Source organism: Argentina anserina, chromosome 5, assembly GCF_933775445.1.
Source record: "Argentina anserina chromosome 5, drPotAnse1.1, whole genome shotgun sequence".
In the NCBI taxonomy this organism is placed as follows: Eukaryota; Viridiplantae; Streptophyta; class Magnoliopsida; order Rosales; family Rosaceae; genus Argentina; species Argentina anserina.
Genome location: NC_065876.1, coordinates 2,334,539 through 2,435,955, shown reverse-complemented (window position 1 = coordinate 2,435,955; position 101,417 = coordinate 2,334,539). Strand labels below are relative to the sequence as shown.

The window sequence follows — 101,417 nt, the reverse complement described above, 5'->3', positions numbered from 1 at the left end:
AATCAGATCACTTACAAATCGCTAGATAATATATCTGAAAACAAAAATTTGAGAGTTTGATTTCGTAATGTCATCCATATCGCTTGTCATATAAGGAAATTAATAACTAATATAGACACCCACATTTGAGTGAAGACAACGACAAAACAAAACTGCATAAAATACTCAAATTGATAACAGCTTTGAGCATATAAGATAACAAACTCATCCGATCATAAACTACTAATATGTCAAATTAAAAAATTTATTTTGACCTCTACTTATTATCTTTATATTATATTAACAATTTATTCAACTTCAAATCTTAAACGTAAATGTGAAACGTTGATAATGAGTTTATTCTTATCTCCGGTTGCCAAAAAATACAGTTTCATCTCATTTTCATCCGTGACAAACGGACATAACAGAGGGCAAAAGAAAACTATTATCACTCGGGATTGCCGAATAAAGATAAAAACAAAATAAAAATGGGGATTGCCGAGAATTGTTTTTTATTTTATAAATGTTGTGAATAATTGAGGTTCCGTGAAGCACAGTGCCTCACCTCCTAGATGAATAATCATAAAAAAGGTCACCCCCTTCCGTTCCATCGCAATAACACCGTTAAACCCGCCGCAACGCCGTTAAGAAACGGCGGGGTATCACCTTAACGGAAAACAACCCAAGCAAATTAGAGAAAGCGATCAAATGCAAACTGTATAAAACTTCTCCAGCCAAAGCATTCTCACACTCTTTCACAAAACACACAAACTCAGAACAACACGCGAGAGAGAGAGAGAGAGAGGTCAGCCTCCGACCTTCATCTCCAAATCCGTCGCCGATTATCAACCGGCGAATTTGGAGAACTGCGGGATTTGAGCTCAGACTTGAAGTGAATTGCTCATAATTCGGATTCAGGTCTGTTTTTTTTTTTGGGGTCTTTCTTTTAATCAGTTGCTTTGGTTAATTTCGATGATGCTGGAACCTTTACTATTACTTCGGGTCGGAGGCGGATCCGTACCGGGCCAAATAGTTGGTTCGTTTGAGACATGCGGGATGTTGATTCTGATGAGAACACTGGAATCGTTTTAGCGCAGTAAATTAAGCTCCAATAGATTATTTAACTTATTAGTTTTGAATAAAATTTGATTCTTATCGAAATATATTCGACTCAATTTTTTAACCTGCAGTAAATTCTTGTTGATTGGGTTTCAATTCAACAGTAGACTGTCCAAGAGTTTTGATAACTGAAATTACGGGCGGTGAAATATGTTCAGGCAAAGTAACGAGTCTTTGATCGGAGCTGCTGGCTGAGGAAAGGTTTGGATTCCGACGACGGTGAATGTGCATCCGATCAGGCACTGAAGATTTTCCAGAGGTTAGACACGGATCTGTGAACAATTGAGTCGCGGGGAATTCTATCAACTTCAATAATCGGATAATTCTCTGAATATTGAGCTTGATTTTCAGCAACAGAATTGTGTCCGTACAAATCATGGAGCTGCCTCAGCCCCGTCCGTTCGGAGGCGGAGGTATTCATTTTTTTTTTTTGGTTTTTGAAATTAAAATTTTTAATTTGTTTTTATGATGGTTATTAATTTCGGAAGCGGAAATTAAGACGTGGTTTTATTTCTTAACGTGATTTCAAAGTGATTTGTACAGGAACAAAACCAACGCATGATTTTCTCTCATTGTATAGCACCAGTGATTCCACTGCCCAACAAGATCCAAGGCCACCTTCTCAAGGTATTCCTTTCCCTCTTGCGTCCTTATACTTCATCGTTCATCCTATTATCAATATGTTTTTCTTTTTAATTGCTCGAGAATTTATCACGCCGTTGAGTTTGGTACTCTTTGGTATAGTGACATAATCATAAGGAAAATATGAGCTCATATGTTGTGTGTAATCCGGATTGTCACCGAACCTATAAGTATGGGCGTTTGAGATTTTGATTGATTGAAAATAAGAAAGAAATTAAACTAAGCAACATAGGGGGGATGCTGAGGATTATGCATGCACGTGACACGAATTTAATGATGGATATGGGCCACGGAAAACTGTGGGCCAGGCCCATGAATAGGCTTTGCTAAAAAGGAAGGGGCTAGCATATTATGGGGGATTGGTGGGACCCGGGAGTGAAGGAGAGAGGTTTAGGACTTTAGGCATGAGTTGACGCTTTCCCCGTGGTATTCACATCAAGCGTGGGGGCTGTGAAGTGATGGCTTGATCATGTGTGTTAATGTAGGATGTGGTTCTTTGTCATATTATTATTTATTTATTTATTTATTCTGTTCTTGTTGTAAATCTTGGATCTGAAAACATTTGGTTAAAAAAAAAACAGATAGTGGTGACTCCCATGCATGTTTTACCAATTACCACTCTTGGTCCAGCTTCACTTGTATTACTGATCTCTTCATCACCTTGATTAAATTTTATAACTGATCTCTTATATTCTTGTGATCGAATTCCCTATACTATTATGTGTTGAGGGAATTAATCCCGGAGCCTAGGTTAGTTCAGTGGAAGCTGGTCAAGCAGTTGTAGAAATGAAAAGTTTGCTGATGTAAAACTATGCACTGTATCTCGATTTGCAATGTTTATATTTGATCCGGGGCTACATCTGATGAATAGGGTTTTCTTTGTGTGATCATCAGGAGGTTACCTTGAAACTCATGACTTCCTACAACCGCTTGAACGAATGGGAAAGACCTGTGCCAAAGAAGAAACCTCGGTTGAGATCATATCACCAAGTAGAAGCAGTGTTGAAAAGCCCACATGGGTGGCGCAACGGCCGACTTCTGTTGAGCACGTTCTTCCTGGTGGGATTGGGACTTACAGTATAAGCCACATTTCGTATTTTAATCAAAGGGTTCCAAAACCAGAGGAAAACGTATTCCCGGTTGCTCCTCAAGCAAGTAGTACTCATGAAAGGAATGATGAAAACTCAAACTGCAGTTCTTATGCTGGAAGTGGTTTCACTCTGTGGGACGAATCTGCAGCAAAGAAGGGAAAGACAGGGAAGGAGAATGTGGCAGAAAGACCAGGTTTACGAGGTAAATTTGCATATATGCATGTTCGATATATATGCTGAACTTTCAGTTTGATTTTTGTTTTTGTTTTTTGTTCTTGCTTGGCCAGTTGGCCATCGAACATAAAGGATTCACATATTAATAATATATACATAGTGGAGAATATATGTTTTCATTTTGTTGGCATGGCTATGCAGATGTATGACATACCTACTTAAATAGTCAGATTGTGAGTAGAAGTAGGATTATCGTATTCCTATAAAGGCAATATTTAACTATAACCTATCAATTGTACGCAAAAAACATAAAACTCATCGATTCTACTGGCAATTTGACAGAGCAATGGACATCGTCAGAGAGGCCATCACAGTCATCTTCGACTAATAACCGTAACTGCTTCAGCTCTCAGTGAGTTCTCTCTATATTTCAAACACTACTACTACTCCTTGTTTGTGAAATGTCTACATGAATAATTTTGATGAAAAATCTGTATATGATAAAGGCTTTGGAATTTCAAACAGGTCATCTGGGCAGAAGAACCTGAGCTTCATGGAGATGATGAAGTCTGCCGCCAAGGGTTGCACCCCGGAAGACGAACTTGATGATGAGGAAGAGTTTTCTCTGAAAAAGGAGATGTCCACTACTACAACCACAGCCACTACCCCCTATAACGGTATATCTCATTCTTAGCACCAGGATTCAATACGAACAAATAACTTTTAGCATTTTTATGGTCATAGAGCTTAGATACTGAATGACACTATCAAGAGGCTCATGCTGGCATAATGTTGCATATCTGCTTTTCCTCTAACGTACTTAACTTTCTTCTTGGGCCACGTCCAACTTTCGTTTCAATTTTTGATAAAAGCTAATTGGTATACCTTTACAGGAGAGCTAAGCGTTAAAGTTGATGTTAAGAGCTCTGATCAGAAAGCGAACACTCCACGGTCCAAACATTCTGCCACTGAACAACGAAGGAGGAGTAAAATAAATGACAGGCAAGAAGTCTTCCTTCACAATTAGATTTGATAAATCAGAAATAAAATGTTTTATTCACCATAACATAACTTATTCATCCTTTTGAGAGAATTATATGCACTGAACCCTGATAAATGCCTTTGAGAAGTTTCATGCTTCTCTAAGCTTATATGGCCCGTTGACATATTTTTGCCTCTGTATTACTCTCACTTCTTTGAAATACTTCTTGGATTTTTCTGGCGTCTAATAGATCGGCCCTCAAAATAAATGTTGCAGGTTCCAAATGTTGAGAGAGATCATTCCTCATAGTGATCAAAAGAGAGACAAGGCATCATTTTTATTAGAGGTATATGCATGTCTCAAATCTGTCCTTCAGCTTACGTTACAAGTTGAATAATTTGGTTTTAATTTTCTCTTATTCCTTCTCAGGTTATCGAATACATTCAGTATCTACAGGAAAAAGTAACCAAGTATGAGGTTCCATACCAAGGATGGAACCAAGATCCAGCAAAATTGATGCCTTGGGTAAATTACGTTTACTTCTCTTTAGAAATTATGTTTTTGTATTGTGGAAGCATTGTCTCTCATGGGACGTTAAACTTGTAGCTAAACATGGATTGGTTGACAATTGTAGCATGATATCGAACAGGGAAACAATCACAAGCTTGGGGAAAGTTACTGTGATCAATCTCGAGGTGTGAATGGTGGATCTGCTCCTGCATTAGTGTTTGCTGCTGCAAAATTTGAGGAGAAAAGTACTTCGGTGTCTCCTACTATTCCTGGAAGTGCTCAGAACCCAGTAGAGTCTGATACAAGTACTGAAACTACATTCAGAGCCAAGGATCACCATGGCGGAATAACAAACAAGGCAATTCCCTATCCTCTATCAATGCAGTCGAACTTCATGACACCCGTCAGGAGTGGTACTGCAGCACCTCCATTTCCACCCAGATTGCCATCTGATGCAGAGACCGCATCATCTCATCCTCGCTCCATGTTTTTTCCAAAATCATGTACTGCTGATGCTGGTGGAATTAGTGATAAGCTAAAAGAACATGAACTTACAATTGAAGGCGGAAGAATTAACATCTCGAGTGTGTACTCTCAAGGGTTAGTTTCCCTTTGGTCTAACTTGCATTTTCAATTCATCAATCATAACATTTTCTTTGGACTACTTATAGCTGCGTGATCTGACCCAGCAGATTTTGCTGCGATTGCACTCACGAGAAAAGTTGTCAATATGTTGTGTAGTTCTTAGTTGATAACTTGCAGAAATTTGAGGGCAAAAATTTTGGAAATGCATGTTGGTTGATGAGTGAAAAACATAAATGGATATTGGTGTTGTCACTGTTGTGCAGGTTATTAAATACTCTTACACAAGCACTGCAGGACTCTGGTGTGGATTTGTCACAGGCAAGCATCTCTGTGCAAATCGAGCTTGGGAAGCAATCATGTAGTAGAACGGCTGTACCGAAATCCATTGTCAAGGTATTGCATTCATGCATCCGTGCTATGTCATGTCATTCATTAGTAATTTTGTTCTTTTTTCATTTCCAGATAGCACAAACTCTCCTAAATTGTGTCACTCTGCTGTAGGAAAATGAGATTCTTTCCATGACTCCAACAAACAAGCACTCTAGAACTTCAGTCGGTGAAAACTCAGAACAAGTCCAAAAGAAGCTCAGGACAGGCAGAAACTAATATAACAAGTCTAAAATTATATTTACTGTTATTATTACCATTATTTATTTATAATTTTACACGATTAATTCATTTTTTGGGAGATCCCTTCTATTCGAGTAAAGGGGTGTTTACTCAAGTCATCTGCTGGTCTATAACCTACCCAGTAGAGACTGAGATTGATTGTAAATGTAGAGTCCTACTCTTACAGTTAGAATTCGTTGGGATCCATATATAGATTTCCCAACATAAGATCATTCTGTTGTTGTGCTATTTGTAATCATCGTTATTGAGAAGCTGCCTTTTCTGTTCAAGGCTTCCTTGGTGCAAATTTCTTGCGCTTGTATGATTCTTATCGATAATAATGTTTCACGAGTTTTTCATAATGTTTAAATTTCTTTGGATTCTATGAACATACTTCCCTTTTCCATAATAAACTAAAGCACATAAAATTTTGAGCTCATGATATATAGACTTCTTTAAACTCATGGCGCAAGCATCTTGGTTTTTAAAACAAAAGTTCGAAGGAGCATACTAGTAACAGAAGAAAACTACTGGAATGCTTGAAAGTTCAATCTCTTGATTAAAACAGACTCAATCGAGACCGATTGCATACTTTTCAGCTTAATTTTGTATTGTATATGATTATTACTTGAGATTTGTTTTAATCCCAACTTGCTAACCAAGTTCAACATTAATTATCTCGTTGGATCAGGTGCTGCTACAGATTAAGAAATTGGATCCGGTGGAATGAGATCATCTTCATCTACCTCAATATATGAGGACTTTCTTCTCTCACAGTTCAATTACCCGAGAGCTTCGAAACCTTAAAACCAATAGAAATATTCAATTTGCTCATCAGTTTATGTATCACCATCAGGAAATTATTTTATTATTGACTTGAGGTTCAAGCAACAGGTTGCTGGGTTCCTTTGTTTATGTCATCAACAGCGTTCGTGGCCAATAGGATCGGAAAGCTGCATTAGTTTACAATTCTGTCAATTCCAAAGACTATTCAGGAGCGCTTCATTCAGTGTGGAATGTGGTTTCCTTGGATCATCCAAATATTGGAAGCCACAAACAATGTTGGGTTTTATGTAGGCATCTCCATTATCAATTTCATATACATTATCTGATGCGAGACAAAATAATAGTGTTAAAAACTGGGAAAACGAATTAACTTTTGTGCTTAACAAGGCATAATTGTGAGTTTGATAGGGGACCAAAACGGTGTGATGGGCAAAAGGGTTTTAGGTAAGAAATGTACAACTTAACCAGTATATTTTTTACACTAACCAACTGTGATAAAACCTGGAAATGATAATTTCAATCATAGAAAATGGATACAGTTTCTTTCATTATCAGTACCACAACTCACGAGTTTCTGGTTCCTATATATAGAGGAGCACCAGATACCCATGTCTCTTCATCACATGCTTTGCCCTCTATAGTTTATAACTTTATATTTGTGTATATCAGAATAAGACCCAAACTGAAGAAAAAATATATACTTAGCCCAGTTGCCTAGAAATGAATGCAACCAACTAAGATGGAATCCATTCAATCCAGGACCACATGCAAATTATTTGAAGCTCTTCCCATTCCAGCGGTATCGACCAAATCTTTCTATTATCTTTTGGTCTCTAACCAAATCTTATATGAAACCCCTCAATAATTTTCTCTATCCAACAAAGGCATGACAAAAATCTAATCCAATTTTGTCCAAGATAAAACAAAGTGGTTACAAACATAGAAGTCGGTCACACAGAAACAAGCAGATCCTTAATCATCATATTCGTAAAAAAAAAAACCACCTTAATCATCATGATTGATAACAAACAATTGAGGGTTGACATGATGATAACAAACAATTGAGGGTTGACTGGGTTTGTTTTACTAGACTTGTCATTGTCATATGATAAAAACTCAAAAGTATAACAATTGCCCAAAATCAAATAAAAACACCAAATTTTGAAGTGAATCAACCACTATAGGACATAAATTTCTGGAGTAAATTGTAAAATACATTACCATCTCTATCAGTCATCCTCTGTGCAAACAGGAAATCTGAAGGGATGTAGAAGTATATATGCTAGGGAATCACAATATCATAGGTCTAGGATCTACCTTAGGCAAAGAGTACAAAAAAATTAAGGAATTTGGAGTTGACCTTTCGATATTTTGCAGAGTTCCCAAGTAAACCAAACCTAATTGCGTTCCTCCACAGATGCAATGCCAATGCAGTTGCAGTTCAACTTTCTCTCACCCTGAATGGCAGGGTAGCTTGGCTTCTATACATGATGATTTGGATGAATTATTTTGGCTTATCTTAAAAAGTTTAAAAATAAAAAAAATGTCCTCCAGCTGAGATACCATAAGATCCTCGGTAGGGCTTGGCTTATGTCAAATTTAAAAACCCCACAATTATCTTTGGGCCCTTCATCTTCATATCAAAATCCTTCATTATCACTATACCTCCCCTCTCCATAGAGAAGTTTCTTAGGAGATCTGTGGAAAAGTAGCCAACACCTGCAGAACATTTCATGAACTCCACAATCTTCTAACCAATATGTATAATCATGTACTACTCAATCGCCCATCTGATAATTGCTCATCATCTGACAATTGCAAACACTCTTCTGGGTTGGCATAGAAATAATCCTCCTCTTTAGGTCGGTCTTGTATCATCAACCTTTTAGTTGGGTTACCCATGCGTTGTGCATGAGCTTCCTTCACTGCAGATGAGAATTCATCCCAATTCAATTCTCCACTATTATACCGGTCTATCAAATCAACAAGGAGCCTCCTGTCCAGCAGAATTGTTTTCTTGAACCCGAGAAATCTGAAGGAACATCAAAACCCAATAACCCTTTAATGTCAATTTTCACCATGAATAAGACACGAGGGATATGCACTTAGCAGTAAACTGAGAAACATATCATGAACCATATCCTATAGTAGACAATATTATGAATGTCTTAAAAATCAACAGCCCCAAGCCAAATGAAAATGCGAACACTATTAACACAAACTACCTGCGATGGCCTTCAACAACTTTAGCCATGTTTCCGTCATACGTGGGAACAAAGATATCACTCTCCAATGAGACAAGATAATCCAATGCTGCCATTTGGGAGGAGTGGTTTTGAAAGAACCTGAGGTCTGACGGTTCTAACAGTGTCTCCTTTCTGACCTGTTTAAAAAAATTAACAGTCACCATGAGAATAAACAGAGAACACAAAATTAACTATATACTGCATAGAGAAGGTGATTTCAGCTTTCATCTACTTACCAATTTCGGAAAAGCCTTGGCAAGACTTGCCATTCTCCTCTCAGCACCGTAGATTTCACCAGCAGCAATATAGATCTGGATGTTGGGATCAATTTCAAGTGCACTCAGTGTGAGAGCAGTTTCTTCTGGTGTCAAAGGACACAAACCATCTTTCCTTTTCAGGTCAGAGTTTATTATCTTCTCTTTCCACCAGGGATATGCATATCTGCAAGAAAATGAAACCATAAGGTGGATGGAAATTAAGTTTTAAATGCATTGTACATGCATAGACTATCAAGAAAGTATCTGCTACCTCATCCTTGTCAACTCTTCTACCTCGTCCGCGTTGCAACCTTGGGTGCAACCAGAAAATGCCAACATGTCCATTTCATATCTAAGATGAAGAACCAGGAAAGGACCATTTGCCCTTAAAAGGTTTATGACCCTTCTACCCAACTCCTCTATTTGAGAAGTAAATCTCAGAGCACTAAAATTTACTCGGCACCGAAGTTTCTGAATCTCCAAGGGTTGTCCGTTGTTGGCAAGTCTAGCATCAGTTCTATTTAAATGTACAATTTTGTATTTTTGTATCAGAGGAAGAATCTGTGTGAAACATAAGAGCACACAATTACTTTGGGAGAAGAAGTTTCACAAACACATTAACAAAACTGAGCTTTATGAATGTTTAAGAATTGCAAGATAGACCTTCTTGCCGAGCCACATAGAGTGAGCAAAAAGAATGAAAAGAACTAACCTGATTACGATAATAAGACATGTCAGACCAACTAACTGGTGGCATGGTATATACCATTCCTAGTTCCACTCTTCTCTTAACCCTGGGAGGCAACTCTTTCAAAATCCGAACCTCATCTCTCAGGGATGTGATGAAGTGATCAACATCAAATATGTCTTGAAACTCACTGCCATTACCAAGCAATTGACTGGTAAGTACTACAAACTAGTCTCAACAGTACTTGCAAGAAGGAATGTTAATTCAATCAAATAAACACACCTAGGATCGGCCCAAAAGGACGTTTTATCAAGCTCGGGAACTACAAGCGTGACATTCAAATATCTCGCAATAGCAACCATGTCGCATATCTGCACACACCACCACCAACATCAAATATAAGAAACCGATAACCAGCAGCAAGAAACAGAGCTGTCAAGTAGCTTGCAAAATTGAACTCTTGATATTATGCAGAGCTAAAAACATTGCGAAGAACAACAAACTCACCGCAGCCCTCATCTGATTAAGTCCCCCATTACACGAAACCATCAGGTAGCCATTGTTTTTGTACACCCCTAATGCCACAGCACAGAAAATTCACATTCAACAATGAGGGAATCGTCGAAAAATGAGATGATAAAGCTAATTAATTTCATGAATTTAACATCTTTACAACTTAAACTACTAGCACAACTCCACTCATTCAATCAAAAACTCACATTTAATTAAAAAAAATTAATCCCAAGAAAAAAAAAGACTCACTCTTGGGGGGAAGAACTCTGGCCGGAACGTTAGACATGCGTTCCTGCAAGACCGAGGAAGCCACAGCACTCTCCTGAGAGAAGCAAGACGGCCATCCCTTCAAAACCCTAGGCCCCCACATATCCCCTAACGCCGTCAATTGCACAATACACGTCCACAGCAACACCGACGTCGTCGCTCTTATCATCCACAGCTTCATCCTCGACCTCGAAGACGACGTCGTTTGCAGCAGCGGGTTCTTCAGCTTCTCTCCTCCTCCTCCTCCACCCAGCACCCTTATCCCCATCACTCCTCTTCTCTCCTTCTCCACCTTGCACATCTACCTCTCTCTCTCTCTCTCTCTCTCTCTCTAAAACGCTGCGTTTTGCGATCAATGCCGGATCCAGAAGATCGCCTCTTTCCTTTTTCAGCCAACCAACCTATATTTAGAAAGATCCGAAACCTGTAACCGTTACTACTTTCACCACATTCCACCTCCAAATAGCTGGCCGAAAACTACCGGACTCCAGAATCTCCGATCTCCGGTGACGACGCTGTACCTCAAACCGTAATGCCGCCCAGATCCAGCCGAATTCTCCGGCGACGCGCTTCGCCGGAGCTACTTCCCGGCCGGCGATTATGAAAAGCGAGAGGTGGAGGTTGTTGAAGAAGGAGAGAGCGGTGGTGGTGTCACGGTTGTGAAGATAGTGAAGAAGAGAGAGAGAGAGAGAGAGAGAAAGGCAAAGAAGGCGTGGTGAGGCGTGGGTGACGTGCACCGACGGGAGGTTAGTGTGGGCTGAGAGAGAGAGGCTCGCTTTTGGGCCTTTAATTACTGTAAGCCCTTTCTCCAATAAATGACCGCCAGCTATTTCATCACCGCCGGCCCCACCAGAATTATGTCTCCCCCACACGTCTTGGACCTACGCCGACATTATCTCGCGAGATATTGGGTGGGAGATCTTTCATTAGTATCACTATGTTTAATCGCTAACTTTGTTGAGATTACGGCGTGCGTAACGGTGTTGCCGTTAATGCCCGCAAAGCAGAACCGTCCTGAGCGTCGGTTACCAGGACGGCGTCGTTTTGGGAGATCCTGCGGTGGTACTATCTCGGATACGTGTCATGATCAGGATGCTGAACAAGGGGAGGAGGTGGGGTCGTGCCTGGTGTTTAGAGTATAATCAAGCTACAGTTGGGGGATGTGGACGTTGCACGCGCCTGTCGCGGTCTCGGCGACTATTGTAGTGATAATTTCTTACAAGGTTTTAGTATAAAACGTCTATAATGTCGATGAGGAATGTGACAATATGATATGAAATTGGATAATTCTTTAGGAATGATTTTTGGTAGTTGAATGCTTGAACATTATATGGTAAAATATTCATGCTTGTTTTCATCAAGTTTTCCACATTGGTGCAATGTTTGGTGGATGAGCTAGCTATTGATCCACTAGAGTTCGTATGTTTTGGAATTTCTTTAACGAAATGTTTAAAAAAATTAAAGATATACCCAATATTGGAGTCACTCTTTTAAATCAAACCCACGCTCAAATATTTTTTCAATCTAAACTCAAATTATTTTTCTACAACCCTATTTTGCCCTTTTGATCATTTTAGTTTCCTTAATCGTAGCATCTATTTATTGCACATGTTTAATTTAATCATATCATTTATTTTTCACTATTTTAAATTGATGATTTCAATTTTTTTTGGGAAAAAATATTCTTTATATAGCTCATATGAGAGTTTCAAAATACAAACACTATTCTAGCTTTTATACATCGTACGAGAGAACACAAAAGTTGTTGTGTATTTGTATCATTCGTCATTTTTTTCAATCTTTTGAATATATCAATAATGTACGTATGTTATCTATTATATATATATATATATATATTTTCTCAAATCTTTTCTTTTCGTATTATTATACCATAAATATTGTTCGTGTGGTAAATCTTTTGTTATAGGTTTCAACCTTCATATTTGTTCACTCTATGTTATTACCTAATAGATAGAAACATGCATATTAATATTAATATTCAACATATCGAATAAATCTTTAAAATTAGAGAATCTCTAACAAACAGGTTGATGTAAAAATTACCTAATAGATAGATACATGCATATTAGTATAAATTTCAAATTCAACCTACGAAAGAGATCTTTGGAATGATAAAATACCTAACAAACAGATTGATGTAAAAATTCCTATAAGAGATGTTAGCTTTAAAGATAAATACCTAATTTTTAGGTTGTAATTAAAAATAAAAACCTACTAAATATGAATTAAAAAAACTTATCTCTACCTCAAACTAAAGTTGTAAATAAATAGTTGAACTGAACTGAATTACCTATGAAATTATAAATTTTAAATTATTCAACAAAAAGAAAGAAAAAGTTCAAATCACCATAAAGTGATTTCGATTTTGAATTTATTTAAATTTAAAAACTTATGAATTATAGATATGTCAAAAAGGAAATGCTTCATTATTTCTAAATTTGTGATGAATAATAGAAAATCTATAATTAATGTAGTTAATGAGAGCACAATTTATTGATTGACTAATCACTCATTTTTATCGGATTTTAATAGTGGTATTTTGTAATTTAGATTTAAACGAATGGTTATAATTCAGTGTATAATGAAGAAAAAAAATATGTGAGCTTCTTTTAAAAGAGCTTCTAAAAATTGGGTATACATTAAAATACCCCTAAAAAAATATTGGAGAGAAACACCAGCTAACATGGTTTGATATAGTTCACATTATTCATGTTCTAGTGAATATCGAAATGAGAAACTTATTCTGATGTTTAGATGATTGTTGGATCTCTCATTTTGTCAATTCTCGTCTACAATGCAAACTAGGGAATCACAATGCCAAAATACCATTTATTTGCAACGAGGTTTAATGTTTTCATCCTGATTGGGATGATATGAAACCCTAAATTAATTCATTCACTTTTGCAATTTTCCATAAATAACCAATCCTATAAATTTGACCTAACGCGAAAGTTACCATTGTCAATTATGCACCCAAAAATAGGGATGCTAAGCACCGAAATATACGTAGTAGTGGGTGCCTTGGTAGCTAGGGATAGTGGTGCCTAAATTCCATCGTCTATGACAAATATATGTTTAGAAGGCTACATCATACAGCTATTGTCTATTAGATGATGAATAACACGCGGCTATATTTATGTGAAAGGTTGATATCCTCGAATGCTCCATTATGAGTGAATAAGAGGCTGCAAATGTGTAGTTGACTCGTACGTGGTTTTAGCTAACAAAATATATATAGCGCACGTATTCATACTCCAACTGGATTATAATTTGTGCTGGCCACCCCTCAAGCATCATGCATGCTTCCATGCCTATATTATAATCAAGACAAATTACATATGAAATCCACAAGTGAATTGAATCCCCCAAATATGATTTGTTATTTACAGATACTTAATGTATTTACAGATACTAATGTGCAATAAAAAAGAAAAAAGAGTTCAAGTTTCACTGACACTATGAATTGGTGGGATAGGAAAAATATCGTCGCGCTCCTCCTAGTCTCTTATTTAGCTTAAATCAAATCAGATACCACTTTGACGGCTTCTTTCATTCCTTCAGGTCATACTATAGAAGTATACTGATGATAAGGTCATGCGGACCATTAGATAAATGGGAGATGTCGATTTCCAGATGTGAAAAGAGTTCTCTTATCAATCATGTCATTAAGAGTTCAAGACGACTCTCTTTAATTTGTTAATCTGTCGAGCACAAGTGGAATTCTCCAATATAAGTACATATTATTTTCAACAATTTCTTTAGGATATTTGTGTTTTGCCGAAACTCGACTACAGTATAGAAAGCTACATGCATATTTGTTTTTCCTACCGACCAATATGAGATTAGGACATCATGTTTATTAAATGGCCAAAAACACTTCTACATGAACAAAGTGCAAGAAACATGTATATGTAAAAATAATGATTTTGAACTTTAGGTCAACCGATTGTATATAACCGTTTGAAATTTAATTAATTAGTCTCTTTAAGAAGTCACTTATAAAATTGACGGTATGCATTCAAATAGTCACTTCATACCAGACACATAACTCACTATCTGTGACCTTTACCATCTTAATCAAACAGCATATCCTTTCTTCTTCAACTATGGTCAATTTTTGAATCAGCTAGGGTTAGGAATCTACATTTCATATTCTAAATATGCCAATTAATTTCTGAATTGTGGTATGACAGTGACGAGTCGAACCAAGATTTACTTCAAAGGAGCCACCTAGTGAAACCAAAATCAAATAACGAAGAGGACAATACTGCATCCCCACATCAAATTTCGAACCAAGATCGAATAAGAACAGGGGACCTTGAATTATTGGACTGAATAATTGTACTCTTAGTGAACCACCCATAACCTATCTTAGGTGGCAGCTGACATGGCATGTCCACATCACCATAATATGATTTTTGACTCTTTTATATTTCTGTTTTAATTTTTTTTCTTAATTAAAAGATTGTTTAAACCCTATATTCATGATCTAGTGATACGTATTCAAAACATGTATATATTTGACTCATGAGAGTATCATCACCCTATTCCCAAATAAATGACAGATTAAGATGGAATCTCATCATCCATATACAGAAGGAATTGCCGAATTGTTGTGGTAAATTAATATAATAACATGTGATTGATCTGAACAGTAATAATTTCAGTTCTAGATCTTGTCTAACTACCTCACAATAATCGATGAGATCTAATCAGATTGAAAAATGCAGAAGAAAGGTCTTCTTGAATATACTGGTATATAACCAACACAGGGTCTTAGACCCCAACCCTATCAATCTCTCTCTTATTTAAGTTATTTTAGGGCTGAAATAGAGTATTGCAACTGATAAGTATTATAATACCAGATTAAAAGAAAACTTGGGATTCTTAAGCATCATGACGTGCATCGTCCCCCATTTATCTTCCTAATTCATACAATTAATAGAGAAAAACCACTGCTGCGTTGTAAATTGATGAGAGAAGTTTGGAGATGGTGAATATAATAGAAGATCAGAAAGACAAAAAAAATTGATGTATAAATCGTGTATCAATTTAGAAATATAAAGGACATGGCTTAAAAGATATATCAAGAAAGTAAAAACATAATAAAATGTTGAAATTAAGGAATTTTAAAACAAAAATCATGTTATAGTGACGTTGATATGTCAAGTTAACTGTCACCTGAAGTGAGTTATGAGTGGTTCACTAAATGATGGGAAAGTGCATTACTCTCATAATCAATATGCATAGTTTTTAGTTGGGGATTTTTAATTGACGAGTAGTAGAGGTAATGCCAAATTAGGATCGGAAGTCGATCACCTCCATCATCAACTAAATTAATCTCGATGCATTTTAAACCCATAAATTGATGTCAAACTGAGTCACTTCATATAAAGAGAGAATGAAGCAAAGCCTAACTAGATTACCTCAATTGCAGGAAAGATAAAGCTGAATATACTCTACTTGGGTTTTGCCAGAAGGGCTATCTCTAAATCAGTCGACCTTTGCTAATTACCGGAGATAATTAAGCATGGTGCAGCCTAGCTAGTTATATATGGGTTTCTCTTTACTTTTCGAAGCTGTATTAATGGAGGCTGTCAGTCAATATAGACTGATCCGAAAATCTGACTCAAATCCAATATAGCATCTATGGGTACATAAGAAATGTCTTTATGTTAATACAATGGCTAGCTTTTGGTTAATTAGCTGCGAGTTACTTAATTGTTGAGTAGCTCTTAGGGTGAATAAGTGGGTGAGGTACAGTTTTCATGTCACGCTTGGAAAGAACTAGTCATGCGTATGGACCTAGTAGGCAGTTAAGCCTCTTATTCATCTACAGTAGGCTCGGACGTTTAACCGATTATTACAATGTCCGACCACCCTGCTCAAGTGTATTCTCAACGAGATATGCTGCTACTCGATGATGATCGTCAAATTGTACTACACCAAAGGGTTTACAACATGTGTTTGATTGCACGGCCGGTTTGAATGACCAAATACGTGATCTAACTAGTGGGGATCGAATCCTAATATATTATTCACTGTGGATCTCAACGTTCTAGTTTGTTCTGAATTATTATTGTCCTTTGCTTTCTCTGACATGACATACTGTATTATTATCTAATTTATGAACCAGCATGCTTAGAAGCTTCACTTGTCTTCCACGACTCGACGCTATATATGAAGTTATGAACACAAAGTTCGATGTATGTAAGGGAGTCTATTCAGCGCACCGTTAGAGTACTACCACCATCAGCACGTGCTCACGTGCACCGTTAGATCAAAACGGAGGTTAGCTGATATGTGGTAATTAAGAGCGACAGTGCGACGGCGGCGTCATTTCTGCAACTCCGATAAGGTAAGAAAGAACGCCTCCGCAAGGCCGGTGCCAGAGCCAACACCTTCGAGCAACACGGCCACGGCTGCGACGATGGAGCAAATTATAAATCTGGTATTCATGTTGCCGACCGTGAGGAACATGACGGAAGAGTCGATCTAAGGGATTTGAAAAAATTTATCTCCTTTTGGTTGGGTATCCATGTCTACGGAGGATTACCCAGAAACAAACCTAGTTGACCAGTGACCACAAACTACTCACGTTCATCTTCAAGCTCTCTCCCTCTATAATCAACTTTTTCACGTACTACGAACGCAGTAAACATAGTCCAAGACCAAGGAAGACCATCAATGAGCCATCTTGCCTTGGTTTCGATCATACTCTAGCAGAGTAGCAGGGTAGGCATATTGAATCACGAGGAATCCAATACACTTTCTAGCCTTGGGACTAAAGTTGAAAATGAACCAAATAGCATCAGAACAGTGGCTCTTCGGGAGCCTGATGACAATCCAATTGTGAACTGGATATAAATAAGCCAGTGCTGCCTTAGTTTTTAAAATTTTGTTCCCTTCCCTCCTCCGACGAATGAACATGCACCTCGAACTGATCGAAGAAAACTTTACGACGCCGACACTGTCTCAAGGCGGAGATATGGTTGGGCAACCACATAAGCTCGCGGGTCGAGAAAGCAATACACTTCGACACCGTTAATGGAGAGTAAAAACTTAGGGACGTTTTGATTATAAAACTAATGGATCCCACAAAATAGAGGGCTCAGATTGTTTCTGACTATTAAAATATTCGCCGGTGTGGAAGGTTCGTGGTGCATACAATCTGTTTCCTGTATGTAAACCTATTTTTACCGGCTGATATATACGTACGTACTCTTTAATCTCATAATTGTTGTTAGCCTCATATTCAGGGGAGCTTATTCCGTGCTCCACCGGAGCATGGACACCATCGCAAAGTGTATTGTCTACTTGACATGTGGCGTCTATGTTTAACATTAAATAAATGCGTTATTTTCTTTTCCATTCTTACCCTCTTGGCCTTTTCCATCTCTCCTCTTATTTTAAGTAATTAAACTCAAATGAAAGTCTATCGAGAAAATTTCAAGAGGTCATAGGTTCCAAACATGATCTGGAATGCTGAGGCTTGGAACTAAAAATTCCAAAGACATTGAAGGTTCATTCTGGAGGCCAAATCCCTAAGTTTACTAAATCAAAACATGTTTGTGGCATATGCAAAAAGTGGAATCAGCCTGAAAGTGGAACCTAAGTTCGGTGATGGTTGCGGGGTATGGGTTCATGCAGAACCCCGATGACCCATTTACATTTTGTCACAAGGCATGACCTTTAAAATGCAATCATATTGATGTAGTTATGCACTATCTATATCGAAAACCTAGGCTAAAAAAGAAGTTTGCACAAACCGAAAAAAAAGGTTTGAAATCATATGAATTTTTTGACCTTACCTTCAACCCTTTTCATTTGCCGGAAAATTGAAATTTGGTGGGGCATTGATTTAACACAGCGTTGTTTCAATCATCATCAATGGAAGACATAAAAGGAGATCGCATGGTAAAAGGGGAAAATTAAATGAATGATTTAAGTGTTCTTTTATTTAATAGTTCATAAAACAAAGTGGAAAACCACGTGTCATGTGTACAAAGGTCGGTGTCCAAATACCTAAAAAACTGAAGGTGCATTCAATCCGTTCCCCATATTCAGTGGTTGATTGCTCTTTGTCATCTGGTAGCAAAAGCACATCAAGAACAATTGAAATGTAAACATCGAATCCAATCTGTCCCATTTTTTTTCATATGTGTGATAGCGCGAAGAGAAAGCCCTACTAGACTGATCAAGGCTAAGGGCGTCAAGTTTCTCGACCCTCTGCTAATTAAAGGTCCGTATCTCCATGCGAAGAGTATCGAAAACATGGTACTGGAATGGACTACGGTAATTGATAGTACTATCTCAATTGTTGTTATACACGATAGTACATTACATAACTTTCCAAAATGACTAGCGACCAAACAGAAATGTTCAATTTCAACAGAAGTAACGTCATAGGTAAATTTACTTCCAACTTCACTTGGGGTGATAGTAAAGACATAAACCAAAGCATTCTAACTAGATCGGCAACCTGAAACTAACACGAGGGAGGAAAAAATGGCCCAACACAAACACACGACGTGTGTTTGTGAATTGTTGTCAGATCCAACAACCCTTCAACAAGTCGGAAAGAAATATCTATCTTACAAATAACTGAGACATTCAGCGAATCTCGGGTCATAAGGATCTAGTCCCCTCGGAAACAAATTGAATTAATTGGTAAGCAAGCACCTGTAAAGCTATCTCCCAATTAAGTTCCAAAGAACCTTCCCAGGAAATGTAACTTGTATATTCGAAGATAACTGGAAAATTAGGTGCTGTCGACTACAATCACGCACTACAGTTGCTAATCTGCGTTTTGTTTAACAAGGTTCTTAGAAAAAGGATCGGATATAGCAATATTAACAAACATGTGTCATCGAGTTACCTTGCAAAGGAAAACTAGCTCTATTAAATGTCGGCAGCATTCAGTTCTAACCAGAGAACGCATGTCTTCCTACTTTCTGATTGAATATTTACACCAGATCGTAATATATACACAAACTGAATAAGGAAAAAGGAAAAAACATTGGGGGGGGGGGGGGTACGTATGATGACCTTTATTCCATTTTCTTGAATATATAGGCCTAAAAATCCAGCTAGTAACACCTGCTGTTGAATCAAGTCCGCTGTTGGATCAAGCTGACAACAGATTTTGAAAGAGCCCTCCATTTCTCTACAATTTGTCAATCTCTTCATCCTGTAATTTCAGAAAGTTTGAAAGATGTGGCATTAAAACTGAATGAAAGATAGATGTAAAGATCCAAACAATAACTATGAATTGCCATATCAGGGTGGTGAAGAATGTATTCGAACACCTATGATTGCCGTACAGATATATGCATGGCAACCTTAACCGTTCTCTTGCATAATATCAGGATGCATCCTGTATGTCTTATTTCAAAAACTTAATGAGATAGCTAGAACGTCAGTTTGTACAAGTAACCTCTGTTACTTTTGCTGAAAGTGGAAAAAAAATCTCATTTAGCAGTATCTTAAGAACCAGAAAGATAACTTTTATCCAAATAATGGGGAGCTGACTTAAGTAACTACATGACATCAGAGGCACAATGTACAGTTATTGGAAAATTCAAATACAACGCTAAATTAGCAATTAATTGGCACTGATCATTTACGAACAAATCCAAAAAGAAGGGAAATGGGAGCTTACCAATCCGTCCACTAATTTATATAAATGATCATCAAAGTTCCCATCACCATTATCTGATAGACACCAGATAGAATATGAGTCATGAGTGCGTATAAGGTTCAGAGACATTAAATAAATACCAAACCAAAGTCACGCAAAACCATATTGCAGATGCAGTAGTACATAGGCATAGGGATCAATTACAAGTACACTGCAAATTAAGCTAGTTGCTTTGGTCATAGAACTTGAGCGAATGACCACAAATGGTAATAAATAAAGGGGAAAATGATATAAGTTACCTGAATCATTATCACTATCTCCTAGAAGAAATGCATCCAACTCTTGCTCTGTAGTTGCTGAGGTTGATGTTTTAGAGTGATGTTTTTCTTCCTGATCCTCTGCTTTAGAAGTTATTTCAACTTTAGTAGGTTCCTTTACACTGTCATCTGAAAACTGTTCGGTTGACATTAGCTTAACATTGTCCAGGTACCGCTTCTCATAGCTACAAAGGAAGCATAAGATAGGTCAGTTTATCACTTCTCTGAAATCAATAGAGAACAAAAACCTAAGAAGCGCAGTAGTGCAACTGTTACAGACGGAAATGCAATGAATACAAGGTTTTACGCCAAGACAAGGTTACTCACGGTGCCACATGATTGTTAACTAGTATGAAATATATCCTCCAAAATTTCCTTTCTGTCATAATGCGCGGACACAATTCATACCTTAATTTTGAAATTTCCTGCAAAGAGAGGATTCATTAAAAGACAATGAAGTGAATTAATTGCATACATACATCACCTGGTTTGATATCGTTGCATCCAATTCTTAAACCCTTTCTTTGTTTTTAGTCCCTTCGAAGTTTCGATCACTGTGATTCTTTGTAACAAAAATGAAGCTACCTTGACAGTCGAAAGAACAAGACTGGCATGCTTTGTTTGCCACTCCGTAAGATCCTGCCTAACATTCGTGACTGTTGGAACCTCAGAGAATTTTGTATCATCTACACAATGAGAAACACAATCCGCATCTTTGAGTACAAGTATCAGCACATGAAAGACCACAAGGAACGGGCTTTGGATATTCCAAAGCAATTTGAAAGCAATACACATATAGTTTTCTTTTCGCAAATCATCACAATCATTTTCACCTTTTAAACATGAAGAGTAAGCCACAAGCAAAGTGTAAGCTATCACCACAAAGATGAACTTAATCTACCACTTTATTACTCCTAATTCGACAGTGAAAAATAACAAAGTAAAACTTCAGCAAATTCGAACAGTTCAACGCGAACAGTAACAAACAATTCTGCAAACTTAAGCAACACAGAAATCAAAAATTCCTTCGCTCCTATTCTTAATGAAGCAGAGTAAATTTACCTGGAATTGGAAAATCTTTGAAGGTGACCGGAGTGATTCCGTTAGCGAAGTCTCTCAACTCCTCGGTGATCCCAAACGCTTCCAGATCCTTCTCTTCTTCTTGTTGACTCTCCGCCGCAGGTGGTTGCGCTAGCGACGGAGCAAAGGCGTCGGCGGCCAATTGCTTGATGTGATCGGCTCGCTTGGAGGCCTCGGCGGCGATGTCGGAGAGTCTCCACGCGCCGCCGAATGAGAGATCATGCGACCGCTTCGCGGCCTCCTCGGCGACGCCTCGGGCTTTGTTCCACAAGTCCATCGGCGCTCACGGCTGACCAAAAGCTTTCCAGCAACTCCGACTACGCAATTTGATACCAACTGTTTTTCCGTTATGATCTAGTGCTTCGACCTTAGAGATACTATTATGAGTCTTCCATTGGGGAGTTGACAATTTGTCACAACGTGGTGAGCTCACACGTGTCGTCGTGAATTTCAGAGGGAAAATGGAATCCATTCCCAGCTAGGAAATATATGATCCAAAAGACTGAAAGAGACACATCTTTTCCGGCAATCCGGCGGCTTCGTGATCCATTTGCATCTTATTTTCAGTCAGAACCTTCACGTAATCTGTGGATTTAACTGATACATGTTAATGAGTTGGTTGTGCACGGCTGCTTAGAGAAATAGTTAGATTCCTCTATCAGAAGAACGTTGATCGATTGCTCAAGAAATTAGAAGAATTTTGGAAATTTCGTCATACAAAGTGGTGGAGATACCATTATTGTTTGTTGCTTATACTGGGGTACGTGTAGTTAATACAGTATATGAGACGCAGAAGGTAGTTTATAGGAACTTAGAGTACGTGTAGTTATTGGCATGATCATGGCATCATTGAGATAGTTACGTCATCAAGTAATTAGGGAGAAACAATACAATAGGGCGATGTGATAAACATGAATATTATCATAATATGTACTTATGTATAAGTCCATGCCAACTCCAACTTATTTCTAACTCAGATTGTAGCCTTAGAGAGCATTAACTCCGTCTGTAAAATGAAGTTATCTCGCCTAGATCGAACTAGGACTTCTTTTAGTGATCCTCGAAATCACTAATCGATACTCAAGCACAAAGTATGCTTAAACAACAATCACCGATTGTATGGAATGCTAAGCACTGATATTTTGCAGAAATGCTACTTTAGCTTCGCTGGTATGAGAACGTTTGTTCTTGAGAGGCTTAGTTGATAAGATTGCATATATGGATCAAGCTTCCATGGGAAGGTTCGGTTGAATTGGAGAAGCAATGTCACCATCCACCAACACCTCGAACACATTATTGTTGAAGACACCCAAGTAGATTTCGAGTCCCTCAGATTCCCAAACACTCGGTTCCTGACTTCTTGTAGCACCTCATCAACAAGAAATGAGTGTAGATCTGTATGATGCTGATGCGTGCACTCACTTTGGAATAATTCTCTCTTTGGGCTGGGGTTTTATTCACGAACCCATGTCATTTCCTCTTAGCATCATTTCCATTTGGTACATGTTTTCACATTCCCCTTCCCGGTTGAGATAGGACTTTCCAAACATGTTTTTTTTTAATGAAAATAAAATGCATTAAACAGTGGTGCCTCTAGGACACCCTGTGTTTACAACATCAAATAAGAGGGCTCTTGAAACCTCTTTCCAAACATGTTATTCACTAATCGGTGTCATTTCCTCGAAGCTTTAATCACCGACAAAGCGTCCCTAATACAAAAACAGTTGAGCGCACCATTGACAAAGGGTTCCAGAATTAGAGGTGTATTTGCGGCCTTTTGGGCCTTGTACAATCTGAGCAATATGCCAATATGCAAACAAAATTTGCTATGACAGCGAAAAAAATAAAAAATGACGGTCTGCGATTCAAACTCACAGCAAACAAAAAGAGTTGTGCCATGCATCTAATCTAGCGAATATAACAAAGAAGAAGAAGAAGAAAGAATGCTACAAGTCTACATAACTACATTCAGTACATTGCCCAGTTTGAGTAAGTAATGGATCATGGATGTCCATACTCTTGGGAAATTGGGATGATACAATTTCCTAAAAAGGAAAAACAGGAAGAAGGAAGCGTGCTGCACCTGAAGGGTTACAAAATTAAATCGAGAGGGGTTTTATGGGGTTTAAAGGGTTTGGGATAATGGGCTGCTCCCCATCACCACATGATGGGTTTTCGAGAGAGATCAGAAAATGAGTCCTTATGTCCCCATCCCAACCGATTGGGCCGAAGAGCCCAAGGCGCCATTGACATTATTGATAGTGACGACGAATAGAGTACAATTGAGATTAATAGAAGTGATGCATCATATTATATAATCTGAAATATTATTAGGGTTTTTACTCTTAAGAAACACAAATGTCATATAGTGATACATTATTACGCATGTACCGTCTGATCCAACTGATTGATGTACGGTGGCCGGTGCATTATTCGTTCACATATATATGATAATCTTTCTCCCCACCCATATCTTATACAATTTTAGAGATTGTGATAGGTGCACAGCAATTTGATAGGACCCCATTTTTTAACCTAATATGCATCTATTCCCAAAGAGGGGTGATTTCCACTTATATATATGTAGGCACAGATAGCTTCCTCCCCTCAAGAGATGTGGACAACTTCACAACTACCAGAAGACCTAATTCTAATTTAGTAGGGACACCACCGTCCCATGTGCATGTGAAGCTGTTTCCATCATCATATATGTTCACTCTGGCTCTGAAGCAAGTTTTTAGCAATCAAAATCAATCCCATTGTTTTCACTCGATGATTCTCAGTCCCTTGTTCATTTCAATTCCATTATTGGAGTTCTAGTGTGGAGTGGTACAAGTACTATAGCAAAACAACAAAAACGTTACTCTCTATTGTTTTGTACCTACTAGCTTAACCAGAAGTCTTTTAGCTAGCTAGAGATATTTCCTATTTTGCTTTTATACGGTGCACAACGTAGATAGTTCATGTAAATATGTGTGTGTATCATTTGGTTCATTCATTTTTCCTTTCATTTGTAATCCTCGCAAAGCACCACTTGATGATTTGACGTCTTTTTGTCACTCCCATTGTCGGAACACCCCGGCTTTACAAATGAGTTTCGAATGATGATGATATTTAATAAAAAATCTGATTTTCAGATATATATATATATATATGAGATTGAAAGTACAGTTGATTCAATAAATTATACTGTTAACCATTGAAATTGCATACAGGATGACAAAGTATTAAATATGTAAAATATACTGTATGTAGAACTATCGATCTCTATGTGATCACTACCGGTAGTGGAGATGTGACATTGGAGCTCAGAAGTCGGGGCACATTGTCGATTTTGTGTTCTATTTATCAACTACAATTATTGCATAGAGAGAAATCTTGTTAATGATCGTTCGTGGTATGACGTATGTATTGAGAATGGAGGTGTAGAACACTGCAAGTACGTCAATGGAGGACGAATTGTTTGGTGGAATGAGTGTGACTGTGTTGGGGCTCCACCGCCTTGAATGGTGGTGGTTATGGCATCCGATAACAGTCGATGGCGGTTGATCTGCAGTTCGATCTTCGATCTGCTCCGGACACCACACACACACACACACACACACACACGCACATATATATATATATTGGATCTGATCAGTGAATAGTATTAACATGCATGGGGTCATAAGGAATGAACATTGTAGTCCTAAACTCATAATAGCATCACACACCATATATAATTGTGGGTCACTACGCATGCATCCATCGATCATCTATGGACTATAGGTACGTGTATATTTATATATTTAAGTGACTGATCAAATAATTGGGTAAATTGTATGTATGTGAACTAATTGGCTCACCCTCCTAGCTATAGATATAGACTATGAGATTTATATAAGAAAATAACTCTCTTCATTGACTCTCTCAGCTTGCTTGTTTGAAGTTTGAACTTTGAACTAATCTATATATCCCCTCAAGTCTTAGACGTATTTATATGTTGATATGTCTACACTTCTATAAGCCTCTGGTTTAGTATTATTTTTTATTTGAAACCAAGTCCAAGGTCGAATATCAGGTCGGGTATCTGAATAGTATTGAAATGAACTGCTTCGGTCTATATCCATGTATGTAATGCGAAATGACCAAATTCATGGCACTTGAAGCTATGAAATATCGATGAGAAGATTATATTCGTTTTCACTTCTTGAATCTTGGTTCTTGATTTCAAAGTCAAGTGGATTTTTCAAGTATAAACTAAATAAAGTGAATAATTTGATACGTGATTGGAGATTATTAGATTAATCAACGCTGCATGCAAATTATGTAAAACATGAGTCTACACGTACAGTCGCTCATATACCATCAGACAACTTCACGTCAGCTGCATCATACAAGATTGTCACCAATTATATCCCGCTACGTGGCGCGCTATTCTCCACTCACCCCTCACCCGTCAAAAATGGGGTGGTCGACATCTAGACAACCTAATTTGGAGGACGATACTACCCCTGTGCCCCTACCCCTCTTTCGTCCACGTGTCTTCCACCACCGGCTCGGTCCCATCCATTTCTCGTTCTTTGCACGCATTCTCTTCCCGCTTTCAAGACGCGGCAAATTATGCGCTAAGGGTAATTTTGTCTTTCCAGAGCCTGAACGCCTGTCAGTGTCGTACTGTCATTTCTATCTGATGTGGGGGTGAAATTCGTAATTCGAAAATTCAAAAATAAGAAAATTGGAGGATATTTGTCGGTCGTTAACGTTTACAACTTCTTTCATTTCCTTCTTCTCCAGAAAATTTTCCACCCTTCTCTCTCTTACTCACTCGCACCACTCAAAACAACTGTCTGGGAGATAAGAAGGAGATGAGAATTCAGTCTCCGCAAATGTGAGATTGGTTTACAGGAAAAGATCGTATATTCAAAAACAGAGTTGTTGGTAAATCGGATTTCTTTACTTGAAATGCAAGATATTCAGTCGATCGGAGGGCGGTTCTTTGGCGGCGCCGGAGGCGGAGACAGGAGGCTACGACCACACCACAACCACCAAGCCTTGAAGTGCCCTAGATGCGACTCGATCAATACAAAGTTCTGCTACTACAACAATTACAACCTCTCTCAGCCGCGCCACTTCTGCAAGAGCTGCCGCCGTTACTGGACCAAAGGTGGCGTCCTCCGCAACGTCCCGGTCGGTGGAGGTTGCCGCAAAACCAAGCGGTCCAAGTCCAAGTCATCTTCTTCGTCGCCGGCCTCACCGCTGCAGCCGAACCGTGAGCGAAAAGCCAGCTCTAATTCTAGCAGCGAGAGCTCAAGCCTTACAAACACGGCCACCGCAACGGCAACGGAGGCTGTCTCGGCGCTGTCTTCCACGTCTTCGGCTTCTAATCTTCCCGACAATCATCATCATCTGGACTCCAAATTATTTGCCTCCCAAAGCGGCGGAGGGAACGTGAACTTCCTGGCAGCAACAACCATGCTCGAACAGCCCGCCACGGAGATTGGAATGTTCTCGGATATCGGAACCTTCACGAGCTTGATCACGGCCTCGAACGACGTGCCGTTCGGTTTCACCAACATTAACGATATCTCCGTCTCGCCGTTCAGGCTGAACCAGCCGGCGGCACAAGGTGGTCATCAACAACAACAGCAGGTTGAGCAAAGCCAGTGGGAGCACCAGCAACACAATTACCACAACAGCCAGGAAATGAAGATGCAAGAGATCACCGGAGGAATGCTGGATCAGACGGCTCAGGTGGATATATCGGTGTTCCAAACAAAAACCAACGGCGGAGGAGGGCTTGGGGCGCTGGATTGGCAGCCGGCCGGTGATCAAGGTTTGTTTGATCTCCCCAACACAGTTGATCAAGCATACTGGAGTCAGGGTCAATGGAACGATCAAGACCCTCCCAGTCTCTACATCCCCTAAAAAAAATCTCACTTTTAACACAATCTCTAAAAACATTCTCAAATTTAGTTTAACAAAAATTTGAGAAGAGAAAGTTTCATATAATTTTTAAATCTTGAATATGACTTGCTTGTGTATGTAAATTTCTCATATATTTATAATGTTTTTCTTGGTTTCTTGAGGGCTTAAATCGGAAGGTGTTTCGGGGGCTTTGGTTCTTGCCTCTTGAGTGTCATGTACAACCAAATCTTGTGTTAGCTTTTGTTTTCTGGTTTGATCTGCCTCTAATGTATCTGGATTTTTGATTAATTCAAATATATAAATAGAGTGCTTCACTGTTGTGCTTATGAAATGTGGTGGTTGTTATTAAGTCGGCTAATCTAGTGAGGTCTACCGACTAATTAAGTAATTAGTGCCTTTTGAGCATGCACTACGGCAACGTCATCTTGTTTGCAACGGGAGATATATTTCCGAGGGGAGATTTTAATTGTACGGTCGTCGGAGAGGCGAGCCGTGGATTGGTGTACACGTGGCGGGAGATGATAGGGAGTTTGCGGGACACGTGGGAAAGGATGATGGGCCTGGGCCGGTGGGGGTGGGGGGAGGTCGGTTTGTCGTGGGGTGAGTCCTACTCAGTCGTCACTGTGACAAGTGGGAGTACTACTGCTTATAGAGGCTGGTGGGGCCCGGTGTTCTAGGGTGAGAGTAGTAGATGGAACAAACGAACATGTGTACGTTGGTGGTGGCAATTGTCTAAATAGCGATTATCAGCATCGTATTGGTTTTGTAAAATAAGGATGTAACGGAAATATATTGAGATATATCAAATTTATCGTTTTTGCTAATTTTTAATTAAATTTAATATATTTATAAACATATATATCAAAATATATCAAATAAACTTGAGAAATTAAAACTTTTAGAATTAAATGTACTAAATAAACTTCATACAAAAATTATTTGATTGTTTTGACAATTAAAATACATATATAATATTAATTAATAAAAATAGAGTTGATCATTCATTATAATCTCTCTCATTATCGAATGCTATCAACGAAATTTTCAATTTTTTTTATTTTTTATTTCAAAATGACGTGGTTTTTAAAATAAAAATAAAAATACTGATATATCGGGTCAAACCGAGTTTGACCTGATATATCGTCATTTGACTTGATTTTTCGGGTTGACCAATATAATATACCGACAAGCAACTTACCCTATCGTTTTCTTAATATCGGAGATATTTAGAATATTAGGTGATGGTGGTGGTGATGGTGACATGGAAGTTAGGGTGGGTTGGGACCCACTGTGAAGGGTGAAGGGGGTTAGTTGAGATGTGGGGACTCGGAGAGTGGAGGAGCTTCAACTCCTTCAAGAAGTGGGTATCTGACTCGACATAGATATTCTTCACTCCCATGACTCACGTAGTTGTTCGACTGTAAATAGCACTCAATCTCGACACTCAAGTCGGAACCCTAGTTTTCCATCGGAGCTTCATAGTTACTTATCGGTGACTTATATATGACCTCTCATAGTTAACAATGAGTTATGAAATGTATTCCATTCTAGCTGCTATTCATATATACAACTAACAACGTACATGCCATTAATCGGAAACTTGTCCTCGAGAAACTCAGTATATATACATCTTTTTTTTAAGTGTGTTTGCTACGAGCTAGTTGTTGAATTCTCGATCAACTTGTTGAACTCTTGAGTAGTTCTTAGTGTATAAGCTTCATACTTTCATATCCTTCATGAGGTAAATGTGTAAACTAATGTGACATAAATTATGTGAGTTCTATAAAGATGTGTAAGAAGATATCATACAAATAATATTGCATGAATTCTTACATACTACTTGAGTTCTTATCGATCATATATATAGGACTAAAATAGGTGTGAAAATGAAGAAAACCATATGTGAGATCAATGGGAAAACAATAGACAAGGTGCCATCATTAGTCATCTACCCCCACGTTCAAGAAAATCTTTACTTAATGTATTAATAATGGAAGTCCATCGTGAATACCCTAAATGCTGAAAATTTTATACACTTGTAAAGCTGATATTCCTAACGAAACTTTAAAATTGTGCTTTATTATACAAAACTTTGAGTACATGTACAATCTTTTTAGATAATTTTTCAATATAGAAAATAATTACTAATTTTTATTTGACGGTTTTTTAATGAACATTTGAGGGCAATTGCACTAGTCCTTACATAAAAAAACAATTACTAATTTGTGATTTTAATTAAATTATCGAAATATAAGATTGAATAAACATGCATTAGCATATCGTTTTGGTTTATCAAGTTGTATTCGCAACATGTGATAATGTAGTAGCAATATAGTTTCAATGCGTAAGCCTGACGTAGTATTTGTTTAGTGTAACCAGTAATGAGTATGTTCTTTGCATGAAAGGACCAAACGGAGCGGGCCTATTTGATTTGTTTGATAACTATAAGAAACAATCTACTAAAGGTATGACATAATCAAAAACTTTTGTAATGAATGATAACCTATGTATCTATACTATTACAACTAAAATAGGTTTTGTCAATCAAAACGTAGGTAAAAATACGTATTCATCTTTTTATCAATTCATCATATGTCAATACGAAATTCTATTTAATAATTAAAGAATAGAAATGTAAATAACAAAATTAAAACATAAAAGAAAATATAAAAAATATCTTATTATGTAGGTAACTTCCAAGTTCTAGACCACTACATAACATGTGAGACATTATTCACACTCATCGGGTATGTTGATAGACGGTAGTTAATTAATCGAATGAGATCTTAGAATATATTGAAGGTGGATTGGCAAAACATATCAGTAATTGAGAAACATCATGTTTTTTGGGAGAAAGGAAACTGAAAAGTGAATTGTTGGAAACACATGAAACTGACATGATTTGAGATTTTGATATTGACGAAACTGTTAAACAACGACAAGCGTGGCTCATGGACCAACTGTATCGATATTGTCCCAACTTAGCCACCTCACAGGTGTTGGGTTTTAATCACAAAATGCCTTGGTACAATTGGGTATTATCCACCCACTTATAAGCTTTATTTTCTTTATCACTTCTTAAATATAGGATTTCTCATTTCCAACACGCCCCCTCACGTGCAACCTAATTTTTAGGTCTGCACGTGACAGATTAACATCCCACGACACTTAGTGACCATCTAATCGGAAACTCTCCGATGGTATGATAACGACACCCAACTCGGGCCCACAACAGATTGGAGGCGCGACTGGAGAGGGACCCGCTCTGATACCATGTTAAACAGCGACAAGCGTGGCCCATTGACCAACTATACCGATATTGTCCCAACTTAACCACCTCACAGGTGTTGGGTTTTAATCACAAAAGGCCTCGGTACAATTGGGTATTATCCACCCACTTATAAGTTTTATTTTCTTTGTCACTTTTCAGATGTGAGATCTCTCATCTCCAACAGAAACTCATGAAAGTGAAGCTAAAATTATGAAATAGCTATATAAATATATACATATTAACGCCAGCCAGCTAGTTAGCTTTACACACAATAACTTCCATAGGAAAATCCTTGAAGCAGTTCATGTTTTTGATGTTCATCTTCAAACTTGGTTTTGGATAATATCCGACTGTGTGGACAGCCTACGGTCTCAGTCATAGAATCAATCACAATCTTGGCAATGGTGACCCATCAATTGGTGTTGCTTCTGTTTCTTCTCAATAGATGATCAAACATTCAAATATCTGGGCTTTATAAGTTCTTGATATGAATCAAATGTTTTGAATGAAATATGTATATTAGAGAAAAACAAAAGTATATCAGAGAATAGAGACGACGTTTATTTTATTATGGTGTTCGGGTTAGGCATCAATTTCTTTGTTTTTGTTTTTGTTTGCCAAGAACACTAGAACTTGGAAGAAATATGTATATACTTGATCAGCAGCTTTCCACATAGATGAGAATATGAAAGACATTGCTTGCTAGGTAGGCATGTGCAAACAGCAAATAAAATTGGTCCAAAGCCACCACAATTAGTTAGGGGAGATGAGGATGTGACCCATAGAAGAAGCTTCATTGCCTAATTAAGAATGTCATTAAGGCCTCAATTGAGTTCTTAATAGGTTATGGACCATGGTGGACTGGCATGGATTGTGACTACTGCATTCTAAGATTCAATCTCACAGTTGGGCAAATGGGGTTGTTTGTGGGACTTTGTTTTTTGTTCTGTGATGTATCATTATCACTATTATCTTCTTCATCATTATTATCATGAAGAAGAGGACTTTCACAGTTGGTATTCTGGTGCACCATTTATACTTGTTTGCCAAATTATAGGCAATTCCAGTTTGGACCAAACATTTGGCAATGGAGCTTGCTGAGTCTGTTTAAGAGTACTGATGGGTACAATCATATATAGCTTGATGGCAAAGAAATGGAAATTCAATGGTATGGAAAAGGACCAAGGATTAAAAACTGATAATTAGGTAAAAGTTTCAATATCATCACCTGAGGATTATATATATATATATATATATATATATAAGTCAGGCAAGGTAGGCAATAGGATCCCAAATACATTGTTCTCAAGTCTCAGTAGGAAATAAATCCCACTGATTCAATTGCCTACTGTACAAAGAATCACTTTCTTCCACACAATCTCCTCTAATACTTCATTTTCAAGTAGGTTACTTGCCCATTTATTATCGAAAGCCTACAAGTCACCCTCTAAAAATTTGTTCCATCATATGATTTCTCTTTCTGCAAAAGCATGTCTTAAATTCCGTTTACATTCTGCGGTACTCCCTATGTTCTCCTTCAACAGAACATAGAAGATTATCTTACTGTGTTAGCTCCCAAATAGTTGCATGATCCTTTGTTTGGAAAATCTTAAGGTTTTGATCCAGATAATAAAAAGAGTAAGATAAAATATCATCTTCATTTTTGAGTACTGCAGCTTTTGCAATTGCACGAAGTAGATGGACTAAATTTGTTACTGTTATGATGCTGTTGTTTAGTGATTATAATTAATAAATTAAAATCTGTAAGGCATGTCATAAAGCATTTAAACTAAAGACAAATTAGAAAAGGAATGATTATAATGAAAGATCCAAACTATGATCGAGCAATCAAGGATATACAACAAGACACCTATAAGTTTTGTACGAGCATTCAGAAGCTACAACACAGATATCGCATCCCCCAACGCCGCTGCCTCCGTAATTGTGTCGGATCAGCTTCAACCATTCTCACTGGACTGCCAATCCATTCTGTGGATAACCTGTTCAAATGAAAAGAGCTTTTAACTATCAATCACCAATTCACCATTACCAACAACTGAGAAAATAACCATAATACCTTGTAGGAAGGACAAGCAATACTTACTTAGGAAAAGTAAAAGACCTAGAGCTAGTTGTACTTCTGTTTGATCCGAAAGAGATGCTACCAAAACTTAATAAGGCTCCTGAGTATCTTGCTAAAGGCCCTGAAACTGAAGAACAGGATTCTCCACGGAGATGCTGTTGTGACTGACTTGATTCTGTTACACTATTTGACATCTCATCTTCGGATGAATCCTGAGGATGACACTCTAAACGCCATACCTCCCTCCTTGCATTCTCGCAGCGATGCTGTTGTGATTGACTACATCCTGTTATGCTAACTGACATCCAATCATTGGATGAATCACTTTGTGGAACTTCCTCCTTTCTTCTTGCATTCTTGCCCTCATGTTGTGATTTGTTTGATCCTGCTAGGCTACCAGACATCCCGTCTTTGCATGCATTTCGAGACTGAAACTCTACACTTAACGGAAATAGTTCCCCCCTTCTTGCATTCTCCAAGGCAGTTTCGAGAGCGGCTTTGCTTCGCCTATTGTCATCAGTTGAGGAGAATATCACTGAATCTGACCAGATGGCCCTAGTTGGAACCTGAAAAAAAATGAGGACAAATTTAACAGACTACCAAATGAGTTATACAAGTATGCATTCATCTTCTGATTTGTTATCTCCAATGTAAATGTGACTGAATTTATATATGCACATGAAATCGAGCATAGACTGCCAGGAGTTACAAAAACCAATAGAACAGAAAGATACGTAACATCATAGATTCATAGTTATCTGAAAAAAAAAAGGAGCCAAGGGGATAATGATAATCTCCTGTTTCTTCAAGGAAATGTATTGCGCTGGAAGTATAAAAAAATTCACATCAGCAAGGAGTCTTTTAAGCTAATTTTCTAAGCACCAAGGTGAAACAAACAGCATTTTAACATCTCCGATCCGTTCTAAAGATTACCACGTAAGTAGATCCCAAAGAAGTACATACCTTCAATGTATAAAAGCATAATCTGAGGAAAGCATTAGAGTCTACCTGTCTAATTTGAACCGGTGTTTCAGATATGGTCTTTTCGGTTGAAAGATCACTTACAGTACAATCTTTTTCCCCAAAGTGCTCTCCATCTTCAATTGTTAAGTTCCCCAGATGCTCTACATCCTCCTCCCACGCTTGCACGGGTATATGTTTCGATACAGTTGAGTTTGATGATTCTGATGAGTCCTCAGATTCGACAGTTGATTCGCTGCTGCTTTCGGCATCAGAGCTCACCATGCAAGAGACAAATTTAAGATCCAAATCACAGTTCTCTTCCAAACATTTATTCTGCGATGACACTGATCCATCGTCGATGCAGATGTCCTTAACAAACTCGTAACCACTATCTTGAAGGAAAACAACCAACTCTGGTAAGTCATAGTCCATAGCAGCCTTCCATTGCTCATCTGCATCTGGACTTTTGACCACCTCGGGATCTGTAGTATCAGGGTTGGCAATGAATACGTTGTTGTCTTTCAAATTGGCATTCTTTTCTACGTTCAGTCCTTTTATAGACTCTTCTGAGGTTTTGAATTTGAAAGACTTGTAAACAGGCTTGAACACCAAAGTGGGATCACCATCCATGGATTCCCTACTTCACAAGTAATCAACCCGAAGAAAAAATAAAAACTTGTGTATCTACACATTGAGAAATGATTTAACATAGGATAATCTGTACTTCACAAGATGATGAATTGATCCATTGTTATACACCTACACCACAAAATGAAACACTAATGAAGATAAAAAGAACTGTAAATGAAGAGCATAATCCTCACCAGATTCCAGAGGTATCATAATCTTCCACAACCATCATTTGGGATTGTTCTTTTTGAATCTCAGATTGTGTTCTACCTTTTGTTATCCAATGTTTCCTTCTCTTTGTTCTTTTTAAATTTGCAAAATCATTGCACCCTTTGAATGTTTTTATTGAAGTTAGATCCTTTAATTCAGGCTATCTAGCCATGAAATCAAATACCACCATTACTTCTCTATCCGGCAACAAGAACTATATAAGTGAACTAATACTCATCTTGGAAACAAGAGTAAAAAATGGTAATCTCCAAACCAATTGGTTATGAACCAAGACCAAAGTCAAATGGAGCCCAATCACAATTTCGAAAATCAAATAAATTTCCAGTCAAGAAAAATAGGTGATCTGAACCTTGTGTTTTGCCATATACAGTAGGAAACAAATAAAAACCCCCTAAAGCGTTTTTCATTTAATTCTGTTCAAAACCCTGATACCCTAAAATCATAAGTCAGTCTTTCTAGTAATTGAAAAAGTTAATCCTCAGTTTTTATTACTCTGCATTGCAGATCAAAGACAAAGATTTCAGAAATAGGTGAAGCATCAAGTACCTGAAGCTGCTTATCCTTATTGAGAAAGTAGATTTCCTTCATTTAAAAAATGAGATAGGACATTCATTTTAGAATTTAGAGTGTCCTTGCCAATATATACTGATGAACTCCAGCCTCAAGTGACCTGCATTGACAAAAGCATAGTGCTTTGGATCAATTAAAGATACAAACTTTGAGCGTTATGAAGCTCTTTCCTTCAATTAATCATTTATAACATCTAAGAGTCCACATAATATAATTTCGAAAGAAGGAAAAACATGGAGAAGCAAACAAACTCACCAGAAAAATTGCAGATTTTACTAAACAGTGATTTTGCAATAGGAGTGTCATATAGTCATACACTCATATAAAGGCATGTAACCATAAGAATTTAGGGAATGATATTATGATTCTGAGTTTCTGGCTGCAATATGAGATGAAAGACACCCAAAAACATATGAACTAGGACGTTTGGTCTAACATCTGAACTGATACAGTTCATACTTCACAACAAAAGCAGAAATGCAATAAGTATTGAACATGTAGGGACTTGATTGTGTGACAAACCCAATAAAAGATACCCACATAAGCGTGATATGGGAAATGGTAGAATTAGATAACATGTGTGTTTCAAAGACAGTTGGGGTTATAATTATAGTTTTAGCCTTTTAGGTGGTATAATTATGTTTAGGTAAGCAAGCACATCAGATCAAAAACCATTGTTCTTCGATGAACCAAATACAATTAATTCCAACTCAATTGTCAATTTTCTTCATCTGCCCAAAATTAATTTTCTATTGAGATATATGAGTTACCTTTCTATCTCCAGAAGAGCCTAAACCAAGTTTTTGATATCACTTGCTTGACAGACTCATTGCAAAACCCAGACATGCCAACTTAATGAAGATGAAGATGAAGATGGAGATGGTGATGGAGATGAAGAGATTCAGAAAACAAAAAATGTGCGTCATGTAGTGTATATGAAGCATTTAGAGAGAGCAAACTGACCTATGAAGGTTGATAACAATAAAAGGACAGTTCAAAGCATTGAAGACCCATGAAACAGGTACTAGTGAAGCTTTAGTAACTGAACTGTCACCTCACCAAATGCCAACACAAATGTTCTAGATGATGTCTCCTCCTTTGTCATCTCCTTTTCATTTTTGTTTGGGACAGTTCATCTGTCATGCTAGATCTTACCAATCTCCTTTTAATTAATTTTAGTTACTCCATATCACCTATAAAGAAAAAATAACTTGAAATTGGATACTCTCATTCACTTCTCTCTTCATGGATTAAGAGAGTACAAACTAGGAGAGGTTTCAACTTATTTTTTTAATCTCAAATACTACAACAAGTCTGATGTGAGTCAAACTCAAAACCTCTTATTTAAAAAAAGAAGATTATGTCGTTGGACAAAATGATATTATAAAATAATATTATGATATTGAATTTTGGCCGTAATAAAGTAAAATAGTTATTTTGAAATATTATTACCTACAACTTACAAGTGAGAAATAATCTAAAATTTAATAATACTGGGTAAGTTTTTGAAAAAAACAATGGAAATTATGGAATACAAAATACAAATATTTTGTTTGAAAAAATATAATCCGGAAATGAAGCGGTTTTGAAAAAAACGTCCACATACAGTCCTCTCCTACTCCCTCTTCTCCCATTTCTCTTCTCTCGATTTTGAGTTTGAATTTCAATCCATATACGACAATGCAGCACTTTCTCGATTTACACGACGACCCGACCCATTTCGGCGACCCGAAATGGGATCCCAACTCGTCCTCGACTCACCATTCCTCCGCCGCCAACGGCAACCTCGACCGCGTCCTCTTCCAGGACCTCGTCGAGATCGTCCCTCTCGTCCAGTCCCTCATCGTATCCCCACCAAATCCAACTCGCAGTTTCTAAAAAATCGAAGCTTTTTTTGTGTCGATTTCTAATTCTCAATCTTGTGATTCAGGATCGGAAAGCCAGCAGTTCATTTACGCGCCGCGGTTCGGTTACGTACACCAAGATGCCTTCCAGAGAATCCTTGTCCAAAAAAGTAAGAATTTTTATTGATTTTTTACTTCTTAAAGTTTTGAATTTTGAGCTTGAAATATTTGAGGTTAAATTTTGGTACTTTTTCAGTGATGAAGTAAATGTGCGTGTTCTGTAACTGCAGTGATTCCCATTTGTAGTAAAAATTGTATGGGCAGTAATGAGCATGATGTTTTGATACTGAATGGCTTCTTTTCTTTAGTTTTTGAATTGTTGAGTTTTCCTTTTGACAGTTGTAAATACTTGAGTTTTGTAGAAGTTTTCATTAGTAATCATCACTGTAGTTGTGGAAACTAATATGTAAATGATCTGTGGAATAGGTGGCCAACAGGAATGAGGCGCAGTCCATTCCGGCAAGAAAGAAAAGGGAGACCACTGGTGACAACACTGATGCTGACAGCGTTTCGAGTTTTTCATCGAGGGCTGTGGCAGCGGAGAAGGAACATGAGGAGTTGGAGGCGTTGAGGGTTCAGTTGGAGGATCTGCACAGGAAATTTTTGGAGAAAGATGAACTCTTGAAGTCGTCGGAGATGTCAAAGAATGAAGTGAGTGCTGTTCAAGCAAAACTTGAGGAAGTGAAGCGCCAAGCTGTGGAAAAGGATTCTCTAATTAAGGCTTCTCAGCTACAACTATCTGATGCAAAGGTACGCGTGCATTCATGTACCGTAAAAGAATCCAGGCAACTTTGTTTGTGAATCTGTTATTGACATATGTCTTTTTGCACAGATCAAGCTTGCTGACAAGCAAGCTGCTTTGGAGAAGTCGCAATGGGAAGCTATGACATCGAACAAGAGCGCAGAGAAGCTCCGAACAGAGCTAGACTCTTTGCGAGGAGATATTTCCTCAATTATGACTATATTTGAAGGGTTGGTGAAAACTATTACCATTGCAGACACTGAAGATTATGATATTTCACCTTGTACTGTGGATCATCTACCATATATTGTAAGCTCATGACCCCTTCCCTTTTACATGGTTATTCATATTCCTATATCCTGTTATCAAGACTTTTGTATTAGTACTGTACGGTATCTGGGTGACATCCTGTGTGTATTGTGTGTTCAGAAGTTTGAGACCATGGTTTACGTCCTATATGCATTATTAATAAGTTGTTGGTGAAGTGTTTGTTGGCTTCTCTTTTTCTTGCAATTGAAAGATTTCTGCTTTAATGAACAGGAAGATTGGGATGAGATGAAGATGCAGAATATGGAAGCTGCTAGAAAAGCTTACGAAGCTGCTGTTGTTGCAGCAAGGGAAAGGCAAGATGAAGAATCTATTGCAGCTGCAGCCAGTGCAAGGCTACACCTTCAATCGTTTGTTTTGAAATCCTGAAGTTATGGTGGAGAGTTCAAAAGCTCTTATTGAACTCGATTGTATGTTAGCTCCACTTTTATTTTTCCCCAAATAGTACTGGCGTCACACTTGTTTGTTAGCAATATGTTATTTATTTATAACATAGTACAGTAAGATTTCCTATTGGTATCGTATCTAATTTCACCCAAGATCCGCACGGTATATCAACACTTGGTTGGCTGGAACTGTGCGTTAAAATGCTGTATCCTAGTAGTTTTATATTGTGAATCACATCTAGAGCTAGGTTGTATGACCTATGCTACTGTATTTGCATAATCCTCCGTCCTTATCAAGCTGATGTAATGATCTATTTCAAATTGCCGAGGGTCTCAGTGACCTTGTGAAAGTATAACAACGAAGCAAGTGTTTTTCTGATTTGTTAATCTGAAAATTTGGTGCAGATACCGCATAACTTGAATTAATGCTATTCTTAAGCTGAATCCCAAATAACGAGTTTGACAAGAAAAATTTAGAGGTATACTTCTGACGTCGAGTCCTTTTGTTCATAGAATTTATGGCTCAACGCTTCAAAGTAGATCAACAAGACGAACAAGTAATAACTCAGAACATTGAGGTGTAACTTGCTGTGCAATTCACAGATCCTTGAGCATCTTTATCCTCTCTTGCTTGCGCGTGGGAATGTTTGTATATTATTCATGGCCTACTTTCTATGTTTTCAGTTTTGGTTATGCATCATTTAGCTTCCTAATGATTTGGATCATTTGAAACAGATGACACACTAGTGTATTCTTAATTCTTGTCGTAGATAATTTGGAACGAATGTTTACATACTTTCCCCAGTCCATTGCACTGGTAGGTTTTTAGCTTCCTTAAAAACACAAATACAACTTAAATTCAGAAATGGAGATTATATAGAGCAGCTAGATTATCTTGATTGGAAAAGATATACTAGGAACCATTGCTCTCTGCTATTGCTTCTACTCAGACCAGGTAATTGGTTCACGTTCAATTTGCAGCTAGCAAGTTTCAGAATCTACAACACGGAAAGTGAAGGCCTATGCACCGAGCCTTGTGTTTTCTCAAGTCCAGCCCTTCTGGTTTAGGCATGTGGACAGGGCTCCCTGACCATTCCATATCCAACCTGCATTCACAAAACCAATACTACGTTAACTCTCTATCAATTGACATCCTATACTATTAGAGAAGTGCTTCACAAGGAAAGTTTATGCGCCTACGTACAAGGGGAATGCGAAAGAGGCTGTGCTGTGGGCCGATTGATTAGAGTCACTCGATTCTTCAGAGACCTCTCCCATGCTACTAGGAGGAGTTGCTTTTGTATGCAAGCGTATGTTCTTTCCTTCCTCATCTTCATTCTATGAAAAAGGAAGAAAAGAAGAAGAAGACATCACATATTTGGAACATAGGAGTTTTCTTTTTTGGTCAAAGATGTTAAAATTGCCATCAATTGTAGGGTAAATATTGATATCACATGCTTTTGAAAAGCAAATGATAACTTGCTTATAATTTTCTAATTCAGTATGTTCAAAGAAAGAAAAACTTTAAACATGACATGGTGCCTAACCTTTCGATTGATCTGCCTCGAGTTTTTTGATGATGAGGTGCTGTCCATGGAATTCTGTCCTTTTGGTTTGAAATTTTTCGTAACTTCGAACGCTCCATCTTCTTTGAAGCAGAACACAATGTAGTCTTGATCATCGTCTGCGAAATGTGGTGGCTGCCTGCAGCTTGATTCTTCAGAGCTACTCTTGTATCGAACTCGCCTGGAAGCACTACTACTGATACTAGTGCTTGTACTAGTAATCTCTCTAACCTGTGTAGGATCATGATTCAGTCGCCTTCGAGCTGATGGGTATGAACTTTTGTGGCGAGAGGGGGACATGTTCTTGTTCCTAATACCCTCATTTCCTCCAGAATCACGCTGATAATCGAAGGCCATGTTTGTTATTGGCAACTGAGGTGGTGTTGTTGTAGCATACCTTCCACGGTCATCAACTGCTTCATCATCTGGAAGCAGAATTAGAGGGAATTGAAGAGCAAATGATGAATGAGAATATGGTTTCGTAGAGACTAATAATTACCTAGAGGAAACCTGCAAGCCAAGAAGCATGAAGCACAGTCCTTCTTCACTAGCTTTGTTATCGTCCATGGTGTGCACATTTTGATCAGAGAGCGAGAGAGAGAGAGAGAGAGAGAGAGAGAGAGAGAGAGAGAGAGAGAGAGAGGAGAGGGAGAGAGGCCCTAATTAATTATTGGAGCCTTGGAGGAGGAGAAGAGGCAAGATAATGAGCATTTTTGAATTTGAAAAAGGAAACCAAGGAGTTACAGTACTGTTAAATCCATAATGTATATAATTAAATTGACGCTCATATATGTTTCTCAAAATATAAAGTTGGGAGAGTAAATTATAGCTGAAAATCTAGTTGGCATGGGGAGCCATCCCCTCTAATTATTACCATTGTTTGACGATCAATCCTTAGTCACTAAAAACGAAATTAAAATTCAGCCTACAGAGTATAATTTGTGTATGATCAAATATTTCTACACTTATTGATTTATATTTTATTCAAAATCCATAAAAATCTGAAGGAGTAAATCTAAAAAGCTCCCTGTAAATTACTCAAAAGGGTAAGTTGTTCATTTCTTAACATGTTCTATAAGCTTCCGGACCTTAATAAGCCCACTAGCTTTTTCTCTGTTGGGCTGCTTGGGTTAAAAGAGTGCTGTATAAGGGCGGTTACCATTTTACCAACCACTATAAATACCCCCCCCAAAAAAAAAGAGAGAATGAAAATCCCCGCCAAATGGAGAACTGAGAATTCCAGACCTTCTTCGTCTTCTCAGTCGCAATTAGGCGATGGCAGCCAGTCGGATTCAAATCGAGGTCCGTACACTGACCGGCGAAGCCACCACCGTATCAGCCTCCGTCAACGACACCGTTTCAGACCTCAAGCTACTCCTCAGCCACTCCTTCGCTCCCGCCACCAACTCCCCCAATTTCCACCGCTTCTTCAAGGTACCGATCCCTCTCTTACTTCACTTCCTCACTTTTCAATTTCAGATTCTCTGCAGTTCGAATTGAAATTATAACAAAATCAAAGTAAATAATCTATGATCAATCGACCGAATTTAGTACACTTTTGATTGCGCTAGGGTTTTAGTTCGGAAATGATTTTTGTTTTATGCGAATCTGGTGTGTGTCAGGGTGAGAAGTTGAGGTTGCAGAGTCAGATAGGTACACTTAGGTTTAACCCCGGTGAGGTTCTAGTGCTGGTGCCGTTTGTTATGAAGGTTGCTAATAATCAGAACCGGAAATGTGATCAATCTGAACCGCTGTCGTCGGCTGCTTCAACTCATGGATCCATGTCCAAGTTTGCGAACTCCGTGTGGAGTGATATGATGTCCAGCTCTGATACCAAAGCTGACGCAGCACAGTAGCTGCTTAGGAACCTAGATCACAAGCTCTAAGAACTGTAAGTTAAAGCACACACTGATTTTAGGATTCACTCCCAGGTTTCACACCCTAGTCTAGGCTTCACACCCAAAACACTATAATTTGGGAATCTCTCACAGGTTTCTCACCTTAATCCTATCACAGGAAAATTCAGTAAACACTGATATTCTTATTCAACATAGCATATCTCAGCCCATTGGCTTTTACAATTATTTATACTAGGTTCTATAACTGACACTAACTAGTTTTTAAGACTCTTTAGGACTCTTGAAATTCAGAAACTGAAACATAAAAGACCTAATAAATAAAAACTTAATACTCATAAACTGAACAGAAATAAAAAGACACAAGTAAACTCTTGAAATAACACTAAGTCTAAAAATTCTTTGGATCTGACTTCTTCTCAGCTGCTAATTAAAATCCTGAGATCAATAAATCAGCCATAAAGAAAGGTAATGATCAGCTGCTCTATTTTTTTCATCTCTTCCATTAATAAACCTTGAAAGGGTTGGCATGATGTCCTCATCAATAGTATAATTATAACTTAATTCATATGACAGAGATTGAGTTCATATTTATTCACCAGGTATGTAGTGATTGATGAGGCCCATGTTTGTAAGGGAGCACTTGGTTGTCATACTGCTCTTATACATAGGTGACTTCGTCGGCTCTGTGCCCATGGTAGATATTTCTGTTGATGTAAATGAGAGTGTTGTCAAATACTTGCATTGAAACTGTAAAATTAAATTAATTGTTAAACTTAAATAAAACGCTTGCTTCCATTTTCAGTTTATGGAAGTGATCCATCTTTTGTTTTTTCAACTGCAACTTCAGCAAATCCTCGCGAGCATTGCATGGTAAAAATTTGTTGGGGTATATTGATCTTTTGTTTTGATCATGAGCACATATTAAAGAAATCTGACTTTTGTGCATACATGCACTTTTGTGCTATTTTATGTATCTGCTTCACGTTTTCAATTATTTTGGTCTTTTTGCAATGCTATTATTAAGAAATTTGAAGCAATGAATATTTCTTCAGGAACTTGCAAATTTACCAGCTTTAGAATTGATTCAAAATGATGGAAGTCCTGCTGCTAGAAAGCTATTCATCCTTTGGAATTCTGCAGGCAGGTTGATAAAGATAATTCGCTTGATATTTTATTTTGATAAGTGGTTTTCCCCATCTCTAGAGATCACAGTACCTGATTCTAAATTTTGCTTGGGCAATCAAAGGGGGATCCTTGGGTGTTGAACATTTGATGGGTAATCTTAAGTTAGTGGATTTACCAAAATATACTAAGAATTGTTTGAATAGTGTTTTCTGTAAATATGACTCTTCTACATGCCTTTCTCTTCCCGTTATAATACAGATGCTGAACTCTAACTTTTTGCTTTCTGATGTGTTTTTATTGGCATAGGTTAATTTAGAGTATTTTCAGGTGGTTTGTGCAAGTTTGGTCTCTGTGAAACTGTTGTTAGAAAAATGTACTGGCAGGAAGAGCCATACATGTTATTTTAATTTGTATTTAACTATGTTTGACTCTTGGTACTCAAAAATCTTGCTTTATTGGAAATGGAAAGCTTAAATACTGGTACACTGTGGTGTTAAGCTCCAAACCAGTATTGAAGCTGTGTTAACATGTATGAAAATTTCAGCATGAGGTTCCATTTTGGATCTTTAAATATTGATGATTTAAGTAATCTTGGCAGCGCCATTGAGGAAATTTCACTCCTCTTTGCTGAAATGGTGCAGCATGGACTACGGTGCATTGTGTTTTGCAAAATCCGCAAGCTTTGTGAACTTGTTTTCTGCAATACGTAAGTCCCATCAAATTCTTGGTTTAATTCACTGTTATATGACAAATTATGCCCTTGAGCTTCGTAATTTTGTTATTTCTCTGTTGTAATAATATCTATGTCTGTAGGGAAGAGAAAGATGATCATATATGTTAATAGATTTGTTAATTGTGGTAGGCGTGAAATCCTTCAGGAGACAGCACCCCATCTGGCAGACACTATATGCTCTTATCGTGGCAGTTACACTGCTGAGGTAAGTGCACGATTCTGCGCTTTCTCTCTCTCTCTCTCTCTCTCTCTCTGTGTCTCTCTCTATACAGAGTTTGATTGATTGTAAAGATATATTTTAAAGGAAGAGTGGCCTGAAAGGATATGAGTGTCTTTATGTGAGAGTTTGCTTGTTTCTATTTAGCAGTTTATACACTTTATGATGGTTAGTGAGTATATAGTGTCTATACATGTTATTGGTTTTGTGTGATGGTTATTGGTTTGGCATTGCTTGACTGGTGGAGCAGGATCGGAGAAGAATAGAGAGTGATCTATTTAATGGAAAGCTTTGTGGTATCGCTGCAACAAATGCCCTTGAATTGGGTATTGATGTTGGGCACATTGATGTAACTCTTCATTTAGGATTTCCTGGAAGCATTGCTAGGTAGAGTGCCAATTAATTTCAACCAGTGCTGAAACTTGGCTTAAGTTGTTTCAATTCATAATTTTTCTTCTTCTTTGGTATATGCTTATAGCCTGTGGCAACAAGCTGGCAGAGCTGGACGGAGAGAGAAACCTTCTCTTGCTGTATATGTTGCATTCGGAGAGCCTCTTGACCAATACTTCATGACACATCCAAATAAACTTTTTGGAAGCCCAATTGAGTGCTGTCATGTTGACGCTAAGAACCAATAGGTTAATTTTTTTTTACTATTACATCTTCAGTCATTTATGATGTGTCTAAAGAGGAGGCAAGGATGACTTGCTTTATGATACCTTCTTTTTTCGTAGGTTCTTGAACAGCATTTGGCATGTGCTGCTCTGGAACACCCATTGAGCTTGTTTTATGATGAGAAGTTTTTCGGTTCTCTGTTTAAACCAGCGCCATATTGTCTCTTAAAAGTAGAGGTATCTGAGTTGTGATCCATCATGTGATTCTTCTGCTATAATCTGGAACTATATTGGGCGTGAGGTATGATCTGCGCATTACTGATTTAATCTCACTGTTCTTTCCATTTCAAAATTATCTTGTACCATGCTGTCCTGAGCTCTCAACAAGGAGGGTAAAGTTTTCAACAACCACAAGTTTGATCACAAATTTTACATTTACTTTGCACTTTCTCTAGAAAATTCCATCACATTCGGTTAGTATTCGATCAATTGAAAGAGAGAAATACAAAGTCATGGACCATCAAGAGAAAGAAGAATTTGAAGAGATTGAGGAAAGCAAGGCTTTCTTTCGGGTAATTGTTAAAAAAATTCAGGCAAAGCAACTGCGACTGATGCCCTGTTCTTTGGCGTTTTTTCTGGTGCCTCCTTGCTGTGTTAAGTACTTTGGCCTCTGTTCTTTAGCATATCTGTCTATTTGTAATTGAGTTTTTTTGTCCCATTTGTCTTTTTTATCATTTGGTTCTTATCATATATTGATTCAGGTATATGAAGGTGCTGTTTATTTGAACCAAGGAAATACATACCTGGTCACGAGCTTAGATTTATCCAAAAAGGTTGCTCGGTGCGAAGAAGCTAATTTAGATTATTACACGACAACCCGCAATTGCGCAGATATTCATGTAGTCAGTTGTAATGTGGTATGCCAGGCTCTAAACATTTGCTCTCTTGTTCATTCTGTGCCCTTCTGTAATCTGGTATCTTTATATGCATGATGGTCCTGCTCATAGTTTGGATTCGAATTGAGGGACGGATGATTATTTTCCTGCGTCTTGTTTTATAAAGAATGCTTACCTGCTGTAGACTTATCCAGCTCCAGCTAAACTTTCCAACCAGTTCTCCAGAACTACTGCCCGAGCAAATCCTTGCAAAGTAACAACTACATGGTTTGGATTCTATCAAGTACGGAAGGGATGCAACACTATAATAGATCAATTTGACCTTCAACTTCCTAAATACCCGTATGCATCACAGGTAGACTCGAATACAGATAACAATGTGACTAGGTCTATGATTGTATACTTTTAACCTTGACTTGTTATCTGGCTGTTCTGTGCATGTAATCTACTTTTTATTTATATAAAAACAGGCAGTTTGGATTCCGGTTCCATCATCAATAATTGAAGCAGTGAAGAGCGAAAAACTTGAATACCGTGCAGGGCTGCATGCTGCATCGCATGCTGTTCTACATGTTGTGCCTTTGTGGGTAACTGATACTTGTGATTTTCATATAATGATGACTCCATCAGCTCTATATTTTCTCTGTAAATATATGCGGTTACATTTTCAAAGCTGGCGTATAAATTGTTTGTTTTATGCTTACTCTCTTACAAGTAAAGGTAATGATCCTCCAATGTCGGTTTGAAATGCAGACGGATTATTTGTAACTTATCCGACTTAGCACCAGTGTGTGGACCCTCATGATAGCAGATATTTTCAGGAGAGGATTCTATTGTATTATAATTTATAAGCATCCTGGAGGGACTGGTGGTTGTGTACAGGTAACTGAGATGATACTAAATCCTGCCCAGGATGCTATTTAAGATGAAACCCCCAGTTATGCTTGTTGTTCAGAAATCGCCATGGATGCTCTGATTTTTTATTATTCTATATTTGCGATGATCTCATTTGTTGACCCTTTGTGATACTAAAATAATTTGACTCTTCATTGAGTTGAGCATTTTCGGGTGTGTTACAGATTCAACCAATATTTCTGGAGCTTTTGGCCGCTGCTCTGGAACTTCTAACATGTTGCCACTGTGGAGGATTTGTGGGTTGTCCTAACTGTGTTCAGGTGAATCAGGTCAGCCTGACACTCTATTTACCTTAATCTCTCTCGCTCAAACATGGAGCAAATTTTATCATTTTTCCATGTTGCAGAGTTTTTGTTGCAGGTCGCATACTGAGGTTTTACACAAGGATGCAGCAATAATGATCATAAAGGTCTCGACTCCAAACTTGCAGATCCAAAGCTCTTTGTAGTAGTTTTGTTTTCCATCCTTGCATTGACAGTTTTCTTATCCTTTAGGGTATATTGGATGCCAATAATCTCCCAATAACTCAGCCGGATCTTGAGTGATGTAACGACCCTAAAATTTCGAGCTTAAAAACTCAAAATCTTAAAATCGTTAAACACAAAATAATCTCAATGAAATCGAAATCATTTTAATGTCGCAGCGGATCACATCTGAGTTTAAAACATAACTCAGTCAAGCCGATTATTACAAACCCAAATGATAATTCAACATATAACAAATGGAATTGTATGATCCTCACAACAACCTCACAAATAAAATCACACCAAATCTCACACACAATCCACGCTGGAACCTCACCACGACTGGATGCGATCGACTTCGAGTCTTCGGAGTCGTTACTCAATCACCACTACTCAGCACCGCTGATGTTGGGTAACCACCCGCCACCCAACATCCAAATCAAGCTGAGTACCCATGAGCAGATAACCACCCGTTACCTCCCATGCAGTATTATGGCAGACAGACTAGAGCTCTAACTGTATCGTAACTTTCGCCCGGCCAAAGGCTAGGTTCCGACTTGCCTCACATGTACAATAATCTCACATCATATTGTACCACACATCACGTCCGAAGACAAATCACAATATTTCACATTTTCCGTGATAAAATCACATGTACAATAATCTCACATCATATTGTACGTTTTAAAACTTTCACAATATATCCATAATAAAAATCATAACAGTATATTATATAGCAAACTATATATATTCGTATTTATTTACCATTTATACAACGTATACATAGTCCACTATATCCTATACATGTCATATTTCATAAACACCTGAAAAATTACGTACGATAATCTCACATCATATCGTACCATTGAAATCACATACACATGCACAATTTTTCTGTCACCGAAATGACTATTTTCAATGAATTAATAACAGTATGTAATTTAATGAACTATTTATATATATATGTACTTATTACCATTATACTGTATATATGTAGTCCACTAAATTATATACATGTTGTAATTCATTTAATAAACACACTTGCAAAAATGTTGAATCACCGCGAGGGTAGATTCGTAATTCAGTGAGATTTTACTCACCTTATCGACTCGAGCGTAAATCCTCAATTCCCGATGATAATTCCTTTCCTCGATTAATAATCACCTTAAAAGAATAAGAAAAGAATTTAGAATCGTTTCGTAAACCTTTAAATGCCGTAACAGTATTAATTGGTTACTGTTCAGCAATTTTCGGTTTTACGAAATTACTGTTCACGGTTCACTATTCACGGTTACTGTGCAATACTCAATTAATACGTATTTCTGTGAGTATAAGTACTATATACGTATTTCTGTACGTATAAATACTATATACGTATTTCTGTACGTATAAATACTATATACGTATTTCTGTACGTATAAATGTTATACACGTATTTCTGTACGTATAAATATTAAATAAGTATTTCTGTACGTATAAATAATAATACGTATTTCTGTACGTATAAATATTAATACGTATTTCTGTACGTATAAATAATAATACGTATTTCTGTACGTATAAATATTAATACGTATTTCTGTACGTATAAAAATTAATACGTATTTCTGTACGTATACGTACGATTTAAAAGTAAATACAAATTCAGTAAATAAAATTTACTAAATTACCCTTTTACAAAATTATTTTTTTACATTTACTGAAAGTAATTTATATTTACATTTACCGAAGGTAAAATTTAATTACATTTACCGTAGTAAATAAAAATTACATTTACATTTTACCGTACACAGTAAATTACCAAAATACCCCTTCAGTCAAAACTAATTACACCGCCTCACACGGCGGCGCGTGTGGCACACGCGCCACCTACGGCCGGCCGCGCGTGGGGCCCACGCGCCGACACTCCCAACAGCGCGTGTTGCACCACCGCCGCCCCCAAACCTCTCCCTTTCCTTCCTCCGCCCTTCCCACGGCCTCACGCCGCCCCTAGGCTACTCTACGCACTCACACGCGCCGCCTAAGGCGGCGGTGCTTCACTCTCCTCCATACCTCCGATTCTCCTCCGAAACTCTTCCAAATCAATCCCTAAATCCTCCCAAATACTCCCAATCATCATACAATCACACCCAAACGTCAAATTCATCAATTCATACCTAGATTAAACCGTGGAGGCTTCGATTTGTTCGTTGGTGAAGCTTGAGGCAGTCGACGTCGATCTCGAAAGGAGGTGAGGCCGCGTGGTGAATGGAGGTGCAGGCCTTGTCGTGGAGGGCTCCGGGAGCAAGGGAAGGAGGAGGCGTGCCCTCCTTGAGCACAGAGTCGGCGAAGGAGCTCGGGGCGAGCGATGAAGGTCTTGACGGCGAGTTCGTGTGTCGCGAGCTCGGGGGGTTGGAGAGGGAAGCGGTGCGGCGCTTCCTGGCTAGGCGGTGACAATCACGTCTCCCTGTGAAGGGAGATCGGAGGTGAGGCCGAGAGTGAGAGGGAGAGGGATCGAAGAGAAAGAGAGAGGAAGAGAGAGAGGGAGAGCGGCGGGATGAGAGAGAAGAGAGAGAAAGGGTTTCTGATTATGGAAACCCTAATCCCATAATTATCTATTTATACTAGTTTCCAAATCGGAAACTAACTTCCGACGTTAATAACTTTTACGTACGATGTCCGTTTCGAACGTGTCACATACTCACGAACTCGTATCGACGAGCTCTACAACTTCCGTGAAGAAAGTTTTCGAAACCGAGCAACGGATTAAAAGTCGATATAAACGTTCGGAAACGTAACGTTTTTTTCGAATTAAACGTTCCGATAACGTATCCGTTACTCGTTTCATAACGTCGTAACCAATCACATCCATTCTAATTAAATTTCACAACTTAATAAAATTAAATTCAATTTCAAATATTGTTTGAAAACGAGGGTTATTACAATCTACCCCCCTTAAAGGAATTTCGTCCCGAAATTCAAGCTCACTCAACAAACAACTGTGGATATCTGGTCATCATGTCTGACTCTAGCTCCCAAGATGCATCACCCTCATCATGGTGACTCCACAACACCTTGACTAGCCCAACTTCTCTCCTCCGTAGCTTCTTAGTGGATCTATCCAGGATACGAACCGGCTCGACAACAAAAGTGGCATTTTCCTTCACTTCAATGGTGCTATGATCGATCACATGTGACTCATCTGGTACATACTTCCTCAGCATGGAAATGTGGAAGACGTTGTGAACGCCCGACATACTAGTAGGCAAGGCTAGTCGATATGCTAGTTCGCCCACTTTCTCAAGTATCTCAAAAGGCCCAACATACCTCGGTGCCAACTTTCCCTTCTTGCCGAATCTCACTACACCCCTCATAGGTGAAACTTTCAAGAACACATGGTCACCACTCTCAAACTCCACATGTCTCCTCTTCAGGTCTGCATAGCTCTTCTGTCTACTCTGAGCGGTCCGGATTCTATCCCGAATGATCGAGATCTTCTCAGTGGTTTCCTGAACCACCTCTGGGCCCATCAGTGCCTCATCACCAACTTCGGCCCAACAGATCGGAGATCGACATGGCCTACCATAAAGTGCCTCATACGGTGCCATGCAAATGCTAGAATGGTAGCTGTTGTTGTAGGCAAACTCAATCAATCTCAAATGATCTTCCCAGCTACCCTTGAAATCCAACACACATGCTCTCAACATGTCTTCCATCACCTGATTCACCCTCTCTGTCTGTCCATCCGTCTGAGGGTGAAAAGCTGTACTCATATCCAAGGTAGTGCCCATCGCCTTCTGCAAACCACCCCAGAACTTCGAAGTGAAACGTGCATCTCTATCGGAAACAATAGAAACTGGAGCACCATGAAGTCTCACTACCTCATCCACATATAGTTTCCCAAGCACGTCCACTGAGTACTTCATCGACACTGGGAGAAAATGAGCCGACTTCGTCAATCGATCGACAATCACCCATATGGCATCGTGACCCTTCTTCGACCTAGGCAATCCGGTCACAAAATCCATAGATATCTGCTCCCACTTCCAAAGAGGAATAGTCAGTGGTTTCAACATGCCAGCTGGTCGTTGATGTTCTGCTTTCACTTGCTGACATGTAAGGCACTTCGATACAAACTCTGCTACATCTTTCTTCATACCGTTCCACCAGAATTGTCTGCATAGGTCCTTGTACATCTTGGTGTTCCCTGGATGGACGGTATAGCGTGAACGATGTGCCGTACGAAGAACCTCCTCCCGAAGATCATCAAAATCTGGGACACACAATCTTGCCCCAAACCTCAACCCTCCATCGGGTCCAACTCTCCACTCAGAAGGACACTCATCAAGCGTATCAACTACTAGATCCGCCAACTTAGCTCGTGAGTGTCTATCCTGCGCCTGACCATGTATGATCCTCGTGATCAATGTGGGTTGTACTGTGACACTACCAAGAAAGACCCTTGGTTCTCCTCCCGATGGCACCAAATCAAACTCTGATGCAGCTTCTAGCATGAACCATTCCTGGACCATAAGTGAAGCTACCACGCCTCTCGGTTTTTTGCTCAAGGCATCAGCCACCACATTTGCCTTCCCCGGGTGGTACTCTAATGTGAAGTCATAGTCCTTGAGGAGTTCCATCCATCTCCTCTGCCTCATATTCAGCTCCTTCTGTGAGAACAAGTACTTCAAACTCTTATGATCTGAAAAGAGTTGAAATTTCTCACCATACAAGTAATGTCTCCAAATCTTCAGGGCAAATACAACTGCCGCAAGCTCTAAGTCGTGTGTCGGATAATTCCTCTCATGAATCTTCAGTTGTCTCGAGCCATAAGCAACAACTCTTCCATGCTGCATCAACACACAACCCAAACCTTGGAGCGAAGCATCACTGTAAATGACATAACCACCACCACTAGAAGGAATCGTCAACACTGGAGCTGTGGTCAGTCTAGTCTTTAGTTTGCTGAATGCTTCCTCACATGCATCCGTCCACACGAACGGAGTATCTTTCTTGGTCAACTTGGTCAATGAAGATGCAATACTAGAAAACCCCTCAATAAACCTCCTGTAGTATCCTGCCAAACCGAGGAAACTACGTATCTCTGTAGGGTTCTTTGGACGACTCCAATTCTTTACTGCCTCTACCTTTGACGGGTCCACTAGTACTCCATCTTTTGAAACAACATGACCAAGGAATTTGACCTCTTCTTTCCAGAACTCACACTTCTCTAGCTTGGCATACAGTCTTGCCTCCTTCAAAGTCTGCAACACTGTTCTCAGGTGCACCACATGTTCTTCTCGTGTCTTGGAGTATATCAGAATATCATCCACAAACACCACTACGAACTCATCCAAGTACGGACTAAATACTTGGTTCATCAAACTCATGAAGACAGCTGGTGCATTCGTTAGACCAAATGGCATGACGACAAACTCATAATGTCCATACCGGGTCCTGAAGGCTGTCTTCGATATATCTTCTTCCTTCACTCTGAGTTGATGATAACCGGATCTCAAATCAATCTTAGAGAACACTGTAGCACCTTTGAGCTGATCGAACAAGTCATCAATCCTAGGTAAGGGATACCTATTCTTGATGGTCACCTTGTTCAGCTCTCTGTAGTCCACACACAACCGTAGTGAACCATCTTTCTTCTTCACGAATAACACCGGTGCTCCCCAAGGTGAAACACTAGGTCTAATGAACCCTTGGTCTAATAGCTCATCGATCTGTACCTTCAGCTCCTTAAGTTCATTCTGTCCCATTCTATAGGGCGCCTTTGACACAGGTGCCGTACCAGGTACTACATCAATGCAGAAATCTACCACTCTTCGAGGAGGTAGTCCCGGTATCTCTTGGAACACTTCACCGAACTCAGATACCACCACAATTTCTGCGATAGTCACTTTCTGATCCACCGACTCCACGTGTGCTAAAACTCCTGATCTCATGGCGTTATCTGACCTGAGGCAACGATAACGAAACACTGGCTCCCCAGGTCTATGAAATGACACCACCATGTCAAAACAATCAATCACAGCATGCTGTGGTCTCAACCAATCAATACCCAAGATCACATCATAAGTGTGATCCGGAATCACAATCAACGAAGCAGAGAACTCTCTACTTCCAATCAAGATCGGACAAGCTTTGCAGATTGTCTCTAACTCAAGTGACACTCCGAGGGGCGAAGTGTCACACAAAGCGTTCCCAAGAGGTGTAGGAATCAATCCTAGCATCTCCACTACCGAACTAGCAATAAATGAATGCGATGCTCCCGTATCGAACAGTACTCTAGCAAGGTAGTCAAAGAGTGATAATGTACCTTCCACTCCTGTGTCTCGCTGACCCACTGCGAACACTCTAGCTTGGCCTGCTGGTAGCTGTCTCTGCGGCCGTTCCTGTCTACCCGGAAGTGGTCGGGTACAATCTCGAGCTATGTGCCCCACCTGCCCGCACCGGTGGCACCCTCCTCTCTTCGGTTTCGGACATGCTGAGGCGTAATGTCCCATCTCATTGCAGCCATAACACCTCACTGCTGCTAATGGTCTGACTGGTGCTGCCCTGATAGCTAGGGGTGGTGCCCTTATCGGGGCCTGATAGTGGGGTCTTGGCCTCTTCCATGACCTATCCTTCGGCCCTGAGTGTTCCCTGCCTGTATAGATTGCCTTGCCTTTCCCCTTTGCATCTCTGTTCCCCACATCACCTGCTTGAGTCTTCTCTGCTTGCTCCAAACTCATAGCACTCTCAAATATCTGCTCCCGTGAAGTCAGGCAAAGGACTGATATCATGGTCTTGTACTCTTGTTTCAGCCCACGTAGATACTTCTGAGCTAAAGCAGTCGTACCCATAGGCCTGACATACCGATACAGCTGCGAGAATCGTGCATCATACTCTCTAACGGTCATGTCTCCCTGTACCAGTGCCAGAAACTCAAGCTCCATGTTCTCCTGTACGGAGGCTGGAAAGTACTTCTCTCGGAAAAGGGCAGTGAAACCCTCCCATGTGAATGTAGCCACATCCACTGTCTGTCTCATGCTCTTCCACCAGTCTAGAGCATCATCTCTCAGAAAGAAAGTAGCTCTCTTTCTCTTCTCAATCGATGTGCACTCTATCATCTCAAAATATGTCTCCATGCCCTCGATCCAATGGTCGGCTACCATATGATCTAGCCCACCATGAAAAGTAGGCGCTGACAGTGCACTGATATCCTTGATCAGCTTCAACACTCGACCGTCGTCTCTAACCGCAGGAGTTGGCTCATCCTGCTCCTCCTGCGGAGCAGCCTCCTCATAGAGGTTCTCCACGTTGCGGACTCGACCTGTGGCCCTACCTCGACCTCGGCCTACCTGCTCTACCTGTGGAGCAGCCTCCTCATAAAGGTTCTCCACGTTGCGGACTCGGCCTGTGGTCCTACCTCGACCTCGGCCTCTCGCCCGTCCTCGGCCCTGTCCTCGGCCCTTGTCACCGTTCATCACCTTCAAAAACAATATACTTAGTCAATACTCAAGAAATCTCGAACTCAACCAAAACAGATCCAAAGATATTTACATGACATTCCAAAATCAGATGAGTCATCGAAGTATCATCACAATACTCCCTAGAGGACCAAACCGTGAGGTATGGCTCCTAACACTCTCGCGTACCCGACGACATATCAATACCGAGGAGCATGTGATGGGTGCCCGCCTGCAGTCGGATCATCGCTCCCGGATGATATTGATAATCGCCAAATACACACTTAGGCTCTGATACCAACTGTAACGACCCTAAAATTTCGAGCTTAAAAACTCAAAATCTTAAAATCGTTAAACACAAAATAATCTCAATGAAATCGAAATCATTTTAATGTCGCAGCGGATCACATCTGAGTTTAAAACATAACTCAGTCAAGCCGATTATTACAAACCCAAATGATAATTCAACATATAACAAATGGAATTGTATGATCCTCACAACAACCTCACAAATAAAATCACACCAAATCTCACACACAATCCACGCTGGAACCTCACCACGACTGGATGCGATCGACTTCGAGTCTTCGGAGTCGTTACTCAATCACCACTACTCAGCACCTGCGGAAGTATCCCCTACACCATTGAAATTGGTGCACCGGGATTGCAACACAAACCCGGTAAGCTTTACAGCTCGTATGAGTAAAATATTAAAATAACTCTCGTCTCATAAAAGACACAACTCCACATCAACACAGTATAATGAAAATCATGAGAAAACGAGCAACCCATCTGGTTACTCTAATACTTTCACAAAATGGTAACTAATGAGCGCTGGTACACATCTGTTACCCCTCACTTAGTATACCGCTGATGTTGGGTAACCACCCGCCACCCAACATCCAAATCAAGCTGAGTACCCATGAGCAGATAACCACCCGTTACCTCCCATGCAGTATTATGGCAGACAGACTAGAGCTCTAACTGTATCGTAACTTTCGCCCGGCCAAAGGCTAGGTTCCGACTTGCCTCACATGTACAATAATCTCACATCATATTGTACCACACATCACGTCCGAAGACAAATCACAATATTTCACATTTTCCGTGATAAAATCACATGTACAATAATCTCACATCATATTGTACGTTTTAAAACTTTCACAATATATCCATAATAAAAATCATAACAGTATATTATATAGCAAACTATATATATTCGTATTTATTTACCATTTATACAACGTATACATAGTCCACTATATCCTATACATGTCATATTTCATAAACACCTGAAAAATTACGTACGATAATCTCACATCATATCGTACCATTGAAATCACATACACATGCACAATTTTTCTGTCACCGAAATGACTATTTTCAATGAATTAATAACAGTATGTAATTTAATGAACTATTTATATATATATGTACTTATTACCATTATACTGTATATATGTAGTCCACTAAATTATATACATGTTGTAATTCATTTAATAAACACACTTGCAAAAATGTTGAATCACCGCGAGGGTAGATTCGTAATTCAGTGAGATTTTACTCACCTTATCGACTCGAGCGTAAATCCTCAATTCCCGATGATAATTCCTTTCCTCGATTAATGATCACCTTAAAAGAATAAGAAAAGAATTTAGAATCGTTTCGTAAACCTTTAAATGCCGTAACAGTATTAATTGGTTACTGTTCAGCAATTTTCGGTTTTACGAAATTACTGTTCACGGTTCACTATTCACGGTTACTGTGCAATACTCAATTAATACGTATTTCTGTGAGTATAAGTACTATATACGTATTTCTGTACGTATAAATACTATATACGTATTTCTGTACGTATAAATGTTATACACGTATTTCTGTACGTATAAATATTAAATAAGTATTTCTGTACGTATAAATAATAATACGTATTTCTGTACGTATAAATATTAATACGTATTTCTGTACGTATAAATAATAATACGTATTTCTGTACGTATAAATATTAATACGTATTTCTGTACGTATAAATATTAATACGTATTTCTGTACGTATACGTACGATTTAAAAGTAAATACAAATTCAGTAAATAAAATTTACTAAATTACCCTTTTACAAAATTATTTTTTTACATTTACTGAAAGTAATTTATATTTACATTTACCGAAGGTAAAATTTAATTACATTTACCGTAGTAAATAAAAATTACATTTACATTTTACCATACACAGTAAATTACCAAAATACCCCTTCAGTCAAAACTAATTACACCGCCTCACACGGCGGCGCGTGTGGCACACGCGTCACCTCCGGCCGGCCGCGCGTGTTGCACCACCGCCGCCCCCAAACCTCTCCCTTTCCTTCCTCCGCCCTTCCCACGGCCTCACGCCGCCCCTAGGCTACTCTACGCACTCACACGCGCCGCCTAAGGCGGCGGTGCTTCACTCTCCTCCATACCTCTGATTCTCCTCCGAAAGTCTTCCAAATCAATCCCTAAATCCTCCCAAATACTCCCAATCATCATACAATCACACCCAAACGTCAAATTCATCAATTCATACCTAGATTAAACCGTGGAGGCTTCGATTTGTTCGTTGGTGAAGCTTGAGGCAGTCGACGTCGATCTCGAAAGGAGGTGAGGCCGCGTGGTGAATGGAGGTGCAGGCCTTGTCGTGGAGGGCTCCGGGAGCAAGGGAAGGAGGAGGCGTGCCCTCCTTGAGCACAGAGTCGGCGAAGGAGCTCGGGGCGAGCGATGAAGGTCTTGACGGCGAGTTCGTGTGTCGCGAGCTCGGGGGGTTGGAGAGGGAAGCGGTGCGGCGCTTCCTGGCTAGGCGGTGACAATCACGTCTCCCTGTGAAGGGAGATCGGAGGTGAGGCCGAGAGTGAGAGGGAGAGGGATCGAAGAGAAAGAGAGAGGAAGAGAGAGAGGGAGAGCGGCGGGATGAGAGAGAAGAGAGAGAAAGGGTTTCTGATTATGGAAACCCTAATCCCATAATTATCTATTTATACTAGTTTCCAAATCGGAAACTAACTTCCGACGTTAATAACTTTTACGTACGATGTCCGTTTCGAACGTGTCACATACTCACGAACTCGTATCGACGAGCTCTACAACTTCCGTGAAGAAAGTTTTCGAAACCGAGCAACGGATTAAAAGTTGATATAAACGTTCGGAAACGTAACGTTTTTTTCGAATTAAACGTTCCGATAACGTATCCGTTACTCGTTTCATAACGTCGTAACCAATCACATCCATTCTAATTAAATTTCACAACTTAATAAAATTCAATTCAATTTCAAATATTGTTTGAAAACGAGGGTTATTATAAGTGAGGCAACTAGAAAAGAATGAAGAGATTCGATACTGACATAGCGAGGAATGAGGTTCCAAACCCTGCCTGAGTTGCAGGTGGTATACTTTTTTCACAGTGAGGGAGTTTAGTATCTCCCCTGGTCTCAGGATACAATGGTTATGCTTATTCATAGACTTGTATAGCTAAGTTTTCTTGATATTTATGCTGTTTGTATCCAACTCTTTGGGAAAGTCTGAGATTGAAACATCATCAAATGATACAAGCATTTGCTGATTTTCTGTAGAACATCAATCGTTAGGGAATGAGATCAGATCAAACGGGTCAAAACTAAAATCAAACTGTATTACGATAGAAATCATAGAATGCTATAATAGTCCCAGCGAATATAAAACTGGTCTATAATTGTAAAAAGCTGTATGAAACCCAAAAAATGGCCCATACAGGTCTCGAACCTGTGACCTTCGCGTTATTAGCACGACGCTCTAACCAGCTGAGCTAATAGGCCGATCTGCTGTTTTCTGTTGTAAAACTAAAGTTGACTTGCATCAGGTAGAAAGAGGCAGAAATTTCTATGACTACTACATTGTCATCTTCTGAGAGCGTGCGTCCGCAACTTTGACCCCAACTGCTGATGACGCCCATGTCCCAATCGGAATCTTGCAGTGATGCAGGTGACTACCAAATTACCATAATGCCCCCACACACCTCTTCCTCCTAGTTGTTAACTGAATCTCACGGACTGAGACATCGCAGATACTGATCGATCCAGGCTCCAGAGAGATGGGGTGGGCGATTGCACTCCACGGCGGCGCCGGCGACATCCCCCTCTCTCTTCCACCGGAGCGCCGCCAGCCTCGCGAGGCCGCCCTCCGCCACTGCCTCCAGATCGGCGTCGAAGCTCTCAAGGTCAACAAGCCTCCTCTCGACGTCGTTGAGCTTGTGGTAAAAAGAATTCTTCAATCTATTTCTCCAGTCTCCAACTTTCTTACTCCGATCACTTTATACAATCATTTCCACGTTAGGTTCGCGAGCTGGAGAATATTCCGGTGTTCAACGCCGGCAAAGGGTCAGTGTTGACCAGCAAAGGCACGGTGGAGATGGAGGCTTGTATTATGGACGGCACTAAGAGATGTGGAGCTGTTTCTGGGCTCACTACTGTAGTCAACCCCATATCTTTGGCCAGATTGGTTATGGAGAACACTCCTCACATCTATCTTGCATTTGATGGAGCAGAGGCCTTTGCTAGAGAACAAGTTAGTCACTTTTTTTTTACCATGCTTAACATTTTACTTCCATCTCACCAGTTTTTACTGTGTTAATCAAGTACTAGGCCTGATGTGATTACTGTTCTTATTGATCTAGGCCTTAGTAGAAGCACATAGGGTCAATTGGAAGTGCTTCTTGTATAAGCAGCCACAAACTTAGCTTTGCTTATAGAGTTATAGTACTTGGCTTGATTTTGTATGTGTTTTTTGTGTGCTAGAGTTTATTGTATAACTATGGATTCCTGATTTGCCAGGGTGTAGAGACCGTAGACGCTAATAGCTTCATTACACCAGAGAATGTTGAGAGGCTAAAGCAGGCAAAGGAGGCCAACAGAGTGCAGGTAGACTCTTATTTCTCTTGCTCCTAACGTAGCTAGGAGAGTGTAACTGTATTACCACATTCAACAGGGAATGCTGGATTTATGTTTGTGTAGTAGTGTAAATGTTTGCTTGTGAAGTTGAATAAATGTGTTAAAAGAGTTATTTTTGTTACAAATGTACAGATTGATTATACACAACCAATTCAGAAAGATGTCAAGGAGAACAAACCCGAGGCCGATGGTGATAGTCAGCTTGGAACTGTAGGATGTGTGGCTGTTGATGATCTGGGGAACTTGGCTTCTGCGACTTCAACTGGCGGATTGGTCAACAAGATGGTTGGGCGGATTGGGGACACGCCCATTATCGGCGCAGGGACATATGCCAACAATCTGTGTGCAGTTTCTGCCACTGGGAAAGGTGAAGCAATAATTCGGAGTACAGCTGCAAGGGATGTGGCAGCTCTTATGGAGTACAAAGGTCTTTCTCTAAAAGAGGCTGCAGCTTATGTTGTGGAGGAGAGTACTCCGAAAGGCAATGTTGGCTTGGTTGCTGTATCTGCCACAGGAGAAGTCACAATGCCTTTCAATACAACAGGGATGTTTCGAGCTTGCGCTACTGAGGATGGGTACTGGGAGATTGGAATATGGCCTTCTGATGTGCAAAAATGAGTTGTTTGTTCTGCTTAAAACAGTTTTAAGTTGGATCTTGATCTATGGAAGATGACTGGCCAAAATTATTCTGTGCCTTAATTTCTGATATCAAGTAATAGAACATACTTTGCATATTTTTCTAAATTGTTTTCCTTAGACCAAATTTTAACGTGAAGTTTTTTAAGGAAAAAGAGATATTATCACTAAAATATCTATGACCATAAGACACTTAGCTAGTTAGCTAGGCACATACATCAAAATGACGTCTTGTGGCTGAACTAGATGGACTACAATAACACTAGGATGGAGTTAAAATAACAAATGGGGTAAAAAAAAATTGATAGACAGCCTACACTGGTCTTGATGAAAGTTTGCTTTCATGAATATTGACAACTTCTCAGCACTATCACTTGTGTGTTGTAAAAGAATCAAAAGATAATATTTCAACTAAAATAAGGATCACTTATCCTATCATTGATTTAGTAATCATCATTATAAAGTCTATACACTAGAGGCTTTGCCCGTCATGGTTTGAAATTAGTACGCACTCATAATTTTGTTACCCAACAATGTCGGCACTGATTTCAACTGAGCAAGTAAGATATTGCCCTTAATTTTCTGTTAGGTCCACATTTTTCAGTTTTCTTGTAGAACAATGTAAAAGAAAAAAGGAAAACGTTTCTTTTTCCTATTCTATTTTGAAGGGTCATCTATCTTATCTCATGTTATAGACGGGAGTCTATTCAGCGCACCGTTAGAGTACTACCACCATCAGCACGTGCTCACGTGCACCGTTAGATCAAAACGGAGGTTAGCTGATCTGTGGTAATTAAGAGCGACAGTGCGACGACGGCGTCATTTCTGCAACTCCGATAAGGTAAGAAAGAATGTCTCTGCAAGGCCGGTGCCAGAGCCAATACCTTCGAGCAGCACGGCCACGGCTGCGATGATGGAGCAGATTATAAATCTGGTGCTCATGTTGCCGACTGTGAGGAACATGACGGAAGAGTCGATCTAAGGGATTTGAAAAAATTTCTCTCCTTTTAGTTGGGTATCCATGTCTATGGAGGATTACCCAGAAACAAACATAGTTGACCAGTGACCACAAACTACTCACGTTCATCTTCTTCATCTTCAAGCTCTCTCCCTCTATAATCAACTTTTTTACGTACTACGAACACAATAAACATAGTCCAAGACCAATGAAGACCATCAATGAGTCATCTTGCCTTAAATTCGATCATACTCTAGTAGAGTAGCAGGGTAGGCATATTGAATCACGAGGAATCCAATACACTTTCTAGCCTTGGGACTAAAGTTGAAAATGAACCAAATAGCATCAGAACAGTGGTTGTGGACAGTGGCTCTTCGGGAGCCTGATGACAACCCAATTGTGAACGAGATATAAAGAAGCCAGAGCTGCCTTAGTTTTTAAAATTATGTTCCCTTCCCTCCTCCGACGAATGAACATGCACCTCGAACTGATCGAAGAAAAATTTACGATGCCGACACCGCCTCAAGGCGGAGATATGGTTGGGCAACCACATAAGCTCGCAGGTCGAGAAAGCAATACACTTCGACATTGTTAATGGAGAGTAAAAACGTATGGACGTTTTGATTATAAAACTAATGGATCCCACAAAATAAAAGACTCAGATTGTTTCTGACTATTAAAATATTCGCCGGTGTGGAAGCTCCATGGTGCATACAATCCGATTCCGTTATAGACTTGGAAATCACTATAAACTATGGCAACACTTATCTCATCTTTATATATGCAATAATTGTAATGATCATATGTTCAGTGTCATTGTCATGATCACTTCACCATATATATTTGGGGTCACGGATTTATATATTTTTTCATTATAAAGGCAAAATGCACATGCATGCATTTAGGTATTGAAAATAACATTTCGAATATGATAATAGAGTAATCCACAAAAAATTACAAAAGCATAAACGTGGAAGTAAACATTGCGTAAGAGAATCATTCATACGAAGTACGAAAGATACTAATCATAATGACTCCGATCACGGAGGTTAAAAGTAAAAAAATATGCTCACCAAGTGATCGACCTTGCTACGCTATATAAGATAGACTGATAGTTTCTACTTTTTCAAAAGCTAGCACAAGTTCTTTCAGACTAGTATGGCTTCTGATTATCCAGAAAAAGAAGATGGAAACATGACCACTCCAGCTTGGAGATTGCGAAGAAGTTATCTCTACCCTTCCTAAAATGGAAGGGTGGCAACTGGCAAGGTAGTGATACGGATTACTTCAAGTACCAAGGCTATTGGTATCCCCAGCTGTTCCTGAAAGGGCTCATTTGGGCACAGCAAAGTGTCAAGGCCAGAGACACTGACGTCTTCTTGGCCACCTATCCAAAATGTGGTACAACATGGCTTAAAGCTCTCATGTCTGCTATCCAAATTCGAGATTATCAATCCCCATCCAATCATCCATTGCTCACAAATAACCCTCATGATTGTGTACCCTTCTTAGAGAGTTAGAGTTGGCGAGTTGCTTGCTCACGAAGATAATCCTAACGCCTACATAGAGTCTCTTCCCTCACCTAGATTGCTTGCAGCCCACACTTCATACTCATCGTTACCAGATTCCATTGTTGAAACTCCAGGTACACGGATTGTGTACATTGCGAGGAACCCTAAAGACGTTCTTGTTTCCCTATGGGAGTTTACACGGAAAATAAGACGTAAAACTTCAAATGGGAAACTTCAGACTCTTCCGATAGAAGAGGCATTTGAAATGTTTTGTAAAGGGACTTCACCTGTGGGGCCCTTCTGGGATCATGTTCTGGGTTATTGGGAAGCAAGCAAGGAAAACCCAAACAAGGTCTTATTTTTGAAGTATGAGGAAATCAAGAAGGACACTGAGGGATGTGTAAAGAGGTTGGCAGAGTTCATGCGTCAACCGTTTTCGTTGGAAGAAGAAAGACAAGGTGCTGTTCAACAAGTAGTAAATTTCTGCAGTTTTGAGAATTTGAGTAATTTGGAGGTGAACAAAAGTGGGTCTCTCGTCCTTGCAAAATCTGTGAAGATGGACAATAGCATGTTCTTCAGAAAATGCCAGGTTGGGGACTCCAGCAATTACCTAACGCCTGATATGTCCAGCATCTTGACAAAATCACAGAGCACAAGCTGGGCAGTGCTGGTTTGAAGTTTTAGAGCTATTCTGTTATGTATGTGATGATGAAATATATATGATTCGATGGAGTTCAAGGATGGAAATGCACAACCGGCCAGAAATCGCAACAAAAGTAGCTGATCGATGCATGGCCTTGGCTACAATTGTGTGCATATCACTCTTCTTCAGCTCGGAGTTGGTATTTCTTTTTCTTTTTCTTTTTATGAATGCCTAGTCTGCTTGTTTTATTGTCAAAGCTTTATCCTTCTCACTAATTGTTGTTCCTCTTAAATAAATACAAAAATCTGTAATAAAAATCCCAATGATTTTGAGAGTCCCTTAAACATTTCAGTTTATGATCCACAAACTGACTCGGTCAAATTCGTGAAATAAGGAAACACTAAACCATTTCATCCACACAAGTTCAAAGAAAATCATTGTCCACATGCCTGCCTTGCCATGCGAGTGACCTAATGATGTCTATAATTAAGATCAATGTATTATTTTGAAAAAAGAAAAACCTGGATTTTCACAGGGTATATTCATCATCAAGTTCTTTCAGATATATGGCTTCTGCGGCTGTACTGGATCAAGAAAAAGAACAAAGAGATGAAAACAAGAATAGCGGCATCCAAGATATCCAAGAAATGTTCTCAACCCTCCCTAAAGTGAGAGCCTGGGGAGGTGATTCGGATTACTACCAATATCAAGGTTTTTGGTACCCCCAGATGTTCCTTGAAGGTGTCATTTGGTCACAGCAAAGTTTTAGGGCTAGAGAAACTGACATTTACTTGGCCACATTTCCCAAGTGCGGTACGACATGGCTCAAGGCTCTCATGTCTACTATCCAGAATCGAAATAACCAGTCCCAATCCAACCATTCATTGCTCACAAATAATCCTCATGAATGTGTGCCCTTCCTAGAGTTGCTAGCTCACAAAGAAAACCCAAACGCCTACGTAGAATCTCTTCCCTCACCTAGGTTACTCGCGACCCACATTTCATACTCATCATTACCAGACTCCATCGTGAAAACTTCGGGTACAAGGATTGTTTGCATTGCAAGGAACCCTAAAGACGTTCTCGTTTCCCTATGGGAGTTTACACAGAAAATAAGACGTAAAACTTCAAATGGGAAACTTGAGACTCTTCCATTAGAAGAGGCATTTGATATGTTTTGTAAAGGGCCTTCAGTTGCAGGCCCCTTCTGGGATCATGTTCTCGGTTATTGGGAAGCAAGTAAGGAAAACCCTGATAAGGTCTTGTTTTTGAAGTATGAAGATATGAAAAAGGACGCAGAGGAATGTGTAAAGAGGTTGGCACAGTTCATGCGTCAACCATTTTCGTTGGAAGAAGAGAAACTCGGTGTTGTACAAGAAGTAATGAGCTTCTGCAGTTTTGAAAATTTGAGTAATTTGGAGGTGAACAAAAGTGGGGCTGTCAATTTAACCTCTACCAAGGCACTCGACAATGATATCTTCTTCAGAAAAGGCCAGGTTGGGGACTCCAAAAACCATTTAACATCTGAGATGCTTGAGCAACTCGACAAAATCACAGAGCAGAAGTTGGAAGCTGCTGGTTTGAAATTGTAGAACCTCTCAGTCTTGTAACAAAGCTTTCAACTATGTGAAACTAAGGGTACCAATGAATGTAAGTATGAATATACATAACCCAAAGTTGATGTATTTTGTTATTTTCAATCGCATAATGACAACCTTATGGAATGTGGTTGATGTTTAGGATAACTTGAAATAGGCATGGTTCAGTTGCATAATTTCAGAAATTTAAAATAAATAATTATTACAATCCTTGCTAGAGAACAAATAATTCTACAGTTTGCAGAAAGGGAAAAAGAAAACCCCATCTGTCAAAAATGAATCTACCTCCCCCAACTCTTCATCTGGTACATTTAACATTTCTATTGTATAAAAGCAATTATTTTTCTTTCATAATACTATTGATGCAAAAGGAAATGAAAACGAAAACTGCCTATTCAAAGTCAAAACTTTCTACTTCTGACTCTACAATATGAACGATCACAAAATCATTTTGGGAGTTTAAAGCTGTGAAGATCGCATGAATTACCAGTAAATCAAGAAGCAGCATATATTAACTTGTGACGCAATCTTGGAGATATGGGTGGTTTCGATTTACATACCGTTCCCAAAGAGGCTTATATCTGCCAATGGCCAACTTCAGCCATGGCTTCATGTAGCCATTATAATGGATAACTGCTGCACTCTCAATCAACCGGTTGTCAATATTCAGATCATACCCCAGTCCTAATACATGCCATCTCCTATCAAGTGGTTCTGTCAGACCATAAAAAGTAAGAAGGCCAGGCGGAAGAGTGCCCAACTTCCAGAGAGTCCCATCAGCATTCTGCTCCTGCCAGTAATGGTACCGTGCGGTTGCATTCGCTTTTCTCCAAGAGATCAAATCAAAAACATTCATACCAAATGCCCATCCACATGCCTGTGGATCAAACTTCGAGCTGATAATTGTGTTTGAGAAATTGAGATACCTATAGTAACGGTGAAAGGCTTCCAGACAAGTTTCCACTGCTCCATTCACATTTCCGTGCAAATCCAATGAGAAAAGTGGGGTCAGATCCTTCTGAACAACAACATCATCATCGAGAAACACTACCTTTTCCAGCTGTGGGTAGATCTCTGGGATGTAAAATCGGAGGTGATTGAGCAAAGATAGATGCTTCGGGTTTCGCAACTTTGTATCAACATTCAAATCTTGATAACCCCCAAAATAGTAGGCCAGTGAATCTGGATCAAGGAGCTGTTTCACAATAGGTGCATAAGAGGCATTAAACCAAGACAAGTCCTCCACATTCTGCACCTCTATGGTACATCCTTTGAAATCATTGCTGAGGAACCAAGCCTGCATTGTACCATAGTTGACTCCATTGGTAACAATATGGAAAACCAGCTGTTTTGGATGGTCAGCATTGCAAACGGTAGAGTTCACAACAGCAGAAGTAGCCAACACATTATCTGAAAATACACAAAAATGGTAGAGATTGTTATCCACAAGTCTAGGAGAGTTCTTCTTATCATCTGCAAGTACTTGTATAGAAGCCTTTTTCAGCCAATCAGCTGTGAGCTTAATATGTAGGCAATGGAGGCTTTTGGGTAATGCTTCTGCAGCTAGCTGTCCAAAAACAGTGCTTTGAATAGTTGCTGCATATGCACGCTCTTCAAGGGCTTGAATATGGGACTTCATTGTCATTATTGTGGTTGCAATGTCATAATGTGCATCTTGAGCCCTGAATATAAGAGATGATAGGCTTTTAATTATTGGCTCTGCTTCCTCTAATGTGATCGACTCCCCCCTCATGGCAGCTTTAGATAGCAAAAGTTGGCACCTTCTGATCTTTGTGCTAAGTTCCCAAGCAAGATGAAGGTTATTGTGCTCTTTGGCAATAATAACATAAGCTTTGGCAAGTGTCATTTGCTCAGCCAGCTGACGGGAAAAGGATCTAGCACTTGATATATCTTCAGTAAAATTTAACCCCTCATGAGCAACTTCTTCAAATCTCTCATTATTCTCCTGAAAAAGGGAGGCCACAACGAAATAAGACATCAAATGATTAACCCAAGATATCCAAGCTACATCAAGAAGTTACACACACAGAATTACAGTAAAGTAAAAAAAAACCATGGACCTAGGAGAAAATATACTGAAGAGATCAGAAATATGAGGAGTCAAAAGGCCAATGTAGACATTTAGGAATGTCTATTTTGCACTTCAGATTTATGTAAAATCTATATAACATGCATCTTTTGATACCACAAGTATAAGGGCAAGGCATCTAAGAACGACTAAAACATTGTGAAATCTGCTGAGTTCATCTAATTTCAGATCCCTAGTTAATAAGGAACTCCTAGTACAAGAGATAGAGCCACAATGAGAAGAAACTCACAGTTCCACATCCGATTCTTGACAAGGTAATTTCCCTCATATCAGCATTATAGGTATACAATGGGATGCAATCGGCATCAGTTGGTATTTTATTTCTTCATAAGATTCAAATGTGCAATTTACTAAACAGGCACAGCAAGCACAAGAAACTTCTTGATAGATTAAACAACTCATAAACCTATCAACCATTAACAAAGACCCAAACAGTCTAGCGTAAATCCCAAATATGATAAAATAGCAGCACAGTTGAACACATTCAACTACTGAAAATCCAAGCTCCATGAAACTCAAAGTAACAAGTTTCTTGTCTACCAGTCAATTATGGCTATGTTCATAACATAACACATAAGTGATATAACTAACTAGTATTAAATCCAAAATGCTGGCTTGTAACCGAGAGACAGTATCCATTACACTACCCGCCATAATTCAATAAGATCACATCTTCATCTTAAGGGCCAAAATCTAATAACGGCTCGATCAGTGAACCAACTAAAGATCCCAATCAAAATGTTCAAACCCCTTTAACAGAAAACTCAAGAACTCAACAGGAAACATAATGCCTAAACATTACAACACGAACTCAAAACTTCATCAAAACAGAGCATCAGAACTCTCAAACGAACATTGGTAGGGATCCAATGTTAAATCATTACAAATTGAATCATATAAAAGGGGATAGTGAGTAATATCAATCATACCAGTACGGGCTGTTCGACCCGATCTTCATTCTGGTTATGGTGCAACACAAACAAAACGAGGCCAGCAATGGAGAAGAGTCCAAACAGAGCCCAGATCCAATAAGAAAACCTCCTGCTTCGAACCGGGCGCCGATATTCGGCCGCCCGCCGCCGCATCTTGGACTAAACTTCACCACCAAATCACGAATCCGCACCGGCCCATGACCCAGATTCCGATCAAAAACCCATCAAGAGTCCACCTTTAACCATCCCACCTCACTCTGCCACAAACCCAATTTCGTCTCCAATAAACAACAAGTGACGAAAACCCCACACGCCCTATTGACCTCTCCACTTGTGATTTGTGAATGCTTCTACACACGTAAAGGTCAGGCCTTTGTCTCTGATTCTGTTCAGGGCAGCTTTGGAATCAATCACAGAATCATAGAGAGACAAAACCAACAGTGTTCAGCTGAAGAAGAGAGCTCTGAGAGCTTGTGGTGATTCCAGATGGTCTGCTGTGTTTTTGGGGAGGGAAAAACAGTCACCAAGCTAGGACTGACCAAGGTATCAAAAGCAAAGAAGAAAAGGCCCATGAGACCATGTGTTGATTGAGGTATTAATACCCCTCTAAAGAAAATGTCCAATTTAGTTCATGTTACTTACCATAAACTCTGTCGTCACAATAGATGAATAGAAACTCGTTTTTGTCTTTTGAAGGTGAAATAAATCAATGCATTGGATTGAAGATTTGAAGTCTATGTAGTCTGGCGTTTGTGAAATTTTAAGGTCGAAATGATTGGTAGTGTAATGAAAAGATGGATGTTTATGTGTATGATTTGTTGGAGAGAATCATAATAGATGATGTGTACAAGCTAGCCAGCTATTTTTGCTGGTGAGTGCTATGAATCTACTACATTCTAAGGTGGAGTTTGCATGTAATCGGCAGCGTTGATAGAAGAGTAGGGTAGGTGGGTGTCTCTAATTGTACCACAGTCATTGCATCTAATTCAGTCTCCAACTGCATATATGATCTATGAAAGAATGAAGTGTCCTCATTGTGCCTACAGAGTAAAGCACACCCCACCTTGTGGTCTATATGGACAATGGAGTTCCCACCGACTATGCCAACAGGGAATGAAGTCTATTCTCCGTCATTTAATAAGAAATTGTTCGATGTATATATACCATATACTTGTACCAAAATGTTATTTCATTCTACATAAGATACGTATATATACTTGTGTAATATTCGTAAGTAGTGGCGGATACATGTTGAAAGCTTTATGGGCTCAAGCTCAGACGAAAACTTACCAAGATATATTTAATTTATATGAGATACATTTCACAAGTTATTCTCTAGTTGAGTTGGCTAAGTTATAAGCATAAAAGTTGATGTGTCTAGGTTCGAGTATTGGCAATCCTCATTGCTTTGTCTTTTTTTTTTTCCTTCCCCTTTTACATTTTATTCCCAGTGTTCTATTATGTCTTCTTTTTTTCTCACAATAATTTTTAGTTTTCAATGTGTTAGCGATATGCCACAACTCATTGATGGGAAAAAGAAGGAAAAATATTAGTACAATTAAAATTTTATAAATTAATAACCTCGAGATTGAGAAAATTCATTAATTTAATAAGATATTAATATATCGATACATTAATAATATATTAATTAATCGATTAATTAATAACTTATTAAATTATAAAGATATAATAAATATTTTGTTTCACTTTTTCAAAAGATTATTTTTACATTATTCATGCAACTATCACTACATTTTTTATTGTTTTTTGGACTACATTGTTTCTTTATTTTATTAAATATAGTTTTTTATATGTATTACATTGTTCAAAATATTATATTATTTTATGAAGATTATATTAAAAAAATTCTTTGATGAAATCCTCATAACTGTAAAATTTATTATATAAATTATGTTATTATTAATTTATATATTCGATAGACCCTATATGAATTCTCAAATTTCTATTATCTTATAAATTTAGCACGTTAGTCCAAGTCGGGACTAGTAAAAATTATTATTTTGGCGAAGTTATTAATTAAGCGAGTATTAATTTAAAGAGGTTTTACTATACTTTAATCGGGTATACAGTTATCTTAGTATATGTGTCTAAATTCAATTGTACAATAAATTAAAAATTTACAATAAAGGTATGTATTGATTAGAATTTTAAGATGTAGATTTTTTTTTTAATTTTTCTTCCATTTACTTATTTATTTAGAAAGGGTACTGATGAAAGTTTAATGAAAAAAATAAAAATGGAAGGGATTGAACGAGTGTATTTAAATTTCTCCTCTCTCTCTATGTCTCTATCCAAAGAAAAAGGGCTCCACTGTTTGTAGGAAACGACAGTCGTTGCAGACGGCAAACGGAGACAAAACGGGAAAGCGAGTTAGATGCAGACAACCTTGTTCTCCGTTAGATTGTTTTTGGGAATTGAGACCTGAGAATCAAATGTTGTATTCTTCACATCATACTTTGGAATCTTTATTTCTTTTTATGTCTGATTCTGAACCAAAGTGCGATTTAGGAACCTTGTCAATCGAAATTCCAAGCTGTGTTATTTCTGGTGGTGGGAGAGTCACCCCATCCTCCGCCGCAGAAATCCCACCCACTCCCATCTCTTTCCTTCTCTTCCAGTCAATACTGAATCTTACTTCAACCCTTCAATAAATTTTAAGGTATGCAATCCTATCCTGTAAACCCGTCTCACTTATTTTCATATTTGTTCTCATAGCTCATTTGTTTATGCTCTTCATGCACTGTAATGGAATATCTTGGATGTTGTTATTGGTGTTTGAATTGTTATGGTGTATATTCTCTTTTCTGGGTTGTAGCTTCATCGCATTATAAAAGTTACATAGTTGAATCTGTTGCTGGGATTCCTTAAACACCCTTTTCCGGCTTCGTCACATTTGACTTGCCCATTTGGATTTATATATTAAAGACTGAGACTTTGCATCCATTTGATTCAGATAACTTGTTCGAAGTGATGAACTCATGCCTATTTGAAACAAAACAAACAACGCATGCTGAACTGGGAAAAGAATGAAAAGATTTAGACTTTCCCACATGAATCACTAATTGGACAATTTGAATAGAATTTCTGCATTTATTTGGATTCTTTAGGGCCAAAGAACTGAGAGAGAGAGAGAGAGAGAGAGAGAGAGAGAGAGAGAGGTGGAAGTGGTTGGCAATGGGGAAACAATCCGAGAAGTTTTCTGCAGATTTTGTAATGGGAGGAATGGCGGCATTGGTAGCAAAGAGCGCGGCAGCACCTATTGAAAGAGTAAAGCTCTTGTTGCAGAATCAAGGGGAGATGATAAAGAGAGGACAGCTTAAGAAACCTTACAAAGGTGTCGGTGATGGGTTTAAAAGGGTTTTTAGAGAGGAAGGCGTGTGTGCCTTTTGGAGAGGCAACCAGGCCAATGTTATTCGGTACTTCCCTACTCAGGTACATCATTTGCTTTCTATTCCCAAATGCAATCCTTTTATTCTTATTGAGCTGGCAATGTTCTTGTAACTCTTTTTTGTTTATGTAGTTAAAACAATTAAATTACTTCTTAGCCCGTTCTACTGTAATGGCATACTATTGTTGATGTTCTTCTTTCATTTTCTGAGTTTCATAGTTGTTTGTTATATCTTGTGCAAGAATTTTTCCAGATATCTCCAATTTGAAGACTCTTTTTGCTTGTCAAAATGTTGTTTCTTTCACTAGTATGGTTGATTCAGCTGTCAGAATATAACTGGAGGAAGATGCTTATCAATTCTTGGGATGCGTTTGAATTTCCATTTTCTCTGCCGCTTATGTATTCTGAGTTTTCCAATGACCTTAGGTTTTTTCTATCAAATATATATTGCGGAACTTTCCTTCATTCTAGCAATTTACCTTTTTTTTGTTAGAGAAGTCATCTAGTCTGCCTAATTACATCAACCTCTTGGCATCACGTGTTAGTGGAGTTTTTTATAATCTGCATCCACTCTCTCAACTTAGAACTTGTTACTGTGCTTTGTTCAGTTAAATGTGCGAAATATCTTCATTGCTCTTTTTTGTCCTACCAATTGTTATCACCAAACATAGTTCGGAATATATGTAGGCTTTCAACTTTGCATTTAAAGGTTACTTCAAAAGCTTTTTTGGCCGCTCAAAAGAGAAAGATGGATACATAAAGTGGTTTGCTGGAAATGTGGCTTCAGGAAGTGCTGCTGGAGCAACAACTTCATTATTTCTATATCATCTGGATTATGCACGTACACGGCTAGGAACTGATGCAAGGCAGGGTGGAGTTAATGGACGACAACAATTTAGAGGGCTTCTAGATGTTTACCGTCAAACCTTGTCAACTGATGGATTAGTGGGACTCTATCGAGGTTTTGGGGTTTCCATTATTGGAATTACACTGTACCGAGGCATGTACTTCGGGATCTATGACACCTTGAAGCCTATTGTTTTGGTTGGACCTTTAGAGGTAAACATCTCCATTCTGGAAAATGATGCTACATTTGATGCAAGGCTTACATGAAAATACTTAATTGATCACAAGCCCAAAAGTTGAATCATTTGAGTTTCTTCAGGGAAACTTTTTGGCTAGTTTCTTTCTTGGTTGGAGTGTCACAACAGTTTCTGGGATCTGTGCCTATCCATTTGATACTCTTCGGAGGAGAATGATGCTTACCTCAGGACATGCCACAAAGTATCGCAATGGCTTACATGCATTTCGGGAGATTGTCCACCTTGAGGGCCTCACAACACTGTTCCGAGGAGTTACTGCAAATATGCTGGTGGGAGTTGCTGGGGCTGGTGTACTAGCAGGATATGATCAGCTGCAAAGCCTTGCATATAAACATGGTTATTCTGTTGAGCCAAATCAAAAAGTTGTGAAGCGATAATCAGGACATGGCATATGCACGGTTATTTTTTGGATCCGTGATAAATAATTTTTTAGTGAAAGTGCAGACTTTGGCATACAGACACAGTTGTTCTCTTGAGCCACAACAGGGTTTTGAAGTGAATGCCTGAACATGAAAGCTCTATACCAGTGTTACTACTTCTGTTGATTCATACTTACAAAAGATTTTTCTCAGAAATGAAGAAAAGGAAAGAAGAAAATAATTAAACATGGCCAAGAAAGGTTGTTCACCTATTGGCACTGCTTCTTCCTGGAATCTCCAAAGGCTTACATGTATATTCTTTGTACAGTTGACCAATGATATTCCAATTATTCATTTATTTCAATTGCAAATTATTTTTCCACTGCTGAGTTATTGTCCTCACTTCTGAGTGAAGATGTTATACAAGATATACATAGGATGTGATGATTTGGCATCAGCCCGGTGAGAGGTTAGGTGAGTGACTAAATGCTACGAATGATGGTTGACGCCAGTATACATTACAAAGTCAATTAGATTCTTAATCTCTGTGATTAATCTAATCACAATTACACGCTGTAGATGATTCTTCAAATCTTCAACTATGTCATTCCTATTTGTACACAGAAATTCAGTTGCACATTATTGTCTCTGCAATGTACCAGTCCAATATTCAGAAATGAAAATCAAAGTCTAAGGGTTTGATTTACATGCATTGTTTCACAAATCACAAGCATATCACTCACTGACTCACGTCCATTATCTAAAAGAGTGATCTTAAATTTACTTAAGCCAGAAGCCAGAAATTCTTGTGAAGCTTAGTGGTGATCAAGTACCCTCCAAGTCTTCTGCTCTTTCTCCTCACTGCAATCGTCATGCAACCAGCATTTTGTATGCAGTATTCCACAACCTCACTGCTTCTGGATGTTCTTCTCCTTCGCCTACTCGTCCAGCACCTCTTGATTAGCTTCCACCACATTGACCTCTCTCTTTTTTGGCCAAGAACAAGTAGAGCTACCTTTTGTTTCTTTGCTTCTTCCACAATTATTGCACCTCTTTCCTTCCCTCCAAGCAATGCTACCTCAACTTCCACCTATATGAAACCCAATAATCAATACAAATCTACATTTCATAATGAAACCTTTCGCATCTTAATTTAATAAAAAAAACAAAACAAAGCAATGTGATGTCACGCACTTACCCCGGGCTTTCTCCTCTGACAGTCCTTTTTCATAGAGTGAAGAAGCTCAAAAGCTCTCAAATTAAGCTTCTTTGCATTAGAGTCAACACCTGCATGCAACACCAATGTAGGTTAATAAGAAGATTATGAACTAATTAATTAAGACCAGGATCACTTTAATTTCTGTGAGTCTAACCTTGTTTGCAGGGCTGAGCTACATGAACAAGCACAATGGCATCCTGGGGTTGAACAGTGTGGGATAGCGCCCATTCAAGAGCTCCTTTGGCTTCAAGGCTCGAATCCACAACCACCATTATCTTGTTCCCAGACTCTTCCCCATTTTTCACTCTGATATCTGCTCCAAAATCATCACTGCTGTGGCTCAGAAACTGATCTGTTTTGTTGGAATAGGAGGAGGAATGTCTGACGCTTCTAGAGGCGGGTTTCAGTTTCGGTTTTGACCCCGGACTCCGGGAATGGACCGGAAAACAAAGCACGCCTCGGCCAACACACAACCTTGCATATCTTCTACTCATTATGATGATTTTGGTTCTGGTTGGAACTTGGAAGCTTAGCTAACTTAGTCTGCTATATATATATACGAGGAATGGAATAAATGAGAAAACTTTGTATACACAACTTATAATTTCCGAGCATGTCAATGATTCCATGCACAAATTGTTTATTTGGGTTTGTATTTCCATGAGGTAGGCCACATCTTGAACGTGCTTGGCATGAATTTGAAGGCTTCATGTATGTTCCTAATTAATCATCTTACTACAGTGGGCTAGTTGTTGAGCTTGACGTGTATGCCATACTATGGCTATAGACTATAGTATTGGTATACAACAATTTCATTTCGTAGTTTCGTACCATCAAAAACGTTGGGTGTTTGACTTTATGTCCTCAAACAGAAATGCATGGTGAGCAGCCTTTTTTCTTGTTTCGTTCTCTCCTTGGTCCAACAATAAGGCCAGGAAGACATCATCTAGCTACCCAATATTAAACTTCAATTCTCACACAGAAAAGGAGACAACAACCACCAGCTAGGGGTGTATTTATATATAATAATCAGAACTAATCTCATAAAAGTTGTCTCTGACCTCACCTTAGTTATGCTTAAGTGTTAAATTTTTGATACATTACAGTTTTGTCAGTTGTCACCAATGACTAAAATATCGACAATCATGGATATATCGACCATTCGAAAAATGGATATTTCGAAGAAAATTTCAGAAAATATCGATATTGATAAAATTTCGACCGAAATTATTAAAAATTTGTAGACATACATAATCATTTTACATGTACCCTTAGGACTTGTGTTGAAGTTAATTACTTAATTAGATGTCAGAACTAATTCATTTGAGTGAGAGTGAGCTTTCTTTTCAAAAATTTATACTAAAAGAATATTATTACATATGATATATTCTTCATTTAGATTAGATTTGTACACTGTAATGTCAATTAATACTATTATTACATATGATATATTTTTCATTTAGATTAGATTTATATACTCTAATGTCAATTAATACTATTACTACAATATTACATATGATATATTTTTCATTTAAATTAGATTTGTATACTCTAAAGTCAATTAATATACATACTTGAATTGTACAATTGGTAAAAAAAACTATTTGAAATTGGGTTATATATGTTAAAAGATAGATAAATTAGCAAAACAGATTGCAGCAAAAATGGTTTGACTATTGTGGTTGCCCAGCCATAACCACAGTTCGAACCCCATCCATGGAGGTAAGTTTGTCTATTATTTTGGAAAATTGATTAATTTGCACAAATTGGGCCCAAACTGGGTTGTTGGGCCGCAAAATGGGAGGATATCTTCTGATTATCGCTAATTTATCCGAAATATCCAGAAATTTCGCGATATATCGAAAATATCGCACGAAATAATGTTGGTAGGTAAGGATAATATCTTGACGTGACAAAAACGAAATTTTCGCCGAAATATCGGCGAAAATATCGATTTTTCAGTCCTTGGTTGTCACCATGCATTTACAGTGTTGAGATATCACCCAAAAAAAACAGTTTCACAATACAGCTAGCTTAATTAGTCTTACACATTGGTCCTAGGGTATAATCATTCTATCTCTCTCTCTCTCTCAAATTACAGAGTAAAGTTTCAATTTTGACACATTTTTCGGTCAAATTTTTTCACCATAAGCGATTCAATATTTAGATATGCTATTCAAGATTATCTCTACAAAGTTTCATCCAATTTGTAGATGATTTGAGTTTTCAAAATTGAGATTTACACGAGCGGTTCACGTTGAACAGTTTTAATTCATTCACTGATTTAATCTAATTTCAATACCTTAACGATGTCCGAATTAGATGAAATTTTGTAGAGATGATCTTGAATAGCATATCTAAATATTGAATCGCTTATGGTGAAAAAATTTAACCGAAAAATGTGCCAAAATTGGAACTTCACTCTATAATTTCAGAGTGAAGCTTCACTTTGGATAAAGACTATATATATATATATATATATATAGATCGACCGGCCAACATAAGCTCGCACAAATCATTGGAAATTAGGATGGGATGAAACTTCACTCTATAATTTCAGAGTGAAACTTCACTCTGGATAAGAACTGTATATATATATATATATAGTCTCTATCCAGAGTGAAGCTTCATTCTGAAATTACAGAGTGAAGTTTCAATTTTGGCACACTTTTCAGTCAAATTGTTTCACCATAAGCGATTCAATATTTAGGTATACTATTCAAGATCATCTCTACAAAATTTCATCTAATTCGGACATCGTTAAGGTATTGAAATTAGATCAAATCAATGAGTGAATTAAAACTGTTCAACCTGAACCGTTCGTGTAAATCTCAATTTTGAAAGCTCAAACCATTGTCAAATTGGATGAAACTTTGTAGAGATGATCTTGAATAGTATACCTAAATATTGAATTGCTTATGGTGAAACAATTTGACTGAAAAGTGTGCCAAAATTGGAACTTCACTCTGTAATTTCAGAATGAAGCTTCACTCTGGATAGAAACTGTATATATATATATATATATATATATATATATATATATATATAGATCGACCAGCCAACATAAGCTCGCACAAATCATTGGAAATTAGGATGGGAAGGGATAAGACGATAAGTATATGTCTCTGTGTGTAGAAGTCAACTTCTTATGAGAAAATGAACTTGTTGCAAGGGAAAACTTATCTTTCAACCAGGGGCGGATCCAGAAATTGGAGCATGGGGGACTTGAATTTGTTAATTAAATAAGTAAAAATATTATAATGAAAAATCTCGACGGTATAAGAAAATTTTATTGATTATAAATAAAATATACATCTATGTAATGAGTCTTACCGCTCAAATACAATACAAAAGTATAAACTAACTAAATTTGACTCTATGGTTCGATAAATTCTCAAAATCCTCAATCATCACTGTTACAACCCGAATCTTTTATTTTCGCAAAATAGTAATATCGTCCGCATTTTTAGTACGTTCTTAATCGAGATCTGATTTTAGTATCTTAGAGTTTGGATATTCTCGAAAAAAGTGTTCGTTGGAGAAACGCCAATTTCGGAAAGTTACTGTTCACGGGGGAGATTATATATATATTTGGAAAGTTGCCATTTTGGAGGGGGAGGAAAAGAAAAAAAAATTCTGGATCGCAGCCGAGCCGAGCCCGACCCCGACCCCGCCACTGTCTCGCCGCCATTCTCCGTCGTCCGGCCGAAGTGGGCCACGCACAGGTCTCCTCTTGAAGCTTTGAGGGTCGCCGATCGATTGAGGTAGGTGGTGCCACCCCTAGCTCCGCCGTTCGGGAGCTACGACGCCGGGAAGCTCTGGCTGTCCTATTCCTCTTTTCACCGGAACTCTCTCCTCCGGCCACCATAGGCCGTGAAATTGGTCCCAAAAGAAGCGCAAGGAGCCGTATAGCAAACCCCCAAAAGGAATCGAACCAATTCGCACAGAGGTATGAGAATCGACGATTTGAAATTCTAGGGTTCATGATTTGGGGCTTTTCTATTTGCTTTCGATTGATATGTTTAGACTTTGAATTGGCCTTAGTAGTGAACTAGAAAGTTGTTAGAAATGTTGTGTAGATTGTGTTGATGAAATTTGGGGTTGATCGGAGGCCGCCGGTAGCGGCGCCGCCGCCACTGTTCCGGCGGCGCGTGGCGCCTGAATCCAGCCGAGTGTAGGGCTTAAAATAACCCTCTCGGTGTAGGGAATTTGTGAGTACCTTGTGAGATTGAGTCGATGAAGTTAAGGATCGTTATGATATATTGAAAATACGCGTTATCGGTTTGTAGATCGTGAAAATCCACCCGTTGGATTGATCTTGTTTTCGTCCTAGGAAGTGAGGATTAGTTAATCGGGTTTACTAGATGTGTTGGTGGTTGACTTGGTCGAGAATATGATTCTCGGTTTATTTCCTAGGCCATAAGGGTGTTTAGCTTACTAGGGTGAACTACGAATGGCTTGATCCCTTGTAAAGGGTACGTAGGCAGTCCAAACAAGGTTTGGGTGCAACTACAATTATTTTAGATTAGATATCGGTTTACGTTTGAAAGTATTTAATTTTGATGCTAGGTTTCTGGCTACGAGTGGACGTTATTTTAAGTATATGCATGCATAAATATTTATTTATGTGATTTCGGGCGTTATATGATTTAATTGCTTTGCCGTGATATTTGGTTGACTTGGAAATATATATGAGATATATATGTTTATAACGCTTTATTTGGTTGACTTGATCGGTATCAATTACAAACAGATCTAAAAGAAGAATTACAGTATTGTTGAGGCATCTTAATTTAGTCCTATAGCTTCATTCAGAAATTTGAAAGTTCAACTTTGTAGGGTTAGGGTTTGATGAGCCCAACTTAATTGCTTTCCAGCAACAATTTGGTCGAGATGAAGATAGATAGCTAGTTGGCCCATGGCATCCAGAGCTTGGAAGGTGGTTATATATATTGCCGTTTTTGACTGCAGAGATCCGCACTAAAATAGTGGTGCAAATTTCCATTTTTGCTCAACTTTTCGATCAAATTTTCTCATTTTTACCGTTTAGTATTTAGATAATATTATGTAGATCATCTTTGTAAAATTTCAGACAATTTGGTGATCGCTAAGGCCCTCAAAATTACGTTTTTCTGTTAAAACCATGAACGGTTCATGTTTAAAAGAATTCAATCTATCCATTTATTTTTCAATTTTAAGGACCTTAACAATCACTAAATTGACTGACATTTTGCAGAAATAATCTACACAATATTATCTAAATACTAAACGGTGGAAATGAGGAAATTCGACCGAAATTGATTTAAAAATAGAAATCCGCACCAAAACTATTAGTGCAGACCTACCTTTTATTTGAGAAAATTTCTATATAAATATATATATATATATATATATATATATATCAAAGAAAATTGCAAGTAAACAAGATTAGTACAGTGAGCACGAAGCGGCAAATCATATGCAATGTTCTCTGGCTTAAACCCCAAGCCAATAATAAATGATACAGAACAGAACTGAATTTAATTATCAACAGAGAACCTGATGTAGTGCTGCACTGCTGCTTAAGTACGTTCTTAAATATATCACAAGTTAATTAAAGAACAGCTCTCATTATTAAATTCAGATGCTTATATATGGATGTAAAACCGTACCTCTTTTCCCTTTTGGACTAAATTTTTTTCAATAAGCTTACACCAGACACTATATTTGAGCTAGCAGTTGGCCAGTGTATATATATAGACTATAGACAAATCAATTTATCAATACTTTGCTTAATTAACTCGCTATTGTAGATCATCTATTCATTAAGGTGGCGGAGCATCCAAGATGGCAGGATCGCGTTACTGTTGGCAGCGGCGGCTTGATGCTGAGGTGGAGATGGGGTTTCTTCATCCTGATCATGGTCTCCAGAGGTGCCTCTGCATGCAATTAATAATTATCAATTCAAAGTCCGTATATATAAACTTGTTAACTAAATTGAACTTGGTATTTTACAACTTTCATATCCATAAACTTGACAGGACTGATCCAAGCAGAAAGATCGAAGTAAAACCAATTTCAGTAAAGCAATTACCCGAAATTTAAGGACTGCGATGCCTGAGGTGGAAGGGTACTGCTGGAGGAGTTCAAGCTGTGCCTCTGCATCTGCTCCCATTGTGTTTGCGCCTGCCCCTGTGACTGTGTGACACTGCTGACTGCTGCTTTCTCCTTCTCCTTGACCTATAGATCATACATATGGCTCAATTGTGGCTAAGGTAGAATATTAGAATGGAATTAAACTAAGAACCTCAGGTTTTTTAGTTTCACATTGACTATTCACGTATACCTTCTTTGTCAACAAATTATTTTGCTCCTGCAACGCCTTATCCTGTCATGGAAGACAAATCCCATACACCATACATCCAAATTATACATGTGCATATTTCAATACCACATACAGAAATTAAATGTATTCTTCTACCTTTTTCCGGAGCACCGAAATGGATTCGTACATAAGTTGGTTCTGTATGTGATCAAACAAAAAATCATAATCCAATTAATTTCTTCCTTAAATGAAGAAAATGAAACCTTATATATATATACACACACACAAACACGATGTATATGATATATAGAATGTATGTGTGTATGTATGTATGTATATACGTATATATGTATGTATAAGACTCTTCCACTAATAGATATTTTTTTAGTATTTTAAAGATAGCTCATTCACTAACTTTTTATTACATTTTTCACATCTAAGGTGTAGATCACTTCTATAAAATTTCAGCTAAAATAATGATCGTTAAGGTATCAAACTTGGTGAAAACAATGGACGCACCAAATCTGTCAAACTAGAACCGTTCATGTTTATAAGTTTAAATTTCAGTTTTAAATGCTTTAAACACCTCAATTTTTGCTAAAATTTTACATAGGTGATCTATACATTAGACTTTAGAAGTTCAACGGTGGAGATGTGAGAATATAATTGAGAAATTGGTCAAGTGGCTTATCCCTTTTTTAAACCTAAAAAGGGATCCCTCACTAGAAGGGCCCTGTATATACATATACAAAAAGTATCCAAAACTTGGAGTCATATCCATTGATATTGTACCTTTCTAGACCTTATGTGCTTCAAAGCATAATCAAGTTGCTGCTCCAAATTTTGAAGCTCTTTCATACTCAAAGATTGGAGGTCTTCCCCCAGAAGATGACTGCATATTAGAACATGCAAGAACATAATATTTTGTTTCATAATTAAACTCACGAACACGTAATATACTTACAAATGTAACAAGGTGGTGCTTACCTTTGATTTCTATGTAAAACCTCCACCCTCGCTTTGAGCTTTGCATGTTCTAGAATCCAGTTTCCCTATACAATAAAGTTATGGAATAAAAAAAATTCTAGAACACAAAACATATTAGCAAAACAACATTTCCTTTCAGGTTATAATTAGGAGAATGTGTATGGCATACATTTGATTGATCGATATCTTGATCCTGATCATGATTGTTTCCAAGAAGCTGCCTCTCTGCGTACGAATATCTTTCATATCTCTCAAGGATTCTTTCCATGCTATCAATAAAATAATAAAAATCAGTGAGAACTCATGAGTTAATATGGAAATGGCTTGATGTGAATTTGTGGTTTCAGATAACCTCCAGCCAAACTTGACACACCCTTCTGTTTGTTGCATAACTAACAAATGTGTTAATATAACATGAAAATGGCTTGAAGTGAATCTGATGAAACCTCATTCGGCCCCAGTTGGCTACAGTTTTTTAGCATTTAAGTTGTAGCTTTGTGGTTGGAGAGAAAAATTAAGGATGGGACTTGGATTCTAACGAGCCTACCAACATAATCTAACGTCATTGGAGTAGTAGGCTCCATAAAATGATTCCAAAACAACGACTCTATTTGACAACAAGCTAAATTAGTAAAAGGCGACAATAGTAAAGCAAAATGTTTTGCTGTGACTTGAGAGGCAAGACATTAAAAAAAATTGAAATAAGTATAGGTAAATATTTCATATTGATGTGAGTTTTTTTGTTCTTTTAAGTTATAATACTATCAAGCATATAAGCAATAGTAACCTCTCAGTGTATATTATATCCCGATTTTGCTCTCAACTCCATTATGCGTAAAGCAATAGGGTTATCCAGACCAACATTAGTAAACAGGGACCAAGTTGGGCAAATAAGTAGTTCCTCAATCAAAATTAGGAGTACAAGATCAAGGATATGTCGATCTATAAGTCTATCCATGTACTAGAATTAGCTACTGGGATTGAACGCAATTATAACTTTCCGGGGTTAACACACTCAATTTAAAGTTTTAGAGATGCTCCATTATAAATTCTTGGTTAACTTGAATTCCAATGGTTTACACTGCAGTTAAGAAGGTTCCTTTCCTCAAAATGATCTTAAGGAAGTTTACCTACATAATATACCTCAAATAAGATCTCGAAGGTTCCTTTCCTCAAAGAAGTTTAGCTATATAATATACCTCATATACAATCTCATTGAGTGCTCGAGCAAATGCTTTTTTATATTTTTTTTAATCAAATATAACTACTTCATTCATTATATTGATTATAATAAGAGGTAGTTACAAGTACTTGAGAGTTGAGATACAGTTAAAGAGCCATCGCGGCTCTTCTACAATCTAAAAGCAATTTTGCTATGGCGGTCATATTGCCTCCACGAGGATGGAACTGATTCAAACCATTGTTTGAAAGCATATTTACCTTCTTCAATAATTATTTGCATCTTGTCCACATTCAACGTAACCGTTCATCTTGTATAAAAGTTTACTGTTAGATCTTCTACAACTCTACAAGTGCATTAAAAAGACATGTACCAACTTCAAACTGCCAGTTTATCTAACTAGGCAGGCACATTTTCTCTTCGTGGTTTCATATATAACGATACAGATCGATAGCATACATATACAGTTTCTCTTTCTTGTTACATGAATACCCTCCCTCTTAGCCAGCTAGGAACCCTTTTGGGGTGGTTTCTCTCTTATAACCCAGTCATTAGTTACTCACAGGGCAAGCTAGGGTATATGCATTCTGATGGTCATTTGAGTTCTTATAAAAGCCACATACACTGCACCTAAGTGCTAAAGTACTGTGTACATTGCAAAGAACAGACAGAAGATAGAAATAATGGAATAGCGGCAAATAATATACATTTATTCCAAAGTATCCTAGTACAGACACAAAGTTTATGAGCTAGTAATTAACTGATAATCAAAGAAGTAGATTTGGGTAATTGCTAGCTGCAGGCTAGTCTCGATGGTAGAGCAAGAGAAAAGACAGCACAGCTAGCTCGTTAGCTCATTTTGTTTTCTGGTGGATCACATCATGATGGCGATGGACAGACTCATATCGTATATACGTACCCCTCACAGAAATACCCAGAAAAATATTGACTCTTTACTCTCTAGTCAATACTCAACCAAATCTCAAACAGCTAGCTGCTGGTTAATTCAACTTTCTTGCATGAAACTGGTTAAACGAACTAAACACAAAACTAATTCAACTAAAAAAAACTACTAGCAGCAGCAGCTACTAGTGCATGAACCATGAGATTGCCAGAAATGAAATGAACAAGCATATAATTGCTTAATAACAATAGTGAAATCTTAATGCGCCGAAGAATAAGAAGATCGAAGTCCGATATTACATACCAAGAATCAGTGGAGTACTCAAAGAGCTTGCCTTTGGTGGAAAAGACGATCAAAGCGACCTCAGCATCGCAGAGCACAGAAATCTCATGCGCCTTCTTGAGCAGCCCAGACCTTCTCTTTGAGAAAGTCACCTGCCTATTGATCTTGTTCTCTATCCGCTTCAACTGAACCCTTCCCCTTCCCATGACTCAAACCAAAGAACCCTCACTGGGATCTCTCTCAATCTTTCTCTCCGGGAAACCAAAAAAAGAAGAACACCACGATAATGGGAAATAGAGAGAGAGAGAGAGGGGGGAGGAGCTGGAGAATATAAATGGGTTTCTATATTTCTAGGTGGTGTGCTGTAACTGTGACTCTGTGAGTGACTGACCTGTGATTTATTACAATAATGCATATTTATAGAAAAGTTGAAAACCTCTGTGGAAACAAATGAGCGGAATTTGCGAAACCTGAGTGGTTTTGAAATTCGTTGTCGAGTTTCTATTGGCTGGAGCCTCTGTGGCAGTCGTTTTATTGGTTAAAATTCATGGGCTCGAAACCACACATTTTCCTCATTCCAGCTTATTTACCGACCGAGCCCCTCGCCATCATCATCGTATCAGTGCTTAATTAAAATTACGTACGGATCGGATTTATCCTTTTTTTTTTGTTTCCTTCGGATACCCCGTTTATGATTTTACTGTGGATTTAGTAGTACTGTAGTAGTATGGGTGTGTTGTTATTGGCCAGATTAACCTAGCACTGTTTTGGACTATCATGTGTGGGGACTATAGTGTTCCTTTGTTTGCGTCAGGGTTCTCAAAGGTGTAATATGCTTGGCAATCCAATTCTGCCTTAACGAATCGAAAGTGAGATATCATATCATTGGATGGTAATTAGTCCAATTAGTCAAGGTGTTTTTCTACATGCGACAATTAATTAATTGGAAATTTTATGTACATAATAACTTGTGTAGTATGTACAATATCAAAATTACTATTCATTGTGTCTTCCTACAACGTATTCAACAAATTCAAATTAGGGGTTTTCCCCATCTTGCAGAAAGATCTACTAGATTTCATCCTTTCAACCTAATTCGTTTCTACAAAACGTACACTTATCTTTAACTAGGGTGTTACATTGTCAGTTGTCAAAAATTTGCTACTTTTGATCCTTTGTCTTTCTCAGAGATTTTTTACATTCATTATTGACAGCTTGCCCAAGATGCTTGCATTGACACGGCTTATGCTAAAATAATATTTAGCCGACATTTGTTTACTTGAATACTATTTTCTCTTCATAAGAGAAAAGCAAATAGTACCAATTAAGTACCAACATAAGAAAAATTTTGATGATTTATTTTAAGGGTCCACGAGGTTAATTCTTGTCAGTCAAAGTAAAACATACAATGATACTGTGTAAGTTCTTCTATTGGCCGAATAGGAAACAAAGGCATTAAACATACTAGGGCCCTTCCGTTTGAGGTTTCATTTTTGTTTTGAAATCATAGCTCGACTGATAGGAATTATATATGGCGGAACAAGCAGAACCAGTTAATAACAACACCGTTTTTACCGCGCACCAGGACCGGCCCTAACATTTTCAGGGCCATAGGCGAGATAAAATTTGGGGCTCCTTAAACAAAAACAAAAAAGCTTGTTCTTCAACAACAATAGGTGAAAAAGGAAAAACAACAACAATTCTCGATATTACTTGCATTTTTTTGCCACAAAAGTTAGACCGCTTAATCTTTTTCAGCCAAATAAACCAACTGATCTAACAAAGTAACATTCCAATTGATTACTGAATTATGCTCAATAGTCAATAAGAGTATAAGACAAGAATCATCATTGTTAAACACCAAATAGAAAAATAATAGTGAATTATTAGAGTGAATGAACAATTAATAATTATGCAAAGTTGCAAAACATAATAACCATTCTTCCATTCCCAAAGTTTTAGAAAACGCAGTACTATATTAGAGTTTACTGTATTCAATCAATTGAAGCAATGGTCAATCTTCTGAAATAAAAGTATTAAAAGCAAAAAATAATTGATAAATTATTTACCTGGTAAGAAAAATATATATTGAAAATTGAACTAAATGAATGAGGGATATGCATGCAATGATCATATGCACAAGAGTTAGAGAAGAATTGAAGATGAAACGTCCAATAGAGACTAATAGAATAATATAGGGATATTAATCATAATATCATATCAAATATCTCCTTTTTTCGACTATATTTATAAATATATATATATATATATATATATATATATATATATATATATATATTGGGGCTCTAGGCCCGTGTCTCTTGAGCTTTACCCTAGGGCCGGCCCTAGCGTGCACTTACAATATGAAATTACCATCGTGGAGTTGATTTCGATGAAAATAGGAATCATGTGATAAGTTGGTATCACTCATCAAGAATCGTAGATGGGTCTACGTACAAAGTGAAGTAGATATTAACATATACCAATTATTTGTTCAATGTCAAAGTTTCAAAGGAATAAGTTCATTCCAAACACAAATCTATAATTTCATTAAGGCCAATTCGAAAACAGATTCGAATTTGGATTTCAAATAACTGAAAATATATAACCAGATGTATCATTCGCATGTAGGCACGCTGGCGATATTTTGAGGTTGAACTTAAGGGCAGCATAAGTAGTTAAATTGGCGTGGGGAGGAAGAATAAGTGGATGATGTTCTCAAGAGCTAGGAAAGGGCCGGGGCTCGATCAAACTTCAGATGAGGAAAATGTAAGTTGCTACTATTCTTAATGGCGGTTTATTGATCAGTATCGATCTCTCCAATTAGGGTTGACGCCACATGCAGTACATCTATATTGCAAGTCTTCTTTTGGTAGGCTTATAAGAGTAAATCATTAACTCTTATGTCTTTGACCAATATAAATCATCTTTCGGGACCTTACTAATTAATGTTAAAAACGTATTAACTATCGACGTGTATGAAGATCATATTCACGAATCGATTAACGAATCACAATCGCCCACCGGAGGATTGTACAAATTTTCGATCGGTAATTTAAATCGGAAAACCAACAACTCCTGGAATCAAATCGATCAGTGTATTGATGATATTACACTGTAAAATGTACAGGGACATGGGATGGAGCTAATCCACAGATACGCACAGAATTGTTACTACTTTGGTGAAGGCATTTCTGGCCTGGATTTCAAATTCAAACCTGACAAATATACCGTAAGAAAATAGTACCTGTATACGTACCGAAACAATCAAACATGAGGTGAGAAAAAATTTGCAACGTTCAGTATTCTTGTCCAGGGGTCCTCGCGACAACTGTATTAATGAGAATAGATAGTCCACGTGGGCCGTGGCCCAGCCCAAGTTGCGTTGGATGGTTAGGAATCTTGCCCTTTCCTTTTTTCCCGGTTCGTCCGAATCAGGTAAGATAGGGACGCATCTCATTACAATTTACAAACCTCGTGCTTAATGGGAAAAAAAAGTGCGCTCTATTCAAATGAGTACCATCGAATGATTCCAACCAAACAAAATATCTTGAGATTTAAAAGATAAACAAACAAAACATATGATTTGAGGTCTCGCTTGATCTTATTCACTCTTATATATTATTGTAAGTTTTTTTGTGACAACATTATATATTATTGTAAGTTTGACATGGGGTGAGAATATATATAATTAGTACTCTGAATTTCGATCGCTTGAAATTAATTCACGTCACATCTACAATTACTCGCGTGCATGTAAAATTAGCTTGGTCATCAATGAGAACTTGTGTGGTTCTTGATTGAGACCGTCAATGTCATTTGTGGCTAATTAAGCTTTTAGGATAAGTGTTGGGACTTGAGGTTTCGATCATTAAGGTCAAATTTCGTAAGGACGGTATAGATAAATAATGGTGTCCCATTTGATCGACTTTTGGTAACACTACAAGGACTAGATAGAGCCCGTTGTCTAGTGAAGGGATGATGTCGTTGTAGACCTTGTCAATGAATGAAAAGGTTGTAAGGATTTACAAAAGGTACGTAAAGTTATTGTGATTAGCGAATAAGTTTAGTAGACTGTACCAAAAAATATGTTTAGTCTTCTGATTAAGCGTCCCTCTCAATACGGCAATACCTCACCCATCATATATGGCTTTGGAAGAAAGCTCTTGTTAGCTAGCCGCTACATTAGATTCTATTAATTTTAAGCAATTATCTGTTGTAGTTCGCTAGTGTTTTAGTAATTCCATTCTTTGGAAATTAGATCTTCATTTTGGTCTCTCCTTCGCCTATCGGCCTATAGGTAAACAAGATGCTAATTTATTTTTAGAATTTGGAAATGAAATTTAGAAGTTGATGAATCTATTACTATAAATTAGCTTTGCTTCCCATTCCAATTAGATTGTAAAAATCAAAACATTTTTCCAAGTTTCAATTAGGCGAATAGTCCTAAGAGTGCAATGAAAGATGTTGGCTGCGTTGGAAGGTAGAATGATTGAGTAGAAGAGGAACTCGAGGGTAGCGACGTTGACCTCCGGCACCTCGGTGATTAGTGCGGCTGCAGTGCGCGATATGGATCCCCTAGTGGTGTACATGTAGCGGTTTGTGCTGGCATAAATATATAGTATATGGTAGATATGTTGAGTCTGAGGATAACCTCATGAGAGCTGGTAAGTTTTCCGTTTTCACTAAAAATAGACAGAGGTGAGTGCTTGCCTATCTCCGGAGATAATTACTTTAGTAGTCATGATGATTTCGCTTTTTTTTTCTTCTTATTCATGCTTGTTAATTCTATCTTGTATGCTTGTTGTGTTGCCCGGTACTGTATATTCAACCTGTAATCGATATAAAGAATACGTGCGTAATATTCCAAAATCACAAAATATATTATGAATGTTACGTACGGGGTATATGCCTGGCCCACTCTTATAGGCCCCAGGATCCACAAAAACAAACCAAAAGCCCAAGGCAGCAAAGGTGTCCACAAGTTTAACCATAAAGCATTACCGTTTTTACAATACATACGACTCCATGAAGGTCTTGAATAATGTCGATACGAAATCAATCAATACATGCATATACGTACGAACAGTTCAAAGCATAATTAATTACAGTTAATTGCATAGAACAAGTGCTTGGATTCAAAGATATGCAACACGTTGCATATCTAATCTAATATATATCTTATTCGACATGCACATCTGTGTATCGACAATCCAAAGTTGTCAAAGCATCCACCCAGGAATGAATCCATTCATAGTCTGGCCTGGATTTCCTGGATTCATCTGCTGATGATGATCTGAGCCCATTTGAGCGTATCTGCACAACCCAGTGAAACCAATACTTCCATTATGAATGATCAATTACTTACACATCCGATCCAATGTATGCAAGCTAATTTCAAAGATATATACCCGATTTGCATGGGGGAGTTGTTGTTTCCTGGCAGTGGCTGAAAGAAACATTGTGACTGGGGAGGAAGACGGTTGTTGTGCTGATGAATGTTCTGGCCATAGTTACCGTCCCATGCCAGACGAAGTGGTGCACCTTGCAGATTAGTTTCTTCCAGCTGTTGCATTGGTTAATCAGATTTATCAGAAAACCAAATCTTGATTCAACTACATAAACCGAATTAGAGAAGAAGCTTGATTGAAATACACATCATTTCGAATTTTCAATTATATGTATGTTACCTTCCTCCTCAAGGATTTGTTAGTTTCAACAAGCATTTGTTCCTGCTCAACATGCAATCAAACAACAATCATTACATAATAATGTATATGTTCAGATCGAGGCATTTACATCAACTATGGAAACAAGAAATTGCATCGATCTCTCAGATTACCACTTACCCTGTTTTGAAGATCAGAAAGCTCATCCAGCATAAACTGAGTCTGATCATTACACAGAAGAATGGAAAACACAACAACAGCAAGTTAGTTAATCAATGTACTTGAGGACAGCATCACAATCAGCTTCGATATTTGCAGAAGTTAGTGTAAAAGAAGGGTCAAGATTTTTTCCCCCTAAAAGAAGGGTCAAGATTTGTTAGGGTTACGTAGGCTACAAAGTGATATAATTTTCATAAAATTTGATAGTCCTTATATATCAGAGAGCATTGACTGGGATTTGATGTATAAGCCTCGATCAATACGTGAAATTAATTATGATAAATTGTTGTAGTTACCTTTGTTGACCTAATATGCTTCAGGGATGACTCTAGTTGATGCTCAAGCTGCTCGAGCTCCTTTGTGTTCAGTGGCCCCAAATCTTCCCCAAGAAGGTTTCTGCCCAATCGTGATTCAGGATAATCCATCAGTATTATAGTACGTACGTACATACAGGTCTCTAGTTTCTACCATGCGTGTTTCTTGAGTGATTATTGAAATTTAATGCTCTACTAATAAGTGATAACTGTGCGAGCCCTAGATATCCAGTATTACCTCTGAGATCGTTGGAGGACATCCACTCTTGCTTTAAGCTTCAAATATTCCTGGTAACTGTTCTGCTTGGAAAAAAAATGATACTGTAAAAGAATGATAACTAGTTTATTTAAATAGATTAGCAATCCATTAACAAGCATGCATCAAGACTATCAAGTACAACCAACGGATGAATTAACGAACTCAATTAGTTGTACATGCAATATTAAATTAGGTCACTGTATGAAGTCTTTGTACCTGAGTCTCGTTTGCAGGTTGATTGGTATCCAGGGCACCATAACTGCACCTTTGGTACTTTTCCAGTGTTTTCATCATGCTAAAAACAAGTTTCAAATATATTTATCAAACACAATAATCATTACTATTACACTATATAAACTGATTAATCTGCCATATGCAATTTCGGTATATGAGATAGAGGATTACGACAAAATATCATCACACATTATACTTCACAAAAACCTTATTAATACTACACTGGTGACGTCGTTGACTGCATAATTAGTGTTATATGATGGATTTCATGTAGAAAGATATTTCATCATAGTATAAAGTCAATTAAGGTCATTCACCATATTTGTTAAAAAGGGCAAATTAAGTCAGAATTAGTAGAAGTGTATAACAATCCTTGTTCATGGATTCTTCAACGGCATACAAAACGCACGCAATTAATATAGCCATTCATCTTTACAACAAATTAAGCTGAATGGGAAACACATTCATTAACAAAGATACTACTTTGATTCATTTAAAAAAGAATATTAGTGAACAATTGTATGTTCACTAATATTCTGAAGATATATTACACAAAACTAATGTGGTGTCGTGCTATAAACAATAAATTATTAGATTTATATATGGTTTTGGGATTGAATTCCAAATTAGAATCACCACTCTTACACCTGAAAATCTAATATATATCAGAATAGTTTTGGACATCTAACTTGAATTAGGCCTCTTCTTAGCAGCTTTTTACCAAGCTAAGTAAATTTCTTTCTGATCAATTCAAAAATTACCAAAATCTACATGATGATGATAAAGAAGGAGCAATTTTTCTCAAGTTGGGAGTTCTAATCTTTGGAAAGTGTATTGTTAATCAAATAATAATAAGTTTAGTTACATTTGACCCATATTCAGGCAAAAGCTTCATGTACGTTATGCAGCTTTAGAGGTAAAGAATGTAAAGAAACAGCCTTTAATTTTTCTTACTGAAAAAAAAACACTAATTTAATTGCAACCAGAAGTACAGCATGCAGAAAAATTACTCATCAAATATAAAATCACCTGGCACCGAATCATAACAGTGAACCAGTTATTTGTCCTTAGTCTGGGAAATGACAAATTCACTGGAATTTTAAGTTAAAGTTAAACAGATCAAAGAAAAGGCCATTTGCCCTGGATTACTGAAAGTTTCAACGATCTTGTTCAGTTTCAATTTTCAAATTAAGAAATAAAAAGAATTTTTATTGAGAAATTTAGAAAATAACTATAAAAGAAGGGAAGATCGAGTATAATATGTAGGTATGCTAAACTCATATATATGCTATTAGTAGAAAGAATTCAAAAATTAGAATCTTCTGTAAATTAGAAATCAATTTAGGTCATTTCTTGGCGTGTCTAATAACATCTCCAAAAGTACAATCCAGTTCAGAAAACCCATACCCATGTCTTTATTTATGAGATGATCTAGTCTTTACTCTTTAGGACTAATTTCTATGCCTAGATTCAAACATCAAGTTTACAAAATTTATAAATATATTTATGTAGGAAAAACAGTTATTTATTACTGAAATCTCCAGTATATATAATTAAAAAAAAGTTTCAGAAATGATATCAGAGCCTATACTTGGCTTTTACTAAAGAAAATATGCCAGATCTTCGATTAACTGATCGAGCTTCTACTTAGCTTGTACTAATATACAAAAACTTTCTTTTTCCTCATCAGTAGCGGATCAAAGAAGCCTTAATTAATGATTCAAGAAGAAGAAGACGAAGAAGAAAACATTAAGAAAAAGGGAGAAGAAAAACAGATCGAACTCGATCTTGCTTTAAAAAGTTCTTACCACAAGAACACAGCAACGGTATAAACACAAACCGCATAGATGTCGCATCCCTTAAATCTTAAGCTTTCGTATGCATCACTAAAATTGAAAACTTCCCACACATACACACACATAAGGATAATCAGTATACATATGTGCTGATATATATACCTTATGCTGCTGCAGAACTCATACAGCTTTCCACGCCCTGAGAAAATAATGAGGGCAACCTCAGCATCACAGAGAACTGAGAGCTCATAAGCTTTCTTGAGCAGGCCATTTCTTCTCTTGGCAAAAGTGACTTGCCTGTTGATTTTATTCTCTATTCTCTTGAGCTCAACTCTCCCTCTCCCCATTTTCCAAAACTTAAAACCCAACCACCCTTTTCTGATCTATCTATCTATCTTTCTCTACCTTCCCCTAGTCTTGTTTAGATCAGAGGTAGACAAACCTCTCTGAGACGAAAGCTCTGTGTTTTAGGGTACCAAAAGGGGTAAAAGGATAAGTGCAATATGAAGGAAATGGGAAAACCCTTAAAAATAAAAAGGAATGGTATTCAAGCTTTGCCTTTATTGCCTACCTCCTCCACAGCCCTGAGGTACTACACTGTACTGGACTGTAGAAGACATGTATGATTTTGTAGACAATCTAGTGAATGATTCCATTCTCAGGTTTTTTCCTTGTTTCACTTTCTATGGTCCAGGGTTTTCCACTGTATCTCCCATTTATATACGTCAGATTTTTTAGGTCTTCTTCTTTTTCACTTGGGTTCTCTCACTTCTCTGCTTATGTGTATTGATCTACAGTGTGATCTAGTCAATTTTAAACATTTATTTTTAGTAAAATTAGCAGTACCTTGAAATGTCTAGGTTACCTTGTAATGCCTAGCGGACGTCGAAGAACAACCTTAGCAGGTAGATTTTTTCGGTTAAATACGTGTCGACTTGTGGATATCGGGCACTTAATTTATGTCAGATTCAGAAATATGCTGGTTTTCCTTTCTCACATCTCCACTACTATAACATAATTAACCCTGTCACTCTATCAGTCCAGAAGAAAAGGAAAACTTAACTAGATTACCCTGAAGAGTAATAGATGGTACTCGATCTTTATAACAAAGAACTTTATGAATGTTGATAACTATAGTTACATTAAAAGATGGTTAACTAAGGCTTGCGACCAACCATATATGTCCCCCTTAGTTACGTTACAGGATGGGGTTGTAAATCGTAATGACTTGTTGGTTGTACGAGCCCCGACGGGTTAGACGGTTAGTTGTCAATCCTAAATAAGAAAAATTAGAATGCTACAATCAATTTGGGGAAAGGGCATCGAACGAAAACGAGACAACAGATAACAAATTAAGAAGGCAGTTTGAGCATGAATATTCAAAGTTTCATTGATCTTTCATATTGGCCACCAAGCTTCACGGTGGCTCTTTCGAACTAGCTAGGTTAAGATTGCAAGACGTGATCAACTTGCGTTATTAAATGAGATTTCCTTTGTCTAGGTACCTCAATTGAGTCCAAGTTTCACAAAGCTAGACTTTCAGAAGCAATTTGTAATTTCGTTAATATTTAAATAAGAAAATGTTAATCGATGAAAATCAGAAGATGCCATACTGATTAATCTATAATAATACATTGGAACTTGGAATTTTTATCAAACAAAACATCTTTAATCTGTGGACTAATGACTACCCATGCACTCTAAAGAAGAAGAGAACGTCGGTTGTCGACCAGAGTTGGATATGGCTGTGACAATTGACGGAGTAACGTGTCGACCAATCACTGGTTGGTGTGCAATTTTGGTGCAACTGACAGGTGAGGCTGATATTTGAAACTGTACTGTAATTATTCCATTCCAGAACACGCGTCGCAGAAAAACTACCGTCTTTAACCGGCGGTAAAATGTACGAGGCTCCCTCAACCCATCTGTAGAATAAGCTGTTCCTACGGAAAATAGGAGACACCGCCCAAATTCACTGACACATATTTTTTTTAAAAGGGGGTAAATGCCTCTTAATTTAGCTAGACCAATCAACCAATGACAATTTATACAAGACAGGTAACTTGGTACTCTGGGAATTTGTAACTAGGAGGATCGCCTTGATATCTATTTATTCTTCCTCTCATTTCTGATCTTACTATTGCATGGTGTATATTTGTTTGATGTTTGTATGCAATTATGAGATTAGATGTATGATACATTTTTAAAAATCCGAAAAGACCAGTCGGCTATAAACCTGAAGAAGTGGCCAAATAGAAGCTCCATGTATTCAATTATTTTGAGCTTCATACAGTTAATGATGATAAAAAAAGATGCTGGAACAGTACAATGATACAATCAGATATCACTATTGTAACTTTGATGGGGTATCTCTGTATATAGTGTAGTCATTTTCATGGATCCATGATCATGTGAAGCCTTTAGTTTCCAAATGATATATGTTATCTATATAAATATGATTTATCGTCATCTATAATTTAAAGAAGTAAAATTATCGACCAACCTAATTTTTACATCAAAATGTTCATCCTCTTATAATGACATATATCCTCTTTCATAATCATGGTTAAACAATTCTCATAATTAAATTTCTGAAAATAAATAAATTCATATGAATATTTTATATTCTCTCTCCTGGGAAGATAATCCTCCTCTCTCAGATTGTATATATTTGAAGATAATTCAAGAATTAATCTACCATATATTCCTTCATCATCCTACCACTCTCTAGCTTTCTCTAAATGAAAGGTTGATATAAGATTGAAATCCGGCTATTGGACCTATATGACATATACATGCATAAAAGACCCAGAAAATGTAAACAATGGAAATTGAAACTTGATGGAAATATGAGACTCTGTCGAGCATTCCCTTTCAATTTCACACTTTCCCTCTTTCAAAAACCCGCCATTAAAATTGAAGTATTGAACCATTCCTCTCTCTATGTCTCATTCTGCGTAAAAGCCACCCAGAAAATAACTCAAAACATTCATATATGGACGAATTTAATTTAAGGAACTAGAGAGTAGAACAGTTTGATTTATTCAATTGAAGAAATGTTGGATAAATCGAAAAGAACATGAAAGACAATAAATAGTCAAAGCAACTGAATGTTAATTTCAGAAACATTTTTGTTATTTGTTTGATCTTTAATCATAAAATTTAATGTTAATTGGTTTAATTGATAAACCATGGTTAAGAAAAGTGACTATGGTTAAAAAAAAGACATGTGTTGTAGGATAAGAGGGTGGGCATCTTAGTGAGTGATTTAAGATGCTCGGCAAATTTAATGAATTACGTTAAATACGTGTATAACTTTGTGTGGTTGGAGGTATTAGTTTGTTTCCGAATTATGATTGAGAGGACAAGAGTGGGAATATGTGCTATACTTAAACACCGGTTAGCAGGTTTAGGGTTTAGGGTTTTCATTGTGTGTCATTGTCTCAAACTCAATTACATGAGTTAAAGACTGGTTTTTGGTAACTGTCTTCCGAACTTAAAGCTTCAATTAAAATTGAGCGTGTATGTGTAGTCAGTCGAGCAAATGCAAGTAGTCAATTACTTTGCCCCAGCTGAAAGGGTGCTCGAGGTCCTGATCGATGAGATCCGTTCAATCTTATATAGTCTGTGTCGTGATCACGTTTCGATGCTCATAAGTTCTAGAAATAGATTGTTGAATTGTCTTTTCACTTTACCAAGTGGCTGGCCATACTTTGTTCACGTTTTTTTTTATTCATATTATCAAAAGAAATATATATGTGTTCCGAGAGAATTATTATTCTACCCTTGTGTGTGTCTTAGCCTAATAGATTTCATGTTAGGAGATAGATTAGAATCTCCGTAGTAGATTAGGACTCCGAATCCTACGGGATTGTGGTGTTGTAAATGCCTATATATAGGCCCCCATATCATTCAATAATATACAAGTATTTCATCCTCAAACACGTTATCAGCACGAAGCATTAAAACCCTGAATCTTTTAGAGCCTTCCGAAATTTTTTCTTCTTCCCTTCCTCCGCCGCCGCATCCTCCTGCCGCCGCCGCAAGCCTCCTGCCGCCGCCGCAACCCCCTGCCGCTGCATCCTCCTGCCGCCGCCGCAGCCCCTGCCTGCCCTCGCAAGCCCTGCAGCCATGCAGCCCCGCAGCTCCTGCACGCAGCCTCGCAGCCCCGCAGCGCTTCCTCCGCATTCGCTCCGCAAAGAAATCTTTTTGCCCCGCAAGTTCCCGCATCAAATCACTCAAAATTGCTCCTCCCGCATATTCACGCAAGAGACGTGAAAGTCACAAGCAAGGACTTCGCTCAAGAGAAGCTACTCCCGTATACTACAAACCTCCCAAGGTAAATTTTTATAAACGTTCCCGCTTTTGAACGTATAGATATATTATATCGGGCGCTATTAGCCTTCTTTTTGTCTTAATTCCGGCCTTTCTTATAACGCCGATGAGACTATAGAGGGATGGGTTTCCCCTCTTGGTCGATGTTTTCTGTGTGACGGTCCTGGGGAAGTCACGATTGTTTTGAAAGGGAAATTAATCGATTTTCGTGTGGTCGCCTGAGTGCACCGCTGTTTTGGGTGCGATCATGAGTATCGCCGCTTGCATCGATTTTTCTTGTGACCATATACGTCACCCCTTCTAATTCCTATTATACTTGAATCTAATCGATTCTGTATTCGTGTTTGTAGATGTCATCGCCATCTCGACCGGAATTTGGCCTTCTTGATCTAGAAGGAAAGGAATACCACCGCTTGGTTTCTGACATGGAACTCGCGTTCGAGAGCCGAGGGATTGAAGGCATGTTTGCCGACCCTCCTGCTGATTTCCCACCTATGGCTAAGACTCAGACTCTCATCTTTATGAGACGTCACATCCATGCAACTCTCAAGAGGCAATACTTGAACGTAAAAGATCCTAAAGAATTATGGGACAAACTACGCTTGCGGTACAACAACGTTCATGATAAGCTTCTTCCTGAATTGACCGTTAGATGGGATAACATCCGTCTATTGGACTATAAGAGAGTGGATGATTTCAATCAGGATATGCTATGCTTGCAATCCGATCTTGGCACCGTTGGTGTCATCAAGACCGACCTAGATCTTCTCAATAAGACATTGGACACGTTTCCAATCAACTATGAGGTTCAAGCTCATACGTACCGCACTCATGTAGAGGAAGGGAAGATCCGGTCTTTTGCCGACTTAATGGCACTCTTAGCTAAGAAGGAGAGACATTCTGAGATTCTCCTCAACAACAACAATAGACATGTTGGCACTAAAAGAATTTCTACGCCACAAGCTAACTATGGGAAAGCTCCTAAGCAAAAGAATCAATCAAGGAACGCTCCATATCAGCACCAAAATAACAACTCTCGTGGTGGGAGGCAACAAGGCCGATCTCGGCCTCGGTCCAATACATGGACCCGTGATGGTGGCGGCGCCGCACCCTCAGGGGGAGGCCGTCCCCGTCCCACACTCCAAGGAGGCCGTGCGCCACCTAATGCCTCCACTTCCGGTAATGGCAAGTCTCCATGCTTCAAATGTGGCTCATTTAAGCACTTTAATTGCGATTGTCGCGCTAGCAAATAGATGATCAAGGCTTAGTCCGCCTACAAGAAGTTTCTACAACCCGAATCAAATCATGTGGATGAGGACCATGAGATCGAGACTCACCATATCTCCATGAAACCGAGCCCCTTGCTTCTAAAGCTAGGCCTCCGGTTGCTACCATGGATACTCCCGACTTTGATTAGTCGTTTTAGCTTCTTTAGCTTTATGATTCAAGTATTGTTATGGCCGACCGCCATTGTTATTTCCATTGACTTTGTAATAGTCTTTTGAATTTGGAATTAGAAGTTCATGTGTGATGTATTAAAGATTGGCATTCAATAAAATTTCTCAACTCTTGCTTACAAGACGATCTCTTTGAGAATTTTATTTATCCGACACTTAGCATGATGATCAACGTGTGCAACTCACGTGGTTTTTAAATTGGATGCTTTTTGGGTCACATGGGACCCCAATAGCACTACATTGTGAATTTGGAACTTAAAATTCGGAAAACGAACCTCGGAACGTCGAAAACGACGTCGTTTTGCCTTGGCCGGCCCCGGTTACTATTCCGGCGTTTCCGGCACGTTTTGCCGGCGTATTCGCCGTCTTCCGGCCATTTCCCGGCGTTTCCGGCACAGCCACTCGGCTCCTGCCGGCGTCCCCTGTCAGACCGGAAGTCCCGGCCTCCATACCGGCCAGTTTCGACAGCCGCCGGCCGGTTTTTCCGGCAATAGGTGCCGCCGGTTTTCCACCGAGTTTTTCGACGATTTTTTCGTCGTTTTCTCGTGATTCTTCCGGCATATTACAGCAGCCCCTTCTGCCACGTTTTCCTCGTCCAAAATTCACCCGATTTAGAGTTCTTTTGACATGGTTTTCCGGTTTGTTTTTCCGGTTTTCTCCAAGTCTGTTCTATGCACTCACCGGTACTCTTTGTGTGTGTTTTCCACACCATTATTGGATGGTTACTACCACCCTCGTTTACTGTTTGGTATTTCACTGATTCAATACCATGATTTCCAACTCTTTAGTTGAAGAATGTAGTACTATTGCCATGTGATACATTCGATGGAATCGCGCTTTGTTCCGATTCCCTTTCTTACAATATCCTACGGCGTATTGTATAGAATTGTTCCCGTGTCACTGACTCTCTTAATTGTCATTTTGTAGATGTCACGCGGTGAAATCGAATGTCTAGCTGATTGCGGAACCACCCACACTGTCCTACGGCACAGGCAGTTGTTCACGGATCTAGTGTTTTCGACTTCTTCGATGACTACAATGATTGGCTCGAAATCCATCATTCAAGGAAGAGGCACTGCTTCTTTCATGTTGCATAATGGTACGACTCTTAACGTCGTAGACGCTCTTTATGCGCCGAAGTCTCCCCGCACCTTGCTAAGTTTTAAGGACATACGTGCCAATGGTTTTCACCTCGATACTTATGTTGAGAATGGAGAGGAATATCTTTGCGTTACCTCTGAGAAAGCAGGCCATCGCCGCATCTTAGAGAAGATGAAGAGTCTTGGGAATGGTTTGTATCTTACTTCCATTCGGATCTTTGAATCATATGCGGTTGAACGCAACTTTTGTGATTCGGACTCTTATATGCTTTGGCATGCTCGTCTCGGGCACCCTGGACGTGATATGATGATTAGAATTCTTAAGAATTCACATGGTCATCCATTTTTCAAGTCCCGGAAGCGATTGGAGGATCACCTCACCCGTGCTCCGCACGGTGAGGCCGTGCCGACCCATGCACCGCATGGTGAGGCCGAGCATGCCTCACTCGGCAGCTCCACGGCTTTCATGTCGTCGGTGGCGGCATCCCCTCCTTCACAGGAGCTTGTGATGCCTCCCGTGCTTTCACATGCCTCCATGGCAATTTCTGATGCCCATCGCTCGTTTTGCAAAGCTTGTTTTTTTGCTAAATTTCAAGGAAGTCCTTCTTTTGCTAAGGCTTCAACCGAGAACATTCCATTCTTACAACGTATCCAAGGTGACATTTGTGGACCTATTCAACCAGAATGCAGACCTTTTCGATATTTTATGGTATTGGTTGATGCATCGACGCGTTGGTCACACGTCGCATTGCTATCCACAAGGAATGCTGCATTTGCTAAGTTATTAGCTGAGATCATCAAACTTCGGGCTCACCTTCCCGATTATACTATCAAATCCATTCGTTTGGATAATGCTGGAGAATTCACCTCCAAAACTTTTGATGATTACTGCATGTCTATTGGGATCGAAGTTGAACATCCCGTTCCTCATGTTCATTCACAGAACGGTCTAGCAGAGGCTACCATCAAGCGTATTCAGCTTGTTGCTCGGGCAATGGTTATGGGTACTAACCGGCCGGTCTCTGCGTGGGGATATGCAGTGTTGCATGCAGCGATACTTATTCGTTCCCGACCCGCGGCTAACCAAGCGTTTAGTGCGTACCAGATGGTAACTGGTTACGAACCCAATATTTCACACTTACGCATCTTTGGTTGCGCCGTTTATGTGCCTATTACGCCTCCGCTGCGTACTAAGATGGGTCCTCAGAGACGATTAGGTATCTATGTTGGCTATAATTCCCCAACGATTGTCCGCTACTTAGAACCAACCACCGAAGATCTCTTTACTGCAAGATTTTCAGATTGTCACTTTGATGAGACATGCTTCCCGTCGTTAGGGGGAGATGTGAATGTTATCATTCCAAATGAACGTCAGGAATTGACGTGGTGTGTCCCCACTATGTCTCATTATGATCCCCGCACTGCTCAAAGTGAGTTAGAAGTGCAACGCATTATCGACCTCCAGAAAGTCGCGGATTCGATGCCCGACGGCTTTGTAGATATTGCTAAAGTGACGAGATCAAACATACCCGCTGCGAACGTACCGGCACGGTTGGATGTCCCGAAATACGGGCGTGGAAGACAAGCTCCTGGACCTAGCAACGTTGGCACCGCCCCTGACAGTGGGACGGAGGCCGACGGCGGCACCACCGTACGCCGTGGTGTTGCCGGCGCCCCTTGTGGCGACGATGCTGAGATGGCCCAGCATGGAGCAGCTTCGGCCTCGGCTCCTCAAAGAAAAAGGGGGAGACCGATAAACTCTAGGGATTCAAAACCTAGAAAGAAGCGAATGACTAAGGCACAGCGCGTCATCAACGATGAATCACCATCGTATGAAGTTGTCTCTGATTACAGCTATGTCCATGAATCAACTCAAGTGTTTCCGTGGGACGCTATGGAACCTTGTTTGATGCCAGAGAACAACAAAATCTCAGTGAACTACACAAGTGAGCAGTCGGTCCGAAACCGAGCCACTACATGCATTGATGACGTTTTCGCTTATTCCGTCGCACTTGAGATCATATCTGAAGACGACGTTGAACCTCGCTCTGTAGCTGAATGCGAAAGCAGAGCAGATTGGCCGAAGTGGAAGGAAGCAATCCAGGCAGAACTTGACTCATTAGCGAAGCGAGAAGTCTTCGGAAAGGTTGAATTGACTCCAAGAGATGTCAAACATGTTGGACATAAATGGGTCTTCGTTCGTAAGCGTAATGAGATGAACGAGATCGTGCGTTATAAGGCAAGACTCGTGGCGCAAGGATTCTCACAACGACCTGGTATTGACTATGAAGAGACTTATTCTCCTGTTATGGACATCATTACCTTCCGCTACCTTATTAGTCTGGTAGTGTCCGAAAGACTAAACATGCAGCTTATGGATGTGGTCACAGCTTATCTCTATGGGGATCTTGACGCAGAGATATACATGAAAGCTCCTGAGGGACTACCTTTACCTCCATCAAGTGCCTCCAGACCACGGAGTGCTCATGCAGTCAGATTACGTCGTTCATTGTATGGGTTAAAGCAATCCGGAAGAATGTGGTACAATCGGTTGCATCAATACTTGGTGAGAAGGGGTTACAAGAATGATGAACTATGCCC

The 101,417-nt window shown here is 38.6% G+C and overlaps 15 protein-coding genes, 1 non-coding gene and 1 pseudogene across 17 annotated transcripts; 8 read left to right on the top strand and 9 right to left on the bottom strand.

Annotated features, from left to right (window-relative positions):
* The first annotated feature begins 722 nt into the window (after positions 1 to 722).
* On the top strand, positions 723 to 6,040 carry LOC126793461 (transcription factor BIM1). Of its 2 annotated transcripts, none has more exons than XM_050519995.1 (12): positions 723 to 897; positions 1,257 to 1,511; positions 1,642 to 1,725; positions 2,635 to 3,033; positions 3,348 to 3,417; positions 3,531 to 3,682; positions 3,899 to 4,007; positions 4,264 to 4,333; positions 4,417 to 4,512; positions 4,622 to 5,097; positions 5,346 to 5,475; positions 5,584 to 6,040. In XM_050519995.1, the coding sequence occupies exons 2-12, from the start codon at positions 1,475 to 1,477 to the stop codon at positions 5,686 to 5,688; spliced, it is 1,728 nt and encodes a 575-aa protein (XP_050375952.1). In that variant the 5' UTR covers positions 723 to 897; positions 1,257 to 1,474; the 3' UTR covers positions 5,689 to 6,040. The 2 variants fall into 2 exon arrangements, with proteins under 2 accessions (XP_050375952.1, XP_050375953.1); XM_050519996.1 differs by having other exon boundaries at positions 724 to 897; positions 4,637 to 5,097; positions 5,584 to 6,038.
* A 1,596-nt stretch (positions 6,041 to 7,636) lies between these two features.
* On the bottom strand, positions 7,637 to 11,143 carry LOC126793262 (rhamnogalacturonan I rhamnosyltransferase 1-like). The gene is made up of 8 exons (XM_050519723.1): positions 10,431 to 11,143; positions 10,176 to 10,243; positions 9,951 to 10,039; positions 9,693 to 9,858; positions 9,252 to 9,541; positions 8,960 to 9,164; positions 8,703 to 8,860; positions 7,637 to 8,509 (listed from the first exon to the last, which is right to left on the bottom strand). Exons 1-8 carry the CDS (start codon positions 10,747 to 10,749, stop codon positions 8,245 to 8,247), a joined length of 1,560 nt encoding a protein of 519 aa, XP_050375680.1. The 5' UTR covers positions 10,750 to 11,143; the 3' UTR covers positions 7,637 to 8,244.
* An 8,204-nt stretch (positions 11,144 to 19,347) lies between these two features.
* Positions 19,348 to 22,054, bottom strand: LOC126794815 (uncharacterized). Its single transcript, XM_050521595.1, has 6 exons — positions 21,489 to 22,054; positions 21,012 to 21,112; positions 20,754 to 20,851; positions 20,409 to 20,611; positions 20,131 to 20,183; positions 19,348 to 19,659 (listed from the first exon to the last, which is right to left on the bottom strand). Exons 1-6 carry the CDS (start codon positions 21,781 to 21,783, stop codon positions 19,636 to 19,638), a joined length of 774 nt encoding a protein of 257 aa, XP_050377552.1. The 5' UTR covers positions 21,784 to 22,054; the 3' UTR covers positions 19,348 to 19,635.
* A 4,207-nt stretch (positions 22,055 to 26,261) lies between these two features.
* On the top strand, positions 26,262 to 27,727 carry LOC126794538 (dof zinc finger protein DOF5.4). Its single transcript, XM_050521287.1, has one exon. It carries the CDS (start codon positions 26,451 to 26,453, stop codon positions 27,411 to 27,413), a length of 963 nt encoding a protein of 320 aa, XP_050377244.1. The 5' UTR covers positions 26,262 to 26,450; the 3' UTR covers positions 27,414 to 27,727.
* Positions 27,728 to 32,456: 4,729 nt separating this feature from the next.
* LOC126794012 (uncharacterized) lies at positions 32,457 to 34,360 on the bottom strand. The gene is made up of 3 exons (XM_050520654.1): positions 33,833 to 34,360; positions 32,789 to 33,333; positions 32,457 to 32,684 (listed from the first exon to the last, which is right to left on the bottom strand). Exons 1-3 carry the CDS (start codon positions 34,358 to 34,360, stop codon positions 32,576 to 32,578), a joined length of 1,182 nt encoding a protein of 393 aa, XP_050376611.1. The 3' UTR covers positions 32,457 to 32,575.
* A 2,394-nt stretch (positions 34,361 to 36,754) lies between these two features.
* On the top strand, positions 36,755 to 38,656 carry LOC126794336 (protein MICROTUBULE BINDING PROTEIN 2C). The gene is made up of 5 exons (XM_050521019.1): positions 36,755 to 37,006; positions 37,092 to 37,175; positions 37,492 to 37,815; positions 37,898 to 38,116; positions 38,348 to 38,656. The coding sequence occupies exons 1-5, from the start codon at positions 36,842 to 36,844 to the stop codon at positions 38,501 to 38,503; spliced, it is 948 nt and encodes a 315-aa protein (XP_050376976.1). The 5' UTR covers positions 36,755 to 36,841; the 3' UTR covers positions 38,504 to 38,656.
* A 686-nt stretch (positions 38,657 to 39,342) lies between these two features.
* Positions 39,343 to 40,696, bottom strand: LOC126794338 (protein BREAKING OF ASYMMETRY IN THE STOMATAL LINEAGE). Its single transcript, XM_050521020.1, has 4 exons — positions 40,585 to 40,696; positions 40,068 to 40,510; positions 39,725 to 39,858; positions 39,343 to 39,626 (listed from the first exon to the last, which is right to left on the bottom strand). Exons 1-4 carry the CDS (start codon positions 40,661 to 40,663, stop codon positions 39,512 to 39,514), a joined length of 771 nt encoding a protein of 256 aa, XP_050376977.1. The 5' UTR covers positions 40,664 to 40,696; the 3' UTR covers positions 39,343 to 39,511.
* Positions 40,697 to 41,310: 614 nt separating this feature from the next.
* Positions 41,311 to 46,995, top strand: LOC126794008 (ATP-dependent helicase hrq1). The gene is given in 22 exon segments (XM_050520651.1): positions 41,311 to 41,519; positions 41,708 to 41,937; positions 42,544 to 42,638; positions 42,747 to 42,814; positions 42,997 to 43,088; positions 43,668 to 43,775; positions 43,932 to 44,007; positions 44,270 to 44,406; positions 44,498 to 44,657; positions 44,754 to 44,837; positions 44,840 to 44,870; positions 44,873 to 44,934; positions 45,089 to 45,205; positions 45,395 to 45,550; positions 45,714 to 45,884; positions 46,000 to 46,112; positions 46,283 to 46,315; positions 46,317 to 46,374; positions 46,376 to 46,411; positions 46,609 to 46,704; positions 46,791 to 46,853; positions 46,939 to 46,995. Coding segments are annotated over 22 exon segments (2,196 nt in total). The 5' UTR covers positions 41,311 to 41,360; the 3' UTR covers positions 46,990 to 46,995.
* A 10,694-nt stretch (positions 46,996 to 57,689) lies between these two features.
* On the top strand, positions 57,690 to 60,032 carry LOC126793508 (isoaspartyl peptidase/L-asparaginase 1). The gene is made up of 5 exons (XM_050520049.1): positions 57,690 to 58,333; positions 58,416 to 58,604; positions 58,685 to 58,915; positions 59,182 to 59,268; positions 59,431 to 60,032. Exons 1-5 carry the CDS (start codon positions 58,328 to 58,330, stop codon positions 59,914 to 59,916), a joined length of 999 nt encoding a protein of 332 aa, XP_050376006.1. The 5' UTR covers positions 57,690 to 58,327; the 3' UTR covers positions 59,917 to 60,032.
* On the bottom strand, positions 58,094 to 58,167 carry TRNAI-AAU (transfer RNA isoleucine (anticodon AAU)). The gene has a single exon. It is a non-coding gene; the product is annotated as a tRNA-Ile (tRNA).
* Positions 60,033 to 60,467: 435 nt separating the features above from the next.
* Positions 60,468 to 63,379, top strand: LOC126794007 (flavonol 3-sulfotransferase-like; annotated as a pseudogene).
* A 123-nt stretch (positions 63,380 to 63,502) lies between these two features.
* On the top strand, positions 63,503 to 64,638 carry LOC126794004 (flavonol 3-sulfotransferase-like). The gene has a single exon (XM_050520648.1). The coding sequence runs from the start codon at positions 63,613 to 63,615 to the stop codon at positions 64,636 to 64,638; it is 1,026 nt and encodes a 341-aa protein (XP_050376605.1). The 5' UTR covers positions 63,503 to 63,612.
* A 169-nt stretch (positions 64,639 to 64,807) lies between these two features.
* Positions 64,808 to 68,255, bottom strand: LOC126793499 (hexosyltransferase GAUT11). Its single transcript, XM_050520039.1, has 2 exons — positions 67,684 to 68,255; positions 64,808 to 66,610 (listed from the first exon to the last, which is right to left on the bottom strand). The coding sequence occupies exons 1-2, from the start codon at positions 67,837 to 67,839 to the stop codon at positions 65,156 to 65,158; spliced, it is 1,611 nt and encodes a 536-aa protein (XP_050375996.1). The 5' UTR covers positions 67,840 to 68,255; the 3' UTR covers positions 64,808 to 65,155.
* Positions 68,256 to 70,117: 1,862 nt separating this feature from the next.
* Positions 70,118 to 72,942, top strand: LOC126793509 (ADP,ATP carrier protein ER-ANT1). Its single transcript, XM_050520050.1, has 4 exons — positions 70,118 to 70,366; positions 70,661 to 71,139; positions 71,783 to 72,154; positions 72,261 to 72,942. The coding sequence occupies exons 2-4, from the start codon at positions 70,882 to 70,884 to the stop codon at positions 72,573 to 72,575; spliced, it is 945 nt and encodes a 314-aa protein (XP_050376007.1). The 5' UTR covers positions 70,118 to 70,366; positions 70,661 to 70,881; the 3' UTR covers positions 72,576 to 72,942.
* Positions 72,943 to 73,296: 354 nt separating this feature from the next.
* Positions 73,297 to 74,276, bottom strand: LOC126793513 (uncharacterized). The gene is made up of 3 exons (XM_050520059.1): positions 73,931 to 74,276; positions 73,756 to 73,844; positions 73,297 to 73,647 (listed from the first exon to the last, which is right to left on the bottom strand). Exons 1-3 carry the CDS (start codon positions 74,268 to 74,270, stop codon positions 73,342 to 73,344), a joined length of 735 nt encoding a protein of 244 aa, XP_050376016.1. The 5' UTR covers positions 74,271 to 74,276; the 3' UTR covers positions 73,297 to 73,341.
* Positions 74,277 to 79,312: 5,036 nt separating this feature from the next.
* LOC126793512 (truncated transcription factor CAULIFLOWER A) lies at positions 79,313 to 83,800 on the bottom strand. The gene is made up of 8 exons (XM_050520058.1): positions 83,455 to 83,800; positions 81,237 to 81,336; positions 81,068 to 81,132; positions 80,873 to 80,972; positions 80,237 to 80,278; positions 80,102 to 80,143; positions 79,850 to 79,995; positions 79,313 to 79,694 (listed from the first exon to the last, which is right to left on the bottom strand). Exons 1-8 carry the CDS (start codon positions 83,637 to 83,639, stop codon positions 79,574 to 79,576), a joined length of 801 nt encoding a protein of 266 aa, XP_050376015.1. The 5' UTR covers positions 83,640 to 83,800; the 3' UTR covers positions 79,313 to 79,573.
* Positions 83,801 to 88,655: 4,855 nt separating this feature from the next.
* Positions 88,656 to 92,271, bottom strand: LOC126793514 (agamous-like MADS-box protein MADS2). The gene is made up of 8 exons (XM_050520060.1): positions 92,087 to 92,271; positions 90,111 to 90,189; positions 89,874 to 89,935; positions 89,618 to 89,717; positions 89,283 to 89,324; positions 89,124 to 89,165; positions 88,845 to 88,999; positions 88,656 to 88,749 (listed from the first exon to the last, which is right to left on the bottom strand). Exons 1-8 carry the CDS (start codon positions 92,269 to 92,271, stop codon positions 88,656 to 88,658), a joined length of 759 nt encoding a protein of 252 aa, XP_050376017.1.
* Between the last annotated feature and the right edge of the window lie 9,146 nt (positions 92,272 to 101,417).

Excerpts from the sequence above, each read along its gene's own strand:
- LOC126793512 (XM_050520058.1), bottom strand. The coding sequence starts at position 83,639 with ATGGGAAGGGGAAGGGTTCAGTTGAAGCGGATAGAGAACAAGATCAAT. Across the intron at positions 81,133-81,236 it reads AAGATATCGATCAATCAAAT|GGAAACTGGATTCTAGAACA; the intron begins GTATGCCATACA and ends TTTATTGTATAG. Across the intron at positions 79,695-79,849 it reads TCGCAGTCCTTAAATTTCGG|AGGCACCTCTGGAGACCATG; the intron begins GTAATTGCTTTA and ends AATTGCATGCAG.
- LOC126793513 (XM_050520059.1), bottom strand. The coding sequence starts at position 74,270 with ATGAGTAGAAGATATGCAAGGTTGTGTGTTGGCCGAGGCGTGCTTTGT. Across the intron at positions 73,845-73,930 it reads AGCTCAGCCCTGCAAACAAG|GTGTTGACTCTAATGCAAAG; the intron begins GTTAGACTCACA and ends TGTTGCATGCAG. Across the intron at positions 73,648-73,755 it reads GTCAGAGGAGAAAGCCCGGG|GTGGAAGTTGAGGTAGCATT; the intron begins GTAAGTGCGTGA and ends GGTTTCATATAG.
- LOC126794815 (XM_050521595.1), bottom strand. The coding sequence starts at position 21,783 with ATGGACTTGTGGAACAAAGCCCGAGGCGTCGCCGAGGAGGCCGCGAAG. Across the intron at positions 20,852-21,011 it reads TTGTTCTTTCGACTGTCAAG|GAAATTTCAAAATTAAGGTA; the intron begins GTAGCTTCATTT and ends CTCTCTTTGCAG. Across the intron at positions 20,184-20,408 it reads AGATAGTGATAATGATTCAG|ATAATGGTGATGGGAACTTT; the intron begins GTAACTTATATC and ends GGTGTCTATCAG.
- LOC126794336 (XM_050521019.1), top strand. The coding sequence starts at position 36,842 with ATGCAGCACTTTCTCGATTTACACGACGACCCGACCCATTTCGGCGAC. Across the intron at positions 37,007-37,091 it reads CTCTCGTCCAGTCCCTCATC|GATCGGAAAGCCAGCAGTTC; the intron begins GTATCCCCACCA and ends CTTGTGATTCAG. Across the intron at positions 37,176-37,491 it reads GAGAATCCTTGTCCAAAAAA|GTGGCCAACAGGAATGAGGC; the intron begins GTAAGAATTTTT and ends TCTGTGGAATAG.
- LOC126793461 (XM_050519995.1), top strand. The coding sequence starts at position 1,475 with ATGGAGCTGCCTCAGCCCCGTCCGTTCGGAGGCGGAG. Across the intron at positions 4,008-4,263 it reads AGGAGTAAAATAAATGACAG|GTTCCAAATGTTGAGAGAGA; the intron begins GCAAGAAGTCTT and ends TAAATGTTGCAG. Across the intron at positions 4,334-4,416 it reads AGGCATCATTTTTATTAGAG|GTTATCGAATACATTCAGTA; the intron begins GTATATGCATGT and ends ATTCCTTCTCAG.
- LOC126793262 (XM_050519723.1), bottom strand. The coding sequence starts at position 10,749 with ATGTGCAAGGTGGAGAAGGAGAGAAGAGGAGTGATGGGGATAAGGGTG. Across the intron at positions 9,542-9,692 it reads TGTCTTATTATCGTAATCAG|ATTCTTCCTCTGATACAAAA; the intron begins GTTAGTTCTTTT and ends TGTTTCACACAG. Across the intron at positions 8,861-8,959 it reads CCAAGGCTTTTCCGAAATTG|GTCAGAAAGGAGACACTGTT; the intron begins GTAAGTAGATGA and ends TTTTTTAAACAG.
- LOC126794012 (XM_050520654.1), bottom strand. The coding sequence starts at position 34,360 with ATGGATGGTGATCCCACTTTGGTGTTCAAGCCTGTTTACAAGTCTTTC. Across the intron at positions 33,334-33,832 it reads TTGGGGAAAAAGATTGTACT|GTTCCAACTAGGGCCATCTG; the intron begins GTAAGTGATCTT and ends ATTTTTTTTCAG. Across the intron at positions 32,685-32,788 it reads AGGTCTTTTACTTTTCCTAA|GTTATCCACAGAATGGATTG; the intron begins GTAAGTATTGCT and ends TCATTTGAACAG.
- LOC126794538 (XM_050521287.1), top strand. The coding sequence starts at position 26,451 with ATGCAAGATATTCAGTCGATCGGAGGGCGGTTCTTTGGCGGCGCCGGA.
- LOC126794004 (XM_050520648.1), top strand. The coding sequence starts at position 63,613 with ATGGCTTCTGCGGCTGTACTGGATCAAGAAAAAGAACAAAGAGATGAA.
- LOC126793509 (XM_050520050.1), top strand. The coding sequence starts at position 70,882 with ATGGGGAAACAATCCGAGAAGTTTTCTGCAGATTTTGTAATGGGAGGA. Across the intron at positions 71,140-71,782 it reads TTCGGTACTTCCCTACTCAG|GCTTTCAACTTTGCATTTAA; the intron begins GTACATCATTTG and ends GAATATATGTAG. Across the intron at positions 72,155-72,260 it reads TTTTGGTTGGACCTTTAGAG|GGAAACTTTTTGGCTAGTTT; the intron begins GTAAACATCTCC and ends GAGTTTCTTCAG.
- LOC126793508 (XM_050520049.1), top strand. Across the intron at positions 58,916-59,181 it reads AGGCCTTTGCTAGAGAACAA|GGTGTAGAGACCGTAGACGC; the intron begins GTTAGTCACTTT and ends CTGATTTGCCAG. Across the intron at positions 59,269-59,430 it reads AGGAGGCCAACAGAGTGCAG|ATTGATTATACACAACCAAT; the intron begins GTAGACTCTTAT and ends ACAAATGTACAG.
- LOC126793499 (XM_050520039.1), bottom strand. The coding sequence starts at position 67,839 with ATGCGGCGGCGGGCGGCCGAATATCGGCGCCCGGTTCGAAGCAGGAGG. Across the intron at positions 66,611-67,683 it reads GGGTCGAACAGCCCGTACTG|GAGAATAATGAGAGATTTGA; the intron begins GTATGATTGATA and ends TCCCTTTTTCAG.
- LOC126794338 (XM_050521020.1), bottom strand. The coding sequence starts at position 40,663 with ATGTGCACACCATGGACGATAACAAAGCTAGTGAAGAAGGACTGTGCT. Across the intron at positions 40,511-40,584 it reads GGCTTGCAGGTTTCCTCTAG|ATGATGAAGCAGTTGATGAC; the intron begins GTAATTATTAGT and ends TTCTGCTTCCAG. Across the intron at positions 39,859-40,067 it reads CGAGGCAGATCAATCGAAAG|AATGAAGATGAGGAAGGAAA; the intron begins GTTAGGCACCAT and ends CCTTTTTCATAG.
- LOC126793514 (XM_050520060.1), bottom strand. The coding sequence starts at position 92,271 with ATGGGGAGAGGGAGAGTTGAGCTCAAGAGAATAGAGAATAAAATCAAC. Across the intron at positions 89,000-89,123 it reads ACAAATCCTTGAGGAGGAAG|CTGGAAGAAACTAATCTGCA; the intron begins GTAACATACATA and ends CCAATGCAACAG. Across the intron at positions 88,750-88,844 it reads AACTCCCCCATGCAAATCGG|ATACGCTCAAATGGGCTCAG; the intron begins GTATATATCTTT and ends TGGGTTGTGCAG.